Raw genomic sequence first — 144,179 nt, forward strand, 5'->3', positions numbered from 1 at the left:
AAAAGCATCTGCAGCCGGATGCGAGATGCACGAACAGGCATCACGAACCGTGGGTATTAATGCACACTTGTGAAAGGCCCTCTGCAGCAGATGCGATCGGGACACAATATGGACAGTGTTTCATTTCAAAGTGCATAAAATGGCAGGTGTCCATTTCCCGCCAATGACCAAAGGCTACATCTGAACAAATCGCCCATGAAGGCCCGAACCAGAAGTGAACTTAACTGGTGCTGTGTGTGTGCTGGGCGATATATCGAGTTTTGGAGATAGACCGATATTTATTTTCAATATCGATATAGGATGAGCCAATATCGTTAACATCAATATATATACATATATACAGCAGAATTACTTCCTGTACTAATGCATGATTTTTACCTCTGCTGTGCCACTTTGGACTACTTTGGCCACATCAATTTGGTAAAGCATACACATTGCCCTTTTATAGGCGGCCCTCCTACTTTTGTCTGATGCCCCCCCTCTACCCCTCTAAATTTAATTCCTGGAGACACCACTGACGGGGAACAGAAAACCTGTGCGAGATTCAGGTTCAACAGGAATGCATCATGGGAACAGAAAGAAATGGAAGGAAAAAACTGTGAGTAAAAGAATGAGATATCAGTTACATTTTGTATGTGTTCCCGCGAGAATGATTTGTGGGAATGTGGAGAAGAAACCTGAATGAGGCTAAAATCCTGCAATGGCAAGAAATGAAAGGAAAGAAAGCATTTGGGAGATTTTAAAAAATGAGATAGAAGTCATTACACTGTTTCGTATCTCCCCTTTTCTGCACCGTGAGCCTCTGGTGTGGAAAGAAAATCTCTAAAAGCCACAGTTGCTTATTCATATTCACCTCTGGAATCTCTTCTGGGAACAGGGAAGAAATTAAGCAATATGCACCTCGGGCCATTACCGCATAAGTTAATGCCCCCAGGGCCCTTAACGAAGTACCTATTAGGTAATGGCCTGCGGTCAAGGGGCATATTACCATTAGTACCCCGGGCTGTAAGACTGGGATACTAATTCATTTTTTCCCGGCTGCGAGACACGCTGCGTTTCGCAGCTGAAAAAACGTTTTAAAAGTATCAAAAATGGCCACCGGGGACAGAAAAACATAGTCCATTTTCTCTTTCCCCGGCTGCCATAGTAAACAAAGAAAATGGCCACCATGGAAAGGGAGAAGGGACTACGTGTGGCGCCTTCTCACTTTCCATGGTGGCCTGAAAGAAAAAAAAAAGAATAACGAAGACCGGCCCGAGGGACATGCACAGACGTGAGCGGGTTTACCGTGGGGTAAGGCTTGCAAATGTACCAATCGGTGCGTTTGTTTCCTTCAAAATAACCTGCGCTGGGTACTAATGTGCAAAATGGCTGTTTTTAAACTGCACAGTTTCAAGGTTAGTCATTGCAACTTGGCTTATTGCACTGTCTTTGCCTCATCATCACCTTTTGTCACATTGCTGCAATATTGATTCTTGAGCATGGCCAAAGGAAGGGTAAAAATTCAGGGTGAAACAAGTTTGACATTTTGCAAAAATGTATCGCAGAGATGGAAAGAAATGTAGGTGAAAAATGTCTTTGTGAGTTTTTATGTTTGAATATTTTATTTATTTGTATAGCGTTCCAGGCGGAGGGGCATCCGGGCGCATTGCTTAGGTTACATAGCAGCAATACAGGCATAAACAGTGGGGATAACATACAGTGTAAGAAAGAGCAGGAATTTACAGTCATGTACAGGAACACTATTAAGTGAGTTATTCAAAAATATATATTAGTCATTTTTCAGTTTCTAGGTTCCCCTATAGGGCAACATGGGGTGCTGATATTAAGCGGCATTCCGTAAATGCCACCATTATTTTCATCGTCCTGCGGTAATATCTCGCTCGAATGGGGTAAAAAATGTGCAAATAAAAATAATTGTATGTTTTTAAGCTTCACGGCTAGGGTACGGAAGTTAGTTTATTTTACCTCATCAGCCGTTTTCAAAATTATGGAATGTTTGTCATGGTCTCGCGAGATCGATTTTCAGGAAAGGGGAAAGAAATGTGAATGAAGATGGAATGCTGTGAGAATGTATCACAGAAATAGCAAGGAATGGAAGAAAAGAAAGGTCTTTTAAAAAAAAAAAATGAGATACAAGTTATTTTACTGTTTGCAAACTCTTCCATGCTGCAACTTACACCCCTGGTAAGGCATTCTCCAAATGCCACCATTTATTTCATGTTCCCACAGTAACATCTTGAGGGAACGAGAAAATACATGTGCAAAAAATTGGCTGTTTTTAAACTGCACACTTTCAGAGACAGCGTTTGGAAGTTGCCTCCTGACCATCTCTGGAAGTTGGCTTCTGGACATCTGGTAGTTTGACCTCATAAGGTCATTTCAGAATCATCGTTGGGGTCTGTCCCATAGACCCTTCCACTGATGCCCCTTCATCCCTGAAGAGCCTGGGCATCTGTGATAAATATAGGGAGGGAGAAGGCATGGGCTCACAGCAGACATGTTCATTGCAAAACAGCGGTGAAGCAACACTCAGCGGGCAGAAGTGGAGGTGAGTTCTGCTTCATGCAGAATTTGTATTTTACACTGAACACTTTTCTCACCCAATTAGTGCTCATACACTCACTAGAACGTAGTAGCTAAAACAGAAATGTCTATGGTTGACGTAGTCCACTCTTACATGTCACCCTTGGTGTGATCTCTCTCCCCTGGCCCCCAATTTGATACCTGCTATCTCTTCAACCCATCCAGATCCTCCCCAATTCTACCGACCAATACCATGCCGGATGGGTCTCCAGGCACATGCACTATGCACTCCCTTTTCAAGTTCCTTCTCCTTGTCTTCAAAGCTCTCAATGCTCTGTACCTGACTGACTCTATTGCTGTCTTTGTCACCATCCCGTTCCCTCGGATCCTCCTCTGCACTGAAACCTCACAATTCCACATCCTCCCTGGGCCCCCTCGCTGCCGCTCTGTCTTTCTACTCTACCCATTCTATTGAAACCTGATCCCCCCACCCTTCCACCCCCACAGCCCAACTGTGGATCATTTCAAACCTTGGCTTAAAATCCACCTACTGGCCAAAGAGGAAGCTCCAACTGTCTTGCATCCTCCCTACGGACCTCACCCCTTCCTGTGGTGCCGCGTAATAATGTCATTTTGTATATTTGTACAGTACTCCTCTTCAGTTTGCAGCGCCCCTCTGCCCCTGAGGATAATGTTACTTTATAAGTCACTTATTTTGTTTTGTCCTTGGTATAAATCCCACTTTTTGACACCCTTATATTCTGGCTCACCACTTGTCCTCAGCGTTGTGCTATTCGACAGGCACTCTTCATGGAAATGCCTCCGCCATCTGCAAATGTGTTGTTGTAAGTCATTTTTCATTGGCACTGACATCCGCTGATCTTCAAATAAATTCCAATAAACAAATGTCAGCAAGTCTTTGGTTTCTATGGATGTATCCTTCTGGGACATCAACCTAAAATGCTGTTGGCCCTATCAAGCAACAAGTGTGAACAGTATTGCACCAAAATAACGTAAATAAAATGCTGAATGCGCTTTTTCAGCACATTCGGGATGAAAGAAAAAAACCAAGGCCTAAATACCTAACTAGATAAGTGGGGGCTGCGGGGGTGTCCCCCGCTCAGCTAGTTCGGCATTATGGGCTTAGGGGGTTGCAGTGATGTCCCCCGCAAACATTAAATGCGAATCAGGGGACAAAACAGCGGAATTTAAAAAAGCTAGAGGTTCAAAATGCAAGCAAGTCGACTTCGCAATTTTGAATCTCGAGTTTTTTTTAATTCATTATTTTAACGGAGCTCCGTGTGAACATCAACCATAATCCAGTCTGGGTGTGTTGTAATTCCTGCAGTCGAGTGGGTTCTCTTTCCTTTCCCGAATATTCTCCTGGTTTTCAGCATCCCCCTCCTCTTCCAAAAATGATGCCCTGTCAAGTTGCTCCAGCTCACATGTCCCTAGCTTTTGGGCTGATATAGCCTTCTTCCCAATGTGGTAGAAATTCATGATATAGCGCCAGCGGTAATTACCAAAACCACCAGAGGTATTTCCAAAAATCCTCCCAATTACAGAAACACTTTCATGCCAGTGATAAGGTTAGTGGCCTTCCTATAATACTGCCAGCGGTATTCCAGAAATACCTGCTGATTTTGAAAGTGGAAAGCATACAGTAGTGGATCATACTCTTCTGAGCAGATTTGTTATGAAGTTCTGGATTTCATGGAAAAGGTAGTAATAGTTTGGGCATCATAGATGCCCACTTTCTCACTCCATTGCAAATCCCCATGACTGCATTGGTTTCCTTTTTAGTTTGCACTGTTAGGTGGCACTTGCACCACTGATAAGCCAAAACTATTTCATTAGAGTACAGTTAGAGAGAGATGGCAAAGGTGGAGGGCCACAAAGCTAGTAGGTGTTTGGTTATTTGCCACCCATGGCCATGCTAATCCCTATGGCCATTCCCACCCAGTCTTGCCCCTCCCAACTGAAAACACCTCCTCATGAGAACTCTGTGAGCTTGCTTTAATCAAGCTTTACCACCAGACTTTGCACTAGAAGTGCAGCCTGTGTTTTTTCAATGCAGTCTTCAGAGAGTTAATGACTTAACTGTAGCTGTAAATGCGCTGCTGGTGTAATGAAAATGTCTTAACCAGGTCTTCCTTCAGCCACTCCATTAATCACTTTCCCGTTTTGGCTTGTGTACAAGTATTAGGCATTTTCAAGGCACTGCTGTTAGATGCCCATCACACCATGTTGCACCCGCTACCATCAATGACCAGTTAATATCACTGCGGCTGTGCATGGCAAGTGCCTTTCCCATGCCTACACAAAAGCCCAAACTGTTGGCATTGGCAATGCTTGTTTTTCCTGTATTATGCACCTTTAAAAAAAACTTTGAAAAGCTTTGGAGGAAATTTTACCATTTTTATATACACCCACGCCTGGGCAGTGGAAGCCCAAATTGGCTGAATTCAAGGTGAACATCCACTGTGTGATTCAGTATAATTTACCTCCGGCGGTATGCTCTTGGAAAACTGCTTACTTTGAACATGGGGAGAAATGTGATCGCTGGTTAGCGTATAGATTGAGGTTGAGGGAGTCTGAGCGCTCGATTATGTCTATTACAGACTCCAGTGGTCAGATCACATTTACTCCGGAAGGTATAATTGACATGTTCAGACAGTTTTATGAGGATTTGTATAAGAATGAAAACCATATTGACGCGGCGAATGGAGATTTTCTGGAGGGTATTTAAGTTCCAGATATTTCAGGAGAAGAGGCTACTTTACTGGAGGGGGATAGCACGGTGGATGAGGTCAAGAAGGCAATATCAAAATTGAATGTTGGCAGGTCATCGGGCCAGATGGACTGCCAGTGGAATTCTATAGGTGGTTGCCTAATTCTGCGTTGAAGCTTTTGACTGACATGTACATGACCTCCAAGGCTAGGGGTATACTTCCTGACACTACTAGACATGCTACTATTTCTGTCCTTTTAAAGAAAAGCAGGGATGAATCACTGGCGTCCAGTTACAGACCGATTAGTTTGATTAATGTGAGCAATAAGATTTTGGCTAAGATTCTAGCTCTGCGAATAGAAAATCTTTTGCCTAAATTGATAGATCGGAATCAGTCTGGTTTTGTTAAAGGTAGGATGACGTCCAGTAACATTAGGACACTGCTCTGTACTATTGCGAAAGCGTCAGAGTTGTCTGAAGACTCGGCTGTCCTATCACTTGATGCGGAGAAGGCATTCAATAGAGTTGATTGGCAATTCATGTTTAAAGGATTGGATAAAATGGGTTTTGGGATTCAGTTCTGTTCTTGGATTAAACTGCTGTATACCAGGCCTACAGCAGATGTTAAAACTAATGGTCAGAGATCGAAACCGTTTGAATTGGTACGTGGCACGAGACAAGGTTGCCCATTGTCACCTTTGTTATTTGTAATTAGTATTGAACCTTTGGATATAAGATTGAGAAATGAGGAGGGATTACAGGGCATTAATTGTTGGGGAATGCAGCAAAACATTTGGTTATACGCGGACGACTTATTATTGGTCCTTAAGAACCTTGGAGAGTCGGTGCCGGTGCTTATGAACATTCTCGAGTCCTTTCACCAGTGCTCTGGATACAAGATCAATTGGGCAAAATCTGAGGTTTTACCATTGGTTCCGCTGTGCGTCAAACAATTTATTACCAGGTTGGGTTTTAAGTGGTGTGCTGATAAACTATTGTACTTGGGGGTTTGGATTTTGCCCAATGTTGCTGATTTTGTGAGTGTAAATATGACTATGGTGTGCACTAATTTCAAATTGGATTTGGAACAATGGTGTTTGTTGAACCTTTCCCTTTGGGGGAAGGTAAACGCTTTGAAGATGGTGTCGACTCCTAGAGTAAACTTTGTTCTGAGTATGATCCCAGTAGACATTGAGAAACATTTTTGGCATGACTTGGATAGACTCATGCAGGAATTTTTGTGGGATCGTAAACCTCCGCGTCTGAAAATTGGCAAACTGCAATTACCTTTATCTAAAGGTGGGCTGGGGTCCCTGATTTCAAGGCATATCATCTGGCTTTTATGTCTCGGTATATATTTGCTTTTTTCAAATCGGCGCATGATGATTGGGTGTGTGCAGAGTCTAGCCATGTAGGACCTTTGTTGCCTGGGGCTGTGTTGACCAGTAGGCCACGTCAGGCTAAGATGGTAGGCCCACTGACCAGGAGTTTGCGGAACTCATGGGTGGCATTGTGTGAGTGTTTGGGTTTCAAGGCATTGAAAGATCCGAGTGTTTCCATTTGGCTGAATCCAAGTATTACACATGAGGGGAAAATGTTGTTCTGGCATGATTGGTACCTGGCTGGGGTGCGGTGGATTGGTGATCTGTTCAATGGCTTGAATTGGATGACGGCTAGGGAGATACAGTTGAAGTTTGACATTCCTACTTTTCGCCTGGCAGATTATCGGAAGATCAGGAGGGCGGTGGGGGTGGTGAATATGGAAAGGAAAATCAATACGAACATGCTGGGTTGGGAGCCTGGAGTGAGTGGATGTGGCCTGGGAAGTTATGTTTATAGGCTGGTTGTGTCGAACTATCAGGCTAATGAGGCTTTAAGATTGGATTGGAATCGGAGAATTGGAGAAGATATTACGGAGGATGATTGGACGTGTATTTGTGAGAATGTGAAGCTGTGTTCTTTGAGTCTTGCAGACAGGTCGTGTCAAATAAAGATTTTGAATAGGACATACTGGTCGCCTGAGAGAATGATGAAGAGGGGAATGAGTGACAGCTCGGAATGTTGGGCATGTTTACACGAAGTGGGCACCTTTGAGCATATGTTGTGGGAGTGCTCAAGGGTGAGAGGTATGTGGTTTGAATTTGACCAGATCTGTGAAAGGATTCTAGAAGTGAAGATTCATATGGATTTTAAGACCATGGTGCTGTGTAGTGGGGATTTGTTGGACGACCTGACTACTTCTCAGAAGAAATTGATCTTTCGTGGGGCAATGGTGGGGAAGAAGCTAATTTTGAGACATTGGAAACGTCTACCCCTGTTTACTATTGAGGAATGGATTGCTGAGATGCACTCTTTAGCGGATATGGAGAGAGTGCTGTATCGGAGAGAAAAGAAAGATGCATTATTTAATAAGATCTGGGGCAAATTTCTGTTACTGAATTAGATTTGTTTTATTGCTTGTATTGTGACTCCAGGGGGGGAGGGGGGTGTTTCTGATGTATATAGTTAATGTTGATTTGCTGTGATTGTATGATGTTTGTATTTTGTTTGTGTTTTTGTTCATATGTTGTTATGATGTGATCTTTTTAAATAAATATTTAAAAAAAAAAAAAAAGGAAAACTGACCAAGTTATATACCACTGTGTTAGTTAGGTGGACAGCAAAAATGGCGGTATTTCGCAATTTACCAATACCTCTGAGACAGTAATGTCCCTCTTGGACACAAGACAAAGGGCCTCATCACGACCCAGGCGGTAAGTTACCGCCTGGGCCGTGACTTTACCACCATGGCGTAAACTACGTTTACGCCATGGTGGTTGGCGGACTTACCGCCCCATTCCGACCTTGGCGGGGCGGTAAGTCCCCAATCCCCATTTACCCTTCCCCAATCCCATTTTTGCCCCATAGGGCATAATGGGAGTGGGGAAGGCGTTAATTACGCCACCGTAAATTACGGTGGCGTAATTAACTCCATGGTCCCTTAGCGCTGTAAGGATATTTGGCGTGTTACAGTACAGAGTACAGCACTACTCCACAGGTAACAAACAGCACAGAGTACAGCACTACTACACAGGTAGCAAACAGCACAGAGTACAGCACTACTGCACAGGTAGCAATTTTTTTTTCGCAGCACCACCACAAGGGTGCGGTGCATTGCTATATGTGTTACCAGATTAACAAGAAAAGACAGGCTATTCAGTCAAAAACGATTTTAAATATAAAATGCAAATCCAGTTCCTCATTGTAAAAGCACACATTTTTACATTCAAAATGCATACTCTGCCTATATTGCTAGAGACACATTTGAAAATTAACAGCTAACCTATTAACCATTAACCTGACTAATAAAACCTTATTTAACATAACCCACTAATAAAATGTGTTCTCCACTGCAGAATTAGGCATACTCTGAAAGCCATTTAAATGTGTGTGCAGATTTATTTTTCTTCTCTTCTCTGCCTGCTTCTCCGTGTTTTTGTGCAGAGTAACTGCAGGAAGAAGGAAGTCAGATTTGCAACAATTGCAAATGTATAAGCGAAGCTATTGTTGAGAGTAGGAGGATGAGAGATGATGGATTTCATTGGGACACGTCATACAGAGGGCTGAGATGAAAGTTTTAGTGGGCAGTATCGGGGAAAAAGACAAGCAGACATTTTTCTGCACTACTGGGGAGAAGACCTGGCTGTGGGACTCCTGACTGAATGCTACAGTCAAGATTTGGCAGAGCTGGGAGGAAGACCTTTTCCTGGTTGGAGGCATTCCTATCTGCAAAAGCTAAGAATTCCAGGCAATGACCCCGGTTTGAAAAGGAAAGGCGATCCTTTTACTGGGGTTAATCTTCAAGGGAACCACATTCCGAAAGAGAACAGCTGAAGAAAACTCTGAACAGATAAGGTAATTACATAAGCGTGGGAGCCGTGTGTGCACGAAAATATGCAGTCAGTGTAGGAAAGGGGATTCCTGTGCGTGTCTTAATCAAAATACCAATGTTGCAATTTGAGTTCTGTTCTCCGCCACGCTCTTTGCAGTGTGTCATAGACAATGCTTTTACTGTACCATTTTATTTATTTCTGTAAAGAATGAGATCGTGTTTAAATGCAACTTTTATAATACAGAAAAATATTTGAAAACAGACGGGTGGTGTATTTACTATTTACCATTACAATGCCGATGATGTGGGGAGATTTTTAAACAGTGCAATGGTCATTTTAAGACAGATGTGTGCATGTCAGAATCAGTATGAATAATTGTGAGTGACTGTAGCATAGCTCGTTGGAGGTACATGAGCCAACGGGAAGAGAGACTCTCTGAACATAGCTCCCTACCGTATATAAGGTAGTGGAAATTACCACAAGACTACCATATATAGCTCTCTGTCGTAAATAAGTCAGTGAGTTCGCCCATGGTGGCACACCAACACTATCACTGAAAAATGTGGTATTCCTAAAATGTAGGTCTGAGGTCTCTCTAGTGATCACACGAAAAATCTAAGCAAAGATAAGGGATTCTGGACATTGGGGCCACAAATAAAACAAGGGAATTATGCTCACCAAAATACCACCAACCACGTATACCAAATATGCAGGTCTGGGTGCTGAAATAATGCATGTCCATTGTATTATTGTTGCACATGGCCAAATCTGAATACAAAGAGTGATTATTGCTAAGTTATTTTTCGGCGGTAATAATATACCGTCAGGCCCCAAATCTCCACAAAATACCCTACATATTTATGGTGCGTTGCAGGCCGGGAAAGTGATCATAGAGTACCTACTGGGCGTGGCAAGCGTGTCTCACACTGCCATTTGCACATTAAAGGGAACCCATTTTATAATAGCAGTGTGCCACTAAAAACGAATTTCAGAATGTCACAAAGGGAAACCACATTCTCAGATCTAGTGCAATATTTAGAGGCAAAGTTATTTGCACATGGGAATTGGTCTTCGAATAGCACGTTAGAATGGAGTAACCGCATTCAGAGTGAGGTGCAGAAAGAAAAACTAGACAATATTTTTGCAGAAGGCAGCATAATTCAGGTCTGCCTTACAAGATTATTGAATGCAGCCGATAAAAGTGCAGAGAAAGACTGTTTAATACGGCTATGCGGCAAAATATGGTTTACTTTAAACAAGTCCCTGCGAATGCAAGAGAATGATACTCAGCTAATTAACAGGTTAAAGACTGAATTAGAGGGGGCAAGTAAAAATCAGGAAATGTTGAGAGCAGAATTGGATGTATGCCAAAAAGACATGCAATTAAAATGCAGAGACTTTGATACTCAGTTATCCAAAAGCAAGAAACAATTTGAAGATAGTGAGCAAGAATTGGCACACTTAAAAGCCTTAGTGGATCACATTAGGCAGGATAAAGATGAGGTTGTTTCAGAAATGCAGATTTTACAAAAAGAACATTGTGAAAAAGAAGGTGATCTCCAGAGTGCAGAACAAGAAATGATTAAAATGATACAAGAAAGAGACAAGAGAAATAAAGAGTTCAATGAATGCCAAATGCAAATGTGCGAAATGCAGGAGGTGATTAATAAAATGAGTGATGAAAATAATTATTTGCATGATGAAGCCAACAGACTCCTTAAAAAGTGTAAGGACTTAGAACAGCAAATGTGCATTCCCAGGTCCCAGGAGAGGCGGCAGGGTACCACATTCAATGGAGTGGAGGTGAATTCTAGCTCTGCCCAAAGAGCTAGTGCCCCAGTGACTGGGCCGGTGACTGAACTTGGTTGCAGCGCCCTTGGGGGATTTGATACTCACATTGGGGGCAGCCACCAATATCATACACCTGAAAACAGGATTGAATCACAAAATAGTGCAATTCCATGTATTGCAACAAGTAGCCCCATAAAAATAATGAAATCCATTAAAGCCCTGATCAAACCATTTAAAAAGGGAGGTGAATGCTACATTGAGGATCACTTAGAAGCGGTGCATGACATTTTTAAAGCACTCCAGATACCTAGGGAACAGTACAGACAATATTTTCATTTAACTTTAGATGCCCCGACGGCCAGCATCATAAGGGGATTAAATGAACAGCAGAATATGACATGGCTGGAGTTTGAAAAAGAAATTAGGCGTCATTTTTCTCCTTTTCAGTCATTGCAGGAGGCAAAGAAAGTCGCGTACACAATTACTGCTGGACCTAATACATCCCCTCGCCAATTTTTACAAGACTTAAAAAGAGCATTCTCTCGCTTTGATGTATCTTTTGACTCAAATTCCAATGAGTTTAAAACCGCATACTTCTATGGGCTACAGAAAGACATCATATCCCAATTGGTCCGTGAATTTGACCGTGACAAGTCCCTTGAATGGATTGTACATCAAAGCACAAAGCTATATGAGGTACTCTATTGTCAGGGTAGAGAAAGTGATAAAATGAAAGATACCAGGCCTAAATTTAAAGAACCCTCAGCCACAGTAATGGAAATCAGGTCAGCCAAAATGTCCCTTGAGTCTGCTCAAAGCCAAGGTAAAAATAATGTGACACCTGAACAAGGGGGTAATCAACAAAGATCGCCATTTCCTGTACCAATGTTCCAAACACATGATCCTAGTAATAGAGAGAGCTACATCAGCCCTAGATATTTAGGGGATAGACCCCGGGTAGGATATCGGCCTGATATGGCAGGTATGAACAATAACCAGAGACAAAATCAAGATCAAAGAAATGATGGTCCCTACCAGTCATTGGGGACACAGAGTAGGTTTGATCCCAACACCATGATATATGGTAATCAGGATAGGCCCCGATATGTGGATCGATTTACTGATAATGGAAATCAACATAGGGGCCAGTACCCACAATCTGAGAGACAGGACATGAGGCAAAACGTGAACTACAGTCCACGCCAGTACAATGATTCCCCACCAGGGGACTATAATCAAAGGATGGGTGCAACCCGCTCCCCTCCACAAATGAATCAAGAGTTCAGAAACCATCCCAACCGACATCAATCACCTGAGAGGTATCAGAATAGATCCAATCAGGGGGAAAACAACCAATATCGACCTAGGCCACAGAAAGAGGATCCTAGAGAGATGGAAAGGTTCCAGTGCCTTGAGGCCCAAATGAAAATGTTAGCTGAGAAAATAGGAAAGCTCTATACAGCGCAAAAACAACCTTCCAAAGAGGGGGCTGATGGCCATAGCAATGACCGGGGGGCTTCCGAAAAGTGACTAAGTACTCATGATAACTGCAGTGCCAAAATGACAGATTGCTCTGATATAATTTTGCATAACGACTCTGAGATGCCTAATGGATTAAAAATGAAAGTACCAGTAAATGAAATTGTGATAGAAAGTGCAAATACTTCTAAAAAAAGAGGTACGGTTTAACTTAGAGCTAAATAAAACAGTAAAGATTTGCACAAATGAAAAAGAAACATTAGGAATTCCAAAAGAACAAAGGAACAGATTTAAGAAAAATGACTCATGCATGGGGAATACCTGTGAACAGGGAGTAAGTGGGGATGCCATAGCTCCTTCCCTGGGCAAGCAAAACAATGACCAAACACAGACAGAAAAAGGAAATACTCACAAGGAGGGTACAAGTCAATCACCTGAAGAATTCTTTGAGCCACATATTTTTGAAGAGGCTGAAAGGGCTGGTATTACACTAAATGATCACAAATGCACAGAATTAAAAAATGACAAATTGCTGAATGATGTTGTTACACATGTTCAGTTGGAAGGTTGTAATGTGGTCTCTGATGTTACCCAGATGGATGGGCGAACAGTGGCCACACTCCAAAAAACCTCTGAACATGGAGAAATGAATAAAATATCTCACACAGAAATGGGTAAAAAGGAGGGAAAAATGTCTTTTCATTTACCAATGTGCTTAGCCAAAAGTGAAAAAGATCTGAGAAAGGTGAGCCCTGAAATCAGTAAGAATTCACATTTCTTATGTGTATTAGAGGAAGTTGAGGACAGATATTATGCACCCATCACTGTAGAAGAAAAATGCCACACCTTCGCTATGATTGACACTAGCGCACAGGCCACAATTATGTCCAAGGAGCTGGTAAAGAGTATCAATGAAGGGAGGCCTCCACAGAGTCAGATCACAGTGAAGGCAAATCAAGGCCCAGTGCATAACTTTAATGGGGAGGAGGTGCCCATCATAGGTGTAACTGAGGTTGACATAAAAATAGGAAATCACAGAATGAAACAAGAGGTATTGATCACACCTATTTGTGAAATTCCATTTCTGATGGGGACAGATTGCCTGAAAAGATTGTCTCCTCTCATAGATGGGGTGAATGGAGTGCTGTGGTCCTTAACCAAAAAACCATTGAGGCCTAAGAAACTAAAATCACAAAACAACAATATAAATGAATGTCACACCGTTGCCAAAACAAATGATGCTGTGGAGGTATATCTCCAGAATAGCTGCATACCTAGTGTCACTGTTATATTAATGTGTCAAGACAAAATGCAGAGCGACAATGAAAAACTACCTGTACAAATATACTTGGACCCAAGGAAAGATTGGCAGACTGCCATAGATGAGCACACATTACGTTTCTATTTAAAAGAGAAAACATGCAAACAGAATATTATTCCTAAAACAGATTCAGAAAAACACATTACCACTCTGGCAGAAATACACATGGAAGATGAGCAACCATGGGTTCATGTTGGTATAAATGATTATCTTAAAACAATAAAAGCCACTTTAGCACTTGAACATGAAAGGAGTTTCATTAATGAGAAATTGTTGCAAAAAATTATGGAGAGGGAAGAAATCCCGAAATTTAGGATTAAAAACCAATATGTTTCTGGGTTGGACAGTCCAGACTTTGAAAACCGAATTGCAGGCAGATGCATGCTTAAAATTAGCATTGGGCAGAAAACAATTTACCATAATGTATGGATAGTGAGTGGAGCACAAAATGAATTTTACATGGGCAATGACATCATGCACAGAATGTGTATGGCGTTAGATTTCCTTAATCAAAAAATATGGTCACGCCTAGGTGGTCCGGCACCTGAATTTGAAGACAAAAGAAGGGCTTATCATTGTGGACAGCTGGTTCCTTATGCAGTCGAATTACAAATAAGGAAAGATACTATTATTCCTGCATTTACAAAACAGTTTGCAATAACACTGAAATGCAAAAATGGACAGCAGATGAAAGGCTCTGATGCATTTGTATGCCTGAACGAATCCATAAAACAGCAAGGCCTGGATTATGAATACATTCCATTGGTAGACATTGGTGAGGGATCTGTAAAAATCATGGTAAATAATAAAGGTTGTCAGGATATTCATTTAGAGGAAAACTCCCCATTAGGAATGGCCATACAAAAGTCACATTATACGGCAGATTTAAATAACATGGTTATTGGGAATATTCCTGAAAAATATGTAGATGCCAAGGGCGAGTTGCCAGAACACCTGGACTCGCAACCCAAAGGAATATTTAAAATTCATTCTGTGTATCCTTATGATTCAAATGAGACAGTGTGCTGCCATCAAGAGGATTGCATAATATTTAATTTAAATGAAAATGAAACAGGAAATCAGCCCATTGAAGTGGAAGCTGATATGCCAAAATATTTAAAAGTGGCAGCTCTAAAAAAAGACACAGCCACACAGTTAGAGGAAAGCGCTGAGATTCCTTTACCAGAAGAGTTTCCAGAATTTTCCAGAATGGTAGAAGAGCAGATCTCCTTAGCGGATGCATTTGACAGCGATAAGGATAGGGACGACCTGAGGGAAATATTTATGGAGTTTAAGGATGTATTTGCAAAAGATGCTTATGATTGTGGTTTAACTGATTTACATGTGGCCACACTACCAGAAGGTTGTAGCAGAAATCCAGTGTTTGTACGCCAGTATAGACTACCGCTGGCATGTTTAGAATCATTGGCAGAGATTATTAAAAATTTGGAATCACGGGGAATAATCAGGCCCATTCATAGCACATCCAATACGCCTATTTTAGGTGTGTTAAAGCCAAATGGTCAATGGCGGCTGTGTGCAGACTTAAGAGAGTTAAATAAAAGAGTACCAATATCTAGATGGCCACTGCCATTCATTGATCAGGGCCTAGCTCAGATACATGGTTCAAATGTATTTACCACATTAGATCTCACCTCTGGATATTGGTGCGTGCCATTGGCAGAGGAGATACAACACTTATTTTCCTTTACATTTGACAGGACTCAATATGCCTGGCGTAGAGCTCCATTCGGGTACATCAATAGTGGGAGTGAATTTGGCATATTTTTGAGAAAGGCCATGCCGGATGCAGCGGAAAGAGGAACAATAGTTTATGTGGATGATGTCCTGATAAAAAATGAAAGCCTGAAAAGCCATTTTGATGAAATAAGACATGTACTTGGCCAATTGCAGAAAGCAGGCGCCAAAGTATCTTTGCAAAAAGCACAATGGTGCAAGAAAAAAGTGAACTTTCTAGGGCATGAAGTGACTGAACATGGGCTAAATCCACAAAGGAAGAAAATAGAGGCCATACAAAGATTAAAAGATCCTAAAAATGTGAAAGGAGTAAAAAGTTTATTAGGGATGACAGGCTATAACAGAAAGTTCATTGAAAATTATGCAGAAATCACTCAACCATTGACTAAACTGCTTAAACTGAATACTCCCTGGAAATGGGAAAGAGGGCAGTCTGATGCAGTGGCTAAATTAAAGGAATGTCTTGTAAAGGCACCATGTTTAGCATACCCCATAAAGGACAGGGATTTCTTTATAGAAATAGGTTTTTCTGAACATTGTATGTCAGCAGTGTTATCACAAAAACACGATTTGAATCACAAAACCATTGCATATGCAAGTAAGGCATTTTCCCAAGTTGAAATGAAATTTAATGAATGTGAAAAGGCCCTATTAACCACTGTGTGGGCGCTACAACATTTCCGCCCCATTGTTCAGGGAGAAAAGGTGATTATTGAAACAAATCATCAACCTTTGCAATTTTTAGAGAGTAAAAGAATTAGATCAGGCAATCTAGCACAATCCAGAATCACTTCATGGACGCTGGCATTACAAGGTTTTCCCGTAGAAGTGAGATATGGACAAAATAAAAAGAGCCCAATTGCTCAAGGGTTAGCTGACTTACATGACTGTGCAGCTGAACAAATACCAAATGAAATGGAAGTGGAAACTAGTTTACAGGAATTTGAACAATCACCACACAAAGCTTTTGATGAAAAAACATGCAAGGATTTGCCAACTGTATATGTGGATGGGTGTGCTTTTCACATTGAAAATGACAGTAATAAACAATTAGTGGCAGGAATAGGAAATGTCTGGTTGAAATGTGAAGGCGTTCCTAGTATAGGGATGAGGATTGGAGATAGGAGCAGTCAGGTGGCGGAATTGGCAGCCATTTATAAAGCAATTGCTACTGCAGTTGATAAAAAGTTCAGTGAAATTGTCCTGGTGACTGATTCTGACTATGCACGGAATAGCTTTGTGGAGTATTTGCCTGGTTGGAAAGCAAGAGGCATGGTTACATACAACAAAAAGCCACTTAAACATGGAAAAATGATACAAGCCATAGACAAATTGGTGTCAGAAAATAATTTAACAATATACTGGAGAAAAATTCGTGGGCATTTAAAAACACCAGGAGAGGATAAGGAGGGAAATGATAAGGCAGACCACCTGGCTAAGATTGGGGCTGTGATGGGAGAATAGCTACCTATTGATTATTTAATGGGTGAAATACAAATTGATGCAGTCACACGTTCTAAAGCACCAAAGGAGGTAGATCAACCGGTGGTGCAGTGGAGTCATGACACGCCAGACCAAGATTTGATTGAGGCACAAAAGAATGATCAAATTTTGGGAATCTATTATAATCATTTGATAGATCCTGAACAAAATCCTTTAACAGAAAATGATTGTATGGGAAAAGAAGAGTTGAGGGTGTTATTAAAGAACAAAACACGAATTAGATTACAGGATGGACTCATGATTAGAGAGTCCATAACAGGGCAAATACAGTGGGTAGTACCCCTTTCATTCAGAGGACTAATGCTACACCATGCACATGATGCCATAACTGCAGGCCATAGAGGTTCACAAAAAACATTAGAAATATTAAAAGATTATGCTTACTGGCCACATATGTCCCAAGATGTGGAATTATATACTAGAGGATGTCTAGTATGCGCCCAATTTAAACCTGCTTCACCAATGCATAGAGCACCATTGATGAAAAGAGGCCTAACTCTCCCATGGTCAGATGTGCAAATAGACTATGTAGGTCCTTTAAAAAGGTCGAGCAGGGGACACCGTTATATTTTGAGTGTGGTATGTTTGATGTCAAAGTGGATTGAATGCATTCCTGCACCAGATTGTAGTGCGCAAACAGCAGCCACATTGCTGGTGAACCATGTGTTCTCAAGGTTTGGGTTGCCACAAAGAATTGAGTCAGACAGAGGAAGTCATTTCACAAGTACTCTAATGAGTAAAGTATGGCAAATACTAGGTGTGAAAAGGAAACTACATATCGCATATCGGGCGGCGTCTTCAGGTACAGTTGAAAGAAGCAATAGGTCTGTTGTGGATATTTTAAAGAAATTTGTGGCAGAAGCAGGTTCCAGCTGGGATTTACGTTTACCATTGGTTTTGATGGCAATCAGATCGACTCCTGCCAAAGCAACAGGTGTTAGCCCCCATGAGGTCTTAACAGGTAGGAAAATGGTGTTACCACAACACCTACTATACAGAACACATGAGCAAACCCTTGTGAGTGCATCCACAGTTCATGAATATATTGATGAACTGAGGAGGCATTTGCAACATGCATTTGCTTTTGTGCAGAGAAATCTGGAAAGAGCTGCTGACAGTGCAAAATCATATTATGATAAAAAGACATCAGTAAAGGAATACAGTGTAGGGGATCAGGTGTACAAGTTTCATTTTGGAAAAAGTAAACAGAAAAATTCTAAATTTCTAGCAGCCTGGCAGGGGCCATTTCGGAATATAGATAAGGTCTCTCCTGTAGTGTATAAAATTTTGAAAAATGAAGGTGAAACAGCAATAGAGCAGTTTGTCCATGTAAATCAAATCAAACCATGCCATCCCAGACATGAGATCAGGCGGCTTGAGCATGTAGAAACAGATAAAATCACTTGAACACAAAAAGAGAAAATAAATGGGTGTAATCAGGAGGCAGTGACAAAGAAGTTAAAAAAAAGTTGATTGTTATGATGGTACATAAACACTGTAATATATGTAAAAATATATAATATAAATAAATAAATAAATAAATAAATGCACATATAATGGAAGCTCATGGTTGGTGTGCAGAGAGAAAGTGTGTTAAATATTGAATATCTGCTTGTTTTCTTTTAACTTGTGTTTCATTTCAGAAAAAAAAAAAAAATGAAATATTTTTACCAAGCATGTTTTATTTTTGGCAAAAGGATGAAGTTAGTATTATGCTATGTACTTAATTTGTTTATTTTCTATTTTGATTTAGACAATTAACATTATTTGGTCGGAGGTTCCGAGATCAGAGCCCACGGGAGAGACGATGGAGTCCTGGAGTCCCCTGGATGAAGACCAAAAGATGCCTGCCTCCAGGTGGAGGTGAAGACAAGATAACCAGAATGCTAAAAAGGATGACTCCTATGGATCTAAGATTGCCAAGATGGAAGTGTACTCGAATGAACCGAATAACATCGCTGGTCGGGACATATCAGAAGCGGACAAGAGTGCTGACATATGGAGTTCCACGTATTTATTATTTTAATTATTTATTTTAATTTGTTATATTAATTATTTGTTTTAGTTAGTTGTTTTATTTCTTTGTTTTTAATTGACTTGGACAATCTAAACTTAAAGTAATGCCACTTCAACTGAGAAGGCAAATGTGGAATATTTTGTAAAATAATGAACTCAGATGAATACTGTGTTGATTGCAAATTTTTCATTGATGCACGTGAATATTCGTTTTGTTGGATTGCTATATTGTAAAAAAAAAAAAAAAGAACAAGTTGTTTTTAGGAATTGGCTTGGATTATAGCCAAGTTCTAAAAACAAAAGGAGGGTATATGTAAGGATATTTGGCGTGTTACAGTACAGAGTACAGCACTACTGCACAGGTAGCAAACAGCACAGAGTACAGCACTACTACACAGGTAGCAAACAGCACAGAGTACAGCACTACTGCACAGGTAGCAATTTTTTTTTCGCAGCACCACCACAAGGGTGCGGTGCATTGCTATATGTGTTACCAGATTAACAAGAAAAGACAGGCTATTCAGTCAAAAACGATTTTAAATATAAAATGCAAATCCAGTTCCTCATTGTAAAAGCACACATTTTTACATTCAAAATGCATACTCTGCCTATATTGCTAGAGACACATTTGAAAATTAACAGCTAACCTATTAACCATTAACCTGACTAATAAAACCTTATTTAACATAACCCACTAATAAAATGTGTTCTCCACTGCAGAATTAGGCATACTCTGAAAGACATTTAAATGTGTGTGCAGATTTTTTTTTCTTCTCTTCTCTGCCTGCTTCTCCGTGTTTTTGTGCACAGTAACTGCAGGAAGAAGGAAGTCAGATTTGCAACAATTGCAAATGTATAAGCGAAGCTATTGTTGAGAGTAGGAGGATGAGAGATGATGGATTTCATTGGGACACGTCATACAGAGGGCTGAGATGAAAGTTTTAGTGGGCAGTATCGGGGAAAAAGACAAGCAGACATTTTTCTGCATTACTGGGGAGAAGACCTGGCTGTGGGACTCCTGACTGAATGCAGATTCCTGCGTCCTGCTACAGTCAAGATTTGGCAGAGCTGGGAGGAAGACCTTTTCCTGGTTGGAGGCATTCCTATCTGCAAAAGCTAAGAATTCCAGGCAATGACCCCGGTTTGAAAAGGAAAGGCGATCCTTTTACTGGGGTTAATCTTCAAGGGAACCACATTCCGAAAGAGAACAGCTGAAGAAAACTCTGAACAGATAAGGTAATTACATAAGCGTGGGAGCCGTGTGTGCACGAAAATATGCAGTCAGTGTAGGAAAGGGGATTCCTGTGCGTGTCTTAATCAAATACCAATGTTGCAATTTGAGTTCTGTTCTCCGCCACGCTCTTTGCAGTGTGTCATAGACAATGCTTTTACTGTACCATTTTATTTATTTCTGTAAAGAATGAGATCGTGTTTAAATGCAACTTTTATAATACAGAAAAATATTTGAAAACAGACGGGTGGTGTATTTACTATTTACCATTACAATGCCGATGATGTGGGGAGATTTTTAAACAGTGCAATGGTCATTTTAAGACAGATGTGTGCATGTCAGAATCAGTATGAATAATTGTGAGTGACTGTAGCATAGCTCGTTGGAGGTACATGAGCCAACGGGAAGAGAGACTCTCTGAACATAGCTCCCTACCATATATAAGGTAGTGGAAATTACCACAAGACTACCATATATAGCTCTCTGTCGTAAATAAGTCAGTGAGTTCGCCCATGGTGGCACACCAACACTATCACTGAAAAATGTGGTATTCCTAAAATGTAGGTCTGAGGTCTCTCTAGTGATCACACGAAAAATCTAAGCAAAGATAAGGGATTCTGGACATTGGGGCCACAAATAAAACAAGGGAATTATGCTCACCAAAATACCACCAACCACGTATACCAAATATGCAGGTCTGGGTGCTGAAATAATGCATGTCCATTGTATTATTGTTGCACATGGCCAAATCTGAATACAAAGAGTGATTATTGCTAAGTTATTTTTCGGCGGTAATAAAATACCGTCAGGCCCCAAATCTCCACAAAATACCCTACAGCGCCATGGATTTTAACACCTGCTAAAAGCAGGTGTTAAATCCGCCATGGCGCTAAGGGACCTCGTACTCAGGCGGTAAGGGTCGGCGCTGTTTACGGCGCCGTAAACCCCTTACCGCCTGAGTTGTAATGAGGGCCAAAAAAATTAAAATCACATCAATCTTTTTAATTCATTCCTAGTCTCAGACATCCCTTCTGCCCACCAGATCACTATCCCTCCTGGAAGACCACTCCCTTCCTTGAACTCCATGCCTGCCCTGAGGCCCATCCCTGCATAGCATTTTTGGTGATGGAGTTTAAAACCTGGCCATAGCAAGTATCGATATCATGGCATGTGACTATACAGCAGGATCTTGCATTAGCAGACTCTCTGATTTGAGAGTTGCTATTGTTTGTTGTGACCCCTATTCCTTAGGTGGCAGGTGGTCTAAGTGCCTATGTGTTCCTCTGAGGGTGATGTGGCCCACCTCACTCCTTAGTGCGCAGCCCACCTGCCTCTGCTGTATATCTCCATACCTCTGAGGGACACTGATCTTTGATCCTACAGAGGATTGGTGCCACTGTGCAAAACCCCTTAGAGACACTAGTCACTCCCAATACTGATACCTAACATATGCTGCCTAACCCTGGCTGATGCCGCAGCCCTGCCCGTCAGTTTCGCCAGCTCAGTCTGGCTCTTCTATGCACCAGAGCATAGCCAGATAATCCAAGGCTGTCATGAGATCCCCTCGGGTTGGACAGATATGGAGCGTTCAGGACTTTTAATAGTTTCTAGAAAAATCCCAAAAGATCCATGCTGCTGAGATGGAATAATGCATGAGCTTTCAAAGTCGCATCGATCTTCTTCAATATTTGAGGGCATTACCTTAGGCTTAGCAGGCCTTCCAATTCGTAAAGGCCAGGGAGCTCCGGGATGCACTTATCTAGCTTGAACCAATCAGAGAGCAGTTCGAAAACAATGCAAAACCGCATCATCTAATTGAAGCCCTTGTCAAGTTAGGAATAGGTAGGAATAGGCAATGACCGTGCTGATATCCAGGGCTCAAGTGAAGCAGGATCGGGGGGGGAGTATAAAATACTGCACACCACTTAACCTGTCTAAAATGGGTATGGATGGCTGCAGCATCTGGGCACGGCTCATAGTGCAGGCACATGTGTCGACAGCGGTCCATTATCAGGCTCAATGGCCAGAAACAGCCTGGGAACAGTGGTTGAGCAGCAATCATGTATTGCAGAAATCAAACTTCCCCAGTAGACTACATTGGTCTAATTTGTTGGGATGTTCAATTTTTGTTTTCAGTGGGTTTTTTTTAATAGAGTTTTGTATAGTTTCTCTTACGCCCCGGGGTTGACACATGGATGACAAATTGATCACGCAGGGAAAGAATATAAAATAATAGTAACCAGCGCTTAATTTGTAAGAAAATAAGTGCCAGGGCCCAAACATTTTTATTTTTCATTGGGGAGAGAAAGCTCCCCGTCTACTGTTGACACCACCCACTGTAATACATAAAGTGTCACCCAGCTGCTCCAGACCGTCTCAACATATTTGGGGTTAAAGCTCCAACTCCCACTGGCACATTGAGGGTGACACCAACATAATATATTTTTTGTCTCTTGAAATAAAATAAATGTGTATGTGTTTCTTTACAACACATCATCGTTAACATGTTGCTCAAATGCTATCTGTGTCAAGTGGAGCATGTTACCCATCAAACCGCAGGAACAAACAGCAAAAACAGCAAAAACGCTTTCCTCCTTTTGTAAATTGTTGGGCGACTATAGGCAAAATCATTACTGAAGTGATGAGTTGCCTGTTAAACACTGGAGCAAGATCGTCTTGCTTAGGTTGGCACTCATGACTAGCTCTCCTCTTCAATATGGGTCTTTTCACTGACTTTGCCCCTGTGTTGGGCTGTTGGCTGTTGAATGTCCTGTTTTGGTCAACCCACATTGGTGGTTATTTCACTAGTGAATATACAGTAATGTCATGCAGGCTGAGTGGAGTAGTGTGCAGACATGTCCAGCATCAGTGGCCAGGATTGTCACCCGGCATCTCATTGCTTTTATGAAAATTGATAAATAGTCCTGTCCTGCCAACCTGGGTCATCAGGTTTGTGAATAACAGTGAGCCAGCCCAGGATGCAGAGACCCTGGCCAGTAAACACTGTCGTTGATTGTTATATTACTAGGACTGACTGACAGTTAAAATAATAAAGTTACCAAAACACCACAACGTAATGAAGCTGAGCTTAAAAATAAGTGCTGGTGGCTCAGAAATAAGTGCTGGGGCTGAGCCCTGGTAAGCCCCTCCACCCCCCACATATCAAGCACTGATAATAACACAGTTGCATTCAGTGCATGCATCATGCTGGATGCCTCCTGTTTCTAAGCATCATTTGATAGGTGTTAATATTGCCCAATTTAATGGTACTCTGTTAATACAACATAGAAAAAGGTTGCACCGGCCTTATGGCTGCAGGGGTCACCAATATTTCTGAAGCATGTAGTTAATATGCAGCGCCTATGGGATTTGGAGGAACTGAATCAGATCAGAAAAATCAAGAGGAGAGTAGGGTTTCAAGGAAGAGCGTAATACCCCACACTTAAGTGCATTAGAGCGGTGGAGGTCTGGAGTGATGAGAACATCCAGGCACGAACAGCAGGGGCGGAGGAAGGTTTATCTCAATCCACCATAAAGAGCGGCTGTGACTGTACTATCCATAAAGTCGTGGTCGAAGGTACATCTTCGTGCCAGGGTTTGTTCTCACCATAAACAGCACAGAGTCTATATCGTCTCTACACCTCAATAATAGGTGTTACTAATAGTTGCCTGAAATAATGGTTATTCTATTGATATTGAAAGGATGAAACACCTTGTTATCCTTGGGACCAATGGCTCACATAATCTCTGCAGCAGGCCTTCAACCCACTGAAACTTGTTTGCTTCCATGCCTACATGTTAATGTATCAACTGTTGGTCTTGTTGTGTCATGAACATTGCAGCTAAAAGAAGCTATACACACAAATAAAGATCTCATGGAACAAGCGATCATTAGATTATGATTTGACTGCATGTCAGAAATATCAACATTATAAATTCATCTGCCTTGGAAAAGCACAAGCTGTGCGAAACATGTACCTGTTTTAACATCCACCAAATGAAGGCCACAAAGTAATCAAAGAAACTGGAAATAAGTCAGTTGTGAACAATGTGTGCCTAGATTACTATTAGCTCAGCACGAGTGACGAACGCACATGCAATATTAATGCTATGCATACATCAGGGAGGTGCCTTTTTCCTCTTGGCTTAACTCAGCAGTCACACAACTATTTTATTCTCATCAGTTTTAAATGATGAACACCAAATATGGCCTACCTGTCACCTCAATTGCATTGATACATGGATATATCTTCCACCAGCTACCTCTACTTCTTAATAACTGACTAACTCTAAATCGGTAAAGTCGATATTAGCATGTACACAATGTTTCCCTTCATTGAATTGGACAATGTACCATGAAGCACAATACACAGATGCATGTTCAATACAAATACTTTGTAAAATGGCCCATGCCGAGTGAATCCCACTTATTTCTCCTAACATGTTTCTATAAGGATTTTATATATATTGTTAAATTGATTTACAATGTGATTTGGTGCTTTGAACAAGATATCAACTAGAAATGATATGTTGAGCTTTTAAAAGATAAATACGTATGAAGCGTTCTATGTTGGTGTAAAACTAAAGATGAAGTGGGATGAGTTGTAATCGACTGCCTGAATTGCAAACTGTGGAAACCCAAATCCTGGGATCAGATCTGAGCTTTTGAATTGGCCAAAGTATATGATCCTGTGCAAATCACTTGCATTTGCAGAGTCTTATTTTCCTTAACTGGCAACACATGGAATCACCTACATGTGATTCTTTTAAGTGTGAACCACAAAAATGTCACACTTATGAATGGCTTTATAGACTACACTGCTGATCCCCCATATGTGATATTAAAGTAGTCTCTTTATTATTTTAAATAGTGCATGCAAGAATACTGAATGATCCCCTATCTACGTGAAGTCCCTCTCCTTGCAGTAGTAGTAGTAAAATAACATTATTTCAGCATCTGCCATAAAAGCACAAGATAACACACCAAATAAAATGTAACATATAAAACACAATAAAAAAATATGTAGCAGTTCAATGACAAGGTACATTTCTTGCTCAAGCGCCATGCACTTTTTAGATAATATGATTGCGTTTAAAGCACGGCTCTATTTTGAATGCTTAAGAAAAATGTTAAGGCATCTTTTGTGCCATTCAGATTACACATTTTATACATGGGACCAAGCCACTTAAGGTGCAGGCTCCTGTACAAGGGACAAAAAACAAGAAATGAATAAGATCTTCAACAGCACTCCCACAGACTGTACACATAGTTCAGTCAACTCTGCCCAAAGAGCTGACAACCCACGCAAGAGGGAGAATCCCCAACCTACCTTTCAAAAACAAGATACAAACCTTCTTATCTGGGATGCAGGATCGCTATTTCTTTTGGCCCAACGATTGTTTCAGCTCAAGATATTTTGCTTTTGTGCCTAACAAACCAATCTCCGAGACGTTTGTCCTGTAGTGCCAATCCTTATACATTTGCTTAATGCAGTCTTTTGTTATCATATGATCTTGAAAGTTAGAAGCAGACATTGGGGAGAAACCAAGTTTCCTACTTAAGCTGGAGACATATTTAACCCACAGTAATGTTCTAGCCCTGTCTTGTGCAAGGGCATTCAAAAAGGATCCTTTGTAAGTGCCAAGGGCAGATGAGGTACACAGTGTATGGTAATAAAGGAGGAGGCACAATCTGGCATCAGAAACAACTCCATGCACCCCAAGCTCTAATTTTAATGGGAGAATGGGCCACATCAGAAAATGGTACCTTCGCGATTAGCTAGTCGGGGGCCGCTACTGATCGTGCCCATCCTGTCCGATCCGTCCGGTTGCAGCGCCATAGCAAGGGCTGGAAAAGCTAGAAGCAAAAGCAGAGAGAGCTCAGAAGCTTGGGAGCTTGGGAGGGAGAGCACCTCACATGTCACATTCATGCAGGTCAAGCCGGACTGCAATCACAGGGGAAAGCAGACACTTCCTATTTAGTATATATTGTTAAATTGATGTGCCATGTGATTTGGTGCTTTGAACACAATATCAAACAGAAATAATAGGTTGAGCTATAAAAGATAAATATGTATGAAGCATTCTATGTTGGTGTAAAACTAAAGATGAAGTGGGATAAGTTGTAAAATACCTTAATTGCAAACTATGGAAACCCAAATCCTAGGCTCGGATCTCAGCTTTTAAATTGACCATAGTATATGATCTTGTGCAAATCACTTTTATTTGTGAGTCTTATTTTCCTTAACTGGAAAAACATGGAATTGCCTACATGCAATTATTTTAAGTGTGTACCACAAAAATGTGACACTTATGAATGAGTTAATAGACTACAGTGCTGATATGTAATATTCATGTTTTCCCTTTATTATTTTAAATAGTGCATGTTGAATACTGAATGATCACCTATCTCGCTGAAGTCCCTCTCCTCAAAGATAAATATAATAAATGATGCTACAATGTTTGGTAGGTGGGTGAGGGATGCTTGGAGAGTACCATGAGAAATTCTGGGTATGAGGCATAAAAGGGCGCTTGCATTATGTCTGAAATACAATGGACCATCAGAAAGCACAGCTGCTATTGTAGCATAGTTCCATTGTTCCAGTACATAATACAGTGCTGGTTCTGTTTTATTGCACTTTCACTTTTAGACGGGTGCACTCCCAGTGACCAAGATAGCAGGTAGCTTTGGGGGTGGGGGTGGGAGGAATTTGAAGGCACAACTCCACCATGACTCTCATCCCGGAGAGCACAACAGCAAGAACCTGTCAAATATGCGTACAGGGGCAGAGGACAGAAGCCTGCTGTTCCCCTATCAATATACCCCAATGTGGGGTGCATTGAAAGTCCCCAAAACTGAAGTCCCTTTCACATGAAAAGCAGGATCTTTCAATATTGATACAAAAAACGGCTTTGTATGTGTGATTGTGAATGAAAACTAAAGGGCCATGTGAAAAAGGCCTACTTGTCATTACCCAAGGAAAAACAGCATGTTAATTCATAAAGCAAGAAGAAAAATCAAAGGTTCCTTTCACATGAAAACTTTTTTTTAGATACTGTCACAAAAACAGCTAGGCATGTGTATTTGCAGTTTAAATGTGAAAATTGTACCACTGCTAACAGGAAAAATGTCAGGTAAAAAGACATGATGCGAGTTGACAAAAAGTAATGTATATTATGTTTTGCATATAAAATACCAGCGACATTTGAAAAATACTTTGTTTTCATGGCAAATGTTCTGTATGCCAGAGGCAAACCCTTTTGCTGGCTGTTGGACACATGTCACAAGGAACGTCAACACTGGAAGGCTGACATCCTAGTATTTACAACTGCAATACAATGTAGCTTGCTCTGGAAGGTGTGCCAAGTGATCTTTAGACTGGCTGTCTCTGCAGGACCATTCCGCCTGGCTGATGAATGACCAAAATGTAGACAGTAGGTGTGAAGAGGGGAGCTGTGAAGACAATTAATTTAAGGGAGCCTGAAACTCCAACTACAAACAGGTAACCCACTTCAAAGAGACTGATAAAGAAAAGAATCTGGTTGGAGGCGAGCCCAGTGAGACCATGTGGACTGAAGGCAGGAGAATTGCCATTTGTCTCATATGAAGATTTACTGTTAATTTAAAAGGACTATTATCATTTGGGCCTTTTTCCCAGCAAACATAAGTCAGGTTTTCTTCATTTATGTGCAATTTTTAGGTAATTTCCATGCAATTTAGTAGATGTAAAATGCATGCACCTACGAGTTAGGGAACTGTAACGGCCAGTTAAACTAGGTTCCTGGCTGATCTGTCAATGTCCTGAATGTAAGAGTTGGCGAACTGGTGAATTGAAAAATTAGGAAAAAGGGTAGGAAATGACATGTTCATAACTGTTATGCTTTCTGTGACCATGCAAAATGGTGCAGACCTGGCTGTCGTCTTATTTAATTCCCCATGATTAACTGAAAAATATATATGTTATCGCAGTTATTAGTAAAATTATGAAGATTTGCCACATAACTAGATTTTTTCAAAAATTTGACCTGATTACAAATGGGGCTTGTAAATGAAGCTTCCATGTGTCTTCTCCAGACCCCTATACCAATCTGGACTGGACAGCTGGGTTTGGGAGGAGAGAGAAGGGTAACTATCCAATCCTATTTGTGTGACCTATTGCAGGGAACTCCCCCAAGATTGTAAAATTGGTGGTGTCATCACTGCTATATAAGGGGGCTGTAGAAGGAGGAAGAGAGAGAGCTGCTGAAATTTCCTATCAAAGGAGTGCTGCTTCAACTTACAATCTGACAACTGCTAGGAAACACCAGAGGAGATTGCTGAAAGTGCATCTGGGTGGAGCTGTCTATTGCTAGGAATGCCTAAAAGCTGACTGGGTCCTATGGAGGAGAGCAGGAGGCCATCCTTGAGAATGGAGTGACCAGACCCCTGCCCTATCTTTCCAGAGGGTCCTGACATGCAGTTGACTGTCCTGAATTTTAAACAGAGGAACTGAGCTCTGGGAAACCAAAAGGTGGAGAGTCTGCTTGCCTTAAATCATTTCTCTTTATAGTGGGTTGGGCGCAAAACAGTGTAGATTCTTAGCCTATTTAACTAAAAAGATTAATTTAATTAATTCCCATTTTTTTGGAACACTGCAGGGTGATATTTGTTAAAATCCAAAATAAACAAAGCTCACTTTCCAAAGTGCGCAGAAAAATGAGAGCCCATAATTTAATTGAGTAGTCATATTTGTCCTGTTGACTCCGATTTCTTTAAGGAAGAGGGGTGCCTTTGTTCTAAAATTAGTCAAATCTTTTTGTCCAACTTTCCCCTAACACCGGCCTTTAAGTAGGGGGGATCTGAAATCCAAAATACCCAAATCATTCCCATTTTTTTTCCGACTTCCCCAACACTGACCAAAGTAGGGGGGATCTGAAAAGCAAACCGCTAAATCACCCTATGTTTATTTTAAAACAAAAATGTGGGTGAAATCATAATTGCCATATGTATTTATGCCAATCTTGAAACCCTACTGGTAGCCTTTTAAGACCGCAGGAAAATCAAGATTGCACAGCTCTACGTTCATAGTTTTTGGTTATTGATCAGTTTAATTATTTCTTGAAGTGTAATTTGTAGAAAGTAAAGAATTGTGATTTGTGGTTTTTTTTAACTAATTTGTGTAATTGATTTGAGTAACAAGAAGATTATGGTGAGTCACAAAGAAGGTGGCACATGTAGTTCTGTGTGATTTCTATTATTTTTAAGTTAAATAAATACAAATATATTTCCCGCACACCTGCCTGGTTCCTAGCTCATTGGCAGCTCAGGGGGAGGGAAGCAAAGGGCATGATATGCGTCTGAAGTAGGGCTAAAGAAAAGAATCCATTGAACAGTTTGTCATGTGACACCTTGAGTGGGGAGGGAAGGAACTCTCTGTGTTGAGGGTGGCCTCTCAATAAACCATTACACCCCCATGTTGAAGCTGAACACTTACATGTGCTGCTCAGTTTTTAATGGCCCACACCTGCCATGATTAGCATCTCTCTGTGAAAATGAATAGCCTCTGAAGTGAAGGGAAAGATGGATCGGATGGGCCAAAGGCAGGTGAAGTAGATGTTCAGCCTGCAGGTCTCAGGGTGCGAGGACTGCCAGTGCAATGGGTTAATGCACGTATTGCAGCTCTCTATGTGTAACCTGCAGGAAAAACATCCTGATCCTGGTGAGATATTGACACAGGGTTGCTTGCTACTGATGGGACCTTTAGTTACCTCGCATCACCTCGAGAAGGTGTCCTGTTTGATTGCTAGCAAAAGTATCTTATCATCACTGGTCCCTATGCTTCAATATTTTTCCTCAACATTTTCAAGACATTCGAGAATCAGAGAGACAGCTTTCGTATGAGCGTTACCGAGGCCAGAGTACACAAAATAACGGTACAACTAAGAATGGATATGCAGTGAGTTGAAGGGTTGTTGGTTGTGGGGTGATCACTCATGGCAAGACTCGCGACCCACGACCCATATTTTTAAAACTGTCCTTCAATATTTTGAAGTTGGATCCGCCCCTGACCGCTTCCCTACTCCCCAATAATACTGACTCACACCCTGTATGCAGCTGCTGCATTAATCCACCAAGTTAATGTTCGAAGTATGATCGGGACACCTCAGGCATTTTAGTCCAGATTAAAGCAGCGTAGGAAATGGGCCAACAGAACTGCGCTCCCACCAGACACAGGGGGTTGCCCAGGAAACTCACAGATATGTTGTAATAACTCAGCTTCAGGCAGGACACTACCAACGAGATCTATATTGAAGCATAGTTGCCGCATGCAAAATCAGCCCACGTTACAGCAAGCAGACACTTTCAGACTGTAGCAGTAGACTCGGAGCAGGACATTACTGCGCGGCCGGTTCGGTGTAGGAGCCGGTTCGGCGCGGCAGCCCGCGCCGAACTGGCCGCACATAAATGTCCTGCCACCACAGCCACGCAGACTACACAGCCGGCCCGCGAAGGTGTGGGCTGTGCTGCTCGGAGCAGTCTGCTCAGAGCAGCACAGCCCCCACCCTCGTGAGCCCGGCAGATCTAATCTGCCCTGTGCGCCACACACCAGTGCACATCGCCTGCTCTAGAACCGCTTCATTTTAAAATAGTGTGGGATGAGGTTGAAACTCGCACTTTCAGTGCGCTGCACTGAACGTTTCCCTAAACAGCAGGCGATGTGCACTGGTGTGCGGCGTGCCAAAACATCCCAGCGCTGAAACATCCCGTCGACGAACTGGCCGCGCCGAACTGGCACGGCGAATCAGCCCGCGCCGAACCGGCGGCGCCGAAATGGGGTGTACCGCTCTTGTCTTACATATTCGTACTCCCTGAGACTATGGCGCCACCCTCCGTGGCCTCAACTTATATAGATGAAAGGTTTTTTGGGCCGCCGTATAACCCAAGGTCAGTGTGTGTTTGTCAGAGGTTTTGATTTTAACGAGTTTCAGCTTTCCCGGTCTTTGAATTATTTCTTGTACTCTAACTCCCTCTAGAGGAAATATAGCATATTCCACCGAATGCATCGAAATACAGTAGAACCACAATTTACCACAATGTTATTATTATTCCTAAAAATCGAAATGTATTCATTTGTACTGGCTGCTTGCAAAATTGTTCACTGTGCGTCCTAGAGGCTCTGGTAGCGTTGATATAGAAAAGCGAAACGAGCAGAAATCCCCAAAAAGGTACACGTTGTTTTAATATGAAATGCGTCAGTTATTGAGTTGAAATTCGGCCTCATTTCTATGGCCCCGATTCCACTTGGTCCTCCTGTGAACTCAGCTGAAAATAAACAGCGCCAAGCACATGCACAGGTATGGGGCCAAATGCAAAAGCTTTGCACCGCTGCAAGTGCAATTTTGCACGGTATTAGCACTGGGAGAAAGTTTGCCCTAGTTAAAAAAAACATTGAGGTCGTACTAGAAAACCTGGTTATAGCAATAGGGTAAAAATTACCCTAGTGCAAAAAACATATACTTTCAATGCATGTTATACCAGGGGGGCAAAATGTACCCTACTGCTAAAAAAGCATTGCACGAATAGGTTTTTGTCCACGGGCACACTTTTCCCTAGTGCTAATAACATGCAACAGTGCACTTGTCATAGTGAAAAGGTTTTCTAATATGACCGCAATGTTTTTTGCACTAGGGCACACTTTACCCTAGTGCTAATACCGTGCCTTTGTGACTTGCACTAGTGCAAAATGTCTGTAATCTGCCCCTAGAGTTTGAATTGTTCTGTTATCTCCCCGACATTCATCAACAGTTTGCCCCTCTCTCATACAGGCAGAAACAGCATTCAACCACACCAATATCCTTGCGGATCTTAAGGAAAGAGCTATTAACAGGGCTGTGCTCCCACCCACAGTATGTCCTAAGTTTGCTTTTAAGAAATAATTCACATGACCTATCAAAGCTGAAATCAAAAGGCTGAAAATCGAGGCACCGCTGGCCTCAAGCCCAGTTGGTTAAAAGCAAACTCCTAGCATCTCAGTGAAGCTTCAAGCCAAACGACAGAGGTATAACATCTCCAGAGATGTCGGAGGGGTTTGGGTCTATCTGACCTAAAACATTTGACCTAATCACATTTGATCAAATTAATTTGACCTTTTTTTGGTCCAAATGCAGGGGGGGACCCCCTGCAATTACCCCCTACTTCCCCCCACAACCTAATCTCTACCCTTACCCACCCCCATATATATATTTAATTAGATTTGACTGAAAAAAGGTAAAAAAAACTAGATCAAATGTTTTAGGCCAAATGTTTTAGGTTAATTATGCTAATACCGTCAGAGGGCATTAGGTGCCACAGAGCGCAGGCCATGGCATCACTGACAGCACCATGAAGACCTCCTCCCATTCTGCAGCCTCAAGAGAAACGTTATTGATAAACGGATGTTATGGTTGCAGCACAAGAACAAAAAACAAAAAAACTTCACCAGTTATGTTTCCTAACGCAACCCTACCTCAGCCACAGTGCTGCACAGCTCATGATGCTTCCCATTGCATCACATATGACATCATCAATTACATCATAAATGACATCACTGAGGACAAAAGTCCATGACCAGTGGCGACCGTTTCAAAAATCTGACGTGCTTGCAAACAGCCAGATCATTCCTTTTCCAGTGCCTCCAACCAGCCACATCATACGTTTTCCAGTGCCTCCAACCAGCCACATCTTACGTTTTACAATGCCTCCAACCAGCCAGATCATTCGTTTTCCAGTGCCTCCAACCAGCCACATCACACGTTTTCCAGTGCCTCCAACCAGCCACATGATACGTTTTACAATGCCTCCAACCAGCCCGATCATACGTTTTCCAGTGCCTCCAACCACCCACATCATACGTTTTCCAGTGCCTCCAACCAGCCACATCATACGTTTTACAGTGCCTCGAACCAGCCAAATCATATGTTTTCCAGGAACTCAATCACTTGTCCAAAAAAGTCTGTCAATGTGGAAACGCAGAAGTACGCCAGCAAATCAAACCCAAACATTTTTGACTATTTGTGGCACTTTTGAAATAAACCACCGGACAGATTTATGCCATATTTGTGAAACCACATTTTCAGGGCAAGATAGACAATCCTCTTGAACATTTATGCAAATCCATCAAGCGATTTAGGCTGTAGGCATGACAGAAATAGTGGCTATAAAGAATTAATTAATCTTTTATAAAAGCCTAAGACCAGTCTCCAAGTCCTGGACAGGGATTCGAACCTGTGTTGCTTCTGCATTGTAAACGTGTTGCCCCTGAGAATGACGGAAAAACGTACATTTTAAGAACCCCTATAACTTTGTCACCCAACGCCACTTTGACAAAACAACACACGACTTTCCCAAAAAGGTGTGTTCTTTTTTGGGGGTGACGGTGGGGGAGGAGGGGGACGTTTCATATGGATTCGGTGAAAGTCACCAGAATTAAAATTAGACCCGGGGGACCGGGTATCGAACGCGTGTTGCTCAGCGCAGTTATGACATTTTGACAGCTGGCGACACATCAATCATTACAATAGACCCCACAATATCGTGCATTTAAAGTTCGCAGAAACACTCAGCTGATTCCATCCCAGAGCTACTTATTTAAGATGATCTTTAGGATAACATGTTCACAGCTAGAAGGACATCAGCCTCTGCAGAAGGCCCCACAATAAAGTTCATTGTGCACTTAAAGTGTGTATAAAGCTTTAAGAGGGCTAGAGTCACACATTGTGTGGCATAACATCATTTGTTTCAAGAACTCTTTAAAAAGATGGCAGTCTGCACAGCAGAAGACACAACTATTGATTCAAAGCAATCAAATACAACACCATTTATGTTTACCATGGGAGAACAAGAGAGGGGTTGGAACCAATTGTGTATTCTTTTTGTATATCTGAAGTACATTTAGGACAAACCGCTGACACATCAACTACCACTTCAGCACTGCTGCAACTTCCGCTCTCAGAACATCCACGCACAATCGCTTTCATCACTCATCCCAACATTCCACACTGCATCACTCAGCCATGCTTCAAAGGGTGGATACCTTCCTGCGAGAACGCAGTACACATGACCAGCTATCTTCTCCCTAAACAACCAGAAGGAGAAGAATGTGCAAGTAAACACATCATGCGCATCACAGGGCACAGGGCATCATGAAAGCCTGCGCAGGCCAAGGGCGCAGTGTTGTGCGCCGGAGGTCTGCAGGTTACGCTGCCCGATCGCTGTTCGCTATTATGCCACGCACCCTACGCCTCGACACTTGACGCCTTCCTGCCTTTAAAACTGGCCTACCGAACCCTCTGAGGAAAAGCCTGCGCAGGCCAAGGGCGTGGTGTTGGGAGCCGCAGGTCTGCAGGTTACGCTGCCCAATCGACGTTCGCTATGACTACACCACACACCATACACCTCGATGCTTGATGCCTTCCTGCCTTTAAAACCCGCCTACCGAACCCTCCATGGCAAAGCCCCGCGCAGGCCAAGAGTTTGGTGTTGTGTGCCGCAGGTCCACTGGTTACGCTGCCTGATCGACGTTCACTATGACTACTCTGCGCACCCTACGCCTCGACGCTTGATGCCTTCCTGCCTTTCAAACTGGCCTACCAAACCCTCCGTGGCAAAGCCAGCGCAGGTCAAGGGCGCCGTGCTGTGCACCGCAGGTCCGCAGGTTACGCTGCCCAATCGACATTCGCTACGACTATGCCACACACATTACACCTTGACGCTTGACGCCTTCCTGCCTTTAAAACCAGCCTGCCGAACCCTCTGCTGCAAAGCCTGTGCAAGCCAAGGTAGCGGTGTCGTGCTCTGCAGGTCCGCTGGGTTACATTGCCCGATCGATGTTCGCTACTACTATACCACGCACCCTACGCCTCGATGCTTGATGCCTTCCTGCCTTTATAACCGGCCTACCGAAGCCTCTGCATCAAAGCGCAGCAGGTGTTTGGCACTAAAGGTCCACGTGCACTCCTAATCTTTAGCAATACAACAGCATCCCTCCAGCCTGTTGCAATGCTCGCTCTATCCACCCTAACCACTACAGGCCCATGGCCAGCCCCAGCGCTCGCACCTCCCTAATATCCACCCAAAGCCCAAGATAAGCCCCTATGCGCTAGCTCACTACTCTTCATCTGCCTATACTGCACTTCATTCATCCACCCATCGCTCTCCATCCCCTTTCTACCCTCCCTCTACCCCTCTCGCATCCACCTCCCACACCAAACTGCTTTGCGCACCCACTTATGCCAGCCCCCCTCAACACCTACCTATACACACGACTCCCACCTGGCCCTCAGCCACATATGCCAGCATCGCGCAATGCCCTCCTATGCACACATCAGGATATACCGCCAAACTCATAAACGGATGCCGCCCGTACCTCTCCACCTACAATAGCATCAACAACGCCCGACCCACCATCTGCTCCAAGTTTTATTACTGCCACTCTCTCATCGCTGGCACCTGCAAAGGTAACCTGCATAAACCACAAACTGTTCAAAACAATGCCCTCTGCCCTGCCCTGGGCCTAAGAAAATCAGACCACATTTCTCAAGCCAGGAGACACGCCCACTGGCTGCCAGTGAAAGACTGTATCTGCTTCAAAATTGGTACCTTGACAGACCGCGGCATCAATAACACTGCTCCCCAATACGTCTCAAGCGTATCACCAAACCAACCTCTTCCAGATCCACCAGAACTGCTTATGGCAACCTCCTGCACACACTTAAGTTCAGAGGAACCAGAGCAGGAGGATCAAGCTTCTCCGCCCAAGCCACCACACTCTGGAACTCCCTCCCACCCTATCTCAGAATGGAGAACTCTCTATCATCAGAAAAAAACTAAAAACATTTCTGTTTGACTGAACTGGTCTGACTTGGAACCACATGTGCATACCTAACTTGTACGTATCTTTAACCATGCCTCTATGCTCACAGCACCTTGATGCCTTTGGGTTTTCGTGCGCTGTACAAATGTAATAAATTAAAAGAATCATCTGATAGGAAAATAGAACATTGCACACCATCCCCTCCACAAATTGGAAGAAGACATACAAGGTCATTTCATTATGCCTGTATTGCATGTAGAGTATCACTTACAAACACACTTACACATAAACTGTCCCTACATGCAATTTTGATTGATTTCATGAATGGGTGTTAATTCTCCATGGAAAACTAGACGTCCTCTTTCTTGTTTCTGTGCAGTTTTACACCCATTCCTAAACCCAAGCCTACATAGTGTCTGCAATGTCCGTGTATTGCAGATGGAATTAATATGAAACCCAATGAATTCAGTCTGGCTTTGGGAGGTGCAAAAACCAGGCAGAATTCCACTCGGATTCCAGCCACTTCGCCCACATTAGTATCTATGCGGCATGGAGGTATGTGCATTCTCCGCACATAGTGGATGAGGAGGCAGGTGCGATCCTTACACTCCCCCGCCACCCGGTGATAGAAGTGTGCAAAAAAAGTAGTGGAACTGTGACTCCAGTGGAGGACAGAGTAGGAACGAAAGGATCAACTTTCAACACATTTTTCAAGGGTGGCAGCCATGCTGGTTGACAGCCAATTGAGTTGAAACAGATTTCAGTTGAGCTGTAACTGATATCTGGTGGTAAAATGGAGTAGTGTGCTTTACCTTCCCAAAGAACAGTTCCAGAATGGTGAAAATGGTTGCAAAAAGCAGTAGAGCTGTTAACAGTTAAAAAATAAAAGTAGTGGAAAACCGCTCCCGACCGTTCCCGCTCACTTCAACCACTGCCGCGACCCTGCTTCATGCCGAAACACACAAACAGCATAGGAGGGGCGACCATGTCCCTGCCAGCAAATTATGATGTGTATGGGAAAAAAACGAACCCCGGCATGATCTCCAAGGTCCGACTGGTGCATACAATTGTCTCGGGCACCCAATGAAAAAGTGGCCCACCGTTGCAAATGGCTATTCATTCCTTTTTTGACAGACTGAGTAGTTACCGAAGCGGGAGGATTTTGATCAACTGTGATGCAAATTGTGCATTCTAAACAATATTTATTCAGTAACACTGGTCAAAACTACTAACCGTATGGTGAAGTAACTTATTCCCACTTTGACCCCAAAAACTGGTCCACACCCGCATTCTGCATTTTTGGTTCGGGCATTGCCCTATCGCTTTAGGCCTGTTCGAGCCTGATGAACGCAACAACGATAGGACACAAGAAAAAGTAGAAACACTTTAACAGTAGCTTACATGGAAAAGCCCTACACCCTAATAAAAAAGTGGGGCACAAGATACTCAATCAGCAAAATAATAGCCACTAATAAAACAAACCCTGTCTGTTCTGGGTCAGAAAAATGTGGGAATGTTTCTTTCTTTCTTTTTTATTTTATTATTGCATTTATGGTTCACAAAAAACCTTACACAACATAATAAAAAAGAAGAATCACATATATTAGAGGGGAAAAGGGATACAACATCCACATGATCAAAAAAAGAAAACAAGGGGGGAAAAAAACGAAAACTGACAAGAACAGAGCAAATTAACGAACCAAGCCTGTCACATTACACTCTATGCTTATCACAAAATCATACATTACTTATTTCATTTTTATATCCAATTCATTTGATACAAAATGTAAACAATGATTCAAAGCCAAAATAAGAGATACATTGTCGCCCCACATAAGTCGACACCATAACATATTCCTGGACACCTCAGTGGGGCCACCACGTATCTCTTTGAAACATGAAATCCATATATTTGCAAAGCATGGACACATAGTAACCAGATCTCTCAGGGTTTCACATGTCTCTTCAGTACCACAGAATCTGCAGTACAGATTGTTTTGTGGGTATGTAATGTGGTCTTTCCAGTGGTTTATCCACTCACTAGTGTGGAACTAGTTGAGTCTGAAGCGCATATAATTTGCACGTATTTGCTCACACGGAAAACGTTGGATATATAGAGGTATACATTCTCTGGAGTGTATACAATTGGAATATTCCACATAAGTTGCATAAGATGATATACTGTCCTAACCCCCAGACGCTGTATCAGGTCAAGCACAGATGACCCATGGAATCCAGTACACCAAGCATCCTCGTTTGGAAGAGTTTAAGAGAAATTACAGAATCAGCCTGGGAATGTGTCTTTCTTTATTTGAACATATTTGCTATTACAACATGGTCCATCAAACATTGTTCACACGTTGTATATGTCTCTTTACCTCTGTATACTGCTGTTGATATGGGGTATACTGTCCTTTTCAACATATCTTGATTTTTGTGTACATTGTTTGTCATGAGCGCACTTAATTGACTTTGTGGCAATACTGTCTATGATTTAGATATACGTAATTGGGATTGTGGCCATATTGTTTAATTTCATACACCATTCCAAGATTACACCTTATATTAGAATTGTGAGAGATCACACGAGACTGTACCTACAGAACACATACTTGTAACCTATCCATTCATGACAAGTACAAAAAACTGTTCTAAAATGGTGGCCAGCACGTGGAAGCTGTGACACTAGGAAGCCACGCAACTGTCCACCTGCCTGACCATCCCTCAGACTTTAGTTTCCCAGCTTGACATGCTCAACAAACTCAACCACATTTTACTATCTTTTTCTGTCATCTTTTTTTGTGTGTACGTGGCAACTTCCCTTCTGGATAAAGCTTAGTACCAATTAGGGCCTCATTACGAGTTGGGCGATATTCCAAAGGTAAATCTGCTGGGATACCGCCCAACAGAATTACTGTTACCGTCACTTGGTCCAGCGAATTTACTGCTGGATTACAAGTGGTGGTGTCAGTGTTAGTCCCCATTAGTTTAGTGTCCATAGGACTCCATTGGGGATTTCGGCAGAATTACCAACTGCGGAATTACCGATTTCGCCGATTTTTGGGCGGAAAGGTGGAGTATTTAGCTCCACCATGATGCTGGAGGTAACTTGACCCATTTCAGGACTATGTTCGTAGTTTGGCAGAGCAGTAAAAGTAGAGGAAATTCCGTTACCACTGCTCTTGTCCCACGCCGCCATACTCGTAATGAACCCTGTCCAGTTTCTCCGGTTCTGTTCTCGATCTTTGTACATTCTTTCCGCTTTGACTGTCTGCTCCACTTCGGAATCAGTCCACTTCGTACATATAAACAGTGTGACTCCTGGGTTGCTCGCAGCTCCAGAATTGATAACGGGGAGGCTTCTTTTACCTCTTCCTAGCCTGTTGAAGTCTTCGCAGTCTCAGAGAACTCATCCAGCTTTAGTCCCTTACCGGGACGCTTCTGCATGTCCCAGCTGTGACTCTGCCCTCTGCCTGCTATTAAGGATAGCTTGCTGGCTTTGATCCAATGGCTTACACTGTCCCACTTGGAATCCCCTTATCTACCAGTGCACCTCTTACTCCAATCAAACATTGCTACCCAGGATTAATATTTGTTTTCTGTTGTATACTTTATGTATTTACGAACAGCCAGTTCCAGAGCTTCACAGTTCATGTGCCCTCTTCTCATGTCCTCTGATGAAGCTGGCATGCTCTTCGTCCTACCCTCACACTTAGTGACACCGCCTACATTCTTTGATCCTGCCTTGCTTTCCTGGGATCAATGACAGCAACTTCTGTTCTGTATCTTACTTGCTATTGCAGCACTCAAAGTTGGGCTTTTGGAGACTACTGGATGTTCACAGGTGTTCCCAGAAGAACCATACAGGGAATGTGTCGGGCTATATTCCACTACCATTCAAATAGACCTTCACCAACCACTGGATCCTGCACAGCCATTGCCATCGCAGTCTGGCAGGCACACTAACCCTACTAGATGTAAGACCTTGAGAGGGCACATATGCAATGGGCATTCCCGATGAGGAATTTGAGGAGGGCTTACTGGGTTAAAGCCAGTAAACAAATTAGTGTAAAAGAGAAAACAGCAGATCCTGTATCAGAAGTACAACCTAGGACTTCCCGGCTCACAGCAATGCAAAGATCTGCAATGCTAAATCCATTGATCTGACTGTAATAGCACTGATTCACCCAGCAAAACCTAACCATTGCTGGGGATACCTGATGAGGTAGTGAAAGGATGTAGGGAGGATTTTCCTAAGCCTTGTGTATAGGGCAAACAAGAGCACCCGCCAGCTAGGTTGCAGGATGACTCCCTGGATGCTGGGCTCTCCCAGGAACAAACATAGCAGTAAAGGGGGGAGCAGGTTAGTAAAATGTTACAGTGCTACTCAGTAAGGGATGGACCAGAATGCTCCTTGATATGTTGGCTGCATTCGATAGAGTAGACCATCGGGTACCTGTGGATAGAACTGAACACTAATACTAGGAGGTGGTGTTTGTTCTTCCTGCTGGAAAATGTTTCAAGGTGGAACTTCATCCCTTCGAATCCTTTCCAGCTACCTTGAAGCGGTATGCAGTAATAAAATCGCGGCAAAAATATTGCGTTTACAGAAAATGCAGCAAAAATGTTGTGGTTTGACCCGGTAAAGGTGTACCCCATTATACCATTTAAGGAGAGCGTGGGTTGCGGGGTGTCCCCTGCATCCTTCACATAGATTGTGGCGGCAAAACCACTGCCTTTTTGCTGCGACTTTTTGTGTAAACAGCCATTTTGCCATGATTTTAACACATGGAAGCCTTGAAGCACAGTGTTCCCTAGGATTCCTGTTCATCATCCATCCTTTATAATGTTGTGCATATGGCACCCACAAGTGAATTAAGAAGCTCTTTGTTAACAACGAATTGTGGATGATGGAGAGCTGCCTAAGTCTTAACCAATCAAAAACCGAATGTCTGCTACTTACAACCCACTTGATTAGAATAAACGTGGGGGAGCTTCATAACCACTTTTCTCTTCCGTACACTTAAATGCACACCTCAGACCGTGTCATATCCTCGGGCGTAGTTTCTGACTCATCGATAACTATGACTTTACAAGCAAACACTATCATCAGTTCCTCTGGATTCATGTTACTACTTCTGCAACAGATTCATCATTTTCTATCACAAGCTAATTGTGCCACTATTGCCCAGTCCATTATTGGCTCGAAACTTGACAATTGCCACGTGGTCTTCATGGCTTCGAGGGTTGTCACCAATTTGCTCGGCTAGGCACATGCATCACCTATTTTGAGAAGGTTGCACTGCTTTCAATTCAGGGCAGGCAACATTTTTAAAGTACTATCTTTGGCTCATAGAACAGGGTATGGCAAGGCACTGTTCTACTTCCAGGCACTTGTGAAATGGAGCAATCCAGAGAGGAGTCTTTGATTAATTAGTCAATGCCTTCTAGTGGTACTATGCTTTAAGCGTTCAGCCACGTTGGGCCGTTCACTGGTTCTATGTTCATTCATCAACAGTCTTCTTTTCGATATTTTTTTCTCTGACTTTTCATTTTTGAAAAGCATCATCGACTTTTAATTTTAGGGGGGTTCCCCCCGAAACCCCCTGCTCTATTAATTTCACATTATTCCCTACCCCAACCAAGTCCTTATATACCCTTGACCACACTCCCATACATTTTTTGATTTGTTTAAAAAACAAATCGGAACAAACAATCCTGCGAAATAATGACTGTCAGTGAATAAACGTTATACCTGTTCATTTAAAGTTCATGTGGTGACATACTGGAATGTTCTCCGCCTGTGCTCTGGCAATCTGAGCAACACTGCAGGTTTCGGAAAGGACTGAAACCTGTTCCTTTCTAACGCTGGTTAGTTAACAATGGGTATTGCCTTGTGATGTACAGCGCTGTGATACCTTTTTGGGTTGCCTTTGTTCTTTACAAATAATGATCATTCATTCAAAGTATAGTTCACAAGATACATCTGTGAACAATGTTTAAAGATGTGAAGGCAGGCGCTCTGTTACCAGTCTTTAGCTTCTCCTCCTAACGCACGTTTTCATGACTTCATCAATCTTCAGGGAGGCTGAGTTTCTGTGTTTTTTCAGGCGGGTCTGCATTTCTGTTTCAGGTGTAACAAATTAATTAGCTCTGAGGATTCTGGTACTTGTATTTTTCACACTTGAAACAACTCCCTCCATAGCACAAATCTTCCCCTTGATGGGGGGAGGGGTAAAGCCATGGTTGTGGCTCTCCAATGTAAGGCATGATGGCCCTGCTGCACTGCCTTGTGAGCCCAGGACTCCTGGAACATGGAGGGAGTTGTTTCCAGTCACCTGCAAGTGAAATTAAATGCGAGAAATACAAGTACCAGAATCCTTAGAGACACTAAAGTCAATTAATTTGCTACACCTGAAAAGGAAATGAAGACACGCCTGAAAAGGAAAAGAAACACAGCCTCCCTGAAGATTGATGGAGTCATGAAAACGTGCGTTTGGAGGAGAAGTCAATGCAGGAAAACTTGACTGGCAATCAGAGTGCGTGGCCTGTCACTATTTCTTAACATCTGTGAACATGCATTCTTTTTGTGGGCTTCACGCAGAGATGGAAAAAGAGAATGTATGATATTATAGGATTCTAAGGGCGGACCCGCGCATCGAACCTGTGTGGCTCCGTGTTGGCTTATTTTCAAGGCGAGCACGTTGCCGCTGTGCTATCCACCCGGGGGTAACAGATTGATAACGTTTTAGGTATGAAGTGTGTAGGGCAGTGACATTCTCAGAAGTCACTCAATGCAGGGTATTTCGTTTTGTGTCCAAGCTCCAATGCTAGACTTTTTTTAACAACTGAGACAAAACCCAACATTAACCAATGGTGCAAAATTTAGAGGAAAGCTCAGCCGTTGACGCAAAGTAGAGCTCTCAAATCCTCTAGAGTCAGCAAAACTTGCAGCATAACAGAGCTTGCACCCAATGTCATGCTATTGGCCAATGGCAAAGAGAGAGACTTGTGGTTGTAGGGTGAATGAGCTGTCAAACCTTTGAGGGATAGCGCAGGTTATGGTTCAAGCAGGGAATGCAGGCAGCGGCCCCTGACCAAGGTGGATAATTCAAAGACCCTTAATAGCATTTCTGGAGTAGAAAAGGATTAACCATATGCTAGGGTACGGGTACTGTGCAGGTAACTTGGTAGTCAGGAGAGCAATTCTAGTGGCCAAGTGGTGCAGCAGTGGCCAAGCAGTTCATAAGCAGTTAAGCCTGGGATTACTCCAAGTACCAGGAATGATGCACAAGTCTTGTGCAGATTTAGATGATAGATCCTACACACTGTCAGCCCTTGGGGGATATTCCGTGCTCCATCCACAAGATGCTTTTCAAGTAACATGGGGTTCCAGAATGAGGTAACCTACATGGTGTTCCTGAGCCAAGGAAAGGATGACTGGTGTGGTTCCCTCTGGTCATGTAAAGAAGTCTGAGTTGCAAAGTTCCGAGCAATACTTCATCATTGGCTGCAGGTTCTGGAAATATGCCACAGCTGAGCTTTTGTCATCGTCTCAAGTTAAGTTCCTCTTCAGCACCTTTGGGACAAGTTCCAGTAATGGACACTAGTATGCTCCCAAAAGCAATATCTTTATTTCAGTCTTGGCGTCTGGATCCGTATCCAGGTTCCAGTCAGGTAAAGTGCACCATTGAATATTTGATGGCAACCGAATTGGGGATGGTCCCCACATTCAAACATTCCGGAGCTTCTTGTTGGAGCACCACAATGGCGGCGGATGTGTCTATGAATCCAAGGCTCCCATCCATACAATCGGCCAGATCCAGTCTTAGATACTCAGAGCTCCCAACCTGGAGCCTCCTGAAGTCCCTGAACGTATTTGGGCCTGTTGTCATATCTAGGCCACTGTCTTATGGGGAACATACAAGGAACAAGCCTTTTTGTCACGGAAATAGTGGAGAGACTGCTCTGAGGCAGATGAATGCGTCATTCATAGCATTGTCCCCTCCCCCACCTCTATTCCGTAAAAATGAAAGATACGCATCATTCATGGCATCTGTCCCCTCTCCGCTGCCATACCGCAAGCAAAAGAGATGCTACTCACTGAAACAACCCTACCAGCATTACCCCGGAACGACTGAGGAAGAGATGAGTCGGCAAGCCTTAGCAGGCATGGACATGCTGTGACCAAAAGATGACGAGAGCAAGTGACATCATTGCCAAAACTAACACACGTAGATGGATTAGACACGCAGCAGGCATGCACTCACCATGTAGTTACACAGACACTAGGTCACACTGCATTTCGACATGAAGAATGTACCTGCATTCAATAGACACTAGAAAACATATACTCAAAATATATGCTGCAATGCAAGATGCATAAGAATACACATAATGCTTGCTTAAATGCAGAAATAAAACAGTAACTAGTTGCCATTGTGGATAAAAGGAACGGCGCAGCCACGTTCGAGTGACTGAGTAGCATCGGAGAATCATCGAAGCTGCAGGAAGAGTAAAACTCACTGACTCAGCTTCAGACACAGATCCGAGCAGACCAGAAATGTAGCTGCACAACTCCTGCCAAGGTTACGGTAGAAAAGGGAGGCTTGGACTAGCACCAAGGAGAACAGAAGATAATAATTCCCAAGAGAAAAGCATATTTCTCTTAGATTAAAGAAAAAGCAAACAGCCCTTGAAAAGCAGGTTCTCATTAAATAAGGCTTCATACTAAAATAAGAATGGTCCAAACAAGTCTCCAGTGGATAGGAATGGTAAAGACGCACGTATTAATATGGGCTAAAATTCAAATAAAAGACAAGCAGAATAATCTAAAATGTAGTCTCCTCGCACGTGACCTATAGTAGGGGAACAGGGGCTATTCATTAACCCCAGATTCAGATAGACTGAGCCTTCACTCCCCTCACATTCTCAAAGCAAGTGATACAAGACTGAGCCAAGTTCAAAGCTGAATGTCCTGGCCCATAGCCTAGGAAATCAGAGATGGCGTGTTATAATTGAGAATAGTAGCACATAGATGTTGCTCCCCCTACCATTATTGTTGCTCAAGTGCTGATGATCTGCCAAGTAATCAAGGTTGGTGAAACTGATGCCAACCAATCCCCATCCTCAATTAAGGATTTCTTTGCAACTATTGTACTGGCGAATCAAGTAGTGGAGAGATGACATGTAATCACTGCTATCAATTTAGAGGTGGTCTCAGGTGCAGCCATTAGATAGAGCATGACCAATGAGAGGACTAACCCTTATGGATTATATACATAGATGATTCCCCTAACCAATCCCTCCACCTTGTAGGTTTTTGTAACGAAGAGTGCAATATGGCGTAAATTGTGATGTGTTTTATGTTTATAAACCGCTGTGAAGCTCAAGGCGGATGAAAGCACGGAGACAATTTGTGTTTCCTGCTGTCCCTGGTTTAGCTGTATTGTTAATAAAAGAGGCCTTTGTCATTTACCTCCACTCTTCTGTTTTTGGGTGCAGGATTTTCTGGCCTATCTGGTCTGCTTAGGGCTGGGACTTTCCACCTCACCATTATAAGGCTGCAGCCAGGAGTGTTGCGAGGTCTGAAAAGGATCCGGGTCTATGCTAATGTCGGGACTGTCAGGACCCGGGGCTAGCTAGCCTTTTGGTTGTATCCCCTGAGCTTCTATCCGGGGCTACAACCAAAAGACCCAAAGCTATAGCTCTCTAAACCCCCTCCCCGCCTCCCTAGCAACACCTCTAGCTGCAGCAGTGTACAGCCATCTAAGAATACACGAAGAGCTGCCCACAGCCAGCAAGCTGCACAGATAGCCTACCAGGGTGATCTCCTTGGTGAAAGGGATTGACCCTGACCTGGGAGTTTTAGGGTTTCTCAGGGGGACATTACATGTATTTATATCACCATTAAAGTCCTGGAAATGACACACTGGAGAAAAAAGCAGTCACTGAACCAAAAAGGCAAGCAAAATATACCAGGGAAATAACATAATGTTGCAGAACAGGACTTCGAGCGTACAGAGTCCATGTCCTTTTAGAGCCTCTGTTAGAACTGCATGCTTTCAATATAGAGCTATGCAGTAAAGAGTCATTGGCCCTCATTATGAGTTTGACGGTCTGGAAATAAGGTGCCGGTAAGAAGATTACTGGCACCTTTTCCGGACTGGCTCACTCCAAGTCTGCCGGTAGATGCTGTGACCTACCGGCAGATAAATCATTGAAGCAACGGTGCCAGTGCTTCAGCGTTCCCTTTCTTGTGGAGTTCTGCTGCCGTCTGTAATATCCCAATATTACCAGGATATCGGGCGGTGGAAACGGTAATCGGAGGTTGCCGGTAGGTAATCGGAGGTACCAGCTGTCTACCACCAACCTTGTGATGAGGACCATTGTCTTTCTTCTTCATGTGGCCTAGTACGCTACTCTAAAACTAGTTCAGTTTGCGCAGGCTGCAATCTTGATTCAAAATGCACACCTTCATTGAGAAAAAGTGTAAAACTGATCAATACAAGCCAATCCTTAGGCTCAGCTGAGGTCTTTCATTTCCGCGACCTAATGGACGAGGGGGCGCTTCTTCCGATCACTCATGAAATCAGTCTACCTTTAAGCTGGTCTAACTTTTAAAAAATCAAAAATGTGTTCTGATATCCCTCCCTGCTGCCGGAAGTACCTTCTCTGGGCCCTCTAAACACAACACTGGTTGAAAATGTCTTGTGCAGTAAATATACTGGAGCAAGTGAAGACATCCCAAATCCAATGGATTGTTGAGACAAATCCTGTTCTTCATGCCTGCCCAGCCAGCTTCATCCCTGTCAGGGGAAGAGAATGGGCCTCATTATGAGTTTGCCGGTCCGGGAACTATGGTACCGGTAAGCTTGCCGGTACTGTAGTTCTTGGACCGGAAAACACCTGGCGGGCAGAAAGGCACCCGCGAGCACAGCCATTATAGACGATGGCTGTGCATCGGAACTCCTCATTCCCATTCGGCCCGTGGAGCATCTTCTTTCCGGCGCCCGCGAATGGATAATTACGGGGTCTGGCGGGGCCAGAATGCCCTGGTAGTTGCCCATTCGCGGGTGCCGGAAAATATTGCAAGTTTGGTGGCAGCCTAACGGTTTTACTGGCAAGGATATCGCCAAACTTGTACTGAGGCCCAATGTGTGCATCTGACACTATTTCAAGCAGCGCACCGTGGTGGTGGCAGTGCGCTGATTTGGATTGACCTGCCACCTGGCTTTCACACAACCAACACCTGGTTTTGCTCGTTTTAATTTTTTTTTAGATAATATTTACTGTAGGTTGAATGATTACATACATCAGTAATGTGAACATTTCAAAATAAACTCAATGAGAAATGTGGATGAGGTCAATCTTGATGAGTAGCGTATTAATACCAGGAATATTGAAATACGCATATGTGAAGCTCAGAAGTGGAATTATCACATTCTTAAGAATTTGAAACTTTATAAAACAAATTCAGGATGTAGACGATAAGTGCTGATGAGGTGCGTCTTGGGGCGAGGGGTAGTGAAAATGCAAGCTTTGCAGAGGTACCTGAAAGCTGGTTTCTTTCATTCATAGGCCAATTGCACGTTAGCTTTTAAGACTATTAAAAAAATCGGCGCACAACAAAATTATATCAGACAGCCTTATTGTTATGCAAAAATGGAGGATAGCAATAAACTTTATTTTAAGGATGGAAGGATGGAAACACGGTTAATCATTAACAAACACACACATACACATCACCTGCAACTGACATGACATGCTAGGCGCAAAATCAAGACCTGAAAACCAAGCAGAAAACGTGGGGATCATATTTGACTTAATTTGCGAAATGAAGAACAATGTTGACACACTAACAAAAAGTGCTCACTTTCATTTACACAACTTGAAAAAAAAATCATACCTCACTTAGGAATGGACCATAAAGTTGACCTAATAAATCCTGTGTAAGTTAAACTACTGGTGGAGTGTGCGCAAGTGGTGACCGTGTTGTTGCACCCCTGCAGGACCCTTGCAGTCTTTCTTTGTTGCCCACACTTGTCTGGAGACGGAGTCAGCAGAAGTCAAGAACACTCAAAATGCCACCCACTACACGGAGCGTCGCAGAGTTTGAAAGAGTGTTTACCGCGTTTCCCATTTTGACCAGGATGGCCAAGTACATTTCTCCATCAGGCAGAGCGGGTAAGTCCTCCTGTCATCCTATCAACGCACAAATGTGATGATGCAACAATATTGCAGATGATAAGATCTTGACAAATCCTTTTCTGGTTCTTACTTGCTCCATTACCTAAATTATATCTCAGAGGTTTTTGTGGTCTTAACTGCGTACTCCACTAAGGGGACCACAGCAATTATTCTAGCGGATAAGATGAACACATACAGGCCGATTCATGGAAATAATGTGCGCGGAAAAACCGGCGCACGCGTGCGAAAACGTGCGATTCGCAGTGGCACAGAAAAAATCGCAGAAAATCGCACAGAAAACAGCGCACATCCATTCATGGAAGCACGGGCACGCGCGAAATGTGGGATGTGCGCTGAGAAAGTGTGCGGCGCACGCTGGCGCACGCTGGCGCACAGGTCATCAAACGCCGTGCGATAAGGCCACAGCGAATTCGCACATAGCGCGGCGCACAGAACAAAAGTAGGCGTAACACGGGGCGTCACACGCAGAATGGGGAACAACTCGTGAAAATGTGGGCGTCACGGGGGAAGTACAGGAGGCAAGTGCGCAGAACGCCCACACGCTCGCCTACAACACGTATTCATGGAATCGAATAGGGAAAAACAGCGCACGGCCAAAGACGCGCACAGGCCCATACATGTCCGCCACATGAAAGCAGGCGGTAGCGTCCCTGCGCAGGAAAAAAATGTGCGCCAAAGTCCTACACGCGCGAGAAGGCCCACACGCGATCGGGCCTGGGGGAGCGTGTGCGTGTATTACAGGGGTGCGCGTGAAGTCCCACACGCGATTGGCCTGGGCGCGTGTATTTCAGGGGCTCGCGGGTGTATTCACACGCGATTGTCCTGGGCGCGTGTATTCCAGGGGTGCGCGAGAAGATTCACACGCGATCGGGCCTGGGGGAGCGTGTGCGTGTATATCAGGGGCTCGCGGGTGTTTTCACACGCGATTGTCCTGGGCGCGTGTATTTCAGGGGTGCGCAAGAAGATTCACACGCGATCGGGCCTGGGGGAGCGTGTGCGTGTATTCCAGGGGCTCGCGGGTGTTTTCACACGCGATTGTCCTGGGCGCGTGTATTTCAGGGGTGCGCGAGAAGATTCACACGCGATCGGGCCTGGGGGAGCGTGTGCGTGTATTTCAGGGGCTCGCGGGTGTTTTCACACGCGATTGTCCTGGGCGCGTGTATTTCAGGGGTGCGCGCGAAGTTCTACACGCGTTTTGGCTGGGTGCGTGTATTCCAGGGGTGCGCGCGAAGTTTCACACGCGTTTTGGCTGGGTGCGTGTATTCCAGTGGTGCGCGAGAAGTACCACACGCGTATTGGCTGGGTACGCGAATCCATTGGACCAAAGGCCCTTACAGCGCAGGCGCGTCTGTGACGTGAACTGCACATCCTAGTATCAGCACTTGTAATAGGTCCTTAGCACGTATACGCGGAAGTGACGTTGGACGTGTGGTCCAGTTTAAAAGGTACGTGTAGGACGTCATTTCCTTGTACGTGCTTTTCGTGGAGAGCGAGTGGGTGAAATCTGTACTTCTTGTCGGTTCACACGCGAATTACTTCACAGCGTTTCGAGTTCGTACTCCCTGTTACCTCTGTCAGATTTTATTTTTTCTCTTTTTCTCTGGACCTGTTCCCTCAGACAGCGTTCACTTCTCCTGTAGTCCTGTCTCCTCAGACAGCGTACAATTCTTCTATTGGCGGGGGTGTTGCCAACGCGTGCGCGCGCACGCGCGTGTACTTCACGCACTTTTTCCAGGCAGACGGTGAGTTGCGCACCTATTTTCCAACAGTGCTTGCCCCGTGTGTCGCGTACCCCTTCAGAGGTCATTGTAGGCTGCGTGTGACACGCATACGTTCATTATTGTGTTTCTGGGTGCCACAGCGTAGTGCGTGTTTTTGTTTACACGCACGTGGTCTACGAGGGGTCGCTTGCACGTCATTTTCTGTTATTGGGGTGCCTGTGCATTGCGTGACCCGTCATCTTTCCCCAGGGGTTCCATTCAGCCTTGCAAGTGCACTAGGGTACGAATACCATCTAGTACCCTACCCCTTTGACCCCTAATTGCCCAGGACAATACTTCCCTGCTACTCCCATACGCACAGCTACATCAGTGCCATGTCTGGGAGGCGAGCAAGAGGTAAGGGTGGCAAAGGTGGCCGACCCTCAAGAGGTGGGCGTGGTGGGCGCGGTAGGGACGTGGCCGGGATTTGCAGGCTACCCCTAGCACCCCACGTGTGGAGGACCAGTCAGGGAGACCCATGCCCCCCCCCATGGTTGAGGAAAACGTGGCTGACACCATCGATGCTCAGCCCTTGTTGGACCCGTCCATTGTGGCACCTGACCTGGCACAGGCTGACTCCGAGACTGATTTCCAGGTCCACAAGTCTAGGCCACGGGTGGCCCTGCCAGTCAGTGTCACCATGCCACGTGTATCAGGGGCAGCCATGTCATCTGCTGCCCCAAGTAGGCGGGGTGGGAAGGCTGCAGGGGCAGCTGCAGCTCCGTCCACCCCAGCTCTGACTCTCCCAGCCAGGACAGTGTTGGTCCCAGTCCGTCAGTCTGAGGTTCCCCCTGCCACTATCACACTCGAGCTAATGCCTGCAGGAAGTCAGATGGTCAGTGTGCCATTGCACACTACGACACAGTCCACCGGTGCTCCTGCCCCGAGTGGCCAGAGCGGCATATGCCACTCACAGTCCCCACCACCTTACAAGAGGAAGAGGAAGAGTGCACGTGCACTACAGGCTGATGCCCCAGACACGGCTACACAGTCCGGCACGATGAGGAAGCCTAGCTTCAATGATGCCGAACTGAATCAACTTGTGCAGTATGTGTCCGATCATGACGCCGAAATGTTGAGCACTCCAGGGTCTAGGATCACACCTGCTCGCCGTCAGGCACACTGGCAGGCCGTCGCGGACAGCATAAGTTCCCTTGGGTTTATGAGGCGCACAGCTACCGAGTGCTACAAGCGATGGAATGACCTGAAGCGCAGGGCAAAGAGTAAGCTGGCCTCAAGTCATGCCGCAACTCTGGTGACTGGAGGTGGGTCTCCAGTAGAGGACATTGAGCTCACTCCACATGAGAATGTCGCTGGGACCTACGTCACAGAGGAGCAGATCCAAGGTGTGGGAGAACTTCCAGATTATGAGGCATTGTCCGGTGAGTGCACATGCATGTGTGTGTGATCCATGTGTACGTTGCATGTGGGAGGGGTCCAGGGTGGGTGCCAGGTCACGGGGTGTGTGGCTGAGTGGTTTGGGTCACCCATGTGCTTCATCCAATGCATTTTGCCCCCCGGGATTTGGGTATTGCAGTGTCCCTTCTGGCCACAGCAGGCATTTGCCACTATATTGCGCCAGTTGACCTTGAAGTGGCAACATGCAACAACATTGTTCCGTATTTTGCTGTGCACGTTCTGGCTGATTGTAGGAATACCCCCAGTTCTATTGCACATCACTCTGCCCTATTCTCACAAATATGACATGCCTATGGTACATGCCAACTGTGGATGGCACTGCTATCCAGCATGCATCTGATGTGTTGCCCTTCCATCTTGGTGTCATCAGTGTCTGACATTTACCTCCCCTTCCAACTCAGTGACAGTGCATGCACGTGAGGGACATAGTCATGTGGGACATGTGTCTATCAAGTACATTTCCTGTAGCTTGTCTGGCCTATTTGTGTGCCATGGTGCTAATGCCTGTTTCCATTTTCTGTCTTTCATGTTTTTTCAGAGGATGACGCACTTGATGCTGTTGAGGGTGAGGAGATGGTGCTCACCCAGGAGGGATCTCTGACACGTCCGAGCACGAGTGGGGGACGTGGTGTGTTGGTGGGTGAGAACCCACTCTTGCTGCAGGGCATTCTCTCCAGGGCTGTATATGGGTGCACCTCCCCAGAACTCTTTTCAAGTGTTGATTCGGATGAGACCCATGTGGATTCGCAGGTATATGTTCATGGAAGGGATACTGTTCTGTCTGACCCACCTGCACCAGGGGTAAAGCCCACAATGGGGATGTCAGTGTTGGTAGGTGCGCCTGTGGTGGTTACGGATGCAGGGCCACACTCCGCAACATCTGATCCTGTTCCTGGGCCAGCAGATCAGAGGGGAAATGCAGTCCTGCAGCCTCAGGCAGTGCCGACACAGCGAGGCGCAGTTCGCCTTGCCCCAGACAGGTGTGGTGCCCGCCAACGCGGTGGCCGCCCGCCACCTGGCAATACCGTATGGGAGCAATCCATATATGGTATGGCCAACCAACAGCATCATCAGAAATGATTGATCAAGCCATGGACAGGGTGGCAGAGGGAGCTACTTGAGCAGGCAACAGCCTCCATTTGCCAATCAGTAAGGGAGGACATGTTGGCGTCCAACAGGGACAGACAGGCGGCCCTGGACAATCTGAGGGAATCAATTTCTCTAGATGCCCAGGGACAGAGGGAAGCCCTGAAGGGGGAGGTCCAGCACCTCAGGCAGACTCTACTGGACCTTGAGGCTTCCACTCTCACCAGGACAGAACAGCTGCTGGAGCGCGTCACCCGTACGCTCTCGGCAGAGATGCAGGCAACTCGTGCGGAGGTCCAGGCAACATGTCGGGTGTTGCATGGGGATCTCCGCACCATATCCCTCCAGAACGAGGCCTTCAACACCCGCATGCTTGCTGCAATGGAGGACCACACCAGGGCTTTGCGTGGGCTGCCTCCCATAGCACCACCACCTCCTGTGGCAGCAGCAGAGGTCGAGGAGAGCGAATCCAGCAGTGATTCTCCCACAAATTAGTAGCCGTGCAGGCCATGAGCCCATGGAGGTGTTTTATTTTCGCAACATTCACCCAGGTGGCTGTTGGTGAGCATCCTGTCCTCGGACCTCCTGGGTGGCCTCCCCCACACCCCCTGGCCCCCACATGGCCATTTTTGATTTTTGCTTTTTGATTTTTGAGGTGCAGTGTGTTGCCTTGTGTGGCTCCCGTGGGCTTCCACTGTGTTCCGTTGGGCACATGCAGGCTTGTCCTGAGTTTGGGTTAGATGCTTGGGTTTGTGAGACACACACCCCTCCTGCTTCCCGTTTTCATGGGCTTGCAAAGGGTGTGCCCAAGTGACAGTGAATTACACAGTGACGTTGGACTCCCATGAGCTATGTGGCCAGTCTGTAGTCAATACTGTGTATACATTCCTTGTGCATATTGTAGTAGTATTGTACACTGCATGGTGTATTGATGTGTGCTTGTGCTTCCATGTCTCCCTCCTAATTTGCAGGGACAGTCCTCATGTCTTCACAAGCCCGTCTACTTTGGAGATGGAGTTCATGTTGTTAGCAGTGCACTCGCAGATGTGGCTGGCACCAACACTGTACAGTAAGAGGTGGTCCATGTGCTGGCATCATCAGGTTGTAGGTCAACGTATCCTTTAGTATTTGGTCATGTTTGTTGTTATTTATACATGTATGTGGGCATACTGTGTGTGGGCAGTTTCCATTCGGGACACTGTACTCTGTGGCACTTGTGTAATGTTTGGGGTATGAATTTGTTTGCTCTCACATTGCATGACATGCCATGGTGGAGATGAGTGTGGGCCTGTTGGCAGGTGCCCCTCACTGCTGGGGGGTGGGGGTGCAGGGGGACATGGATGGGGGCCTGGGGGGGGAGGTGTTGGGTGACATGGCACTGTTGTCATGTACTATCTTTGATGGTGGTAGTGATATTGGCATCATTGAAGTGTGTCTTTTGATGACACAGCAATGGTGGTGTTTGTGTAGGTAGGGTGGCACACAATGGTACACTTCCAGTTGTACAGTCTCAGGCTGGTATGGTTGTGACAGGTGACTCTCCATTGAGGCATCATCTTTGTCAGAATGAGTCATCATTGATTGTCAGCTGGTATGTGCCAGGGCTGTGCCCACTCCACAGGGGTGTGATTTTATGTGAAGTAATCAGCCACCAGCTGCGTGCGGGCTGCCTCCCCCCGTGCCCTTTCCCCTCCCATGCGCAGCGGGCGTGCATGTGGTTGGGGATGTGGGGGCACCACCATGTCCACGGCCAGGCCTCAGCGTGTTGCAACGTTGTGCAGGACACATGCTGCCTCTATGATCCTGCACACTACTGGGGGAGCGTATAACAGCTGCCCGCCAGAACGGTCAAGGGAGCGAAAGCGTGACTTGAGCACTCCGAATGTGCGCTCCACTATGCCCCGGGTTGCAATGTGTGCTGTGTTGTATCTTACATGGGGTGGCGTGGTGGGGTTCCGAATTGGCGTCATCATGTGGGTGCTGAGAGGGTAGGCACTGTCCCCTGGGGAGGTGGTGATGGGTATCATTAGTGGGGTTGTGACATTACTCAGTATCTGACATGCATGCACGCGCAGTGGCATTTATACTCACCGAGCAGCCATGTATCGCCATGCCGCCCAGCCTCTATGTCCCGGTTTAGGGTAGACATTCTGTAGATGAAGCTGTCGTGGGTTGAGCCTGGATAGTTTGCATATACTGAGGTGATGATTCCCTTGGCATCACATACTACATGGACGTTGATGGAATGCCAGTGCTTGCGGTTTCTGTAGATGTGCTCAGTTGCCCTGGGGGGACGTAGAGCCACATGGGTGCAATCAATGGCGCCTAGCACTTTGGGGAATTGTGCCACCCTGTAGTATTCCTGTGCGACAGCCTGCCTTTCTGCAGGTGTTCTGGGCAGGTATATGTGCCTGCGGACTGATGGGCGTGCAGTGATGATGGCCAAGACCTGGTGTAGGCAGCGTGACTGGGTGGCCTGTGACACCCCCCCACTATGGCACTTGTCCGCTGAAATGATCCAGTGGCCAAGAAGTGCAGTACATTGAGGACCTTCTCCAGGGGGCTGAGGGCTTGGGAGCAAAGGGTGGGTGATGTGAGGTCATCCTCCCACTCACTGACCAGGTCGAGTATAATGTGAGGTGGAAACCTGTACCTCCCATACACCTGGTCATCAGGCATCCCAAAAAGGCTGGTTCTGGGTGTGAATATTCTGGCCCGGACTATCCTCCTCCTCCTGCGATATCCCACGGCCACTGCTGCTAGGAACGGTATATTCATCCTGGCGTCTGAGCTTGTTTGTTGTTTGCGCGCACTTTTATGCTGTGCGGGTCAACGTACGCCTGCTTCCTGCTGGCGTACGTGCTTCCGGATTGGCCACATTCGATTCCATGAATACGTGTTGTAGGCGAGCGTGTAGGACTTCCCGCGCACCCCTGAAATACACGCGCCCAGGCTAATCGCGTGTGGAACTTCTCGCGCACTCCTGAATTACACGCACACGCTCCCCCCAGGCCCGATCGCGTGTGGAACCACCAGCGGGCCCCTGGAATACACGCGCACAGGCCAATCGCGTGTGGAACTTCCCGCGCACCCCTGGAATACACGCACGCATCCCAATCGCGTGTGAAACCACCCGCGAGCCCCTGGAATACACGCGCCCAGGCCAATCGCGTGAGAAACCACTCGCGGGCCCCTGGAATACACGCGCCCAGGCCTATCGCGTGTGGATCTTCCCGCGCACCCCTGAATTACACGCACGCAGCCCAATCGCGTGTGAAACCACCCGCGCACCCCTGAAATACACGCACACAGCCCAATCACGTGTGAAACCACCCGCGAGCCCCTGGAATACACGCGCCCAGGCCAATCGCGTGTGGAACTTCCCGCGCACCCCTGGAATACACGCACGCAGCCCAATCGCGTGTGAAACCACCCGCGAGCCCCTGGAATACACGCGCCCAGGCCAATCGCGTGAGAAACCACCCGCGGGCCCCTGGAATACACGCGCCCAGGCCAATCGTGTGTGGATCTTCCCGCGCACCCCTGAATTACACGCACGCAGCCCAATCGCGTGTGAAACCACCCGCGCACCCCTGAAATACACGCGCCCAGGCTAATCGCGTGTGGAACTTCTCGCGCACCCCTGAATTACACGCACGCAGCCCAATCGCGTGTGAAACCACCCGCGCACCCCTGAAATACACGCACACGCTCCCCCAGGTCGCGTGTGTTACTTCTCGCACTGGTACAGGGTTGGCGCAGCCCTTTGCGATGGTTTTGCGATCTTGATGGCTTTTCCTTGCGCGAGGGCGTTCTTGGGGGCGTAACTGGCGCTGCTGCAGGGTCGCTGCGATACTCTGCGCCACGGCTTGTTTTGGAGGATTATTCCATGAATACGATGTGCGCTGAAATGGATTTTATCGCATGCGGCTGGCGCAGACATTCACACGGGAACACTCTGCGCCAGCCGTGTGCGATACTTTTGACTGTATTTCCATGAATCGGCCTGTAGGAGTATATCTTGACTCCACTCTCTCTATGACACGGCAAGTCAATGCCGTAGCCTCTTCTGCTGCACTCACCACTAAGATAATCAACGCCGTTAAACCCTTCCTATCCTCGAAAAACTGCCTGCATGTAGCCAGAGCCACAGTAGGCACCAAACTGGACTACTGCAACGCCCTCTTCCTGGGCACGTCTGCACAAAACATTAAAAAAATGCAAGTCACACAAAACAATGCCCTAAGAGCAGCCCTAAGCATTCCAAAAAGGGAGCACATCTCCCAAGCCAGAAAAGAAGCACACTGGTTACCTATGAAAGAGCGCATACTATTCAAATCCATGGCCATCACCCACAGATGCCTCTCTGCCAATGCCCCACCCTATCTTTCTGAAAGGATCACCCCCCATACTTCCACTAGACCCACCAGGTCACACATGACCAACCAGACCTATGTACCCACCTTTAAAAGAAGCAAAGCCGGAGGGTCCAGCTTTCAACACCTAGCACCCAAAAACTGGAACGCACTCCCCACCGCCTTAAGGAACGAAAAATCATACCATGCCTTCCGTAGACTACTCAAAACCAAGCTTTTCAACTAACCCTGCCTCACCTGTATTCTCACCACTGTATGTTTGGCAATAACAGCAAATGTATGAAAATATGCTTCTATGCAAATCTGTGTATCTGTATATTCACTATGTATGCCTGTAACAAGTAAGACTTCTTTAGCGCCACGATGCCCCCGGGCAGATGTGCGCTCTATAAATCCAAATAAATAAAAGTGATTTTCCCCATTAATATGAATCGGCCTTATACGAGGCATCAAACGAGGCCTTTAGCGGAAGAAGGAAAATAACATCCTTCCAAAACTTACCATCACAGCTAAAGGATATTCCTTTACTTCCGTCCCAAATGAATGAAATTATCTGGAAAGATGCAAATCTGTGGAGAAAGGACTGAGCACAGGGCATCGAATGTGAGAATCTACTAAAATCCTTGAAAGCAAAGAAATCTCCTAACAGTTAATGAACTGCCTTTTCAACCAACAGAAGATATCACTATGCCCCGGTCTAGAACGGCATCCAATCAGCTGACGTCTCATTAACAAAAGAACTAAGGGGCTGATTCATGGAATTTGTGCGCCGAACAACAAGGATTTGTTCGCACAAATCCCCGTTTTTCAGCACACAAATTCCATGAGTAAGCCCCTAAATGATCTAACTGACACAGAAATATTAGAATGTGATGTTTCTGCTACCACGACCGAAGAAACAACTGACAATATTAACGTCAAAACTGACCCTAAAATCAAACATAGCTCAAAAAGAGGCGCCTAGTGAACAACCGATTGAATTTGTCATAAACAAAATAATTAACATCAAAAAGGAACCAGACCACCGACCGTTCAGCTCAGAATTTTCACCAGACCGAAGTCAAATTACTCAATCGATAGAACCTGCCCAATTTTCAAACTCCATGTGTATAATACAACACAAAGCAATCAAGTGAAGATCGATCTGGATCACTCAGAACTCATTTTGAATTTGCCAAGGAACATTGTTTCCTCGCACGAAAAACCAGATCAAAATCTTGATAACAGACGTTCTGAAGTGAAGGCGGTCACCAACCAAGTATCAAGGATAAGTACATCTGACAAAGGCGTTGGAGTGCTAACCTTACAAAAGGAGCCAAATAGAAGCCGCAAGCCATCAAAGGAACCATCGCCTGCGGCTTGGAATTAAAGGAGTCAAAGCTGAAACCCCATTCTTACTTGATATCTTTTGCTACAATTCCACCCGGTGAGTCAGTTCTCTGGAAGATGACATCTTTTCACCGAAAATGCTACAGGGCCCTCATAATCCTTTTAACTCTACAAGCTTTGACGCCCATTGCAGTACTATAACAGCTGTGTCAATGGCGTTAGCCCCATTCATGAAGTTGCACGACACCATGAACGAAAACATCAAAGATCAAGCTACACTGCTTGCTATGATTCATATAAAACTTATTTACACAGAATTCTTCATATCATCTCTCCAAACAAGGGTGGATAATGAGGCTGCTACGAGCGTATATTTACAAAAAAAGCTGCAAGACTCGCTGGAACGGGAAACACTGGACCAAATAAAATCTTAGCTTCCCTACTTGAGTTGTGTCAAAGCAAAAGGCAATTTGTGAAATGTGAAGAATACTGAAGAGGCACTGAATGAAAATAGATGTAATCCGGGAATTACACAGGACCCACTGGGATGGAACAAAACAGTCTGAAAATTCTCATTTGCCTATTCTACCGTCCATGACTCATACTAATGAAGTCCAGAAGTCTTTGGCTAACACTTCTTCAATGCAGAATATTAATGTCATCAATAGGCAAACTTTCTCAAAGACAGTGGAAAGGCCAAAGACACGTCTGAAGGAGGATTGCCAAAAGCTCAAGAGACTATACGCCAGATAGCCTGACTGCGTAAGGCATCACCTTTGCCCCCTTGTCTAGCGACTTCCCGATCTTTCAAAAGAGAAATAAGTGAACAATTGTGGTTAAAGGTGAAAAGGAGCCCACCCAGAAGAAAAAAAGAAAAAATATCAAGCAACCATTAAAGCTGCATTCGAATGAGGCTAAATCGTTCATACGTAATCTGTCAGCCCCATTGATATTTCCAAAACAGGTTTTTTTCTAAATTCAAGTTTCATCCTGGGGGCGGAGGGTCTGTGCACCTGACATGTTGGACAGGTATGACGGCACTATGGATATTTCAACAAGATACTTAGAAATACCTAGTGAACGGTCAAACACTCAAGAACGTCTAAATCTGTCTACTTACACGATAGAAGATGAAATGGAGGAAGATACCTTACCAGAGGAGGACGTGAAAGACAACTCGGTCAAGGAAGGTCCTTAACTGGGTGTTAGTCTTGTGTTATCTGACTTCTCAATAACTCCATTTTATTTTTTTTTTATTTTTTATTGTTTTGGCTTGTAAACAAACCTTTACAAAAGTTTAAGGCAAAAAAATCCCTGGGACATCACAAACTTCAACCCCTCTTGATAACAGAAATTAAATGCTCTTTTCCCCCAAATCAAAAAAGTAAACACAATTACAAAAATGTCAAATCAGATATTAAAAACATTAAGTTATTGAAAAGAGGAACTAAAGAACTACTTCCTCAGATTAGTATTTAAACACAATAAGTCGGGCCAATACATAAGCACAACGCAATGATGGATTACAAAATGTTACAAACGTTTTTCAAAAATCGGACAACCGATATCTTAAGCGATGTCCCGAAACCATGCAAAATCTCCCACCATAGCATGTCAGATAGAACCCACTCAATAGAGTTTACAAATTTGGAGAAATACTCTATTCTTCCTGTCATTAACGACTTACGTTCTAATAAAAGGTGACATATTGTTTCTTTTTCTTTAGGATGATGGCAAAACCTACAAAGAAAATCAGCTTTATCACATCTTTCTGACTTTTTTATTTTTATTTTAATGATTTTCTGACTTTTACCAGAACAAATGTTTAAGATTTCGCCAGTAGCCCATACATTAAAAGGAAATCTCAGGGTCTCATTACGCATAGCCCAACTAGGATACTTAATCAGGTAGGGTTCCAAATGGTCTGGCGCCTTATGGTGGGTGACTAGGTGACCAGCCAATGGGTGACTAGCTAGTGGGTGACTAGCTTAGAGCCAGCCAATCTGCACATTGTAACAATTGTTTGACGTGTATCGGATTATTAATCAAGGTCTCCCTTCCCACCCCCAGGTTCTGGAAGAGTTCATTACACAGAGCCTCCGGATTTAACAAATGTTCAAGTCCAGGTTGGCCACTCTTAAGACCTTTACTCACAATTCTATATAAGTTATATCCTGAATCATAAATTAGTCTTCAATATAGGGACACCTTACGACACAACACCCAGAAATTCCACGTAAGCAGTCCTAACTCATAATGCAATACTTCTATGGGAACTGATTTTGGTACCCAATACATAATTCCTTTTAACATTTTGCCTCATCACGACTTGGGCGGTAGGGTATTAGCCCTACCGCCGGATCACGAGTTCGGCGGTAAAGTAAATCCCCATTCCCCATTGAGCCCATTCGGGAATGCCCCATTCCCCATTGGGCTCAATGGGGAAAATTTGCGCTCTTACCGCCGGCGGATTTCCCGCCGGCGGTAATGGTGCGAATTTTCGGCGGATTTCCTCCCAGTTCAGAGCTGGGGCGAAATCCGCCGAAGTCCTGATTTGGCGGACCCTTAAATCCGGCGGTAATAGCGCTACCGCCGGATTTAAGGGTTACCGCCAAAGTCGTGATGAGGCCCTCTATTTTAGACTTTAGAAGAGGGACGGAGGTTGGCACACTTATGATATGGCATTTATAACGTACCTATAAACAAGTGTTTCGAGGCGCGACGAGGCAAGGGAGGGGAACAGAGGGAAGACAGACAGCGATCCTACTAGGCCAGGTGTCATTCAGATCGTGCAAGTGCGTGGGAGAGGGAAAAGTGCGTGGGTGAGGGGAGAGGGGAAAAGTGCAGTATATGGGATAGTAGAATAAATAAAATAAATAAACAGCCAGTTGGTGGCAAGTGCAAGGTAAGAGCAGAACTTAAGTGCTAGTATGGGGACTGTAGGGATACAGAATAACAGTCCCCAGGTGCGGGGGTTACCAGGGTGGCAGTGCAGGTGTGCAAATGGCAGGGCCTGGGCCCGAGATCAGAAAAAAAAATAACCTGTGCAGTTTAAACCAGGAATTCAGCAGGGGAGAGGGGGGAGAGAAAGCAGAAGCAAAGAGGAGGGTTTTGAGGTGCTTCCGGAACCGGAGATGGTTCTCCTCACGTTTCAGGGAGGCAGGAAGGCTGTCCAGAGGGAGGCCCCCACCAAAGAGAGAGATCTACCACCAACTCGTTTCTTGGAGAAGCGACTAACCCTGAGGGAGTTGGAGGCGGATGAGCAGAGAGCTCGGGAAGGAAGATATTTGGGTAGAGAGAGTTGAAGGTATTGTGGCCCCAGGCCAGAGAAGGCGTTGTGGACAATACAGAGGGTTTTGAACTTAATCCTCGCAGCCACTGGGAGCCAGTGCAGAGATTTCAATCCTGGAGAAATACGATCCCTGGGCTTGAGGCCAAGGAAAAGTCTCACAGTCCTGTTCTGGATAAGTTGCAGAGGGCGGAGAGTAGAGGCAGGCAGATTTAGATAGAGGCTGTTACAATAGTCCAGCCTGGAGAGAACCAGGGCTCTGGAGACGGTGAGCTTCTGGGGGAAGGAGAGGAAAGGAAGAATACCTTTGAGACTTAAGAGCTACAAACCCTCCCGAGATTAAAAAAGCACATACGATTCTGAATTTCAAGTGTCCCACCAAGAATACAGCATCAGTCCGGGATCATGAAGTTGGTCAAAACCCTGTGGGAGTTTGATCTACAGGGTACTCTTCAACCCTAACCAGAGTTGATTTGAATTCCCCTTCGTTGCTACTGGAGCGGTTGATATCATCAGAGAACGGTTTAATTTTAAACCGTTATATAATGCCCTCAAATTATTTCATCATGTAGCAAAGCCGAGATTTATATCTTCTGAAGCTATTAAGATTGTTCAATTTGTTTCTGAATATCACGCAGATCAAGTGACCCTTCATTTAACATCTAATATAATCAATTCTGCGTTCATAGAGGCTTTCAACTTATTACTACCTCTGGGGTTTGAACTATCGAATTCGGAAGTACCGATCCCTAAAATACAAGATATGGCTAAAATCTCCACAAACAATCTAGGGGATAGGTCAGAGGAAGATACCCACAGCTGGCCACAACAACAAAATAAACATGTAATGTTGAGAGAGCCGCATCCACGAGTAACAAGAAGGGGAAACGTCCCAAAGGCAAACATCAGAAAAAAGGACCACATGGATCTTAGTGAAAACAAATCTTCATTGTTGAGAAGTCCAGCTAAAACCCTTAAAGGACATTTCATTTAAAGAAAGTCAGAGCATCTGAAAATGGCCAATCCGTCAATCTGAATGACTCCTAAGGCTTGGTTCCAAACTGATAATACTTCCCTTAAAAATACATTCAGCTGTGCCAACCAAAAGGTTCGTAGGGTGACAGATGAGTCAACAGTTTAAGAGAAATTGTATCCCTCTACATCGCCTCCAATGTCTAAATTCCATAAAGTCTCCCGGGCAAAATAACAAACAAAAATCAACCCTGATGATTACTGGCGGATATGCACGTGGAACGTCAGGGGATTCCGCCATAAGTTCACTGAAACTGACTTTTTGAAGATGGATTTTGACATACTATGCCACCAGACGTCTTGGCTTCAATTGTCTCTGGTTGTACATGGTACTATAGTGCTTATTTCAACCCGGCATATAAGGGGGATTAGGGTCTGCCCGCTGCAGGTGTCTTGATTGTGATAAAAAACAGATCTTCACGCACTGTGGTAGAAACACAAAATTTAAATCCGTTCCCTCAGTTTTTATTGGGTAGAATGAATAATGTAGTGGTGAAAAAAGTAAAATGGTTGTTGATCATGAATGTATATTGGAACCCTAAAAACATTTGTAGTGAAGTCATGATTGATTCAATAATGGAGGTCATCAAGTCCTTCTTTATACGATTCAACAATATCATCTGCGGAGACTTAAATATGGGTTGTATTGACAAAACTGGAAAAAATGACAGACGATCTGGGTGATCCCATAGGCCAGGAACAGGAAAGATTAAAGCAATGGTGGGATGCGATGAACATGAGAGAATTTTACATTCTGAATGGTCAGACTCCTGGTGATATTCCAATTTGATCTACTTAGTTGAACGGATTATCTTCTAGAATACTGGACTATTTGTTTGTTTCTAGAAACATGTTGAATAATGTTAAAACCTTGAGAATAATACCAAAAAGGAATAGTGATCATGAATTGATAGCAATGTTGTGGTCTTGGGTTCCTGAAAAAGAAAAACGCTATGGTTAGCAAAAGAGAACATGTCCAAATGTGGAAACCATCTTCGTATGTAGACAGATTATATAAAAAGGCTATCTAGCAGGTTTAATGAGAAGCTGAAAACGAATCCACAGGAGATAAACTACATCCACCTTTTACGAGAGTTAGGGGAAAGGATAATAAGGGCACCAAATTCAACAGGATCCCAAAACACACATATGATAAGCGGATCATGTCAGAAAAAAAATACCCACATAAGGATCTTCACAAACTTAAATATGTTAATAGTGAAATAAGAGGTGAAATAATAAGAAAAAGAAACCAAAAATAACAAAAAAAGTATTTTGGCACATAAGGCCGCAATGAAACAGGCCGATGCAGAATCAATGCTAAAATCAATGGAAAAAAAGCCTCAAGGTCCCTATGGCAGTTAATTAACAACCACACCTCTTCGCAGCCTGCTGCTTTGACCAATGTGGTAACAAAGACGCATGGGTGACATTTTATGAAAAACTTTATGTTAACCAGGGAGTGGGTAAAGATAAACCTTCAATAAAAACTAAAAAACCGTGGTCATTTGAATTCGACCAGCTCGACCTAGAATTATTTATTAGGAAAGCCAATCCATCTAGGGCACCTGGCCCTCATGGTTTGACTAATGATATGTTAAAAAAAATATCTGGAATCCTGAGGTCCCTTCATCAGTAAACTCTTTGCTCAGGTAATGAAGCAGGGGGAAGTTTCGGACTCTTGGAGATGTGCAATTATAGTCCCAATATTTAAGAGGGGCGATAGAGTAGATCTGGTGAACTACCGAACGATAGCGCTCCTGGATGTATTGGGGAAATTATTTGCAGCATTGATATTGATATTGATATTTTATTTGTATCGCACCCGTACATAAGTGTTTCAGAGCGCAACGAGGCAAGGGAGGGGAACAAGGGAGAACAAAACAATGATCTTCTAGGCCCAGTGACACTGAGAATGTGCAAGTGCATGGGAGAGGGAAAGGGGAAAGTGCATGGGAGGTGGGGAGAAGTGGAAAGTGCTGAGCAAAGGAATAAAAATAAATAAGTGATAAATAAATAAAAAATAATATAAAGCAACAAACAGTGATAGTGTAGCCAGCAAGTGGCAAGTGCTAGTTTTAAGGCAACAGACAGGGTGTGTCTGATAAGTGCAGAAAAAAAGGGGGTGACTATCGGGTTAAAGATACAGACCCCAGTGCAAGGGATTGCCAGGAGGCAGCGCGGGTGGGTGGCAGGGTGAGCAGGTACCTGGGCCTGAAAGTCAGAGGGTGCCCAGGTGCATGGTGCCAAGAGAGAACAGATCAGCAGGGGAGAGGGGGAGCGAAGGCAGAAGAAAAGAGGAAGGTCTTGAGGTGCTTCAGGAACCAGAGATGGTTCTCCTCAAGTTTCAGTGTAGCAGGGAGGCTGTTCCAGAAGGATACCCCAGCCGAAGACAGAGATCTACCCCTAGCTTGTTACTTTGAAAAATGACTGACCCTGAATGAGTTAGAGGTGGAGGCGTGAAGAGCTTGGCAGGGGAGGTATTTACGGAGGGACAGCTGAAGGTATTTTGGACCCAGGCCCCATAAAGCCTTGTGGACAATGCAAAGGGTCTTTAATTTAATCCATGCAGCCACAGGAAGCCAGTGGAGAGATTTCAGGGCTGGAGAGATACAACCCCAGTGCTTGAAGCCAAGGAAAATTCTCGCAGTCCTGTTCAGGATAAGTTGCAAGGGGCGGAGAGTAGAAGCAGGTAGATTTAGAAAGAGGCTGTTGCAATAATCCAACCTAGTGAGAACCACGGCTTGAGGGACAGTGAGCTTCTGGGGGAAGGGTAGGAAAGGCAGAATACCTCTGAGGAGGTGTAGTAGGAAGTTCAACTTTTTAGAGCCATCAAAGGTGCGGGCAGAGAAGGAAAGTGTGGAGTCAAAGATGACCCCGAGGTTCTTAGCCTTGCAGGTGGGTTTAGTAGGAAAGGAGGGTGAAGGTGTGCCGATGAGGAGGATCTCCGTCTTGCTGGCGTTCAGGCAGAGATCGTTGGCGGCACACCAATCCTGAATGGCAGATAGGCAATCAGAGATGAGAGAAGGAGAAGAGGTGGCCGAGGGAAGCCAGAAAACGAGTTGAGTGTCATCAGCATGGCACTGAGAATTGGAGCAGAAAATGGCAATGCGGTGGCCGAGAGTTGCCAGGTGTTGGTTGAAAAGCCAGGGTGAGAGGTTAGACCCCTGGGGATCACTGCAGGTGGAAAAGGAAATAGATGAAAGGAAGGAACCAGGTTTGTCCTGGGGGGGTCGATCAGAGGGGAAAGAGATCAGCCTGACCAGAGCCTGATCGGTGATACCCAGGTTGTCACGGAGACAGTTGAGCAGGATGATATATTTGACCGTGTCGATGGCAGAAGAGAGATCGAGTAGGATGAGAACAGAGGGGATGTTAGAGTCTAGGTTGGAGAGCCTTACTTTTAGCACATCTTCAAAGGTGGATCAAGGACAGTAAAAGATTCAACCCTAGACAAATAGGTTTTCTGAAGGGTGGCGGAACGGACCTTAATATGTTTTTACTCAATGCCTTCAAAGGCAGTGGCTTAAAGCCCAAACCTAAGATCTATGTGGCCTTTATAGACCTTAACAAAGGCATTTGACAGTATAAAAAGAGAGCTTTTATGGTCAAAGCTAGAATTATTGGGGAGTCCCGTCGATTTATTGCAAGCTATGAAGTCCTCATATACTGACATCAAGATTCAGATAAGATTTAGCTCACAGGGCCTTTTGACTCAAATAATAGCCACATTTAAGGGGTTAAAGCAAGGTTGACCACTGGCTCAGACACCTTTTAATGTATTCCCATAGGACCTGGCAGAATGTCTAAATTGCATTAGATCATTTCCTCCGATTATGGGCAATCAATAATTAGCATGGATGTTCTATGCGGATGATCTGTTCTTGGTTTACCAGACTCCCCTAGGCCTCCAACACAGTTTAAATGCCCTAAATGAATACATGACCAAAAATGGTCTGGAGATAAATGGTGGGAAAACAAATATTTTGGTGTTGACATGCATTAGGGGCCAGAGAGCTAAATCATTCAAATGGCACTTGGGAAGTCAGACGCTTACTGAGTTTCCTCAATACGATGCCTAGATGCTCATATAAACTGCAGCGTAAACGATGCTTTGCACTGTAGAGAATTATACATGAAAATGAAGAACCTGTCGATTTAAGGTTCCCTGGTTCAAAAGAATTATGGGAAATTCTCGATTATCCAGTGGTCCCCTACCAGATAGCTTCTAATGAAATGTATGGTGAAGGCACCTTTTTCCTAAACAGCTGGACAGAACAATGTATGACTATTTTAAATTGTTCAGGAAGAATCCTAATTATGTGAAAAAGAAATTGTGGGAACAAGACTGGATTCAGACTGTTGAAATTAAAAATGAACACCGGTTGTATGCGGATCCAGTAATAGAAGCTAGGGCATATAATGTCATACCTAAATATCTAGCAAGATTTTCCTGTCAAAGTTTGAGGAATCATTTTATGAGGTTTCACCTAAATATCCTCCCTATAAAGCAAATTATGTCAGTCCACAAGAAAGGGGACGGAAATCGTAGATTTTGTCAGAATGTTCATGTCATCAAGACCCTAAAGCATATTAGAATATTCTGTCCTGGCCTAACGAACAATAGAACCAGATATATAGGCCACTTTATTGAAAGACATCGATCTTATGGGGTGGATGACTGATGGAGACTGTTCTTAGAGTTCCATGTAATAAAGTCCCTGCAAACATATCGCCTGAAAAAATTGCCCTTTTTTTCAGGGACATTATTACATTGAACATGCGCAAGGCCCAAAACCATTTTCTTCTTTCAAGCAGAGCGGGGGAGACCCCTGCAACCCCTGCTCCCCTTGACCCCATATTTATGGACACCATATATAATGTCACCATGACCTTTTCCGAGAAACATTATGTATGGCGACCATATATATGGGGAAAATATTACTGGATACCATTCTTAGCAGGTGAAAATATACAGGTAACGTTACCCCAAAAAAACATGTTGAGTGAGATATTATAAACCAACTAAACTAGTCCAGTTAGTATCCGTATAAGATGAAATCTAGAGACAGAGAAAGAGGAACTGATGTTATTGTGAGATTATGATTTCTTGGAATGGTTTTATTGTGAATTTCTTTTTAGAGGATGGTGAATTTTTTTAGGATGTTCTCTAGACAGAGGTTTGTAATAAGCCAAATGTCAGTAAAATGTTTTTTTTTAAAAACAAACAAAATAAACTACTGTAACATCAACGTCAACGTTGATCTCCAAGTACAAGTCGTATAAAATAAGACAGCCAGCCTCATATTTGCAGTCAGAAAACATAATCATGCTTTTCCAGCAATGAAATCCTTCAAATGGCCAACAAAAGAACACCATATTCAACTAAAGACTCTGTGCCTCACACATATACGTAAAAAGTGTGGGTAGCCGGCAGTAGGGCTTCCATCTTTTAACAGCAGCTCAGTATTGTGAGGCCTGTGTGTCGGTATGTGCATCCATTGGAATTAGTCCTTGGTCAGGTGTTGAAAGAGCCATGTTTTGAGAGATTTGTGAAATTGTTTCTGGAAGGACAGGATGCGGTCAATGGTGAAGCCTAAGGATTTTGCTGAGTCTGAGAGTGGTGTATCAAATTCTTCTCGACGCATATCATTGAGCCATTGTTGGACAAGTTGATTTTAGCGGGCCGACAGATGAGGACGAATGAAGTCTTGGATGGGTTTAGTTTGAGGTAGGCAGTCCACATCCATGACTGGATGATGACTAAGCAATCGCATAGACAAATGATGTCCTGCGCGCTATTTACTCTCATGTACACCTGAGTATCATCCGCATATTGGTGGATGCCTTAATTGGGATCTTTTTCTGAGAGTGCCGGAAGGCACAATGTGAAGGTTAAAAAGAATTGGTAAGAGGATGGAGCCTTTGGGAACCTTAAGTCAGTTAGAATGCAACAACTTCATTTAAACAGCCTGGTGTCTGCCTGAGAAGTAGGAGTTAAACCCCTGGATGGTGGATGCCTCGAGGGACCCTGACTGATAGTCATTTAGAAGGTGTAGTTGTTTGAATATGGCGAGTAGCTGTGTAGGAACCACTTTTTCCAAGATTTTGCCAAGAAACTGGAGGTTCATAATGGGTGTGTAGTTGGCTAGGTCATCTCGATCTAGGGTTGGTTTTTTCAAATGAGGTCATATGAGACAAGTTTTGAGGGTGTCCGGGAATCATCCTTCTGCGATGGAGGCATTGATGATGTTGAGGAGCGCATTGAGCATGAGGCACGTCAATTGTTTAATGACAGAGGCAAGCATTATATCATCAGAGTAAGAAGTAGGTTCGAGGGAGGCAATATCCAAACCCCACTAGAACTACAGGAACCAAAAAACTTCACATACTTCAAAAGGGACTTCAAAAAAGTGCTCTGAAAAGGACCTTAAGGGAGATGTAAAGATCAGACTTGGTAGGAACTTACGAGCAGGAACTAACCTGGTGTTGAGACCTTAAGACACAATGGGGCTAATATTACTATGAACTGTAACGTCAATGTAAAAAGTAAAAGTGTGGCATAAGGCTTTCATGTCTTCCTTTGATGCCATGACTCATTTTCATCAATGTTTATGGCAAAGAGGAGGGACAGGCGCAATTTGCATTTCCACTGCCTCCCTTCCTCTCTGCAATGCAAATGTTCCTTGATTTGTGCTGGCATGCCTTTTCATGCTGGTGCAAATGCTGGGCGTCCCTATGGAGCCCGCCAGCATTATGTGGTAGCATAAAGCAGGCAGAATCAATAGGGATACATTGTAAATGCCGCCTGCTATGATTACAAGGCAGGCAGCATTTACTTCAGGCAGCCTTTTGCTCTGCACATTTGCACTCTGCCGTGCAAATGACCAAAATGAGGTGGCGGGGAGTGTTGACATCTCCCATCCCCAAATTACAGGGACTTATAAAATGAGTCCCAATGAGATTGGACAAAGCACTTTAACAATTCCCAGGAGTGTGTTCAATTAACTGCTGTTGAATGGAAACATTGTATCCCATTTTCCCCCCTTACCTCAACTTCCATTTTCTGGTAATGCTCTAGTTTCTCTATGTTTGAACGCAGAAGAAAATAGTTTTTGTGTATGGGGCACTTGCAAACGAATAAATAAATAAATGTGTTTCAAAAATCCTTTCTTACCCTTGAAGGTTAACATAAATGATACAGCTGCTCTATCTCTCCATCTCTATCTCTCCATCTCCATCTCTCCATCTATGTCTCTCCATCCTTAGTGACCTGACCATCAAAGGTGCTCAATATAACAACTTCACGCCAATACTTGGAAAGATCAGATACAGTCAAATTCCCATTGAACTTTCTTTAGCAAAACACATTCTGATAAGCAAGACCCAAAACACTAGGTACTTCCAACACATTAAAATATACGGCCATCACTTGCTGCATTAACCGCTCGTCAAAAGCTTTAATAGGATTATGATGACTGCATAGAGAGAGATAAATTGGTGATAATGAGTTTCTTAGAAGGGTGCAATTAGTGGCAATTATTTATCAATATAAATAAGTAGACATGCTGGTTTTTGCATTATAGCTTCCTGGTAGATTATGCATTCATTATTTATGAAACACATTTATAACCCATTAGTGAGCAGCGATTTTCGTTACACAACAGCTTATTTAATAAAATGCAATAGAAGCAACAGATCTGCTGCTTTCAAGCCCCTCTGTGCCTCCCGCTGAAGTGAAACTGGTTGGACCTTTTCTAGGGTTACGTAAGCAATAAACCCGATGGTGAGGGCATTACCGGGCCAGTTAGGTGCCTGAGCGAAGCGAGGGATTTGACGTTAGCCCAGGACATTACCTGCCCCAGTAATGATGTGATAGGTAATTTATAACGCGTCACTACACAAGTGTTTCTAGGTGCGGCAAGACAAGGAAGGGAAGACAGAAACAGGACAAAACAATGATCTTACTAGGCCTTGTGTCATTCAGATCACGCAACTGCAGGGGGGGAGTAGCTCCAGGGAGGAGGGAGGGAGAGTGCAAGGAAAGCGTAAGTGCTGCCAGGGAGTTGGCTCATAAGTGCAGAGAGTCAGTGGACTGTAGGGTTGCAGATACAGTCCCTAATTGGTTGGGAGGCCCGGACGCAGTGCCAGGGTAACTGGTGGTCTGGTCCCATAAGTTCAGTGGGTGGCCAGGTAACCAGTAGGCGCAGCAGACAGGGGCATCAGCAAGGGAGAGGGATATAGAAAGCGGAAGCGAAAAGGAAGGTCTTCAGTTGCTTCCGGAACCTTAGGTGGTCCTGCTCAAGTTTGAGAGAAGCAGGGAGGCTGTTCCAGAGGGAGGCGCCAGCCGAGGACAGAGATCTACCCCCGACTCTCTGCCTGGAGAAGCATCTGACCCTCAGAGAGTTGGAGGTGGATGAGTGAAGGGCTAGAGCAGGAAGTTGCTTAGGAAGAGAAAGTTGGATGTAGTGTTGTCCCCGGCCCCCGAAAGCCTTGTGGGTGATGCAGAGGGTTTTGAACTTGATCCTTGCAGCCAACGGCAGCCAGTGGAGAGATTTCAGGGCTAGAGAGATACTATCCCTGGGCCTGAGGCCAAGGGCAAGTCTTACAGTCCTGTTCTGGATTATTTGTAAAGGCCGAAGAGTAGATGTAGACCGATTTAGAAAGAGGCTGTTGCAGTAGTCCAGCCTATAGAGGACCAGGGCTCTGGAGACAGTGAGCTTCTGCGGGAAAGTGAGAAAGAGAAGAATACCTCTGAGGCGGTGCAACTGATAGTGTGACTTCTTAGAGACATCAGAGATGTGAGGAGAGAAGGAGAGGGTGGAGTCAAAGATGACACCAAGGTTCTTAGCCTCAAAGGAAGGTGCAGGTAGAGGGCCTAGGGTGGGTGGCCAGACTTAGAGAGGGAGGTCGGCAGCAGGTGTCCCAATGAGGAAGATCCCAGTCTTACTTGCATTAAGGTAGACATCTTTGGAGGCACACCATTCCTGAATTGCGGACAGTCAGGTATAAGAGAAGGAGCAGAAGAGGCTGAGGAGAGAATGAAGAAGAGCTGGGTGTCATCCGCATAACACTGAAAGTTGGAACAGAAGGTAGAGATGCGGTGGGCCAGAGCTGCCAGGTGGTGGTTATAGAGCCAGGGAGAGAGGTTAGACCCCTGTGGGACACCACATGTAGAGAGAGAGAGAGAGAGAGAGAGAGAGAGAGAGAGAGAGAGAGAGAGAAGAGAGGTAAGACCCAAGTTGGACCTGCGAGGGTCAATCTGAGAGAAAGGAGGTCAACCAGGCTCGAGAATGACCAGAGATACCCAGGTTGTCACAGAGACGATTGAGCAGGCAAGTCGTTGCAGCATATTTCACTGAATACAATTTCACCTAAGGAGAAGTGACCGAATGTATTTGACCAAAAATGATAGGTAATGTGGTGTATGCATAGTGCATAATAGGTGGGGTATCGGGTAAGGCTATAAATTAGGGTAGGAAGGGATAAGGGGGGTCGTGGGGGTGTCGCCCTGCATTATAATGAAAAAAGTAGAATAAGTAAAAAGTGATTTTTGTTTTTAGGTTAAATGAATTCAGTCACTTCTCCATTAGGTAAAACATTTTCTAAAAAATCACGTATATCCGTTGATAGTAGAGGATAGATCAAGGAGAATGAGGACAGAAGGAAGGGTAGAATCAAACAGAGAGTCAGTCTTCACGGGTGTTCAGGAGAGCATTTTCCGTGATTCCGACTGCAGATTCAGTATGTAGATTAAGCTGGAAGATGGTAATCTTTTCCAGGAGTTTGCCCAGGAAAGGAGTGATGGAGATCGGGCGGTAGTGTGCCAGAGAGGAAGGATTGGCAGAGGGCTTCTTAAGGTGGGGGTTCACAAGGGAGTGCTTAAGGGGGTGGGAAAGCTTTCAGTGGCAAAACAGTAATTTCAGAAATCAGCCAAGGCTGGAGCAAGGGTGTTGATGGGTCCTTAATGGTTCTGGAGGAGCAGGGGAGCACGAGATTTTCATAGATCGGATTTGTCTAGAAACATTGTCCTGAATCAATTCTGAGAAGGAGGAGAAAGGCAGAGGGGATACGGCCGGAGAGGGGCCTGGAATGATAGAGGGAGAGGAGGAGAAGGTAGAGGAAGAGGAGAGAGTGGACAGGATGTCCTGAGTTTTAATGGTGAAATGAGATGCCAGAACCGTTCAAAGGACCTGGGAGGGAACAGGAGAGGTGGGGACTGCAGCAGGACTGGCCAGCTTCTTGAAGATTTTGAAAAGTTTGGCCGAGTTGTTAGAGGCCCCAGAGACACATGTAGGCCCTCTTCTTAGAAAGGGCAGAGAGTTTGTATTGCCTTTGGAGTAGGCGGCAGGACAGTTTGTCAAAGGATGAGCCTGATGCCCGCCACTTCCTCTCAGCCACCCTACACTTGCACTTAAGAGTGGCGAGGTCAGAATCATACCAAGAGTTGCACTTGGATGCAGGCTTCAAACTGATCCTCATGACAGGGGCAGGGACATCCAGAGTATCAGAGATTTAGAGATGAAGGTTGGAAAGGGCTGTGTTAGAGCGTGAGTCAGCTGAAGATGTAGGAGGAGGAGAGAAACTAGTAGCTAAAGCCTCCAATGAAACATGCTTTATGGGCTGGAGGACTGAGAAGGTGGGTGGCAGTGCTGGGTTCGGCTTAACCTGAGGAGCAGAGAGTATCAGGTGAGAGGAGAAAGTGGTCAGTCCCAGAGAAAGGGGTGGTGAGAGGGTTGGAGAGGGGGAGGTCTGATGAGATCAGAACATCCAGAGTGTGCCCTGCAGAGTGAGTCAGGCTAGAGGGAAGAATAGAGGAAGAGAGAGAGAAAGAGAGAGAGAGAGAGAGAGAGAGAGAGAGAGAGAGAGAGAGAGAGAGAGAGTGTGGGTGCGATTTCTCGCCGTCGCCAAAACCAGTACAAAAGGGACCCTATGAAAACTCAAACAGAAAAGAGTTGAGTAAACATTGCTTTATTAACACACAAGCATTCGCGAATGGGCCACAAGTTCAACCGTCTCGCAAAGCAAGTCGTCAAAGTGCCGCGCTTTGCCCTGCACATCGTGGTCCTTTTATACCCATCTGTTTTACATTGTCATACATTGCTGCACATAGATTATGTCCACCACAAGGCGGTTCCTCCCAGTCATGACTTTGCATCAAGGTCAACAGTTCAACATCTGCTATTGTGGTTTCCTGTTATCTGTTATTCGCTCTCTCTCGTGCCCCTCTGTGTATCTCTGTGCACGAGGCTGTGCTTACTCATTCCTTCCCCACCCGTAATCTGCAGATAGTTTTAGCAGGCTCAACATGCTTCGACATACAGTGACCAAACACAATTCTTCTGTTAAAACAAGTTCTTGCCAGGTCAGCAGGTCTCTTTCTAGTTTGCAATTGCTATTCATATATGGCCATTAAACGCCACCGTATAAAAGAGAAGGCCTCTTCTTTTAGCAAAAAGTACATTCTTTTAACGCATATGATGATTAGTACAAACTCCAAGTGTGAGCACAACATTACATATGTATGCGTACCTTCAATCCACCCTTTGCTCACACTTGAGCATCAATCTAAACCTTCCTAGCATAAGCAGATGGCAGGAAAGCAACATCATCACATACTGTATGTACCATAATCTTCTCCAGGCCTCCCATGTCAAAAAATTCCTGTTGTACATGGCTTTTATCCATTGGATTTAGGCGCGTTATGCTGGAAGAACACATGGAAACACAGCACGACACACATACCGGGAAACATTGGATGCAGAGACAAATACCTACAACTATTGCCGCTAGAACCAGTATAGGCGTAAGAAGTTGCCATCCAATTTCTTTCAGGAGCTTCATCCACCAGCTATCTCCTGACCCTTCCTCCTGGTGGATGCTATCCGCCACTTTATGCAGTTTGTTTACTCCATCCAGGATTCCTGTACTCCCTTCTGGTATGTAAACACAGCATTGGGATCCCACCAAAAAACAGACTCCGCCCCTTTCTGCAGTGAGTATGTCTAAGACATACCTATTTTGGAGAGCCACTAGCCGAATTGCTTTCATTTCATAAGTGATGTTTTCCATTAGGTCTGCAGATTCTTCGATTACGAACTCAAGGGCCCTGCTTAGCTTTTGGATTTCTTGACTGTTCATAAAGATGCCCGCTGGAGGAACCAGGACCCCCATCAGATCTATAAACGTTTCCCATCCTGTAGGTTGATACGTAGGAATTTTTGGGTTTACTGCTCGTTTATTTCTGCTGTGTATTTCTTTATGCAGAGTAGACGGGGCATATACCATCACAGCCGGCATTATTCTGGCTATGTAACATACCCCAACAAAATCTTTGGCTAACCACAAATAAGCCCTCTTGTTACAGACGTAGGCATGTCCTTCAATCTGTAACAATCCCTTCGTGTAGTTATTTAGATTCACCATTTGACTGCACCCCGAGATCATTCTTTGATTACCTCTTGCGCTCCTCTTAAAACATATATTCTTTGGCCTAAACTCTTGTGTGATGGTGATAGGGGGAGGAGGTTCTCTTACTATCTGTACCATAGCAGGTGCAAGCCCGATTCCCTCAGTTTTGATTTTATAGCGTATCTTTTCCTTTAGAAGGGTTTTGTTCTCTCCTCTAACATAACAAGCGGTATTCGGTATCATGTATTGCTGTGCTGACACTATTCTCATGTAAATTAATGTACACCCGGCATCCTCAGTAACTGGCGATGCGTACACTGGGATGCCTTCACTGCTATGTCGGGGCATGTGGGTGCAGATCCAGCAATCAGTTTTATTCACTACCCCATATGTTGTGTTTATTATCTTCACGTATTCATTTTTAGCATAGTCTTCCGGGTCGTGTTGGTCATAGGCATCTCGATTCCTGCTCTTGACCCAATCTGTTCTCCCTGTTTCATTTGACTCGGGCAACAGGTTCTTTAATTCATATCTAGATGGATGTTCCAGATACCAGAATATTATGGCAAATGCTATTAGTACTACTATCGTGCATACAGAAAACAAAATTTTGCCTCTTGTGGTACAAACTGGTATTTTCCTCTTACCTTCTGTGTTTGAGGAGCATACACTTATCCGTTCAGGGACTAAACCAGCATACACGGGTGTAGACATAGTTCAGTATATGGCTCAGTATACAGCGTATATCAGTTGCAACCTAGCGATATAGCAATATCCCCTATTTAAAGCACCAGTGTCCTTATTACTCTAATAGTGGTAGGTCTCACTGAAAACCTTCATCCGATCTGTCCCACGTCTCGTAGTGCCTGTCCCAGGAGGGGAACGCCGAAGGCCCTTCAGGCTACAAGCCCGTCGTCTTCAGTAAGGCACAATTCTGCTAAAACCAACAAGAGAGTCCAAATGTTCATCTCCCTAATGATCAAAGTTCAAAACAGTGTCCTTACACGTTGCTTGGCACATACACGTCACGGGATCGGAGGCGATGGGCACACCTACTAGTGGCATCTGGCAGTACTGTTGCAACCTGGGGTTGGTTGGTTCCCTTTTCTGGATCCACGTGGTACCAGTGCGATTTGCCATCAACTTTTACCGCAGTTTGTGTTGCGAGGAGCACCTGAAACGGGCCCCTCCATCTGGGTTGCAGTCCGCTGGTGCGATCGAAGGCTTTTATAACAACCCAGTCACCGGGCTGCACGTCGTGACCTTCTCCTATCAGAGGAGATGGAGCTACTGCGTTCACCTGTGCATTAATAGAAATCAGTCTATTAGTTAACCCAATACAGTACTGTTGTAATGCAGGCCATGCTTGCTCAGACAATCTCTTAGGTGATATGGGGGTCCCAATACTTGGTGGACGCCCCATAACAATTTCGAAAGGAGATAAACCATGTGTACGCTTAGGCATAGTACGCATACTCAATAATGCAATAGGCAATGCATCCGGCCATTTCAGTCCCGTTTCAGCACAAGCCTTTGCCAGTTTGTTCTTCAATACCTTATTTGTGCCCTCTATAATCCCAGCTGATTGAGGATGAAAAACTGCGTGGAAACGTTGATCAATACCAAGGGCCTTGCAAACTTTGCGTACTACTTCACCAGTAAAATGAGTCCCATTGTCAGACCATAGATATCTGGGGACCGTATACAAGGGCACCCAGTGTTTCAATATGCATTGTGCTGTGGAGGTGGCACTATTGTCCCGCAGGGGATATGCTTCCACCCATCCTGAGAACCCACATTTCATCACCAAACAGTAGGAATGTTTATTTACAGGCTCCAGCTGTATAAAGTCCATATACACCACCTCAAAAGGGCAGGTGGGTAACTTACTGTGGCCCGCCGGGGCCGGTACACCTTTCCCCACATTATATAAAACACATATTTCACATTGTTTTGCCCATTGGCGACAATACATTCCCAATCTTTTGTTGTACCACACAGTACTTAAAACTTCTTCCATAGTTCTTGCGTTAACGTGGGTTGGACCATGAGCCACGCTCACTATCACAGGTAAGTATGCGTCAGGTAGTACCCAGGTGTTCGTTTTGGTATGTGCCCATAGCCCATCTACCGTCTCCTCATATTGATCATCCTTGTGCCAAGATAGTCTTTCTTCAATGGTTGCATCTGCTTGGATTTCCTTTACGCGCTCCTTCGTCCCTTCCATAGTCACATCCCTCCCCACTATGAGCTGTCGGGCTTCCCACCGAGTGTCCCTTGTGGCAGCTAGTTTAGCCATCTGGTCAGCCAAAGAATTTCCCTGCGTGACATAATCCAGTGTTTTTTTATGCGCTGAGCACTTCACTACGGCCACCATTTTGGGCAGCGTAAGGGCTTGCAATAATTCAGCAATCAATCGGGCATGTTTAATAGTATCACCTTGAGAGGTTAAGAAGCCACGCTCTCCCCAGAGTTTACCAAAACTGGAAACCACCCCGTGCGCGTAGGCTGAATCAGTATAAATTGTCACTTTCATGCCGCTGCTTAACACTAATGCTCTAGTTAGCGCAATCAATTCTGCCGCCTGCGCCGATTTCTCACACACTTTCCCACTCTCAATCAACTGTTCCCCTGTAGTTACTGCATACCCTGCTGTTGTCTCCCCATTTGGCAGTTTGAAACAGGAACCATCACAGAATAATATACCCTCATTATCAACCAGCGGGGTGTCTTGCAGGTCTGCTCTACCCTTAGTGTGTTCTTCCATTTGAATCACACAATCATGCCTAATGTCATCAGGTGAGGTGGGCAAAGGAAGCAGTGTCGCTGGATTCAAAGTGTTACACCGTTCAATTTTTACATTACTGGCAAACAGGATCATCTCATACTGTGTGAGTCTAGCTGTAGTCAAATGCTGTGTATGCACTCTATTCAGAAGAACATCTACCGTATGTGGAACTTTTACTGTTACTTCACTCCCTAGGATGATACCTGCACTTTGTTTTAGGGCTGTCGCTGCTGCAGCTACTGCTCTCATGCATGGGGGTAGGCCTCGAGCTACTGAGTCCAGAGTGCTAGAAAAATATGCACATGGTCTCTGTTTACCCCCTTGTTCCTGTGTCAAGACTGACACAGCGCAACCTTCCTGTTCATCAACAAAAAGGCAAAATCTCTTAGTATAATCAGGTGTGCCTGTTTCCAGCTCCCGTGTCTACCAGACATCTCAAGTTTCGGTGGGGGCCGATCCTAATAGAGGCATAAGGCCCCCTTTGGTCTATAGGAACCTGCACCACTCCCGCTATCTCATTCCGGCATCCTCAGGACATATCGCTTGTGTTATCCTGAAAATCAACGTTATAGTATACCCCTTCTCCACATTCTTCACCCTGGCATACACCTTGTACTTGTGTCGTTTGTTGTGGCTGATACAGTAGATTGGGGGGAGGCGGGGCCGGCCACGGAACATCCCCTCTTGCTTGCCCGTCAAAGGCATTGGGTTGAGGGGGTTTAAACATTCTATTGTCTTGGTTGCCGTACCCACCAGTCCTATTTCCTGGGGCAAATGTTGTCTGTGAAGGGGGCCGTACGCCCCTTCCTCTCCCACCACTCTGGGGACACTGGGATTTCCAGTGTCCGGGTCTCTTGCAGAAGGCACATACATCTTGGGGTAGCCCATCACTCCTCCCATATAGCGCACCTCCTTGCACTGTACCTCTTCCTGTCCCTTGGCCCCCTATCATGTTGCTGCTATAGCCCTGTGACGGGCCGTTATTATTGTAGTTATACCTGCCTTGGGGCCCTTGATGCAACTGTTGCATCAACACTTTGGTTTTTAAATCCTTCTCTTGTCGTGCCTTTTGTTGTCCCTTCACTCTTTCCCCTCTTTCGTAATACCTAGCCATTTCGAGGAGATCCCGGGGGTTCCTAGTCATCCATGTACTTTCTGCCCTCCTAATGTTCTCCTGAATTGGCCCGTGGAGCCCCTCTACAAAGTTTGTGGCAAAGTACCGTTGGCCCGTTTCAGACCCTATCTCTAGCCCACTGTGCACTTTGAATGCTGCTTCATAACGCAGAAAGTACTGTGCTACCTCCTCACTTGCACCCTGTATCACAGCGGACAGTTTCTCCACATTCACATCAAATGGGGGTAACACCTTTTCTAGAGCCCTCAGGACTGCCATGCCATGCCCCCTTAGGGGTTCAGGATATTCCTCATGCAGTTTTCTATTTTTGCTCGCATCCATTACATCTTTCCATTTTATTGTTTCATTGTCTTTGGCACGAAAGGGGGTCCATATTTCTTCTGGGACAATGGCTAACAATATGTTATCTACATCCTCTACGGTAAATAACCCTGGTCTGAATAACTTTCCCACTTCTTTGTAGAATCCTGCCGGGTCTATACGGGGGTCGGGGATGGACTTGGTGATATGCATTAATTCAATTCGGGATAAAGGGACATACACATAGGTGCGCATCATGTTACCAGTGGCTGCCTCTATGGTGGGTTGGCACTCTCTCATTGGCATTAATAGTAACTTTTCCATGTCTGTTTGTTCACTTACAAGGGCCTGCGCTGGTGGCGAAACAGAGGATTGATGACTAAGAGCTTTCTCTTTTATTTTTTTATAATCTTTTAATAGTTTCTCCACCTTAGCCATCCTCCATTCTTCCGCCCCTGAATCATCCACTCTTATATTAGATAGCAGTTTCTTATCCAATTCCGTCCTAATCCTATTCCACTGGGACACATATCTAGGCTCCTTTTCCTCTTCTATATCATCCACCCTAATAAGAAGATATTTAATTACGTTTACTTGTATAGGCCAGCCAAGGCCCTCCATCAGACTCACCAGGGTGGACATGGACTGTGAGTGTATGGATGCTATCATACGATTAGCTACGTTTTGGCCCGCCTGGTCTGCATCTTTGAGTTTAGCCTCTCTTTCCCTCACCTCTCTTTCCCATGCCCTCTTTTCCTTCTCCCATTCAACACCGCCCCTTATGACTTCCGCTATTATGTCGGACATACATCCCCATAACTGAACACTGGACGCAGTCACTGGTAGTAACGCGACAGCGTCCTGATATGCTGAGGGCAGATCCGCAGTACTCTGTCCTCTCAGTTTACAGTTACCCTCATGAAAGGTATATAGTTTAGTGGCCACTGTCCTAAATTCCAAAGGTGTCAAACACCCCAATTGGTCCCGTAGGCTGTCATTGAGGGGTGTGCCATACAGCCCGGTCATAAGGATTTGCAAGTCTCCATCTCTATCCTTTTCTACAGTAGTCGTTCTCCTATGGTCTATCAACCTATCTGGGTCCCCATACTTCATTGGGAATTCCACCCTTTCACCCTCACTGTCTGCCGGTGGAGCTGTAGCTCCTGGAAACAATAATTCAGTCGTTGTTTGTTCTGCTTCTAGCCCTATCACATCTTCATATCGAGGCACCGGCACGGCAGGATACATACCCCCACTGTTCTTAATCATCATATGTCTATCCAACTGATCTAGCCTCTCACCCTTCTCTTTTATCTCTAGATCATGTAATTTTTGATTTACCGTTCTCTTCTGCTCCTTTGCTTTTTGTTTATTCTGAGCATTGCGCCTGCGCATTGCTTCTACCCTCCATAGTCGTATAGCCTCAAACTGTGCGGGTCTAACCCGTCTTTTTACTAACTCTATTTCTACTTTGGATATGCGGTCCACATCAAAGGACCCGGTGTCTGGCCATTTATGCTCAATCAAATCTTTTGTGTATTCGGACCATTCTTTTAAGAACAATGTTGAATTCAATCCATGTTTAATCAACATATCAAATGCAGGGGTTCCTTCAAGAGGGGCATAGTGTCTCTTGCCTATACCACTCTTGCTGGAAGCCGCTTGACCCATTTTGTTGGTATACCACAATTGCCTAAAACACTCACCTTTCCCAAATATGCACCTATTGGCTAACAATAATAATACATCCTCCTGGCGTATCTAACATATCATATCATCATTTCAACATTACTTCTTCATAGACGGACTTACCACCGTCCTCTTCACAAACCCTGAATCATTATTTCCTTATTCCATCATGCATCCGTCCATACCACTTATCTTAAGGGTCCCGCCAGAGTGTTCCGGACCCGAAGGGCGACAGCCTGCTGTTCCACCGCCGACGGAGCCGGAAAAACAAGGATGACGCGTTGGTTGCAATCAAAGGTGCGGATTCAGTTGTTGGGGCCCCGTGATCAATTCCTTCTCCGGTTCCGCCGCGGCGTTCCTCACCCAGTGACGGACTGTCGCTCCTTCGCGTCCCACTTCTGACACCAAAATTGTGGGTGCGATTTCTCGCCGTCGCCAAAACCAGTACAAAAGGGACCCTATGAAAACTCAAACAGAAAAGAGTTGAGTAAACATTGCTTTATTAACACACAAGCATTCGCGAATGGGCCACAAGTTCAACCGTCTCGCAAAGCAAGTCGTCAAAGTGCCGCGCTTTGCCCTGCACATCGTGGTCCTTTTATACCCATCTGTTTTACATTGTCATACATTGCTGCACATAGATTATGTCCACCACAAGGCGGTTCCTCCCAGTCATGACTTTGCATCAAGGTCAACAGTTCAACATCTGCTATTGTGGTTTCCTGTTATCTGTTATTCGCTCTCTCTCGTGCCCCTCTGTGTATCTCTGTGCACGAGGCTGTGCTTACTCATTCCTTCCCCACCCGTAATCTGCAGATAGTTTTAGCAGGCTCAACATGCTTCGACATACAGTGACCAAACACAATTCTTCTGTTAAAACAAGTTCTTGCCAGGTCAGCAGGTCTCTTTCTAGTTTGCAATTGCTATTCATATATGGCCATTAAACGCCACCGTATAAAAGAGAAGGCCTCTTCTTTTAGCAAAAAGTACATTCTTTTAACGCATATGATGATTAGTACAAACTCCAAGTGTGAGCAGAGAGAGAGAGGGAGAGAGAGAGAGAAAGAGGGAGAGAGAGTCACAGAGGTTGCGAAAGAGACCCAGGGTGGGATGTAGAGTTCTCAGAGGAGGAGAAGTTGAGAGGTAGAGGCAATGAGGAAGGAGGAGAGGTCAGCCCATTCGGAAAGGAAGAGGGCGCTCTGGCCGGGCAGCCTGTAGATGGTGGCCACAGTGAGAGAGAGACCAGTAGAGATAGAGAGCCTGCAAACCAGGCTTGCAAAGGAGGAGTAGGCCTGCGTAGGAATGACAGAAGCAGGGATCCACTCTGGGAAGATCAGGGCTACTGACCCTTCATGATGGTTGGTTCTGAGTTCGGAGAGGATCTTGTAGCCATCAGGGAGAGTGTCAAAACTTGTGACAGAGCTGGTCGTGAACGAAGTCTCGGTCAGACCGAGTTCATCTAAATCAAGCTCTTCGAAGAAACGGCAGATGTCCGAGGAGTGTTTGACAGCAGAGCGAGAGTTAAGAGTAGCAATGCGGATCGGATTGCCACCTTTGTAAAACTTCCGTGGAGGGGTACAGGCATGAGATACACCCTGTGGAAGTGTTAGCAGTGCCCGAGAATGGGCAGAGGAGGAAGGAGGAGATGGCAGGGTAGTCAGAGGGGAAAATGAGAGTGCCGGAGAGGTGGTGGAGGAAGCAGAAGGCAGAGCCCCCACTGGAGTGGTGTATTGCTATTAGTACCGCGGCACATTGTTTCATGGTACTAATATTGTTTTTACCTCAAGTTGAGAAAAGGCATTTTTGCCGTTTCTAAACTTGACCAAAAAAAAACAAATCGAGCTACAATGGATCTACATGTAGTCTCATCTCCATTTCCATGGTGACTATTTCCAGGAAGGAGATGCGCTGGGAACACTGGGTGTTCCTTGCGCCGGTGAGGGACAGAGGAGAGCAAGGTAAGTGGGGAGGGGTAGGGTGGGTTGGGGTGTGGAAATTGAGGTTGGAGGGGGGAGGGAGGGGATGGCAGTGCGGGGGATGCACTTACCTGATTCCCGGCGAGGGAAGATGGCGGCCTCCCACTCCTAGGAGGCTCAGAGCAGCATGCTTTTCCATTTGGTAAAGCCCCTGAGCCTTCTGATTGTCTGGGAGGCTGCCAGCCCCCCCGCCTCGCCGGGTACTAATGGTGCATAATGTTAGGGTAACTGCTACAAGCTGTTTTTTAGAACATGTCTTGGTGCTCACAGATTCTTCCTTCTGTTTTACCTTATAATAATGTAATCTATGTTTGTTTATGTCATCACCCCCCTGTAATAGCATGTCTACGTTACATACAACCCCACTGACACTGATCTGTAGTGGTGTGTTCTAGACATGCTAAAACAGGATAGGCACAATTACTGAATTGTGAAGAGACTTTATAGGCTGGAACAAAAATGTATATTCCTCCTCAAGACACATAGCACAGGTTTAAATGAAGATTTACATTGGCCCTCACTGCTGAGATGATTACCATTCCCACAAGTGGCATGTTTATGTTTAGTTTTAGTTTTCCAATATGGCCCCCACAAACTTCCCAGCTATGAAGAACTGAGTTAGCATGTCTAGTCTTCAAACAAGATGGCGGCTGCTCTGGTCTGAATGTATCCACTGCACCGACCCTGGTGTCTTATCATTGAAGCTCATCCAGGGACTGTCAGCAGATCCTAAACAGGTTTTGTCGGAGTAACAACCATGGGACTAGTACGCCTGCCTTCAGTTCTGGGTAAGTGCTATGCTTCCATCTGCGCTTAGCAGTTTCAACAAATACTCATGCGGAGCTGGCACTTAGATGCCTCTATTCATTCATGTTTTTACTGCAGGTCACTGGTGCAGCTGAGAAGCGTCAGCATCAGGTATGATGTAGGAATCTAGGGGGCATGGATTATCTGTGATATTGGTAATGCATTGACCACCTTTTCGTTAAGACAATTTTCAACACAGAAACTGCTTGTTTGTCAGCCCGATGAGCTTATTGAGCCACATACCCCTGTGAAGTGCATTTAAAAATCTTTTAAAATAGCTCATAACCTGAGATGAACGAAAAGGTGTGCACGCAAAAAAAAGGTTTTGTAATTATCACAATACAATAATTGATGAGATCTGTATTATATTTGTAGGTCCCAGCGCTGGCTTACTCCTTGCGCTGTTTATTTTCATCGATTGAAGTCTACGAGTCATTCAGCCTGGAGAACTCTGACCCACGCCCTGAGGAAGGCTGGGCTGAAGATTGACTAGACCACTATAGCCGAAACTTAAGTTGGCTCATCATTTTTAACGTATTTGAAATTCTGCAAATTAACAAGAACATACCCAGGAAAATCTTAGTGAATGTTGACACATGCACAATGCAATTGCGCCCGGTTTACAGTTGTTGGTAAACCACAAGATCTATTTAAAAATGATCTCTACTGTATGTGTATTTTGTTGTTTGTATCTGTAGGTAGTTTTTGTGGTTGTATTCTGTCATTATTAGTTTTTGTAGTGTTGTTTACACTGGGGTGATCGTGATCGTGATAGTTGGCATTGAGGTTTGTTGATGTTTATTCACGCCTTATTGGGAATAATGCACAGTGATTCTCTTATATATACGGTTCAATGTAGGCTGACTTCGTGCATAGAATAATTAAATTTAAGAAAAAATCAGAATAAATCAAAAAGAAGATAAAAAAAAGTAAAAATGGCAGATATATTCTAAAAAAGAGAGGCAGAAGCTGAAGAACTTTTCCTGAGACACAGACAGACACCTGGCGATGTACGTTCATCTCAGACATCGACATCATTGAGAAATCTATTTGAAAGATTGGAAACAGTTTCGAAAAAAGAGTTAGCAAAGTGGTGGGAAATGAAAACCCTGAGAATGTATATAGATATGGAAAGAATTCCACGAGGTCTTAGAATATGTATCTTTCCTTCCTTTGAAGATGAAGACACAGAAGATTTGAAAAACTGGGAGGCTCTCCTCGTAAAAACTTCAAAAGATATGATGGTCAGAATAATTAATCATTCTGCAATAGCCCATGAGAAAGCACTAGAAGAAATTAAGATACTAAAAGAAACAATTGAGAAATTGAACTTACCTGAAATAACTTTTAAAAATTATCAAATATTAGATGATTATTTAAACAAATTTACCGAAGAATTAAAATCTAAAAAACAAAAAGCATTCTTAAGAGATGAAATAGATTATAAAATTGGAAGAGTATACACATATCAGAGAAAATATGACATCAAAGGAAAAACTACTCCTATTTCAAAACCTTATTCTAAGGCAAAAAATGTGAATATACAATCTTCAACTACTCAATCATCTGATACTGAAACTTTAGTGAAGCAGAAAGAGAAATGGAATTGGAACCAAGTACATCAGGCAAAACACATGAATTTATTTTTTTAGCAGAATTCCGAAGGCACAAGTCGATCACGAAATCGAATTTTCAACAAGGCACCATCAATACAAGGGGCACAAGACCTGGTACAAACGAAAGTATATCAACCAACTTACCAAAAAAAAGAGAGGAATAAGAGGAGGAACGCAAAAACAAAGGAAGCGGACAAGGGGGAATGCAAACCAGATCACAAGACAAGAGGATGAAGTAAATTAAGTCATGAATTTAACTGGACAAGAAGTTGATGCAACAATTAACAAGGTGTTGAATAAAGGACTAAATTTCAGTCCATCAAATAAGGCAGATTATTTTCACACCAATGTAGACCTATTTAAATTTTGTAGAAAATTAAAATTGAAAAAATACTTTGCCGAATCAATATTCGAGAAACAAAAGAAGACAAATCAGGATATTTCACCTTTGTCAGTAGAAATTGTAGAAAAGACAATAAATATCATGAATCTCACAGAGGAAAATTACACTACAGAAATGTTCCTGGATGAACAAAATATAAATCCTTGTTTATCGGAAGAATCGAACTTAAAACTAAAATCCAAGTTCATTCCTAAAATGGCAGAAAACAATGTAATTGATGTCTTTCAAAAAATGGTGAGTGCAGGTCTGAGACAAATTTTCTTAAAAATAAACAAACGAAAATGAAACACAATCTTTCACAAAAAGAATTGATGGCTATTGTTACCTTATAAAAAAATACACAGTGGATAATTAACAGTGCAGATAAAGGAGGCAATATTGTTCTGATGCAAAGAAAAGACTATATTACTGAAGGAAACAGACACTTGAATGATAGGAATTGTTATTGCCTACTACAGAAGAATCCAATTATGGATTTGCAGTCAGAATGGCACAGCATGATTAAAAACTGGGAAGAAATCGGTTTACTCTCTGAAGATGAATATCATTATCTGAACAATACTCATCCAATCATGCCAATAATATACTTTTTGCCAAAGATCCATAAAACATTTGAACAATTTCCAGCCTGTAGACCAATCATCAATGGCATAGGTTCATTAACAGAAAGAGTTTCCCAATATATTGATTTACACCTTTAGCCTTTAACAACTAATCTGTCATCATACCTAAGAGACAGCAAACACGTTATACAACAACTGGAAGAAATACCTTCGGAAGAAAGTTTTCTTTTTGTAACTATGGGCGTGGTATCCTTATATACCAGTATTGAACATTTAAAAGGGCTTGAAACAGCTGAGTTTTTTTTTTAAAACTAGATCAATTTCGTTCCTCCAACAAAACTCAATGATTCTAGAAATGCTGCATTTTGCTTCAACCAACAATATCTTCTTGTTCAATAAACAGATCTATAGACACAAACGAGGCACAGCAATGGGGGCCAAGTTTGCACCGACCTATGCAAACCTATTCATGGGACACTTTGAGATTAACCACGCATGGCAACACACAGCATTTACAAATGGATACATAAACTATTGGGGAAGATATATCGATGATATTCTTATGATATGGAATGGAGATAAAAAAAGAACTTTTTGACTACATCAGATATTTGAATGCGAATGATTATAATATTAAATTTACTGAAAAAATGAGTTCTGAAAAAATAGAATTTTTGGATCTGCTAATCTATACAGATGGGGAAAAGATCCTAACAGATCTATATGTAAAGCCAACCTCAGTAAATAAAGTACTACATGCTGAAAGCAATCATGTGAAGCATATAATAAAAAACATACCATATGGGGAAATTCTGAGAACAAAACGGAATTGTAGTTCAAATGAAAAATACGAAAATCATGTTCAATTGCTCAAAGAAAAATTCATACAGAGAGGTTACAGAAATCAAGATGTGGACAAAGCTATCTACAAAGCTGAAAAAGTACCTAGAACTGAACTACTAAAGGACAAACCAAGATTGGTGAAAAAAAGAGAAGAAAAGGTAGACTTCATAACGACTTTCAATAGTGAAGCTCATCTTTTGAAAAAATTCCTGACAAAACATTGGAACATTTTGAAAAGCGATGAAATGTTAAAGCAGCATATAGAAGCTAAACCCAGGATAATGTACAGAAGAGCACCAACTTTAAAGCAAAAAATCAGTCCCAGTCATATGAAAGAAGAAAAAATAGAAGTTTTGAGTCAATTTTTACAAGTACCGGCACCAACAGGAACCCACAGTTGTGGGAGTTGTGGAATCTGTGACCAAATGGAAAATGGAGTAAAAGAGATAAGGCTACCAAATGGAAAAATTCACAAACTAAGACAATTTATTAATTGCAACACCAAGTATGTAATCTATACAATTACATGTATATGTAATAAGAAATACGTGGGAAGTACTATCAGAGTACTGAAAATCAGATTACAAGAACATATTAGAGCTATTAAAAATAAGGACACAAGATACCCTATGGCAATTCACTTCAATCAAGAACATAAAGAAACTGATATTAAGGGTATCAAGTTTCTGGGCATAGAAAAAATTGAAAGCATGGAGAGAGGTGGCAACAAAGAGCTACAATTAAGGAGAAGAGAAGCGAAATGGATTTGTATCTTGGACACTTGCAATACAGGGTTAAATTCGGATAATGAAATTAGTTATTGGTTGTAATGTTTTTCTTTTGAAATTCTGTTTGAACTTTAAAATTGTTTGTGAGCTTGTGAAAATGTTTAACAAAATTCAAAAATGAATTGCTGATATAGGAGAATCTAAGAGAAATGTAATTTGAGAGAGTGCACATATTCATTTACACTTATGAAAATTAGAGAAATGTAATTGCAATACCACGAGTTATAATTATAACCTCACTGCCTAATTACTTTTCGAAAATAAGGTAAACATTTGGCTAAAATGGTGGAAAAACCAATTTTCACCCAATATATAGACAGTTAATACTGTTGTTGTTTCTAATATATATCCAAACTTAATTTTGGTAAAGTCCCATGATCTTGAATTAGCACGTTTGAAATGAAGCAAAATACATGGCTTATTCAAAAGCTAAGATGGCTGCCGGCCGTGTAGGAAAAACGTGTGACGTCATTGCGCAACGTAACGCATGACGTCGTGATGACGTCACGCGTAGCGGGCCCGCGAGTATAAATAAGAGGATTCAAATCACTCTCACAGCAGCACGGACTGAGAAGGATTGAAGGCAATCATACCGGGATAAATAAGGTGAGGAGAGCAGACAAAGGGATACTTTACGACTCCAAAACTATAGGGATCATTTAAACTTAACCTAAGCTTAAAATTTTGTTTATTTTACTTCTGGTTTTCACAGAAATCCCATATATTTTTCATCTGGAAGATAAGAAAGGATAAATGTTTTGCTATAAATGAAAGAAATAACCTTTTTAAAAAAAAGGGGGGATTTAAAAGTTGAGAATATTACCGAATTCGAAAAAATTGGTGAGTATGCTAGATGAATATATTAATTGGTGGTTTGCCTCTACCACCCCAATTTTTTGTACATAAACAGTTTATTTGGGTTTATATAGAGAAGCAAAAAAACATTTTTCTTGTCTTATATTAGAAACTCTCCTGATGAACCACGTGCGGTAAACGTGGAGAAACACGTGTTGGACTGAGAAGGATTGAAGGCAATCGTACCGGGATAAATAAGAAATCCCATATATTTTTCATCTGGAAGATAAGAAAGGATAAATGTTTTGCTATAAATGAAAGAAATAACCTTTTTAAAAAAAAGGGGATTTAAAAGTTGAGAATATTACCGAATTCGAAAAAATTGAAACTCTCCTGATGAACCACGTGCGGTAAACGTGGAGAAACACGTGTTGAGAGACAAAAAGGATATGAGAGACAAAAAGGATATGGTTATTTGAAACTATGTCAAAGCTGTTAGTGTCCTCTTTACTGATTTGCGGCGATTTAAATGCCGTTTGCAATATTGAGAAGAGCCCACGAGCCAAAAAACATCTAACAGCCGCAGAACAACGTGGCAGAATATGGCTCGATCTGACGCAACCTCCAGACCTACACAATCTCGACCTCACGTTCCCACAATCAAATCGAACACCGACTTGGGAACGTGCGAACACGAGTGAGACAATTGACTACATATTTGTCTCCAAATCGCTATTAAGTGCTACTACGTTCTTCAACGTACGTCGAACAGCCGCCAGCGATCACAATCTCTTGGAGACCTGCTGGACAATTCAAAGCGCAAAATACAAGCGCACAAATACGGACATCAAGATTGATGCAAGAGGAACCAGACTCAAATTAAGTGTAGCCGCGATTAAAAACCTAACACACAGATACAAAGGCGATGCACAGTCAGCACATTCTAAAGCAGTCAACTACCCCAGCCTCTTCTAGCGGCATACAAACACAAGAAAACAAGTTTAAAGGTCACAGTCAGCATCAAAAAACACACCTATAACAGTGACCTAGTAACAAGAAGACGCGAGTACAGAAGAGCCATGAGAAATGCCAACAAACTCGAATTAATCACCAACGACATGACTACACAAAAAGCCTTGAAATCAGAATACAGAGCTTGGTTACGAGACCATCGAGGCAAACTGTATCAGCAGGACGCCGAAAATATTACCAAAGATCTAACTACAAACAATGCAAGAGACTTCTGGTCCTTACTAAGATCAACAGAACAGTCAGAGGAGAACCAGATATCGAGCAACATCTCACAACTGACCTGGGAAACACACTTCGCTGAGGTGTTCAAGTCTGTCATACCTAAAAACAAAGTGAAACATCAGTACCAAGAAGCAAAGTGGACCAATCTAGAAGACAAAGACGACATTCTAGAAATCATTAAAAAACTCAAAAATTCACGGGCGCTGGGCCCAGATGGAATCACCAACTTTGAACTCAAAGCGCCTTCTGAAGAATGGGTCACTTTCATCAGTGAAATTTTAACACCATGGCTGCCTCCAAACTCGTGTCCGTGTCCGGGTCCCGGTTCCTTGAATGGGGACTTACCAGGTCATTCCAACCCTGGAGGATCAGGTAAGTCCCTGTTCAAAATACCCATCCCCATTCCCATTCGAGCCCCCATAGGGCTCAATGGGAATGGGGAGGAAGCTAATAACGGGCCCGTTATTAGCTCCCTGGTCCCTTAGCGGCTCCCGCTAAGGGTGGCTGGTAAAACCAGCCGTCCTTAGCGGAACCCGCTAAGGGATCTCGTAATGTGCCGGTAAGGGGTTAATGGCACCAGCATCCTTACCGGAGCTTTTAACCCCTTACCGCCGCACTCATAATGAGGCCCATAATATCTAAGTTCTTTGTGGCTTGTTGTTGCCCAACAATTCCCTCTATTGTGAAAGCAAGAAATCCCGTCCTTGCTGTCACTCTAGGCAAATATCCATACATATTTCAAACATTCACAACATGCATAAACCATATTTTGTTTCTAACTTATTTCTAAGTAAAATTCTTGAACAACAACAGTTTAGAAGACCAAGTGCACCTATGGACTTTGACTTACATAAAGACTCAAGGACTGAGACGAAGAAGAGGGAAGAGTTGATGCAAACCAAGTCAAGCTCAAAGACTAGCATGCAGACTAGTTGTTATTTGGAAACTAAAGTTCCCGGGACATTTAGAACTAGCATCCGCAATAACAAGGAAGGCAGTGCTGGAGAGAACCGTCCAGTGGAAAGCCGACAGAGAGAAGAAGGGCACATCCCTGCGGTGGCTCCTGAACGTGAGTTGCATACGCTGGCATGGCGCGAAGGAAGGAGAAGTGCAGCAGACATACCTGAAGAACCATGGGGCCACCAAGAGACAAGGGGAAGCACAAGGGGAAGCACCAGGAGACTCTGTCATGTTGGCATACAGAATTCTCCGGTCCCGGCCATAGAAACACACTGACGAGTAAACAAGGAGCCGCAGCAAATGCTGGGAGGACGTTGGTAGCCTATTAGAAGCCAACTTGGGGAGGAAGCTTCACCCCAGAAGCACACTATATGTTGGAGATACTGAAAAAAAATCAGTGAGTCTGCCCACAGTCATTGGGGACCCCGGGCGTACTGATACCCATGTAACCAAGTGAATGAAGCGCGTGAGATTGATATTACAGACAATGCTGAAAGGCTATTTAAATGCAGAAAAAGCCTAATGTTGAATCAATGTTTGAAAGAGAAATTATTTGAATACCAACAAGCGAAAGGAAAACAACAAAAAAGGTGAACAAATACCTCTGCTTGAGATGACAATGTGGCGGAGAGTTGAAACAAGTGTTACCTTAAGTAAATATAATTAACAGAACAAAGCAGATGTTGATGTGGTATATTGAAAAGGACAGTGAAGCCAGAAAGAAGTCCTGGTAAAGAGAAGACACCAGGCAACCGACATTTGGGGAGGAAAGACACCTGGCAGGGAAGGATACCAGGGAGTCTATAAAGAAAACCAGAACAGGATTCCTGGCAGGCGAGTATACCAGGCAATCCACCAAAGTTGTGCAAAGATTTAAACATTTGGGGGAAGATACCTGGCAGGGGAGTAAACCAGGGAATCTTAAGAGCCCGATGAAGACGTTTATAAAGGAAGTCCTGGTAACTAAGTCAAGTAGGTGGTTTTGAACACTTTGCAAAGATACCTGGCAAGGAAATATACCAGAGAATCTGAAAAATAGACATGTAAATGCATCACACTTTTGAATTGCTACTAAGACTTTAACATCTTGGAGGAGTATCTGACCAGGGAGCATATCAGGAAGTTTTAAAAGTGCATAAGAGGATCACTGGTAAAGGGCTATCCCAATCACTCCTTTAAACCCTACACAACAAGAACCTCATGAATCCAATATAAAGAAACTGTGGTTTAAGAGAAATACTTTTGCTACAAAGTCATTGTTGAATTTCATGGAACTTATTGGTTAAACACAAACTTTCTGAAATCCAGTATATAAGCTTCAAAGAATTGTTGGATAAAGAGACACTTTGCTATCCTACCTAACAATCCAAGGAAAGGGCAACATCCTCTGGATCCAAGGGTTTCTCCTTGGAAAAAGACTTTTGGTTTATTCTTATGCTTTTATTATAAACACTTTACATTGAACATAAGTCAGAGACATTTCCTTGTACCTTTAGTTGTTTGTTTTATTGTGACGGGCAGTTTAGAATGTTTTGGACACAAGGACGGATTTAAAGTTGCTTACTACAAGACACAGACTGATTCTTAGTTTTGAGTTTCCTGGACAAGGAACCTCTTTTCTTTAGGATTGGGTTAGCGAGGCATTATTGCAACCCACTTTTGGTTAAATAAAATGTTTTACTCTGAGAATATCATAAACTTGTGTCCAGTTCGCCTTTCTGACCCCTCACATGGGACACCACTATCCCACCTCTGCCTCTTGTTTGGGCCATTTCGGGTTGCCTCCACTTTAGTCCCTATCATTGGCCCATTTCCGCTGTATGGCTGCTGTATGGCTGCTCAGTTTTGCCCCTGCCTGAATCTGCTTGGCCGGGTCCCTACAACTTCTGGGTTTCTTCTCCATCATTGCATTGGCTCCTGACTAGTGGGCCACCCTCCTGGAACAGCTGATAATACTTTTGGATCATAGTTCTGTGGTTCAAGCCCCCTGATTATCAAATTCTGTAACTCACCCTGTAAAAGACTTACTGGGCTGTTGTTGTATACGTAAGTACTTACCCATAGGCCCTGTGCTGGTGTGTTCCTCTTTGGATTTACCCGCAGAGGTCTCCTGGGGCAGAGGTAATGGATTTTTTCTAGGTCCACCTCTACTGAGGTTTGCCATTGGCTAGCTTTAGCCAGGATTTTGCATTGCTTCCTTTCTGTCTGAAGTTTCCTGGTCTTGAACGTGGAACTGGAACTTTTCAAGAGGGCCTCTGTTGGTGTCTCCTAGGGTTGGCTGCTGCCTTTTTGCAACTGTGGGTTAGATTACACTGACCTGACCTTTCCCAATAACCACGGCTGTGCAAATTGGATGTGTCCTGTTTATTCAAATGTGAACCTTTACCAACTCTACAAGCTCCTGTGAGCGACACTGGAGGGTACACTGCCATTTTTCCTAGGTCCTCTGTGGTTCCTTGGAATTTTCAATCATTCTGACATTTTTGACAGCAGAGCTATCCCTCTATATCACCTTCCCTGCACTATACATGGTCATGCTATAAGCAGCAGAGCTATCCCTCTATATCACCTGCCCTGCACTATACATGGTCATGCTAAAAGCAGCAGAGCTATCCCTCTATATCACCTGCCCTGCACTATACATGGTCATGCTATAAACAGCAGAGCTATCCCTCTATATCACCTGCCCTGCACTATACATGGTCATGCTATAAGCAGCAGAGCTATCCCTCTATATCACCTGCCCTGCACTATACATGGTCATGCTATAAGCAGCAGAGCTATCCCTCTATATCACCTGCCCTGCACTATACATGGTCATGCTATAAGCTGTAGAGCGGTCCTTCTAAATCGCACATAGCATACCGTACATGCTCAAGCTTTAGACAGTAAAGCTAACCCCCTAAATCACATGTCCTGCACGTACCTTTTATGCCTTTTGTGTTTCACAACTAGGTATCCCACAGAAACCCACAAACAACTCCATATTTCAACTACCTTTACTATCCACATGCTGACTAAACATGCCAACTCCAATGGATTGAGGTCTCGGGAGGATAGCTAAGAGGCAACGTGCTCGCCTTGGAAGCAAGACGACACGGAGCACCACAGGTTTGGTCCACGCTTAGAAACCTCTGGGTAATAAGCGTGTTATAAATAACCTATCATACTATGTCAAACCCTCGCCCTACCCCCCATCTAAACAATTCCAAACACTAGCAGATGCCACCGCGTGTGCAAAAAGAAGGATCAGGCAGATACGCGCACATTCTCATGCACTTTTTCAACCCTTTGCACATTTGCACAGACCAGGGAGTATTTCTGCACATTTAAAAGCGATCCCGAATTCTCAAATTGGATGCACTTTTAAATGAACAGAAATGCGGCACATTCCACTTCAGCTGTTGGGAACCTGCAGGGAGATGCACAAATCACCACGCAGTCCTTTCTGACCCTGTGATTCCTTTTTCTTAAAGTGAAACAGCCACAGTTTAAACCTCGGCTGTCACTCTTGCATTTCTAATGCTTTTCTCTTTTAAGGGCCTGTCACCGTGAAATGCACTCCCAGCACCCACGTGTGTAATGGGAGCCAATATACCATTAGTCACTGTAGCATGCACCCGACACTAATGTATTCAAGGGGGCTGGCAGCATACATTGTGCACTGCCACACCGCCCCCAGAAATGCACAGGTCACCTTTGAGAGTAAGGCGACCGGCGCAGGCGACCGGCGCATTATAAAAGGTAATGCAAAATGAAATGACTATCCTCAGCGCTATTTTTGTTTGTGTTAGTTTCTGAGAATCTGCCCCACATCTTTGGAATCAACATGCAACCTCACCAACCAATCACCCTTGAAGCCTCCTATCTGGAAACAGAATGCCTCCAGTGTACAAGTCAATAGCCACCTAGAACATACACCTACACCTACACCTACACAGCCCACAGTTGCTCCTGGGTCTACGTGCACCAACTGTTAAGCACAACTCCTTGTCATTTCCCTATCTCACCCTTACCCACCCCGCTGCCACCACCTTCTCTTTCAGATCCGCCAGAGCACCTGGAGACCATGAAAACTGAAGCGGTGCGCCGTACACATTCCAATGACATGACTTAAGATTGCATCAGAGCAGGGTCGGACTGGGACAAGAAATAGGCCCGGACACCCAAAAAAAAGTGGCCCACCCATCGCCTCAAAAAAGTGGCCACCCCTCGCCTCAATAAAGTGGCCCAACCCTTGCCTCCAAAAAAGTGGCCATCAAACCATAATTTGTGAATCACATCAATTCATGACTTTACAGAAAATGCTACTTATGGAGGGTTCATGTGTCTGTTAATTTACAACACATTACCACTGTAACACATTTTCATGCTGCCTGCCTCTTGTCCCACTTCTGCCCCACACATGTCACTCTTGGTGAAAGCTGCTATCCCTGCTCGAATTCCACCCCATGGCTGCCATTGTGCTGCCCCATATGAAATTCGATCGCTGGGAGAATGTGATGAATTATTCAATTTGAGTGTAATAACATGTTGGCATACAATGCCTTGGATTCGCCTAGTAATAGTGAATAACCATTGGCATGCAAATGCATGTCAAATGATGCTTCTATAAAACAGATCACATGGCTAGAATTGGTGAATCGCTTAAATGGTGTGAACCTGGTTCCTCAGTGTCAGCAGTTTACAGAACTGCCAGTGCCACTGCCAGCTATGACTAGGCCGGATCCACACTGCGGATCCACACTGCGCACAGGAGGTATGTCCGGCACACAGTTGGGCAGGTGGGAATTCCACATGTTCCCAAAAGGTTGCAAGGTAGGATGCCATATGCACACGGATTGGAAAAGGGAGAGTTACATAAAATGGACGGGGCAATATGCACTGGCCGGACAGAGGGAACAGGTGCCATGTGCACACAGTGGGGACTGCGGAGTGTGCTATGTGCAGTGCCAGTGGGCGTGTGGGGAAAGAGTAGCACTCCACATGCGCAAGAGGGCGCAGGGCATTATACCACATCCACAAAGAGAGGGTGGGAGCTAGGTGAGAGGTCCACATGAAACCACTAGGGCCTTATATGTCATATTCTTTCTATTCCAGATTAACCCCCCCCCCCTCACCGGACCTCGCCCTCCCCCTCTTCCCTGGCGTCACTCCTTCCTCTCTTTCCCGCACTCCGTTCCTCCTCTTCGCTTCTCTCCCTCCTTCCTTCCTCCTCACTTCTGTCCCCACTGCGGGTGGGGGAGTGAGTGCTGTGGTTGGGCCAGGGCCTGGAGACAAGTTCTCTGTCCATATTTGGGGAAGGCGGTGGGGGTCGGGTGCGGTGGAATTGGAGACGAGTTGGTCCAGTTTCGGTGCGTGTGCACACACATGAAACACCTGAATTCAAGCAGAGGGCCCCACAGAACACCCCTTTCACCTCCACTGCCCCACTCTCTGAAAGCAGTTTTGAGACCTGAGAAGGCTGTCATGGTCTATGAAACAGGGGGGGGGGGCACATTGCAACCCTACACACACACACGCACACACACACGCGCACGCGCACGCACACACGCACACACACACTGGAAAGGTAATGGCTTGGCAGAGGGACGGGTATGGGACAGCGAGGACCGGCAGAGAAGCTTGAGGGCCTAGGCGGGCATGGCATTGAAAGGAGACATGTAAAGGGGTGCCATTATGGAAGGCGCCTGGTAAAATGAAGGCATGGGAAGGGGCGCTGGGGTTGGTGCCCCTGGCAGCCGGAGGGCGTGGTGCCAGTGGTTGGGTAAAGAGGGTAGGCAAACGGGGGCTGGAAGAGTAGAGTGGCCGCTCGCAAACTATGTGGTGAAGGGGGCGGGGGGGGCTTCGGGGAGAATAAAATAATTCTGGATAAAAACATGAAAAGTCCGTTTCCTAAGTGCAACAAATAGCAATGCAAAACTACTGTACAGTGAGGCGTGCTGTCAGCAGTTTGAGGGCCTGCCAGATTGAGGAGTGTGAGGAAGTGACACCAATGAGCGGTCAGGCAGGGAGACGGGGTGGCACCACTGCGATGGCCTGGCGATGTGGTGACAGCAGTGCAGTGGCACGACACTGCCTGGGTGTTGCTGTGGCAGTGTGAGGGTGGGGCAGCAGTGTGAGAGTCTGGGAGGGTGATCGGTGGCAGCAACACGAGGGCCAGGCAGGGTAGGGGCCGGGGGTGTCAGCAGTGTGAGAGTTTGGTAATGGGGTTTGGTGCAGGATTTCAATTTGGCAAAGTGAAGGGGTGGTGGCAGTGTGAGGGCCTGGCAGCGTGGGCACCTCGCATGGTGGCGTGACAGGATGTGGAGGTGCCATCAGTGAGAGGGCCAACGTAGTCTGTGGATGAGGGAATGGCACCGGTGTGGGGCTAACAGGGTGGCATGTGAGAGTGAGATGTCTTGGCAGGGTGGCGGAGTGTTTGAGGACCAGAAATGTTGGACTGAGGGTGAGTAGGTGGCAGCAGCTTTAGGATCTGGCAAGGTGGTATGGCAGCAGTGTGAGGGCTTGCTGGGGTGAAGGTTGGGCAGGGGAGTCTGAGAGTGGGAGAGAAGTGTGAAACCCTGGCAGTTTGTTAAGTGTCCGGTGTGAGGCTTGGTGGGGGTAGGCAGGGTTGGACTGGCCTATAGGGGAACAGGGCAATGCCTGAACCCAAAACACAAAATGTCAGTGTGGGCCAATTTTTTGGGTCAAAGTGGCCCCCTTTTTGGGCCCATGTGGGCCAGTTTGATAAGTTACTTCACTATGCGGCTAGTAGTTTTGACCAGTGTTACTGAATAAATATTCTTTAAATTGCACAATTTACCACACATTTGATCAAAAACCTCCCCCTTGGGTACTACTCAAGCAGTCTGCTACAAGAGGAAGGAATTGCCATTTGTGACTGTGGGCCACTTTTTCATTAATGCCCGCGACAACTTTATGCCCCAGTCTGACCTTGGGGGTGGGGTAGTTGTAGTGTTTGATTGAAGACCAGGTATGAGGGTATAGGGGTGGCAGCTGTGTGATGTTTTGGGGGGATGAGGAGGCGCAGCAGGGTGAGGGCTTGTCAGTTTGAGGGTGGGAAGTCCGTGCACGGTGGCCTGAGATTGAGGGGGCAGTGTGAGGCCCTGGCAGGGTGGTGTGGCACGAGTGTGAGGGTCCGGTAAGGCTGGTGTGGCAGGGTGGTGTGGCACGAGTGTGAGGGTCCGGCAGGCTGGTGTGGCAGGGTGGTGTGGCACGAGTGTGAGGGTCGGCAGGCTGGTGTGGCAGGGTGGTGTGCCACGAGTGTGAGGGCCTGGCAGGGTTGGGTGAGGCAATAGTGCCGGAGAACCAGAAACGCTGATCTGAGAGTGAGAGCTGGGCCGCACTGTGAGGAACTGGCGCAGTGTGAGAGCTCGCTGGGGTGAGGGTGTGAAGGTCGGGCACGGTGGTCTGTGGTCAGGGCGATGGCAGCTGTGTGCGGTCTAGGCAGGGTGAGTGAGGGCGTGCCGCGTGCAGTAGTGTGAAGAGATGAGTGAGGGCCTGGCAGTGTGAGTGAGGGCGTGCAGCAGTGTGAGGGTCTGGCATAGTGAGTGAGGGGTTGCAGGGCCTGTCCGGGTGGGATCTGTGGGTGGTATGGTATTCAGGCCAGCGTCTGCCTGAGGCTGAGCTTTGGGAATCCCGCGCTGGAGGCCGGGCCGGCCTTCCAGGCAACTGGGGCCAAAAATAACTTGTTTACATAGCAACGGGCAGCAATCTCCCCCCATCTCTTCTCCGCCCGCTCTCTCCCCTCACTCACTTCTTCTCTTCCTGGCTCATTATACAAGCTCTGCCAGCCAGGAGTCAGACGGGTGACCCGGCCCGTACTCACTGTGTATCCGATTCCTCGCTGACTGTGACTTCCAAGTTCCTTCCTTCCCGAAACTGCGTTTGCTTTCAGCTGCTGCCTGGGACGGTCTCGAGGTCCACTGCAGTCTGCAGACACCACGGCCACGGTGTGTGCTTGTACTGGGTGGGGGGCTCATGTAGCAGCAGCCAGCCCAGCAGCATAATATGTGATTGTGATTTGGCGGCAAATTGGGTGGGCAGGGCAGGCCAGGCACTGCCTGCCCAGCCGAATTTTCATTGGGTCCGGGGTTATTCAACGACAACGACGAATCGTGTCCACCACGCCCGGCCCCCCAAACCCCCCAGGCACAAGTTGAAGACAGTTGCTTGCTTTCAACTTTGCAAAGAAGTGTTACTTCCTGCAGCAAAGTTGAAAGCAAGTGTGAATGAAATGTGTCAGTGTCTAGACTCTAGAGTGCCCGCCGGCTCCAGCTCAGAGGAGCCCTCGCGGTCAGCCTGCAAGGCTGCACCCACCCCCCAGGGTCAGGAGGAGGACTCGCCGGAGGGGAGGGAGGCAGGTGTTAAAAATTGCTTTGGTGTGCGTCACGCACACCAATTGTAACACCTGCCTCCCTCCCACACAGATGAAACAAGTCGTCGTTCTCTCTGGCCGTCTGGCCGCCACAGCCGCAGGCCAGAGAGGCTCGTGAGGAGCACACAGCCACACACACGGCAGGCGCACCGTCCGTGACCGGCCCCCACCGACGCGACGGCGACGCTTATGCACACATGCATCTGCATCTGCATTCTGCATGCATCATAAATGATGATGCATGCATGATGCATGCAGATGCAATCATCAAAGCAAGGTAACATCTAGTGACTAGTGTTACCTTGCTATGATGATTGTGCACTGCAGACTCCTGTGGACGGTCTCACAGTGCCTCCTGGGCTGGCTCCCGAGCCGAGCCTCCATGCCCTGCCTCACTGACAGACAGTGGCTGGCCAAGCTCGCCCAGCCCAGGCGGATCAGTCACTCACCCAGTCACCTCCACACACACACCCCCCGTCATGAGTCTGACTTCACTTGGCCGCGGCCCGCGCGAATACTCGCGATGTGGCTCGGCGGCGCTGCACTGCAGCGCAGCGCACACTAGGCCGGGGCCGGGCCGGGACGGGGCCGCGCCCGCGGCGCCTGCTGCCAATAAAAAAAAATACATTTTTTTTTTTAAAAAAACGGCCCAGAGGTGGCTGCCGGAAAACCGGCCCCAGGGCACCCCAAAGTCGTTCGGCCACGGGCCGAAAGACCGAAAGGGCCAGTCCGACGCTGCATCAGAGAAGCAGAGAGGTCTTGGGTCAGTGGCTCAGTGGACTAAAGCATCCAGTACAGGGCGCTGTGTTTGACCTCACGGTGACAGGTTTGAATCCTGGCAGGTGCCCTCGTCCCTTCTTCCTTCTGAGGTCGATAAAATGAGTACCATTGAGTTGGGTAACAATAAACATCTGTTATCTGTCAATACTGACAAGATACCCCTCTGTGGTTGAACGTGTGCGCTACAAATACACCTGATGTGTAATGTTCATTGGTGATATTGCTTAAATGTTGCCTAAAATATAAAGGAGCTCAATCATGAAGGAAGTTAAAAAAAAACTGACACCCTATTTGTAAAACAGCTCTAGTATTGGAGGGCGAGGGGCAAGGGGGGTCAATGTATTAAACATCCCGGATTATAATATGTATTGAGTGTGCAACAAATAAACTATCATGCTGAGTTGTAAATGTATTTAGGGCCCAATTCATGGATTTTTCAGCACGGTTCAAAGTGACTTTGCACTGCTGGCACAAACGCTGATTCATGGAACTGTGCAAAGTGTATTTCTCTGCAAAAATACACTTTGCTTAGTTCCATGAATCAGGGTGTGTGTCGGCAGTGCAAATTCACTTTGGCCATTTTATTTGTCTTATTTTTATTCTACTATCTCATGTACTGCACTTTCCACTCTCCCTTCCCCATGCACTTTTTCCTTTCCCCCTCCTCATGCACTTGTGCAATCTGAATGATACCTGGCCTAGTAGGATCGTTGTTCTGTCTTCCCTTTGTTCCCCGTCCCTTGCCTTGTTGCGCCTTGAAACACTTGTGTCTAGGCGCATTATAAACGCCATATCATATCAAATCATAACCGTGCAAAAAAATCCTTGAATCGGGCCCTTAGTGTGTAAAAACCGAATTGCAACTCATTTCTTCTGTGCCAGATGGTGCTCCCTCCTGCTGGCAGTGCAGTCACTGAACAAGGTCTCTCGGGGCAGGAGGCCCAATTCATGATAGTCGCTCCAAAATTGGGGATCACCTTACTTGAGGCACCCAGTGTGGAGATCTTGCTTCTGGTAGGCACACTTGTCCTGCATTTAACAGCACCCAGATTATTTCCTCAAAATCCTGTACATATGCCTAAGTACTCACACTTTTACCAAGGACTGCCATCAGTTGCCTAGTTATTCACACCATATGAGTACCGAGGTACTGCAGTCATCAGGAGGTGCTGGCCGCACTTTTTACTTATTGTTTTTATTTATTTATTATTTTACTGTTGATCCCATGTACTGCACTGCCCCCTCCGCTTTGCCCACGTGCTTTTCCTGTCCTCCGATACCCTGCAGTTGCGCAATCTCAATGTCACCTGGCCTAGTAAGATCGTTGTCTCTGTCTTCCCTCTGTTGCCCCTTGCCTCGTCGTGCCTGCAAACACTTGTGTATAGGCGCGTTATAAATGCCATATCATATCATCACACTCACTTAGAGTCCTTCCCGCGCAATGTCTGGCAAATGACGGTAGTACCAGGCAATAAGATGACAAAGTTGGCAAATGGGTGAGTACCTGGGCATATGATTTCAGTGCCTTGAAAATGTCTGGGAATTACCGATGTATTACCTATACAAGAGCTCAATCATTGGCTTTGCCAGTGGTTGTTTTTCTTAGTGTTTATTTAGCGGTATTGTAAAATGTGGATTATGAAATGGCGATGCAGAACAATAAAGTTAATAGCCACTAGAGGAAGCAAGAATGCAGTTCTTCGTGTGAAAAATAACATGTAAAAGTTTCCGGAAGTCGGATTCAGTGGAAAACAAGAGTTTCGTTGTGGGAGAGTGATGATACTTTGGCCCTAGTGCTAGCATCCCCGGTTTTGAAAGTCCCCTGTCGTGGAAGGAATGTTACTATGGGAAAAGGGATGCTGGAGTCATATAATGAGCCTTTATTTCACACAGCCAGTGAGTTCAGCTTTGTAGGGGACACGCGATGGGAGAGAAGCAAGGAGTGGTAGCCTACAATTACCAGCATTCAAGGTAATGTGAGCCTAAACAAATAGCCTCTGTAATGAAACACAGTGAAAGAAAATGCACCATTGCAGCCAGTGTTTCACACAGTAAGTAGCTCTATGCACCCCTTCCATTTCTAATGACCCGGTGTTATGTAATATTTGGCACCCCATCCCCCTTTCCGGTATCCCCCGGTCTTCAGCTGTGTTTGGGGACCCACCTTCTCGTCTCTTATTGGCTGCATTAAGCCTGAGCACGGCCCCCGTGAGCCTGAGCACCGGCCCCTCTTCCGAGCTGTAGTGCCTGCCAAATGCCAATCTCATACCTACAAAAAAGCCCAAACTGTTGACTTTGCCAATGCTTGTTTTATTTACAGTCAGAGAACGTTAGTCCTAATTTTACGATGCAATCGGCTCTGCCAATCCTTGTTTTCTTTACATTCTGTTACTTTTAGTCAAGTTTTTTAATCGTAATTTCATGTGCAACCATCCCAGGACTGCACCGTCTCAAAATCGTCTGGCCTTTTCACAGCAAATAAATGCTCTCTGGCTACTGAGTACCAATTTCGGTTGGGTGATATTGTATGTAAATATGTGCTCTTCAAAGCGCTTTGGATAAAGGCGCTTTATAAATAAAACATCATTATCATTATTACCAGTCGATGCCCAAGGGCTGCTGTACGCTATGCAAATGTAATAAATAAATAAATTATCATTACTGGCCTTCTATGAAAGCTGCTGACAAACGATCGCAGCTCAGCGCAGCTCGGTTTGCAGCTGCTTCAGCCTATTTCCGCAAAGGCCCAGCCGTCGGCTACGAACACAGCCGAAGACCGGGGGATACCAGAACGGTATGGGGTACCAAATATGACATAACATCGGTATTGGCAACGTTTCAGAGACAACAGCCACTCTGAATCATCCGCTTGCTGACTTGCACTTAGTACATAATGTTACTGGCATTTTAATGTCAAAAGTAAGGACAGTCATCACAGAGATCTTCTAAGCTCGGGGCCCCGCTTCCTCCCCACGCAAGGAACAGCTGATCACTGCAGATAAAATGTAGAACGATGGACTCGAGCATGGTCTTTCGGTTTCCCCAGATTCGGGATCCATTTGGAAAAATGTTTGCGGGTTCAAAATCCAGGCCAATTCAATCATTTTACAAAGTATTTTCATCTGCTTTATTACAATTATGTTAGTGTATAAAATTCACTTTGGAGACTTTCTTTTTTAAACTTCTTTTATAATTTCAAGAAACGAAACAAATAGTAGAATGAGTACAATGTAGTTCACTGCAACGTGACAGAAATCATAACAAAAGGCATATTGTGAACTAAAATTCGACCAAATCAATATATAGTAAAAACAACCCCTGCCCAAAACAAAAACGAAACACACAAAAAATCACACAATAATTAAAACCAATTGTGCACAATCACATAACCAAGAATCACATCACAATCAGCCGCCAGAATCACCCATACAAGCCATGAAAGGGTGTCCCGATACTAGCAGAGTCTTCAGAGCACTCTCCTTTCTTATAGATCACCTTCTCATAAGTGGACAGTATAATCAATTCACTCAACCAAGTTTCAGTTTGTGGCTTTTTCCTCGTTTTCCAAACTTTTAGTATTTGTTTCTGAGCAACTACCAACGTTCTGAGAGTCCACACCCTCAAATGAAAGCTTACTCCCTTGCTACACCCACCTAACCACAGCAGCGAAGGTTTGGGGCTCTCAAAACATCCATATTTACAACCAAATCAATTTGGTCAAAACTTCTCTGAAAAACACTGCAACCCTTGAACATCCCCATAACGTGTGCAACAAAGTCCCCCACCATCGATCATCATCCTGGAGGCCTAACAAACACTTTTCCTCTGGAGTCCAGTACAACCTGCATGAAGTTTTCTGCCGATCAGTTGCAATTTATGATCCAACTTCATCAAGGGTGCCTCTTTCGTCACCATTTCCCTCTCACACTTCGACAACTCACAATTCAACTTGAGCATCGACTCTGGCATGGTCTTTTGTAATGTAATGTAGTTGGTTATTTATAACGCGCGTTGTACCCAGAGGTTTCTATGCGTGGACTCAGGGATCAAACCCATGTTGCTCAACGTCCTCTTGCTTCCACGGCGACCACGCGTTGCTGTTGAGCTATCCTCCCGGCCATAGATTCGGGATCCATTTGGACAGTTTTTCGTGGATTCCAAATCCTGAACTATACAGGCCAATTCAATAATTGTACACATTTTTGCAATCTGCTTTATTTTATAAAAATCACTTTGGAGACTTTCTAAATGAACAGCAATAGTAAAACATGCGCGTACGAATTTCAGCAGCTGTATACGTTAAAATAATTAGATATTTTACAGGAATAAAGGCAGAAAAAAGATATGCTCACCTTTAACAGATGGCAACGTGACAAGCAAATCACAAATTCATAACAGTTGATTTGCAGTCCCGTAACCATCTCTAGTAAGACACATTTAGACTGTTCAAAACTGCAGAATTTGAGCGTTTTGTAATCGGCTGCTGTAGTCCAGTTGTTTGAACCAGAATGTTAACTGGTTGGTTGTTGGTACAGAAATACAGAGGGTAAACTGCCCAGACCAGCACTGGTGAGTTCCCGCGTAGTGCTACTGACTACTGAAACTTCCATCTGCTGTAGAGATGTTCTACCATGTGGTTTACTGTCACCCTACAGCAACGGAGAGCATTTCAACAGATGGTGATGTCAACTCTGTTATGCTTGTTGCTTGGTGATTTGCTCGACTTTTGCTGGGATGGGCTTCTAGTGGGAGACAATCCCACGTATAGTGGCACGCTAAAAATAGCTTTGAAATTCAAATTCAGAAACGCACGAGCTGGCCACTGGAATCTGGGTACGCTTTGTCTGGGCCGGAATCATCCACCAAGATGTCTGGGAAGGGCAGCTTCCAGGGACTGGAAACTGTTATGTACTTAGCAGGCCTGACCAGAAACCAGACCTATGGTTTGTCTGAGCGTGGACTGGGTCCTATGGCCAAGAGAACCTCCTCAAATGCAATGTATGGAGAAGATAAGGACTGTCTTCTACAGGGTGTGCTGAGAAGGCATTGCAAAGGTCTTATCGCTCAATGCTACTTGTATGTTCTTTATAAATTAAAGCTGTTTGCGCACTATAGATAACCTACAATAGGATGTGAGAGTCTCACTCATCACAGTAACTGAAGTCACGTGGTAAATTGGCCTATGGTACCACAATCTGATATTCGGTTGAAATCTTGACCGCGCCAATGTAATCCCACACAATTTGAGAATTTGAACCAACTGTTGCCCTCAATACATGAAGTATCTACTGTGAAAGAGTAGTTGTATGTTGTTGAAGTGATATACAAGCAAGAAAATAACCATGTGGGTTGGCCGAGTGGAATTATACTATACTCAGATGGTGTTCTAACATGTACCCCAACGTTGAAAGAATGTAGCCCATTTTTAATGTAACCAACTAAGTGTTTCGTATTTATTTTTCTGTATTGATTCTCGTGTTCTCCTTTGAAGCTCAATGTGTACCACTGCATAAAAAGCCCTGAGGTTTCTGTGCTCATGGGACTCAGTACTGGGATGGGGATACGATGCTGGATTCCCGACCCTTTTCTGTACAATTCTATCGAAATAGACCTTGACGCTGTCTTTGCTGCTTGTTTACCTGTTGGTTTATTTGGTGATGTGCTGCAGGTTTAAACTTTTTTGGGGGATTTTCCCGACATCATATGCCACTGAAACTTGCTGGTTTCAAAAACATGAAATATAAGACATTGAGTTCTGAAGCCTACAGCACATGGTGTCCCTGTGTGAGATTGGGGGAATCATAAGACAGCGCCAATTAAACTGTTATTCAAAGGAAAGGGAAGGGTTTGGGGAAATTTACCAAGAAATGTAAAAAACTGTTTAAATAACTGCCAGGCTATTATGCAACTCTATGCAAAAAGGACGAGCATACTAGTCATTGGCCCTTAAGGGGTTAAAAAAATCCTGCAGACACAGTAGGTTTCATGTCAGGAAACCACATATCTGTGCTGGGTAAGAGGGAAGTATTTGGTAATTACGAGTGTGTTGTTCTGTGTTGTGTTGCCCTATTATGACGTGTGCCACACACCTCTGCCATGTACATGGTCTTCAGGAGTGGGTGGGATTGCTTAGTCTGGAGGAGAGGGAAAGACAAGACCGCAGTGCCTGTGTTGCGATTGCAGATCAGGCGTTCCCTGAGCTCTGCGTGCATTTAAGCTTTCTAGATGAGAAGTGCACCAGGAATCGAAGGCTGTTCGTCCAGAGGGGCAGCCTCTTGCTTATAGTGTGAGCCTGTATTGACAAGGGGATGGGTATGTCAGTTGTAGTTAGAAGCCTAAGTTTGTGATGTTCAAAATTTGAGGAGAGGCTCTTTTATTTTTTTACCAAAAGCTGGGTGTGAGTGGCTGGTTTGGGTTTATGTGTAGTGAGTAAGGTGGAGAGAATTTGACAATTAGTCAAATGGTGCGGAGTGTTTTTGTGGTTTGCATAGTGCTTTCAAATGATTGGTCTGGCTGTCAGTTGTGTTATGGTAAGAGGTGTTTGGCGGCTTTAGTGATTGATGCGTGAAGATGTTCTGTGAACAAAGTCAGAACTGGAGACTAACAATCTTATTTTCTTAGTGTTGCAAAATCGAACAGGTGCGGGAAAACCTGCAGATACCAAATCATTGTTTGTTTTCCTGCATCTCTGATATGTTCAACCTGATTTCCTGCACAAAGCAGAGGGCATGGCTTATGTGTTTGCCTGTTCTTTGCTACTATGTGCAGGGAATCTGCCTGTGTTACACTATTGTTGCAGGTGAATAGGCAAGGATCCACACAGATTTTTCCCACTCTTTTGCAGGTGCAAAGAGCAGGTGGAGCCTGCACAGATGTAATGTAATGACAGACACCAATATAACCAGTAGTAAACACTGTAATAACTGAGCAGGTGGAGCCTGCACAGATGCATTGTAATGACAGACACCAATATAACCAGTAGTAAACATTATATTAACTGACTAGTCAACAGGTAATCTCAGGATATTGTGATCTTGATCTTACAAAATTATGGATCGCTGGGTTGAAGAGCTCTTGTTTTGGTGAAAATTATGATGATGATTTTATTTGTAAATTAATTGTTAGACACATTTTCAATGTCTTGTGTGTTATTTTAAATGTATTGTAGGTTACTTTAAATGTACTGTTTTTTATCATGAATTGATGTATGGTATTGTCACATGTATGGCAAAAGGTTTATTTAAACCAAAATCAATAGGTCTTATTTAATTTATTTATTTTATTTTTGCATTTATTTCAGCGGACAAAGCCCTCAGGCATCTAGGCACTAGTTACCGCAAGTGTATGCTACAACAGAAGTACAAACAAGCCTAGAGACAAAATCAGTAGGTGTACACAATCTTGAAAGCCTCGCCTCATGGTACGGAGGTCAGGGGGTGCTACAGCAGAAATGCAAACAAGCAAAATGCAAGGCCGGTGGTTGCATACAGTCTGTTACCCCACACCTCATGGTTCAAGTGCAATATATGACAAAAATAAAATTTCGTACTAGAGTACGTAATCCTGTCTTAGATGTCGAGATATTGAAGGAGGTGATTTTAGTACAGTGTATAGCTTTGCAACAGGAAAGTAGCAGTTTAGATGTACATGGCACATGCCTGCCACCAATCTCTATTGAGCAGTGAATATATGTTATATTAAAGAACTAAGAGCAAAACACAATGTAGAGACTATTGGCCTAATTTACAAAAGTGTTTTTGTATGGAAAATCCCCATTGACAAAGGCTTTGTAAATCAGGGCCCATGTATAATAATGGGGTTTCAGCAGGCTCTGAAATAAGCAGACTGAAGGGTCTTGCTAAGCCTTACTTTTTGAAAATGGCCAGTTAGCTATGAAATCATGGTATGTTCATACCATAAAATCAAAGACAGAGTTGTAGACTAAGTAGGAGGATTGTGTTTCATGCGAAGAACTGGGCAGATTAGGTAGGAAATGATAGTTGTTTGTGTTTGCTACCATTTGGTATACAGTTTACCCCTTGCCTCCCGAGGAAGTGGCTCTCCGTATCCACGGCAAGTCTTCTTTCATGCAGAGGACATAGACAGCTGCATATTCAGCAGATCGTCTTCAGTTGTGGCCATGGCAACACAGCGGCAAATACTGCCGCATGAAAGTGGTTGCAGTACCTCGGTATGTGAAGTTATACCTTGGTATATTGTGACTATACCAGGCATACGGTGGCATTATTGGACCATTCGAGGCAGCAATTAGTATATGATTAGAGTATAACCTCACATGTTCATTTGCTGTGGAAGAGCAGGTGGACGCCTGTTCCCTTACTCCCACCTCCTCACCACCATCATGCTGGAACAGCAGGAGAAGGGCCATTTGTGAGACTCCATGTGTTCGGCCTATGCCTCATTCAGCATATGAGAGACGACATGCACTCAGACACCCATACCGAATGTAAGCTTGCACTGAAAGTGTGAAGGATGCTGTGTGGAAAGATAGCAGCATGCACCATTGGACATCGTGGAGCGCTGAGTGAAATCTGACATGGGCAGAGTGACATCATAAAGAAGATATACAGAGCTATGTGGAAACAATCTGAAAATACTTAAGAGTGACAATGTAACTGAAGTAACAAGAGAAACATGTACGAGATGATAAAATAATCATGAATACAGAACAAGATAAAGTAACTTGCTGACCAATAAGTGTAAACACGCAGTAATGCAAGGTAGAAAAGATACAAAGAAGCTTGCTATAGAGGAATATGTAACATGGCAAGGATGGCCATTATTGGAAAATGGACGGTGACTCGTGTAAATATTCAATTCAACTACCTCAGAAGCCGATCAGGTTTGGAGAGTCAGGAGATGCTGGAAGAATAGCTTTGTGTGCAAAAACAAAGAGGAGTCAATGTTGGCTTGGGATCAAGGATGCTATTTTTAAGGAATAGCTGCAAAGCACAAAGGGAGGCAGATGGATGAGTCATGGACATGAGACATATTTCTCTTAGATTTAAGAAGAAGAAATAATTTGCAAGAGTAAAGTATTGGACAATTAAAAGTGTATAAAGCCTATGCAAGGTAGAGTGAGCAAGCCTCTAGAGGCCAAAAGGAGCAATGACACCCAGTATATTTGTTAACAAATAGCAGTAAATAAGAGGCTGAAATTGATAAATTCATGGTCTCTTCACGCGTGATTCAGAAGTTGAAAAACAAGGGCTATTCATTAAGCCTCGAATGAAGATAGTGATGTGCTTTCACTCCTTTGAATGTCCTAGAACAGAGAGCAGGCTACAAGGTCAACTAAAGACGGAAAACTTTGGCTCATGATGAGAGGTGATGGACTAATTGGGAAAGTGAGGAGTAATATGACGTGATTCGAGCACCTCGGTTTCGGTTTGCTTATGTGCTGCTAGCCGAGTCGAAAGTCCAAGGTTGGATGGGCATGCCAACAAATCAGTGGGTCATCGGGCAATCTGCTATACAATGCTGCATAGGCCAATCCGCTGCCATTTTGTTTGTTATAATCAGTATTATACGTATGTAGCGGTAGTTCGAGGGTTGTTTTACAGATAAGAGACAGCCACTGAATGACTAACCTGTATACGTACTATAAGTAGATATGTCCCCCTAATCCAATCCCTCCCGCTAATAGGTTATATGGTTTGCCACGTTAGATAACATCATAGATGACGCATATTGGTGTATAAAACCCCTGTGTAATCAAGTTTGTGTGTGAGTGCGCAAGCATCAGTTTGATGTCTGCCAGATTGTCCTGCTTTATTAAATTGCGAATAAAGTAGTACTTTGTCATATTCCTTAAGTCTATGCGGTTATTTGGTCTGAGATCGTTGTTGGTAATTCCATCTACCACGAGAGATTTTTCAAGGTGCTAGAGCACAATACATTAGCAAATGGTGAATTTACTAGACATATGAATGCATTATTAAGGCATTTGAAGATGGACCTGGCATATGGCTGCCAAAACCTATTAGCGTTGATAAGGTTTTTTGAAGTGGTACTAGTTAGTGTGAAATATCTATTTAGTACAATACATTGAACACCACCAGAGGGCGCAAGAAAGCAGTTCTTCGCTTAACAAATAACATGTGCTGGTCTAACAGGGTTTTACTGTGGGAGCAATCTCGTCTTGGTCAGGAGCAAGAATCCCTTGCGCCAGAAGGAGTGTTACACCAGAAAGAAGCACGCAGGAATTTCCTTCAGCCATTGTTTCCCAGAGTTCCAAACTGTTCCATGTCGCCAGGGACAGAAAGCACTGCTCCTGTGATCTGCTTTTACAAACCACTGTGATCTGGTTCCGTTCAATTATGTACTTGTATATAGTTAAATGTGTCCTTGCTCTGGGCACAGTTTACGCCTTGTGTTCTTTTTAAATACAAACACCAACACCAACATCACACATTACTAGACACTCAAGGTACTTTAAACTTCTATATTGCCACTCATAAGGTAGTCTGCCAACCAATAAGAAGGCAGTGGACAACAGGGTCAGACTGGGCCATAACATTGTCTCAGGCACCAATGATAAAGTAGCCCATAGTTGCAAAAGGCAATTCATTCCCTTTGTGACACTATGCGAATAGTGCTGAAAGGGGGCGTTTTTTTTTTATAAGTGTGATGCAAATTGTGCATTTTAAAGAATATTTATTCAGCAACACTGATCAAACTACTAGCCACAGAGTGAATTAACTGGCCCAAATTGGCCAAAATAGTGTCCCACTGTTGTAATGTAGTCTTGTCTTATGTCACTGGCCTGGAGTGCTTGCTGTCAGAATGTTGATGCATGAATGCAGCTCAGGAGAATGTTGGGTGGATCTGTGAGTGAATGTTGTGAGTGTGTCAGTTGGGGGCCTGAGCTGGAGTGTGAAGGATGGCCGGTGGGTCTGCTCTGTAATTATGTCCTGTCTACTGTGCCACTGTAAATACCCTCAAGAGAAACTGGATGATGTACATTTGTACTTATGTAAATAAAGCTGCCTGGATCAAACCCAATGACTCCACAGTAGGTCTGTGTCTCGAGTCCCAGCTTTATTACCATCAAATATACTTCATAACACCCACTTTGAACAACAAAATTGGACCACACCAGCATTTTGTTTTTTTGGTTCGGCCATGAGCCTATAGCCCTATAGGCCAGTCCGAGCCTGGTGCACAACTTCAAAGGACGGTTGACCTCAAGCATCTGGGTATCTAAAATAATCATAAATAAATGGTTCAGACACCGACTTCACTCAATGAGGCGTCACCAAAGAGACAGTGTTGTGCATACATGTTTTTGTAGTGCAAGGCACAGTTTACTACAGTGTGGCATCTGCTGCTGCACTCCTGTAGTTTGGGATTCAGCGGAGCATGATCTGCAGATATGTGATGTCTGATCTGGTGAGCAGAAGTGCCATGGGGCCATGTACACATTGAAGCAGATAAGCAATAGGGTCCATCCCTTTTGCTCACCGTATGTGATTGTGAAAAGATGAGGAACTGAAGGAGGCACTCTGACTGCATGAGTCTGGTTACAGAAGAATGAGGCGAGACCTTTCTGGGAGGACTATTTCCCTCATATGTGTTTCTTTGGCAAGGTAAAAGAATTTAGTAATGCATTGTATTGAAGGCCATGGAGCGATCAAGCTGGATAAGTGTAAAGGCTTGACCCTTGGTCCCCACCAGCTATCACCTTTTCCCTTAGGTCAATCAGGGTAATTTCAGGCACTCTTTGAGGGCGGAAGCTGAGTTGTTAACCGGTCCGATGGTCATTTTGAGCAAAGTGGACAGGAGGTGATTGTAGCAAAAGCTTTTGCTCATCAGGAAAGCCCTGAGATGGGTTGCAAGTGATCCAGCATTCCGAAATCCGTTTTCATTTTGTGTAGTGCATCGTGCTGACTGTACACTTGAGTCTAGAGTATTTATTTCTTTATTTATCTATTTATTTATTATAGAGGAGGAACAATGCTCTTTTGATCACAAAAGGACGTACAATAGATAAGAAATCAGATTTGATGGAAAGCATTGACCTTCTTATAATGGGGTGCATTTGAGGGACTTTCTGACCAGTCTGTGGAGGAGAGTAACTGGAACAGTCACCGGGGACAATACATAAGTGGATATACATGGATTAAGGACAACCAACATTGGAAATTTGTAAGTGCAGGTAGGCAGTACAGCCGCTGTGCTCAGAAAGTGACCATGATGGTTGAAGTGCTAGAGTGGAGGCAGAAGAAGTGAGAGACAGAGGCAGGTTAGAGGAGAGAGACAAATGATTGTTAGAAGGCAAAGGAGAGGTAGGGTGAGAGGATAACTCATAGGCAAGGAGGTAGGATTTTAGTTTGGTTTAAAACAAATCCTTGTGGACTAGTTCTCAGATGTCCTAGGGAACAGATATCCATGCAAGTGGAGCACAAAGCGAGAAGGAGCGGAAGCGAGAGGAAGCACAGGGAAGGCGAGGAGCCACAAGGTTAGCCGAGGATACAAGAAATTGTTCCTGGTGCAGACATACAATTTTAAAGAGAATTCATGATTTGGTGTGTGAATTAATCCAAGAGACACTCTCAACTGGGTACAAGAAATTACGAGTGTTTTATCTTCACTCATAGGTAGTTGCCTTTATACTTTATTTGGCAATATTTAGAAATACAGACATTTATCAATTTATTGACATCTGTTCAGTTCTTCAAGGAAGCATTTTATCATGGCAATCAACTACAGCGTCATGATGTGCATAGAAAAGGAAGGTATCCCAACTGCTCCTACTGTACAGAGAAGGGAGGTGGGATATATGTGCATGAAAGGGTGTTTTCGGTGCAATGAGTAGTAGCGGCCTAAAGAAAGGAAATTGATCCAGGGTGGCCCCAAATCAACACCCAGGGTTGACGCTAACAAGTTAAGGAAAATGTTCAAAGCACATGTGAGATAGATGCACGTCAGCTGAGCAAGGGATGCAAAGGAAGAGTGGGGGCCTTCCCGACAGCATTTCCCAATGTGGTTAGTATTCCTTAGTGTAGGGATTCGATAAGGGTAGTGGAGGAGGCAGAGCCGAGATTACGAGCAGGCTTATAGAGTTGAATAGAGGAGGATAGATACAGTGGTGCGAGGCAAGTAGGGGATAATGTCTTATTTGTGAGTGATGCTTTGAAGAATCTGTCCAAGAGAGGAGTTATCACAGTAGACCAAGCTCGGCATTACTGTAGTTGCTAATGTCTTGAGCCGTAGAGGGGGCTTGGAGTGAGTCTAAGGCCATGCCGGGGTTGTTGCTGGTGGGTTCACTAAATCCGATATCCACACCCTTTCCTTTTGGTAACCTGCCATGGGCTGACCACACTATCCTCAAACAATAATCCTGTGAACCTGTGAGTTGCACTTTGATGCTGCTCCATCATTCGCATGCCGTGATGGAAAGCGGACAGGTGGCTATCATCCCCCATGTTAGCTGATATCCCCCACAGCTCGCAACAGGGATTCTCCCTCTTCTAGAAACTGCTCAAAAGGTATCTTTATCCCACCTGGACTAAGGCAATGGGGTCTTTCTTGGTTTACAGATACAACTTCATTTACTGAAGATAATACTCAAACTGTCTCACCGGCCCTCAAGGCATTTGAAGCCCTACAACACTCTACTATATCAAACTGTCCCTGCGCTCCAACTCGACTAGACACCTATGGTCAGTCTCCCAAAAACTGATGGACAACTGTTATGTTTAGGGTTTTTTACACAGTTGCAGTAACGGGTCCATGTCATTTCATCGCGGGATGTTTTTTCGCAGGGTTTTTTACTGCGGATTATTTTTTTTTTAATCGCTTTTTTTGTGGGGGGGTTACCCCACAAACCCCCATCCTCTTTAATTTTATTTTATATTCCCGTACACCCACACCCAATTTATATAATTGTTTTAACTCCCCCAAAAAAATCAATGAGTTTTTTCGAAAAAAATCTGTGGTAAAAAACTCAGTGAAAAAACATCCCGCGATGAAATGACGTTGTACTGCAGTAACAACCATAGTGGTCTAACAGCACTGAGGCGTGCCTGGAGTGGCATATTTTACCCTCGATAGGCGTAGGCAGGTCTGCAAGGGAATGGGAAAGGTCCGAAAAGGAGAGGAAGGGTTTATGGGAAGGATTGGTTAAATGCACAAGAAATGTTTATACAGAAAAGGACGAAAATGTGTAGTGGGGATGGAGTTGGGATGGTAGGAAATAGGCTGGAGAAACCAGGGAGATGTAGTAAAGGTGCAGTGTAAGGTATAAGGAATATCCTGGCTGGAATTGGCTAGTGCTCCAAATGGGAAAGTATGCAAAGAAAATGACTGGGCGTTGTCGAGTAAAAAGCAGAATTTGTGTGGCATGAGCTCAGGCCTGTCTTTTGGATTGAATGGGGCTGAAACTATGTCGACTGGTGCTGTGCTTTGGGGGAGGACTAGAGAATGGAAAAGAAAATATATATTCCTATTATTGCAAAGCCCACCTATGTGGTTTCCTTGCAGCCTCAGCTGCCAATTTGAACTGAGCTCCGCTGTATCCATCATGCACCTATCCTTGTATCTTACATCCCTGACCTGATTGCATTATCTTAATTCAACTGCCCTTACAGCATCTTTTGTACATCCATTGTATTTTGTGTGCCTTACTCGACTGCACTATTTTGATTGAACTACCCATATTGTATGTTTTCTGCACCCATTGCATTGCATGTGCCATACCTATTTGTGTTATTTTGTATTTGATTTGCCACTACCACGTTGGTATATGCTACACATGACTGTATCGCCGCCTCCTGTACCCCAATCAGCAGCCACATGCCACAATTAAATGGTGAGGCGTGTACTTTGTGTACTATATGCACTAACTGCCTCACATACCCACTGCCCAACATCTCCTCGCACTACGTTAGTCTAACGTCATAGTGCCTAGAGTTGTTACCTAGACCCATATCAGTATGTACAGACCCCTCACAATACCCCTCATAATACGATATATCCTACTGCTATACTGCAACTTATTCACGCCTGCCTGGACCCTTCCTAGCTCAAGAAGGGTCCTACAAATACAGCCCATCATGATACTTAACAATGTGCCCTACATGTCCCGTACAACATTCATCACTTGCAGCCATCTCCCGCCAGTTGAGAACATTCGTCCGTCCACCTTCCTGCCCTCCTACATACAGCCCATCACTAGCAATACTCCCACCACTTAACCTGTACTTGAACTCTCCAGCCCTATGGTTGGAAAACTTTGCCACCAAACCCACTCCCAATCAACCATGAGCCTTGCATCTTAGGAACTCTAGACTAGGCACTATATTCCCTCGTCTATCCCCCCGTTCACACAATCCTATTACCAACTCCAAAACCTTCAATACCTCCAGTAAACACACATACATTCCTAAGCTCATATCTACAAAGATTACCCCACTTAAGGCTCCTCCTATCATCACCGATACCAATCATTCCCGTGCTAAAGTCTCCACCATTAACGGTGCCTTAATCAATGCAAGGTCACTCCGTGCACATGCATTGGATATTGCAGACTGCATCACAGTCCACGACTTAGTTTTCCTAGCCTTTACTGAGACCTGGCTACACGCACCATCCCCAACGGCTATTCCATTATAAGATGCGACAGAGACTCTAACCATTCCAAAGGAGGGGGTGTCGCCTTTATCTCCAGAAGCTCCATTGGCCTCAGACCTTTTTCAAAACAGCATATCCCATTAGCTGAGCTATTGTCTGTCAAGATGCCTACTTCAGCCAAACCATTACCATGCACCTCATCTATAGGCCTCCGGGTCCAGTCTCCACCTTCGCAGAAGATATTACCACTCTTATCAGCTAACACAAAGCCCAATTCTCAAAGCATCCTATTAGGTGACCTTAATCTTGGCTTCCAAGAGGCCAAGGACCACAAAGCTCTAAATATTGCAAGCACCAAACTGAACTGGGATTCTCCCATCGCATCCTGGAACGCACCCACATCAAAGGGAGAACTCTTGATTGGCTGGTAGACCTTAACTGCAGCATCAACATAGTGTCCAATACACCTTGCGCCTGGTCAGATCACCATATGATAACTTTCAATATCAAATCTGACAACAAATGCTCCAAACAGAACATTGCACCACCTATCAGCAACAGGAATAAAAGGGACATAACGAGCAAAAAACTGCTCCTACTAACACTACCCTTACTAAATAATGCAACCAAGTTATGCGCTGACCCTACGGTCCTAGTCGACATTTACAATCAAACCATACTCAAAGCCATCAACACCATTGCCCCACTCAAAATAAGGAAATCCAAACCATGTGCACATCTAAACTCTTCGTTTACTCCACACCTTAGATTACTACGCAAGCAAAAATTAAATGCTGAAGCCCTGTGGAAAGGCCTACCTTTAGCCGCGAATAAGGACAGCCTCATACTAGATTCCCTTAACTACAAAGAGGCGATGCTTCAAGCCAAAAAAGACACTTACAACAATCGGATCTCGCAAGCTAAATCGAGTACTAAAGAGCTCTTCAAGATACTTAAAGAACTAGAAACTCCTTCAGCCCCCCAGACACCTGTGTCAAAGACAGTATTTGTTGTTCTAATATCCAAAACGCACTTTTAGATAAAATCACCATGTTACAAATTAAAATCAACGCCAAAGAAATTAGTACCCACCCCCAAAGCCTCTGATCTCCGTCTATACACCCACAAACCATTTAATTTCTCACCACTCTCTATCAATCAGCTAGAAAATATCATACTCAAACCATCTAGCTGCCAGGGCAACACATGTCCAGCCCCTATTATTAAGGAAGCTTCTAATGAACGAGTACCATTCATCACCACCTTAATAAACGCCTAATTTAACACTGGCATCGTACCTAACAACCTCAAAGATACCTGGGCCCTTCCCTTAATTCAAACAACATAATTGGACCTAAGTACCCCTACTAATTATAGGCCCATCACTACCATCCCCTTCCTACTCAAGATCCTGGATAGAGCATCTTACCTGCAGATCCAGGACTACCTAGAATCTAATAACCTCCTTGGGATCAGACCATCTGGCTTCCGTCCGAGGCATGGAACAGAAATGGCCTTAATCGATTTAAAAACACCAATCGAAGACCTCAAAGACAACAGAGAGCTGGCCCTTCTCTTACTACTCGATTTGTCGACAGCATTTGACTTGGTCAACCACCAAATACTCTGCCACCATCTCAAATCTGCAGCCCACTTCTCTGACAAAGCCACTACCTGGATCAGATCATTCTTGGAGACTAGATCTATGAGGGTCATCTCCCGTTGGCCTCTGTGGAACCCTCACCAGTCCTGTATGGGGTCCCTCAAGGGTCTTGCGTATCACCAACACTCTACAAAGTGTTTACGAAGCCCCTCTTCGATATTCTTGACTATTTGGGTGTCACCTACACTACTTATGCAGATGACACCCAAATACTCATTCCAATCACTTGAGACCACAAAGCTGACTCCAAAGCACTTAATGACACCTTTCTGGTCATCCAGGCTTGGATGGCACAACACGGGCTCTGTCTTAACGATGATAAGACAGAGCTACTCCTCCTTGGTTCCCAACCAAGACTCAATAAACTAGACCCAGCCTTTAACTCTTTCATCATTGATGACAATACCATCAAGGTATCCAATGACACCAAAACCCTAGGCATATATCTAGACTCCACACTTTCGCTAACAAGACAAACCAATGCCATAACCTCTTCAACAGCCTAGATGTGTAAACTTATCACCGCCTGTCGACCATTCCTTAGCACTGCCAACTGGACCACTCTTGCCAGAACCCTTATCATGTTGAAACTCGACTATTGCAACACGCTCTATCTAGGGACCAGCCAATGGAACTTAAATAAATTACAATTAACACAAAACAACGCCATGCGCACAGCATTAAACATCCCAAGAAATCATCATATTTCTGACACCAGACGCCACCTTCATTGGCTATCGGTCACCCAACGAATCGCCCTCAAATCATCTGATTGCCCTCTTAGAGCAGCCCGAGCACATTGCCTACTATTACCAAGGTTCAGACTCCAGAAAGAAGGGGGTTGTAGTTTCCCAGTGCTCGCCAAAAGGTTGTGGAATTCGTTACCCAATCCACTCAGATCAGAATCTTCATTCCATTCTTTCAGAAGCAAAGTTAAAACTTGGCTTGTAGCCCAGGACCATAGAGCCAACCATAGACACCTGATGACAACAACTTATACTGTCATCATGATGCATGTTCTGCTTTCAGGGTGAACGCCCTTGTAAATATCTACTGTTTGTAAATTGACTTACAAAATGCTCTGTATATGATTGACTGTACATTTTTGTAACTGTAACCTTCAAGAAATGTGCCCAGATGCCTCCGGGCTAGGCGCACTTTACAAATAAATAAAATACAAATAAAAATACAAAAAGAAACAGTTAGTGCACATTTGGAAATGCCATGTTAGCAGGAGCATTAATGAAGATCACTTTCGTTGGAGAAACTTTAGGAAGTGATTTTATTAAAATACTCCTTCCCTTTCACCGACTGGCATTGCTGGCATTAAAGCACAGTGATATGGTATATTAAACAAATGCACCCCACCACAGCTGCAAGGTAATGTATAACTATAGGGAGGAGATGAAATGATGGGAGAAGAAGAAAAAAGGAATGCAAATAGTGCATAAATGTACTGCTTGGCTCATGGGAGAAGGTGCAGAGAGGAAAGGAATGGAGATATATATTTCACCTGGACTCTCAGCAGGGTTGACCAGGGATTGAGACCAGTTAGGATTTCAGCTTAAATAAGGGTGTTTTTAAGTCTAATTTCTGAATGACATTCCAGAAGATGCATAAATAGTCCATGGTCGGCCGGCTGCCCATGTCCTCTAAATTACACGGGCCTCAGTGCTCCTCCCTCTGCACCCACCAACTCCCCAACACATTTTAAATCAACCCCCCCCCCTGAATTCTTACCTATCTCCATCAGATCCTACTCTTTTCCAGTCACATTGCCGCTACTACCGTAGAAACTGAAAAGGGCCTTGATCTGAAGCACCCTTTCCTGTTAAAATGGGGGCCAATTTTTTCATTGACTCCTTTCTATTTCATGGATTGGTGCTCGTGCAAACATCTCCTCATTAAATATTTTTTGTAATATTAATGCCTGTATCAAGTGCTAATTGTTATAATGGAATGGCCACCCAGATGGACCAGCCCCATCTTTGATGAAATTACTCCTGCTCTGCAGCAATATAGGGATGAGTGGTAGCCAAACCACATACCCAGCGCCACACTAATACTAAACCAGCAGTGATCTGATTTATAAAGGTGAAACAGGCAAACCCCGGCAGGTATAACCCCTTCTCCTCTTTTGGTAACATGGGCCAAGAGCAAGCTATTCCTTGAGGAGGGTTGTGAGCTGATGCAGCTGCAACACAAACAACAACAGTACCAAAATAAAAGAATGTATAACAAGGTTCAATAAAGATATAGAGACTTTAATAAAAAAAAAACAATCAATGCACAAAACTAATTAAAAACACAAAAGATCCACTCCTGCCAGAGGAACGCATGGAATGTAGACTTTAATGAGAAGGTGTACCCTCGTTGATAAGCAGGGGTGTTCAGGCAAAATATTTAAGCAGCAATGTCAATGTTTGCAAATATACATAGGTGGTGCTTAAGGGTCACTTTGGTCCCTTAAAGTGAATCAGGGGGACAGGCCTTCTTCAAAATAAATGTGGGTTTTTTTTCTGGGTGAGCGGCAGCATCAAGCCCGGCATCTAGGCACTTTTGCTGTGATCGAGCTAGCATCAAGCCTTGCACTCCCACTGGCGAGTCAGCATTGGGACAGTTCGATGTGCAAGCTGCCTTTGAGTCGAGTTCACGTTGGAGACAGTCAAGTCAATGTCTTCAAACAGTTTAAGGATGCAGTCAAATCTGTAGTGAAACAATGCCTCTACTGGGCCGAGTCGGCATTCAAGACAGGCGAGTCGAATGGCATCCTGCAGGTTGAGTTGTCATTCTAGTTGGTTGCTTCTATCGAATAAAGCCAGCGATAGGGTTGAGATGAAGCAGCCAGCTTTAATGCGGTTGAGGCAGCGTCTGGATGGCTTGAAGGGCAGTAAGCTGCTCGAAGATCATAGAGTGCTAAAAGCAGCACAGAGAGTTCTGTAGCAGCACAAAGTGATTTGAGCCTGCTTGAAGAGGTTTCCAGAGGTACACAGGGGTCCAAGATGCTTCTGGGTTGCTGGCAGGCCAAATCCAGGGTCTCCATGGACACGGTGAGTCCTTAGTTCCGCACTTCAACTCTAGGAACTACTTAATATCCTATCCACGGATAAGGAAGCATCAGAGCCACACATCTCGACCCTGGAACCAGTGATGTGATGGATAGCTTTTGATGACCAGAATATGGTCATACAAAAACCAAATCATCTACACATCCTAGTACTTTGCACATGTGTATATGGCCTAATGTGTCTCTAGCATGACTCAACACAAATGTCAGGAAATTATAGTGAAGTCGATTCCCCCTTGTCTAAGATGACAGTACTGAATTGTTGCATAAACAAATGGCACTTGATAAGAGAATATACAATGTAGTTTAATGTAATCATGATCTTCTCAAAGCATGTGTGTGCATCATACAAACAGGTATACCAGCCATCAGGGCGAAACAAGCCCTCAGCCTGAACAGCAGAAAGATTACATAACATATAGTCATTGTGGGTGAAACAACAAAACGTCTTTTAGGTTAAATGAATCCAATTTTAAACGCACATAGTTTCCTGCTCTCGGCCCTATGCATCACGCCCAGTCTAAATGCAGGGAAGCAAGCGCCATTTTGTACTCATGTTAAAAGGAAAAACGGCCCAATGATAATGACTTCCTTTTCAAACGGCTCAGACCTTTCCCCCATCCTTACCAGCTGTGCCCAGCCCACAGCTCTCAGCAGGGCTCATGCCGTCCATAGCCCCTGATCTTTTGGTTGTAGCCCCGGATAGAATCTCAAGAGCTACAGCCAAAATGCTAGCTAGCCCCCAGTCCCGACAGTTCGGACATCAGCGTAGCCCCGGGTCTTTTCCAGACCTAGCAACTCCCCTGCTTCCAAGTAAAAACTGCTGTCTGTGGACTCTCTGGGTCTATTTAATCCCAATGACAAAATGGCAGCAAATACGATTGAGACTTCCAATCTTTGTTTTAGAAGTCAATCTGGCACATTTTGACCTATCTGTATATTGTGAGGAATTTTGAAGACAGAATTTTGGTACCGTCACCTTTTCAACTCTTAGCTCATGCGGTCTGAGCAAGTCTGTTGCACAGAGAAGTCAGAATCTATCTCTCCACTCGGCTCTTAGGAAAAGTGCTTCCTCCATTTGTCTACGGATTGAACATAATGGCAAAGGTGATCATGAACCTCCTTGCTGAAGTCTGTCTGCATGCTGTTTGGTTCAGCACACATGCTTCACTTTACAGAACTTGGACTAATTGAACATTGTAATGTGTTGTGCTGATAGCCGGTATTTATACAACATACATTTGCATCGTTCACAGTTGTAGTTCATCACAGCAGTCTCAACCCATACATTTGAGTTGGCTCATGATGTTATTATGTGTAAGGTCATGAAGGCAGGCATCATGTCAGGATGTTGTCTGGCATTTACAGGGGCCCTTGAGGTGAAGGGACCCTGTTACAGCTCACAGGCAGCAGAGAGGCTGTGGTCCAGAGCAGTGCCTGCCTCTCCAAATAGGCTCATTGGCAGGTTAGGGGGCAGAGCTTGCCTCTACCTTGGAATCTTCTGTCTTATTCTCTCTGGCAGAACAGGTATAACGTCGTTTCATCACCAGTAATTTCTACAACTGGCTTTTAAACGTGTACAGAATAACAAAAAAGTCATTGAAATGTTTTGGAGGGTGGGAATGGGTCGATAAGGGGTTGGGGGTAGGGAATAGGTAAAAAAAATAGGTGGGGGAGGAGGGGTTCTTGAAGGAAACCCCCCCCCACAAAATATAAAATACAAAATTTGATGATCTTTTTTGTTATTTTATACTCGTTTAAAAGCTGGTCGTAGAAATGACTGACGATGAAAGAACATAGAACCGGCAGAACACTTTCAAATCGAATGTATCCCCAGCAGAGCTCCAGTAAATCCTTCTTCCTGTAAGAGTCGAAAGATGACTACACTTAGAAGAGGGTTTGCTCTCCTTCTAAAGACAAACAGGGTAATTCATAGAATTTCGCAGAAAAGTGTCGCAAGCGGCTGGCGCAGAGTGTCCGCGTGCGATTGACTGCGCCAGGCACGTGCGCTAAAACCGATTTCCGCGCACAGCGTATTCATGGATTTTAGGCTCCCAAACCAGCCGTGGCACAGAGTATCGCAGCGACCCTGCAGCAGCGCCAGTAACGCCCCCAAGAACGCCCTCGCGCAAGGAAAAGCCATCAAAATCGCTAAATCATCGCAAAGGGCTGCGCTAACCCTGGACCAGTTTACAGGGCTGCCAAACAAGGAACGCAAAGCGGGTAACGTGCATATCAGGGGTACGCGTGAAGTTATACACGCGATTAGCCAGGGTACGTGTATTACAGGGGTACGCGGGAAGTTTAACACGCGATTGGCCAGGGTACGTGTATTACAGGGGTATGCGGGAGGTTTAACATGCGATTAGCCAGGGTACGTGTATTACAGGGGTACGCGGGAAGTTGAACACGAGATTGCCCAGGGTACGTGTATTACAGGGGTAGGCGGGAAGTTTCACACGCGATTAGCCAGGGCACGTGTATCACAGGGGTACGCGGGAATTATCACATGCGATTTGGCTGTGTACGTGTATTACAGGGGTACACGGGAAGTTTTACACGCGATTCGGCTGGGTACGTGTATTACAGGGATGCGATTTGGCCAGGTACGTGTATTACAGGGGTGCGCAGGAATTATCACACACGATTTGGCTGGGTACGTGTATTACAGGGGTGCGTGGGAATCATCACACGCGATTTGGCTGGGTACGTGTATTACAGGGGTATGCGGGAAGTTTTACATGCGATTAGCCAGGGTACATGTATTACAGGGGTACGCGGGAAGTTGAACACGAGATTGCCCAGGGTACGTGTATTACAGGGGTAGGCGGGAAGTTTCACACGCGATTAGCCAGGGCACGTGTATCACAGGGGTACGCGGGAATTATCACATGCGATTTGGCTGTGTATGTGTATTACAGGGGTACACGGGAAGTTTTACACGCGATTCGGCTGGGTACGTGTATTACAGGGATGCGATTTGGCCAGGTACGTGTATTACAGGGGTGCGCAGGAATTATCACACGCGATTTGGCTGGGTACGTGTATTACAGGGGTGCGTGGGAATCATCACACGCGATTTGGCTGGGTACGTGTATTACAGGGGTGCGTGGGAAGTCACACGCGATTAGGCTGGGTGGGTCCTCACAGGTGTTCCCTGTACACCCTCCACGGCCCCTGCAGGCAGCCTACAAAACAGGGGACTACCCTGCACACCTGCTCATGTCCCCCTGCACCCCCACCCCCCAGCAGTGCAGGGGCAGCCTCCACCAGGCCCCCACCCATGCCTCCCACCACCCCCAACCCCCAGCAGTGCAGGGGCAGCCTCCACCAGGCCCCCACCCATGTCTCCCACCACCCCCACCCCCCCGCCACCAGGGGCACCCTCCACCAGGCCCTCACCCATGCCTCCCACCACCACCACCCCCACCCCCCGCCACCAGGGGCAGCCTCCACCAGGCCCCCACTCATGTCTCCCACCACCCCCACCCTCCCGCCACCAGGGGCAGCCTCCACCAGGCCCCCACCCATGTCTCCCACCACCCCCACCCTCCCGCCACCAGGGGCAGCCTCCACCAGGCCCCCACCCATGCCTCCCACCACCCCCAACCCCCAGCAGTGCAGGGGCAGCCTCCACCAGGCCCCCACCCATGCCTCCCACCACCCCCAACCCCCAGCAGTGCAGGGGCAGCCTCCACCAGGCCCCCACCCATGTCTCCCACCACCCCCACCCTCCCGCCACCAGGGGCAGCCTCCACCAGGCCCCCACCCATGTCTCCCACCACCCCCACCCCCCCCCGCCACCAGGGGCAGCCTCCACCAGGCCCCCACCCATGCCTCCCACCACCCCCAACCCCCAGCAGTGCAGGGGCAGCCTCCACCAGGCCCCCACCCATGCCTCCCACCACCCCCACCCCCAGCAGTGCAGGGGCATCCTCCACCAGGCCCCCACCCATGTCTCCCACCACCCCCACCCTCCCGCCACCAGGGGCAGCCTCCACCAGGCCCCCACCCATGTCTCCCACCACCCCCCAGCAGTGCAGGGGCAGCCTCCACCAGGACCCCACCCATGTCTCCCACCACCCCCACCCTCCCGCCACCAGGGGCAGCCTCCACCAGGCCCCCACCCATGTCTCCCACCACCCCCACCCCCCCCGCCACCAGGGGCAGCCTCCACCAGGCCCCCACCCATGCCTCCCACCACCCCCAACCCCCAGCAGTGCAGGGGCAGCCTCCACCAGGCCCCCACCCATGTCTCCCACCACCCCCACCCTCCCGCCACCAGGGGCAGCCTCCACCAGGCCCCCACCCATGCCTCCCACCACCCCCAACCCCCAGCAGTGCAGGGGCAGCCTCCACCAGGCCCCCACCCATGTCTCCCACCACCCCCACCCCCCCGCCACCAGGGGCACCCTCCACCAGGCCCCCACCCATGTCTCCCACCACCCCCCCCCCCGCCACCAGGGGCAGCCTCCACCAGGCCCCCACCCATGTCTCCCACCACCCCCACCAGTGCAGGGGCACCCTCCACCAGGCCCCCACCCATGTCTCCCAACACCCCCACCCACCAGCACTGTGGGGCACGTGGCCAGCAGGCAGTCAGGCAGCAGCAGGTGGGAGCGTGCTCAGGGCTCTGGGGGGCAGTAATTTGGCCTCCTGGCCAGGAGCGTGGTCTCTCGTGTGTGAACGCGTGGACAGCCTGATAGGGAGTGAAATCCCACACGTCAGCAAAGGCCCTTAGCGCGTAAACCCGTCAACAGCATATGCGCGCCTATAGTCACCTGCACGTGCAGGAAATTGTTGCGTGACACGTCCCAGTGTCAAAGCGTGTGATTGGTGAAAATGGATCTACACGCAGAAGTGACAAAGCGTGTGATTGGTGAAAATGGATCTACACGCAGAAGTGACAAAGCGTGTGATTGGTGAAAATGGATCTACACGCAGAAGTGACAAAGCATGTGATTGGTGAAAATGGATCTACACGCAGGAGTGACAAAGCGTGTGATTGGTGAACGTACACGCCGCGTAAGTGACGCTGTACGTGTGGGCCAGTATATAAGGTACATGTAGAACACCATTTCCTTGTACGTGCTTTTCGTGGAGAGCGAGTGGGTGAATTCTGTACTTCTTGTCGTTTCACACGCGATTTACTTCACGGCGTTTCCAGTTCGTATTCCCTGTTACCTCTGACAGCTTTTTCTCTTTTTTCTCTTTTACTGGTTTACCTGGGCCTGTTCCCTCAAACAGTGTCCCCTTCTACTGTTGTCCTGTCTTCTCAGACAGCGTACACATCTTCTTTTGGCGGGGGGTTTAGCCAGCCAAACGCGCTCATTTTTCACGCTCTTTTACCTGGCAGACGGTGAGTCACGCACGTATCCAACTTCTGTGCTTGCCCCGTGTGTAGCCTACCCCTTCAGAGGTCATTCTAGGCTGCGTGTGACACGCATACGTTCATTCTTGTGTTACTGGGTGCCACAGCGTAGTGCAGGTTTTTCTTTCTGCACACGTGGTCTAGGAGGGGTTGCGTGCACGTCATCTCCCTTTTTTGGGCCTCCTGTGCATTGCGTGACCCGTCATCTTTCCCCAGGGGTTACAATCAGCCGTGCTAGAGCACTAGGGTACAATTACCATCTGGTACCCAACCCCTTTGACCCCCAATTGCCCAGGACAATTGTCTACAGCCACTCCCATACGCACATTAATATCAGTGCCATGGCTGGGAGGCGAGGATTCCGTAAGGGTGGCAAAGGTGGAAGAGCCACAAGTGGTGGCCGTGGTGGATCCGGTAGGGGACGTGGTCGTAACTTGCAGGGTGAGCCTGTCCCCCCATGTGTGGAGGACCAGTCAAGGGCACCCATCATCCCCCCCCTCCCCCCCCTCCCCCCCTCCCGTTGAGGCTGAAGTGGCTGACACCATCCATGCTCAGCCCTTGTTGGACCAGCCCATTGTGGCACCAGACCTGGCTGACTCCATGGCTGACTTCCAGGTCAGCAGGGCTACGACACGTGCGCTGGTGCACGTTGATGCCATCATGCCACGTGGATCTGGGGCAGCAAGGTCATCTGCTGCACCAAGGAGGCAGGGCGGAGAGGCTGCAGGGGCAGCTGCGGCTCCATCCACCCCAGCCCTCACACACCCAGCCAGGACAGTGTCGGTCCTAGTCCATGCTGCTGACATTCCCCCTGACACCATCACACTAGAGCCAATGCCTGCACCAACTCCCATGCTGAGTGTGCAATCCCACACTCCTGATACAGAGTCCACCAGGGCTCCTGCCCCTAGTGTCCAGAGCGGCGCAGGACACTCAGGATCACCACCACCTTCCAAGCGGAAGAGGAAGAGTGCTCGTCCGGCACAGGCTGATGCCCCAGACACGGCTACACAGTCCGGCCCGTCCAGGAAGCCCAGCTTCACGGATGACGAACTGAATGCACTTGTCGAGTATGTGTCCGGACATGACAACGAGATGGTCATTGTTGCAGGATCCAAGACCACACCTGCACAACGCCAGGCACACTGGCAGACCGTTGCGGACATCGTAAGTGCCCTTGGAATCGTGAGGCGCACAGCCAATGATTGCTATAAGCGCTGGAATGACCTAAAGCGCAGGGCAAAGAGTAAGCTGGCCTCATGTCATGCTGCAACTCTAGTGACTGGAGGTGGGTCTCCAGTAGTAGACATGGAACTCACTCCACATGAGTCAGTCGCTGGGACCTACGTCACGGAGGAACAGATCCAAGGCGTGGGAGATCTGGCTGATTACGAGGCATTGTCCGGTGAGTGCACATGCATGTGTGTGTCATCCATGTGCATGGTGTGTGTGTGAGGGCTTCTGTTCGGGTGCCAGGTGAGAGTGTGTGCGCCTGAGTCGTATGGGTCAGCCATGTGCTTCATGCAATCCTTCCTGCGCAGCTGCATTTGGCCATAGCAGTATCCCTTCTGCCAACAGTAGACATCTAGCACAACTGCACGCCAGTTGCCCTTGAAGTGTCACCTTGACACAACATATTTGCTTCTTTTTCACTGTTCATTCAGTCAGTTTGTTTGCATTCCACCACTTTCACTAGGCATGTCGCTGTCCACTAGTCACATGTCTGACATGGGTATGGTAAAGTGGAGTGACTTTGTTACCTGGATATCATTTGTACACACATGTCCCTGTGCAATTTGACCATTTCAGACTGGCAGCTCCAGGTGAAAAATCTGACCTGTTAGAATTAGAAAAGCTATTACATGCGGGAACTGGACTGAATGAATAGGTGCTGCCCTCCTCTCCATCTTCACTCAATAGCAATGGTACATGCCATCTGTGTGATGGCATGTGTGTTTCACCTGCCAATCACAGGCCAATGTGTGATGCCACTGCCAGGCAGCATGCAGAAAATGTGTTCATCTTCCATCTTGGTGTCATCAGTGTGTGCCATTTGCCTGCACTTCATACGCAGTGAGGGTGCATGCATGGGAGGGTTTTAGTCATGTGGGACATGTGTCAATCAAGTACTGGTTCTCTTGCTTCTCAGCCCTCAATGTGTGCCATGGTGCTAATGCCTGTTTCCATTTCTTTGTTTACATGTCTTTGCAGGGGAAGACGCACCTGATACTGCTGGGGTTGTGGAGATGGCGCAGACCCAGGAGGTGTCCCAGAGCCGACCAACCACCAGTGAGGGACGTGGTGTGGTGGTGGGGGAGAACCCACAAGTGCTGCAGGTCGTGCTCTCAAGGGGTGTCTCTGGCTGCACCTCCCCCGAGCTGTACTCAGGTGTTGATTCGGATGAGACCTACGTGCCGTCGCAGGTGAGTGTTCCAGGGAGGGATTCTGTTCTGTCTCACCCACCTGCACCAGGGTCAGTACCCTCCATGGGGATGTCAGTGTTGGCAGCTACGCCTTCGGTGGTTACGGATGCAGGGTCACACTCCGCGACATCTGATCCTGTTCCTGGGCCAGCAGATCAGAGGGGGAATGCAGTCCTGCAGCCTCAGGCAGTGCCGGCACAGCAAGGCGCAGTTCGCCTTGCCCCAGACAGGTGTGGTGCCCGCCGACGTGGTGGCCGTACGCCACCCGGCAATACCGCATGGGAGCAATCCATTTACGGTATGGCTACCCAACAGGCTGCATCATCCGAGATGATGGCTCAGGCCATGGATAGGGTGGCCACTTCCATTGTCCCCCCAGAAAGGCTGATGGAGCGACTAGAGCAGGCAACCGACTCCATCTGCCAGTCACACAGGGAGGACATGTTGGGGTCCAACAGGGACAGGCGGGCGGCACTGGCGACTCTGCAGGAGGCCATCTCCATTGAGTCCCAGGGCCACAGGAAAGCCCTGAGGCAGGAGCTCCTACACCTCAGGACGACTCTTGTTGAGCTTGAGGCTTCAACACACCAAAGGACAGAACAGCAGCTGGAGCGTCTCACCAGTACGCTCTCAGCTGAGATGCAGGCAACGAGGGCGGAGGTCCAGGCATCCCGTGAGTTGTTGCATGGGGACCTCCGCACACTCATCCTCCAGAACCAGACCTACCACACCCGCATGCTTGCAGCCATGGAGGAGCAGACTAGGGCCTTGCGTGGGCTGCCTCCCATAGTGCAACCACCTCCGGATGCAGCTGCACAGGGTGATAATAGCGACAGCAGTGATACTCCCACAATAGGGTAGCCGTGTGGGCCATGAGCCCATGGAGGTGTTTTATCTTCCCAGGATCCACGCAGGTGGGTTCTGGTGTGCATCCTGTCCTCGGACCTCCTGGGTGGCCTCTCCAACCCCCCCGGGCCCATCAATGGCCATTTTTGATTGTTTCTTATTTTTATTTTTATTTTGATTTCTTTTATTCCCAATTTTTTTGGGACGATCTGTTGGCTTCGATCTGTTGGCTTCGATCTGTTGGCTTCCGTGGTTCCTGTGGGCATACGCTGCATTGTGGCTGGGCACATGCAGGCTTGTAATGTATTTGGTTCAGATGCTTGGGTTTGAGTCACACACACCCCTCCTGCTTCCCGTTTCCATGGGCTTGCAAAGGGTGTGCCCAAGTGACAGTGAATTACACAGTGACGTTGGACTCCCATGAGCTGTGTGGCCAGTCTGTAGTCAATACTGTGTATACATTCATAGTGCATATTGCTGTTGTGTTGTACACTGCATGTTGCATTGATGTGTAACTCTTCTTCTGTGTCTACCTCCCAATTTGCAGGTCCCTTCCTCAAGTCCACACAAGGACCTCTAGTCTGGAGATGGGGACCATGTTGGCAGCAGTGCACCTACAACTCTACATGGCGCCAACACTGCACAGTTGGTAGTGGTGGGAGTGCAGGCATTTCCAGGTGGTGAGACTACTAATATGTAACATTTGTGATGTCATGTTAATGGTACTACGTGCTCAAGTATGTTGTTGGTCCGGCATTGCTGTGAGCATTTCAGGTGTTGCAGGTTTCTAATAGTGCCACTGTACATAGTGAGAGTGATGTCATGTTGTGGGGATTACTTTGTTTACCTGCAATTAGCATGACATGGCACGGTGTGTCGTGTGGCAGTGCTGGGGTTGGGTTGGCTGACATGGCACTGTCCTCTTGTTGCATTTTGCAAGTGGGTATTCATTTTAGCTGCTTCAATGTGTAACTTCACAAAACTGCATTGGTGGTGTCTGTGTGGGTAGGGATGCACACATTGTGACACTTCCAGGTGAACAATCTCAGGCTGACATGGTATTCCCGGTTCATTCTCCAGACATTCAGGATCAGTGTCAGGTTGAGTCATCATTGATTGTCAGATGGAATGTGCCAGGGCAGTGTGCACTCCACAGGGGTGTGATTTCTATGTGAAGTAATTAGCCACTAGCTGTGTACGGGCTGCCTCCCCCCGTGCCCTTTCCCCTCCCATGCGCAGCGGCTGTGCATGTGGTTGGGGATGTGGGGCCACCACCATGTCCACGGCCAGGCCCCGGCGTGTTGCAACGTTGTGCAGGACACATGCTGCCACTATGATCCTGCACACTACTGGGGGAGCGTATAACAGCTGCCCGCCAGAACGGTCAAGGGAGCGAAAGCGTGACTTTACCACTCCGAATGTGCGCTCCACTATGCCCCTGGTTGTAATGTGGGCTGTGTTATATCTTACCTGGGGTGGCGTGGTGGGGTTCCGAATTGGCGTCATCATGTGGGGGCTGAGAGGGTAGGCACTGTCCCCTGTGGAGGTGGGGATTGGTATCATTGGTGAGGTTGTGACCTTGCTCAGTATCCAACATGCATGCATGTGCAGTGGCATACATACTCACCAAGCAGCCATGTATCGCCATGCCGCCCAGCTTCTAGGTCCCGGCTTAGGGTGGACATTCGGTAAATGAAGCTGTCGTGGGTGGAGCCAGGATAGTTGGCATATACTGAGGTGATGATTCCCTTGGCATTACATGCTACCTGCACGTTGATGGAATGCCAGTGCTTGCGGTTCCTATAGATGTGCTCAGATGCCCTGGGGGGACGTAGAGCCACATGGGTGCAGTCGATGGCACCTAGCACTTTGGGGAATCGTGCCACTGCGTAAAAATCCAGGGCGGCAGCATGCCTTTCTGCAGGTGTTCTGGGCAGGTATATGTGCCTGCGGACTGATGGGCGTGCAGTCATGATGTTCAAGACCTGGTGTAGGCAGCGTGACTGGGTGGCCTGTGACACCCCACCCACTATGGCACTTGTCCGCTGAAATGATCCAGTGGCTAAGAAGTGCAGTACATTGAGGACCTTCTCCAGGGGGCTGAGTGCTTGGGAGCACAGGGTGGGTGATGTGAGGTCATCCTCCCACTCAGTCACCAGGTCCAGTATAATGTGTGGTGGAAACCTGTACCTCCCATACACCTGGTCATCAGGCATCCCGAAAAGGCTGGTTCTGGGTGTGAATATTCTGGCCCTGACTATCCTCCTCCTCCTCCTTTGGTAGCCCACTGCCACTGCTGCTAGGAACGGTATGTTCATCCTGGCGTCTGAGCTTGTTATTGTTAAAGTCCGCAATTTTATGCTTTGCGCGTGTTCTAGGCGAGCGTGTGACCCGCGCACCCCTGGAATCCAGTTCCCAGTCCAATAGCGTGTGGAAATTCACACGCACCACGGGATACAGGTTCGCTGACGTACTTGCGTGTGTAAGTGGCCGCGCACCCATTAAATACACGTACATAGGCCAATCGCGTGTACGCGCACTTTTGTCCAATTACACGCGATGACACTCTGACGTGCAGTATCTCCACGTGTGCCCCGTCATCACATGCTGAGTGGGGAACACCCGTGCGGGTCACGTCACAGACGCGCTTACGCGCTGAGGGACTCTGGTCCAATAGAATCGCGTATGCGTGCTGACGCGCTTACGCGCTAAGGGCCTTTCCTCGGATTTCACGCTGACGTGCAGGATTTTCACGTGCCAAATCACTCCGTATCAAGCTGGCCACGCGAAAACACACGGAAGCCCACGCTCCTGCCCAGAAGGCCGAGTTACTGCCCCCCAGTGCCCCGAGCAGCCTCCCACGTGCCATCTGCTGCTGCCTGCCTGCCTGCCTGCCTGCCTGCTGCCACCGTGCCCTGCCATTTGGTGCCTGCACATCAGCCATCTGCAGGGGTCCAGTTGCTGTGTCCACCCCTGCTGGAACTGAAGACTCCCGACTGGGATTACATCGCTCCACAGCCCAGCCCCAGGACCCAGTTGCCCACCCACACCTGCCTCTGGGGTTGCCATGTCGGGCACTTCCACATCTGGCACCAGTGGCAACCCCAGGCCAGAGGGGCAGAGGGGCACCAGCTTCACTGTCACCGAAGTTGGTGTCCTGGTGGAGCATGTCCTGGGGCAGTATGATGCCCTCTTTGGATCGTCCCGCGCCAGCAAGGAAGGACGGCAGAGGATCTGGGCCGACTGTGTGGTTGCCATCAACGCGGAGGGGGTGGCAACCCGCGACGTCCTGAAGATCAAGAAGCGCTGGGAGGACTTGAGGTCCAGGACCCTTGTGAAGGCCCGGCGCCTCGTGGAGGGGGGCCGGGGCCGCATGAGTTGCATCCAGATGAGGGTCCTGGAACGCGTACGCCCAGCGCTCCACGCCCAGATCCTTGAGAGGGAGGCCCGTCTGGAGTTGAGCGGTAAGTGTCCATGCATTACTGTGTGAGACAGGGCATGTTGCGGTGTGCTGGTTCTATGATACTTGCCTGTATGTGTGCCATAGGCCATGTATGCATGTATGTGTGCAGGGACATCATGGTAATGCATGTGCGACCAGTGATGTGTGATGCACATGGTTGTTGCATGTGTTGAAATGCCGCATGGGGAGCCCTATTCAGATTTTGAACATGAGAGCATGCCAGTCTCTGTACCTGGACATGGGTGGGGGTGAGGGATGGGTGCTGATGCCAGGTACATATATGGTAGCCATGTCTGTGTGCCTGACCTGCGTGTCTGTGACTTGTGCATGCCATGGATGCATGACACATGTGTGTGACAATGCAGAGATTCAGTAAAGCAGCCAAATTACCCTTGTATCCGCTGTGTTTGGTGTGTTTGGGGCCAGATGGATGTGACTGAGGTGAAGTGTGTGCATGTGATGGGCATGAGCCATGATGCATGTGAGTTACATATCATTGAATGTTTCAAGAGTCCATTGGACATGCATGGAAATGTCCATGGCATGCACCATGCCTGTTACTGTGTGTGTTTTGCCTGGACTGACCCATGTGTTGTGGAGGGACATGATGGAAGTGTACTTTGACAGTGGTGCTCATCTGCTATTGCTTCCTGTCTAGGGGACCATTGTACAGTGCCCTGATGCTTGTGTTCTTTGTCTCCCTCTACGCAGCGGCTAGTGAAGAAGAGGGCGGAGACGGCGCTGTGGAGCAAGGCGGCGGGGATGCCCCCACGGCTGCAGCGGAAGGGGTGGGTGAGCCCCCACAGGGGCCTGCTACGGTGGGAGACGGTGAGGAGCCATCCAGGTTGGTGGTTTGCACAGAGGAGGAGGAGGCCGCCACTGGGGCACACATGGGGCCTGGTGGGGGCATCCCTGCTGGTGCAAGTGGTGCAGTCCAGGGCCAGGGGCAGGAGGCAGCACAGGTCACCGTGGAGGGGCCTGTGCATGTCGCTGTCCCTGACCCTGTGAGTGCACCACCATGCACCAGCAGGGATGCCCCGTCCCAGGCCTGTCCGCAGGTAGAGGGGATGTCCATGTCACCTGACTCCCCTCCACCTGCGGACGTGGGAACCCCTGGCCGTGCGGAGAAGGTCCTGATTGGGGTCGCGATGCGCATGGCTGTGATTCGTGATGCCGTGCGTGCTTCCCGGGAGGAGCACGCACGTCATCACGAAGTGCACCGTGCCGACGTGGCCCAATTGGGATCGGCCATGTTCGGGGGTTTCCTTCATGTGTTGGCCAATGTGGCGGCCCTCTCCTCCTCTGTGCAGGCTATCCACCAGTCGTTCTCCTTGCCGTCTTCCAGCCCAGATGCCACCAGGGCCCCCTGTGGACCTGCCCCGACCAATGCAGCCAGCTCGGTGGGGATCCCATCCCTGCCACAGTCGGGAGTCAGAGATCCAGCAGGGGTGGACACCAGAGCAACTGGACCCCAGCAGATGGAGGATGTGACGGCATCATCGGGCAGGGCACGTGCACGACGGCGTCGGTGGTTTCCATCAGCAGGGATGCCGCCGTGCTGGCACAGGCAGTTGCGTCGGAGGCAGCAGCAGGCTCAACGTGGGAGGCATCATGGCTCGGGGCCATCAACATCAGGGGTGCAGGCATCGGCCGGAGGGCAGGAGAACCCTGGAATGGGAGTGGCTTCCGTGTGGGAGAGGTTGTGCCAGCGGATAGGTGCGGAGCGGCAGTGGGCAGAGGAGGAACGGCTCACGATGGTCAGGGCGGAGGACTCCATGCGGAGGGCGCTGAGGCGGGCTGAGTGCCTCGAGGGTCTTCGCAGGGAGTTTGAGCTTGACACTGCGTTATCCCTGCGGGACCTCGGGGCCAGGGAACATGCCCGCCTCCAAGCCATTGACCAAGAGTTCGATGATGCCCTGGCCCATGACAACAACCAGTGAGCCGTCCGAATAGCCCGCTGCCTTTGTATATAGTTGTATAGTTAGGGTTAGGTTTCCTTTGTTTTTTTGATTTTTTTTTGGTTACGATTGGACAATGCACCACTTTTTTGTATATAGTTCACTTTTTAGTTAGTAGTCAGTTAGGTTTAATTTGGTAGGGCTCATGGACCCAGGATGATCTTCTTCATTGGCTTATTTTAATTTTTCAGATTATTTTCTTGGACATTCATCTTGTTTTGTTTGATTTGCTTTGTGTTTTTTCTTATTTCATTTCCATTCTACTTGCTGTTAAATACATATTATTTTTTTAATCTTCAATGTGTCGTATCATCTCATTGCTTTCAGGCATGTCATGTTTGGTGTTTTGTCATTCACTTGCAGCCATTGTGTGTGACAGACATGTGTTAAATTGCATTATTTAAATTGGGGGTGTAACATGTAATTGCCTTTGATATGTGGGTGGGTGTGATAGTTGGTTGGGCCTTTTGGCAGGGGAGGATGGGCATTACGGACATGATTGGGGAATGTTGGGACCCAGGTGCAGGGGGGCATGGATTGGACATGGGTGGGGGCCTGCTGGCAGGTGCCCCACAGTGCTGGGGGGGTGGGGGGGGTGGTAGACATGAGTGGGGGCCTGGTGGAGGATGACCCTGCACTGCTGGGGTGTGGGGGTGGTGGGTGACATGAGTGGGGGCCTGGTGGAGGGTGCCCCTGGTGGCTGGGGGGTGGGGGTGGTGGTAGACATGAGTGGGGGCCTGGTGGAGGGTGACCCTGCACTGCTGGGGTGTAGGGGTGGTGGGTGACATGAGTGGGGGCCTGGTGGAGGGTGACCCTGCACTGCTGGGGTGTTGGGGTGGTGGGTGACATGAGTGGGGGCCTGGTGGAGGGTGACCCTGCACTGCTGGGGTGTGGGGGTGGTGGGTGACATGAGTGGGGGCCTGGTGGAGGGTGACCCTGCACTGCTGGGGTGTGGGGGTGGTGGGTGACATGAGTGGGGGCCTGGTGGAGGCTGACCCTGGTGGCTGGGGGGTGGGGGTGGTGGTAGACATGAGTGGGGGCCTGGTGGAGGGTGCCCCTGGTGGCTGGGGGGTGGGGGTGGTGGGAGACATGAGTGGGGGCCTGGTGGAGGCTGACCCTGGTGGCTGGGGGGTGGGGGTGGTGGTAGACATGAGTGGGGGCCTGGTGGAGGGTGACCCTGCACTGCTGGGGTGTGGGGGTGGTGGGTGACATGAGTGGGGGCCTGGTGGAGGGTGCCCCTGGTGGCTGGGGTTTGGGGGTGGTGGTAGACATGAGTGGGGGCCTGGTGGAGGGTGACCCTGCACTGCTGGGGTGTGGGGGTGGTGGGTGACATGAGTGGGGGCCTGGTGGAGGGTGCCCCTGGTGGCTGGGGGTGGGGGTGGTGGTAGACATGAGTGGGGGCCTGGTGGAGGGTGACCCTGCACTGCTGGGGTGTGGGGGTGGTGGGTGACATGAGTGGGGGCCTGGTGGAGGGTGACCCTGCACTGCTGGGGTGTGGGGGTGGTGGGTGACATGAGTGGGGGCCTGGTGGAGGGTGCCCCTGGTGGCTGGGGTTTGGGGGTGGTGGTAGACATGAGTGGGGGCCTGGTGGAGGGTGCCCCTGGTGGCTGGGGGGTGGGGGTGGTGGGAGACATGAGTGGGGGCCTGGTGGAGGCTGACCCTGGTGGCTGGGGGGTGGGGGTGGTGGGAGACATGAGTTGGACATGGGTGGGGGCCTGCTGGCAGGTGCCCCACAGTGCTGGGGGGTGGGGGTGGTGGGGGACATGAGTTGGACATGGGTGGGGGCCTGCTGGCAGGTGCCCCACAGTGCTGGGGGTGCAAGGGGACATGAGTTGGTGTTCATTAGTTCAAGGAGACATGTGCCTTTGCTGGGGGGCATGCCCATGGTGGGTGGGCTGCCTGCGGGACATGACCAGGGATGCAGGGTAGTCCCCTGTGGTGTGGGCTGCCTGCAGGGGCCGTGGAGGGTGTACAGGGTACACCTGGGAGGACCCACACTGTCAAATCACATGTGGAACTTCCCGCGCACCCCTGATATACACGCGCCCAGGCTATTCGCGTGTGGAACTTCCCGCGCACCCCTGGAATACACGCGCCCAGGCTATTCGCGTGTGGAACTTCCCGCGCACCCCTGAAATACACGCGCCCAGGCTGTTCGCGTGTGGAACTTCCCGCGCACCCCTGAAATACACGCGCCCAGGCTATTCGCGTGTGGAACTTCCCGCGCACCCCTGAAATACACGCGCCCAGGCTATTCGCGTGTGGAACTTCCCGCGCACCCCTGAAATACACGCGCCCAGGCTATTCGCGTGTGGAACTTCCCGCGCACCCATGAAATACACGCGCCCAGGCTATTCGCGTGTGGAACTTCCCGCGCACCCCTGAAATACACGCGCCCAGGCTATTCGCGTGTGGAACTTCCCGCGCACCCCTGAAATACACGCGCCCAGGCTATTCACGTGTGGAACTTCCCGCGCACCCATGAAATACACGCGCCCAGGCTATTCGCGTGTGGAACTTCCCGCGCACCCCTGAAATACACGCGCCCAGGCTATTTGCGTGTGGAACTTCCCGCGCACCCCTGAAATACACGCGCCCCCAGCCTATTCGCGTGTGGAACTTCCCCCGCACCCCTGAAATACACGCGCCTAGGCTATTCGCGTGTGGAACTTCCCGCGCACCCCTGAAATACACGCGCCCAGGCTATTCGCGTGTGGAACTTCCCGCGCACCCCTGAAATACACGCGCCCAGGCTATTCGCGTGTGGAACTTCCCGCGCACCCCTGAAATACACGCGCCCAGGCTATTCACGTGTGGAACTTCCCGCGCACCCCTGAAATACACGCGCCCAGGCTATTCGCGTGTGGAACTTCCCGCGCACCCCTGAAATACACGCGCACAGGCTATTTGCGTGAGGAACTTCACGCGAACCCCTGTAATACACGTAGCCCGCTCCCCCAGGCCCGATCGCGTGAGGAACTTCACGCGAACCCCTGTAATACACGTAGCCCGCTCCCCCATCACGCGAACCCCTGTAATACACGTAGCCCGCTCCCCCAGGCCCGATCGCGTGAGGAACTTCACGCGAACCCCTGATATACACGTAGCCCGCTCCCCCAGGCACGATCGCGTGTGAAACTTCACGCGAACCCCTGTGATGCACGTACCCTGCTGAAATCGCGTGTTAGACTTCCCGCGCACCCCGGTATACACGCACACGTATTTTTTGTCAGCGGGTGTCCGTGTTTGTGGGTACCCCTTTGCACGTCATTTTTCCTGGAGGGCCACAGTATGGGACATTCATCATGGCAGTATATAGGTGCGATTTGTTGGCGCACCTTTTGGCGCACATTTCTTACAGCCGCAGAGACGCTACCGCCTGCTTTCTTGTGGCGGTCGTGTTTGTGCCTGTGCGCTGGTTTGAGCGTGCGCTTTTTTCCCCTATTCTATTCCATGAATACGTGTTGTAGGCGAGCGTGTGGGCGTTCCGCGCACTTGTGCCCTGTACTTCCCCCGTGACGCCCACGTTTTGGCAAGTTGTTCCCCATTCCGAGTGTTACGCCCGTGTTCCGCCTACTTTTGTTGCGTGCGCCGCGCTATGTGCGAATTTCGCTGTGGCCTGTGCGATTTTCGCTGTGACCTGGCGCACGCTGTTAGATGGCCTGTGCGCCAACGTGCGCCGCGCACTTTTTTATCGCACATCCGCTGGTTTTCTCACGCACGGCCTTCCATGAATCGACGTGCGCTGCTTTTCGTGCGATTTTCGCAATTGCACTGCGATTTTCGCTATTCCACTGCGAATCGCACGTTTTTGCCCACTTGCGCCGCGCTAATTATTCCATGAATCGGCTCGAAAATGTTTCAAGGGAATGGTCCAAAGCAAGCCTGTTGTAAATAGTCCAATACAGGCTGTTGTAATGCATGTCCTTTGCCTTCTGACATCATATCCAGAGTGGTTTGTTTGCAGGAAGTGCGGAGGGACAGGAAGTTGTAGAGAGCCCTAGTAGACACCAAGATGGCGAAGACCCTCTCTCAGCCTCCCTTTCTTCTCTGGTTACTCTAACTCTGCCCTCTTCCCATGTCTGCTGACTTCAACGGGACTCCAGTGCTCAACACCCTGGTGTGAGTGTGGTTTTTTGTCAAGACTTATTTTGAAGAACTGTTTCCCAGGGTACATCACAGGGAGTGTTCTGTGTGCCTTGGGAGGAATGTGTTCCCCTGCTACAGGTTACTTCTTGGCCATAGTCCACTATGCATTTGTGGAGACATCCAAGCCAAATAGCTAATAACATTTCCCTGTGCTGAGACCATAGCTGAGCCATGTTCACCAAGCTGACATAAATATGATATCAAATTGCTGTGCTGTATACTTGTGTGACCCTAATGAACACCACGCCAAAACAGGCATAGTTTAAATTTACCGTTTTACATGCCACCAGGCTGAGCAGGGCACACACTTATTATCTGAAAAGTACAGTGAGCAAAAAGAGAAGGCTGCAGACTCTCAAAGTAGGAAACAATCACAGAACAGGTTATCATGCCATGTTCTTTCTAGAGAGAGACGCCTGCTACCATTTTCGTATATTATGTTTTCAGGTGCAGATGATTCCAAAGCTAACTCTAGCTGTTGGAACTTTGTGTTCCAGTAGCTGTCAAGAATGTACATGTGATCTTTGAAGCTGCCCTGTTGCCACTGCCAAGCTTAAACTGGAGCTGGCAGCTCACTAACTCAGAGAAGGCACCTGAGTGCACATTAATTTTAGCATAAAGTATGATGAAAGGGAGTAGAATTAGTACACCTTTCAGCACCAGAATACCAGCATCATTTTATTAGTGAAACTCAAAAAAGCTCAGGCTATCCAGCTTCACAAGATGGCTTTATGTCACACTGCCACAATCTTCAATCACTCTCGCTTTGCGCCGACAATTACTTTAGGTGGTGGGCCATTACCAGCCAGTACCATCAAGGCAGCTATCAGCCCCATATTATACTTCCATCTTGTTTGAAGGCTGCCTCAGTGGGAATGCCATATATTTCTGAAAAGGAAAACATCCATTAAGTCCAAAATTGCACCAGTCGCATTTGCCCTTACATTGTTCATAGAATGCCATGCTAGAAAGACATCAAATTGAACCAAGTCATCATTTTCCATATGTGTAGAAAAGAAATCTAACTGAGATCTGCTGACACTAATGCATAGATCATGTTATTGTGCGCCTACATATATTTTAGAGACGCAAGTGTTTGGCCTGAGAAACACTTGCGGTCAGATTATGTGAACTTTGCCCTGGTACAAAAATATCTAGCAAATCAATTTAGTACCAATTTTTCCACTCAGATAATATGATATGGAGCAAAAGGACATTTGCCCCAATCCTTATCCAGACAATATTGGCACTAGGGAAAAAGACTAATTTCTTTACTATGCCTACTGATTAACATGGAAGTACATATAATAATCACATATCTTTTTATGTTATGCACCAAAAATAGCATAGACATCATTCTGATTCTTTATGGAGCAAAACTTGCTTGTTATATTTCATATTACCTAAATGATGAAACTATTGCAAGGTGAATTCGCTCAATTTTGAGCTCCAGAGTAAATGTTAGAAAATATGGCCCCTGGTGAGTCGGCAAACACCAACACTCCAGCCGGGTAACTTTTATCTGGTATTAGCTATAGTTCAGAAACACGTTTTGGGGTGTTTTCGCCGTTGCCCACTAAGGGAAGCTTAGAGAATTTGCAAAGGTAAACACACTGAGGGATATCCAGGTTACCCTCCCAGCCCCAGTAATATTTCCCATAATACACTTGGAAAAAGCTGATAATTGCAAAGGAGCATGGCCATCTCAAGTGTAAATGCTTTGGTGACAAATCCCGCATTTACCACAGCTCCTCCCTGTGGAACTAGTAGAACTGGTAGCTCAGACTGGCTTGTAGAGGAACAGGGCAATGCCTGATTGCTGGTCCAACATACTCATTTGGACCCGTTTTTTAGGGCAAAGTAGGACAGTTGTATGAGTTACGGCATGGTGCAGCTCGTTGCTTTGACCAAATGTGCATTAAAAGGTTGCACCAGCTGTTACCAAAACCTTCCCCTTAGCTGATATTCCAACTCTTTTCACGCAAATGCAACAACGTTTCATTTGCAATTGGAAGCTGTGACAAATTGGGTTCTTCCCTGCAGAAGTACAAGGATGAATTGAGGCTAAAACGCCCACTCAGTGCTCACGCTGCTACAAACCAAGAGTCTACACAATCATCAATGTAGAACTGGCACAGCTAAGAGATATACTGCCTTCGGCTTTTGTGGTATGGGCCGATGGAAGACTTTGCTCTCAAGAAGGGTGTAAATGTGATTCAGTCGCAAGCCAAACAGCAAAGCATAACAGTCAAAAACAAAATGTCCAATTAAGGCTCTTTAAAAATAGATATACTTTGATAAAAACACACCATCTTCAAAATAAATAAATAGAAAACACTACATAAAACCCACCCCTGAAGATAGAACAGAGAATAAGCAAAAATATCATGAAACAGCACTCTGAGTAAGGAATCCCGTGTGTAAGGCAAGCAAAAACTACAATGGTCTTTACAAAGGATATGTTTCTTGGATGCAAAAAGGGAATTGGTAACCTAACCAGTCTCTAGGGCCCAAAACTGGACTAAGGGTGCAGTTACTAGTCAATAGTATCTTCTTGCATTTCTTGGTGATTCAACAGCATCGAACTCGACTTCGAATAGTGATGCAAGCAACAGGCGCATAGTTCGGTGCTTTGGATCGTTTGTGCCCAAATGCCAAGCAGGCTTGATTGAGGTATCTCTGTGCTGTTTGAAGGTGGCTTTTCACGAAGCAGGTCAGGGAGCTCACCAGAATCTGTTCGAGGTCGAGCAGGTTTGAGTTGGGTTGTAACTGTCGGGAAGGATCTATGAGTGACGCTCCAGTTGTTTGTGTCAGCAGGTGGCGATTGTCGAAACAGTGATCCTGCAGCTACAATATGCATTTTGGCAAAGCTACAGTGTGAGGGTGAGTTGGGTTGAGTCATGGTGTAACCCTTGGTGGTTCCGGGCATCAGGCAGTTGATTCAAATCTAGCTGGTGATGGGCACTACAAGGGCACGATGCAGCATCAAGTGGACCTGAAATGCAGGCACTTGTTTGTAGGTTCAGCAGACGGATCATAAAGCAGCACTGGTGGTATCCCTTGCCATTCAACATGGCTTAACATCAGTTCAATCGGCGTCAAAGTGGCAGAATGGGGAGCCTTAGACGATCTGGTCCTCCGGATGCTGTGAGACGTACTTCAGGGGTTGAGGACAGGATGGGTCCATTCAGGGGATACTCTCCCAGCTTCAGGAGATTCTGGTGCATAGTGGCAGGCCCTGGTCTACAGCTAGAGTCACCCACAATGTACCCTGGTAGTGGGTAGAGGCAGTGCTTACCTCTGCCTTGGATTGCTCCTTCTTCACCGCAGTGGTTGAGGGCCTTGTAAAATACAACCCTCATAAAAGAAGTCCAGTGAATCCTTCCCAGGTGTTGTTCCAGAGTGAATTAACAAAGTGGTGTGAGACCCCTTCTTTTAAAGGTAAAGATCCACGGTTGATTGGACTAAAGCTAGCCTGCTTTAGGGGTCCAATCCCTGCTCTTAAAATAAGTGAACCTTTCCCTTCTGACATCACACCCAAAGTCCTTTGTGCTAAAGGAAGGGGATGGGACAGGAAGGAGAGATAAAGGTTTAGAGAAACAAGGCGACTGAATATTCCTTCATCTGTACAGAGCTTCCCCATATCTACACTAACACTGCCCCCTTCCATATAGGATCAAAGGCCATTTGAAATGCAGCACCCTGGTGTGAGGCCAAGTATTTTGTAAATGGGTGTGCCCTTTGATTCCTGTTCCTTGCCAGTTACCTGTGGAGCGGCTGCCTTCTGGGAAGGGTGTTACCTACCCTTACAAAGGAACAACGAGAGGCAATCCCCCAAGGCTACAGTCCTGCTTGTAGAGGCAACATCCAGCCTGTCTGGGGAGAATACACACAATCCTTCCACAGCTGAGCATGGGCTCACAGAGCTGACACATGTGTGATATAAAATTGCTTTGGCTGTAATAATTATGAGAATAACAAAAATCACACCACAACTCGGATATGGCTTATTTGAGAAAATTATTGTGCCCCCGGGAGGTAGGCCCATAATTAGGGGGTTTTGGAACGGAGAAGCATTTTTTAAATGCAGCCCCTGTGCTGCTGAGATTCGGCAGTCATTGCAGCTGTCAAATGGGCACCTATGCCCTCTGAACCTGCTCTGTGCCACTAGTAGAGCAGGTGCTTCAGATCAGGCTACTGATGCAGCAGGTCACAAGTACAGGCTATGCTTTTGGCATGGAGTTTATGAAGAGGAATCTGATCAGCAGATTATACCTTCAGAGATGGAATTACCTGTATAATTGTATTAAATTAATTAAAATCAAAAACGCCAGGGCTTCTACACCCTTGCCCAATGGGACTCTGTCACAGAGGCCACTTTTATAATGATGTCCAGGCCTAGTATGTGTCCCAGTCTGGCGCGTACTCATCCCTCTCCATGTGGAACCAAGAGGCTGGCGACAAACCCTCGTTCTGCTTCGTATACATTAGCTCGATGAGCTACCATCAAAGTTCTTCAGCAGTTTCTGCTCCCCTCCCTAGCCCCTGCCCACTAACACCACCCCCTCAAACACTTTGAATGTTCATAGGCCCTCATTACGACCCTGGCGGAAATGGGAAAACGATGGCGGAAATGCAATACCGCCATCGAATAGCGCTCGGTGCGACTATGACCCGTCACCGCAAAGTACGAAGCCATTAGCGACACCGTAGTGAACGCCAACGCTAACTGCACTAAGCACGCGCGCGCGCGCCATGCCAAACCGCAAACACCACCATGGTGCAACGGTACGCCAATTCCGACCCTAGCGGACATGTACCTAACGCCATCAGGCATGGCGGAATGGACCATTCCGCCATGGTGAGAAGTACGGCATCGCGAATCAACCGTAAACGGCCCCACTGAGTGCCTGTACACCGCTCCCTGCCCACAAAGTACAACTCCCTGTAGGTGCAAAGAAGTCACAATGCAACCATTGAAAAGTACAAAGCACCCATGCATGCCAACGAACAAAAGCAACACAAGAGGTGCCAATGGGAGCTGCAGGGCACAGATGGCACGAATACAGAAGCCATCCCAATGGACATGACCACAGTCCCCCACCAAGAAACGCACGCAAACACAGGCACCTGTGCCCAGCAACAATCCGAAAACACATCATTCCACCAGTCCACCTGGCTGACCGGCATCTGTTACACAAAACCCAATCCCCCGCCCCTGAGCATGACAACATTCAAACTGTCACATTGGCAGCCCCCATCCCTGACCTCACGGGCTCAGTAGGCAAACGCGCCCAGTACAGTACCACGCAACTAAACCCCGAAGCAGGAACCCAATGCAGATCTCCTCACAATACATCGCCCCACAAATAGGCACATGCCACATCACTTGCAAAGAAAAACGCTACACGGGCCAAATCAGATCAGAAATTTAATGCACAACTAAATCACCAAGCCCATACAGCCATCAGGCCACGAACTCAAAAACACATTTCACCATTGAGGGCTGCATCCGCAAGAAATGACCATCCACCACTTGTGTGACGCCCTGTTCCAGCATGGTACACAGAGCCACATTCACGTACTAAAAGGCTACAT

The 144,179-nt window shown here is 46.0% G+C and overlaps 1 long non-coding RNA gene across 2 annotated transcripts; it reads left to right on the forward strand.

Moving 5' to 3' along the window:
* The first annotated feature begins 30,814 nt into the window (after window positions 1–30,814).
* On the forward strand, window positions 30,815–109,797 carry LOC138528441 (uncharacterized). 2 transcript variants are annotated; one of them, XR_011284143.1, is made up of 3 exons: window positions 30,815–31,152; window positions 48,070–48,244; window positions 107,348–109,797. It is a non-coding gene; the product is annotated as an uncharacterized lncRNA (long non-coding RNA). The 2 variants fall into 2 exon arrangements; XR_011284144.1 differs by lacking the exon at window positions 107,348–109,797 and adding an exon at window positions 84,041–84,642.
* Window positions 109,798–144,179: the final 34,382 nt, after the last annotated feature.

This window comes from Ambystoma mexicanum, chromosome 7q (assembly GCF_040938575.1).
Source record: "Ambystoma mexicanum isolate Mex_15411 chromosome 7q, UKY_AmexF1_1, whole genome shotgun sequence".
Classification (NCBI taxonomy): domain Eukaryota; kingdom Metazoa; phylum Chordata; class Amphibia; order Caudata; family Ambystomatidae; genus Ambystoma; species Ambystoma mexicanum.